At 42.6% G+C, this 144,179-nt stretch overlaps 3 protein-coding genes and 1 pseudogene across 3 annotated transcripts; 3 read left to right on the top strand and 1 right to left on the bottom strand.

Annotated features, from left to right (window-relative positions):
• Positions 1-1,768: 1,768 nt before the first annotated feature.
• RPS14 (ribosomal protein S14) lies at positions 1,769-5,995 on the top strand. Its single transcript, XM_043984194.1, has 5 exons — positions 1,769-1,882; positions 3,861-4,011; positions 4,121-4,282; positions 5,346-5,422; positions 5,879-5,995. Exons 2-5 carry the CDS (start codon positions 3,863-3,865, stop codon positions 5,944-5,946), a joined length of 456 nt encoding a protein of 151 aa, XP_043840129.1. The 5' UTR covers positions 1,769-1,882; positions 3,861-3,862; the 3' UTR covers positions 5,947-5,995.
• Positions 5,996-18,249: 12,254 nt separating this feature from the next.
• Positions 18,250-30,889, top strand: CD74 (CD74 molecule). Its single transcript, XM_043987936.1, has 9 exons — positions 18,250-18,538; positions 25,212-25,384; positions 25,589-25,671; positions 26,011-26,064; positions 27,107-27,202; positions 27,514-27,610; positions 29,497-29,688; positions 30,020-30,072; positions 30,266-30,889. The coding sequence occupies exons 1-9, from the start codon at positions 18,465-18,467 to the stop codon at positions 30,269-30,271; spliced, it is 828 nt and encodes a 275-aa protein (XP_043843871.1). The 5' UTR covers positions 18,250-18,464; the 3' UTR covers positions 30,272-30,889.
• Positions 30,890-34,836: 3,947 nt separating this feature from the next.
• TCOF1 (treacle ribosome biogenesis factor 1) lies at positions 34,837-131,668 on the bottom strand. Its single transcript, XM_043987778.1, has 30 exons — positions 131,446-131,668; positions 123,505-123,560; positions 113,766-113,908; positions 112,917-113,005; positions 110,005-110,239; positions 108,819-108,889; positions 107,413-107,634; positions 106,512-106,721; positions 103,053-103,241; positions 102,633-102,848; positions 102,210-102,440; positions 101,779-102,009; positions 97,355-97,615; positions 96,587-96,814; positions 95,198-95,428; positions 82,089-82,337; positions 81,805-81,981; positions 79,938-80,078; positions 70,956-71,117; positions 70,642-70,851; positions 67,232-67,378; positions 57,620-57,800; positions 56,999-57,114; positions 49,125-49,293; positions 48,765-48,850; positions 44,115-44,325; positions 40,992-41,585; positions 40,158-40,246; positions 36,640-36,683; positions 34,837-34,881 (listed from the first exon to the last, which is right to left on the bottom strand). The coding sequence occupies exons 1-29, from the start codon at positions 131,551-131,553 to the stop codon at positions 36,657-36,659; spliced, it is 5,280 nt and encodes a 1,759-aa protein (XP_043843713.1). The 5' UTR covers positions 131,554-131,668; the 3' UTR covers positions 34,837-34,881; positions 36,640-36,656.
• Positions 131,669-133,262: 1,594 nt separating this feature from the next.
• LOC122742770 lies at positions 133,263-134,668 on the top strand (annotated as a pseudogene).
• Positions 134,669-144,179: the final 9,511 nt, after the last annotated feature.

The following is a 144,179-nucleotide window of genomic DNA, read 5'->3' as shown; positions in this document are numbered from 1 at the left end:
TAAAGGCCTGGTGATACCAGCAGTCAGATGGAAATATGGGATTGGAGTTTGGGGGAAAGGTTGTAGCTAGAGATATAGAATTGCAAGTCTTAGACAAAGAAGTGATAGTTGAAACCACAGGAGAAGAGAGGAGGGAGTAGAGAGAAAAGAGGGCAGAGGACAGAGCCTTAGGGAACGTCTGAATATAAGGGTGGGAAAATGACAAAGAGACAACAAAAGCTCCTCATTGTGCAGTAGGAGAGCCAAGAGCGGCTGCAGGAACCCAGTTTCTTATCCTGGTCAATCACACTGACGGACTCTGGGATCACAGGGCCCCACAGCCATTACATCCAGTGGCCCTTTCTCAGAGATTAATGAGGCTGAAGACTAAAGGACAAAGGTGCCATAGAAATGGTTAATAAAGCCAGGGGCCACTGAAAGTCTAAAAAAAGAAGGAAGGAGGGGTTTCAGCTAATGGGGAAGGAGGTAAAGGAAAAGGGCCTGGGACAGAGCAGAGATGAAGAAAGGGTTTGGGAGACTAGAATTGACATTGGTTGGGGAAGGGGGGGGGAGGGGGAAGGATTAAAAAGAGAGAGAAAGATAAAACTCCTTTCTTGGAATTCCATGATTCTGGACATGGGACCAAGGGCCTTCTGGTTAGACAATCCTGGGCCAGAAAGGAAACATACTTTTCAAATATGGCCCTAGAATGTGAGTTCCCAGTCTCCTTCATCATCTTGAGTACAAGACACTGAAAAGTCCCTTGGGAAACAGGATGTCAGAGACTGGAAGCACCTAAGAGATCATCCAGGATGCCCCACTTAGTTTAGAACTGAGGCCAAAAGAGGATCAAAAAAGAAAGTTAATGGCAGAGTAAGAACTACAATTTAGGTCTTCTCACCTGCTGCCCCCTTCCTGTCCCCCAGGCTATATGTATTCCTAGTTCTGGTGCTCAGTAAATATTCACTGATTAAGATAATATGTGTAAGGTACATTCTAGCACAGTGCCTGCCACATAGTAGGTGCTTAATAAATGCATATTGATTGATTACCGATTGGTTACTCCCTCTAACCCCTCCCCCCCCAACTTTGCACCCAGACCTTCACCCCAGCAACCTAGGCCCTACCCTCCTCACCAGTTGCTAATTAGAAATATCCTCCTTAATCCCTTTTTTGCCTGACCTATGATTTCGTTGGTACGTGTAAGGCTTGGTTAGGAAACTCCTCTACCAATGCAGATAGATAGCTGCTCTCAAACGTGTAGTTGTTCCATTCTTGACTCTCACTCTTATTAGCTGTGTGACCTTGGGAAACTAATTTCTCTACTCTAGACCTCAAGTGACCTGCTCTACAAAAGGGGTATAATTAAAAAAAGATACATTTACTTACTTCAGAGGTTTGCTGTGAAGAAATTGTTTTATAGACATTAAGCCACTATACAAAAGAGTTATTTTTGTTAGATATAATAATCACCATTCTTTTTCCTATTACTTTAGGTTTCAAAGAAGCTATTTCGATTCTGCTGCGGGGGGGGGGGGGGGGGGAAGGGAGGAAATGTACGGAGGAACTAGTTTAGGCATGGAAGCGGCCATCTTGGAAAAGGGTCCTGATGTCGTCTCTTGGACGCCGCCATTTTGAGACACGCCTCTTCCTTTTCCCCTATGACGTTATAAAACAATACTTCCAAATTATTTAAATTTCACCTTTTCCCGACGTCAAGAAAATGATTCGTGTCCCTTTAAGATATAAGCTTTACTTTTCTCTTCAGAAAACTCTAAGAATTCAACCCTTCCATTTACTTCCTGCTCTCTGACGTACAACTTCCGGGTAATCGCAGGTGACCCAAGACCCCGTGACCCTCCCCTTTCCCTTTCCGGTGTTGGCGGCCCAAGTGAAGGAGCAGGTAAGGAGCTGCGGCCTTCGGACCATCGGTCCCCATCCTTATATTGGGAACGTTGGGCAGGCCCGGGAGCCTCTCAGGAGACAAGCTGGTGCTGTGCCCTCCCATCGCTGCCGCTTTCTCTCGGGAAGGAGTGTGATGGCTCCGGGGACGGGCGGAGAAGGGGGGCGTTTAGGGCCCGGGAAGGAGCGCGGCGGGGGACGGGGGGAGGAGGTACGGGTGTGGGGCTTGGGGCCCGGGGCCCGGAGTGAAGGAGAGGTCTCAGGCACTGGGGTCGGGGGACGTGGGACCCTGGCTCAGGGAGACCTTCAAGGCCATTGGACTGTGGGCCCCGGGGAGGGGAGTCGGCGCGGCTTAGTTCTCTGGAGTAACACGTGGAAAAGAGGATTATTGGACCCAAAACGTCAGTGCTGGAAGAAGTCTCAGGCATTGGGGTCCCCCTTTTTATGTTTGTGTGTGCGTTACATTACCTAACACTTTTTAGCCCCACTCATGACTGCAAGTAGTTTGGGTTTCAGAGAACTCTTCATATCTTTAAGCCACTTATCAACTGAGAAATGGCTTATACGTTATAAGCAGTTCTTTCCAACTTGTTTTTAAATAGACTGAGGACTGAGCCTCCGAGCCCTACTTATTGTTAGTTCCTATATTTTAAATACTCATACATCTGTACTACCTACCTCGGGAGGACGTCATGAGGAAAGCACTTTTTAAACCTGGCGGTGCTGGCTAATGGCAGCTGCTGTGTTTTCCCTGGGAGTTCAGATATCAGCCATCATTCTGTGTGGTTTATCGTTGAATTTTGTTGTGGACCAGCTAGAGCTTTAATACTTAAGTTTGAAGTGCAGAACAAGTCAGACTTGGAGTGCACTATCCCTTCTTAGATTAGCTGCTCTGCCAATGAAACTATTTGGAGTTGGTAGGTGCTAGGGGAAATGATTCCTTCCACTCCTGTGAAAGGAAGAAAGTTAAGTGAGGTGGGGAAAACAGTGGATTTGGATCGAGAGGACTGAAACTGCAGGCCTGTCACTACCTGTGCATATTTGGCAACTAAATCAATTAATTTGTGTAGGTGGGTAGGTTAGATGATCCCTTTAGGTTCTTTCCAATTCTTAAGTCAATGAATCTGTGTGCAAAGGACTTTGCTATGGCATATGAGGAAGATGAATTAGACAGTTTCTGCCTTGCAGCGCTTCCAATCTAGCAGATAATACTGGTTCACCCTTATGTAACACTTTATTTACATCAACTCCATTTGAGGGAGGCAGGTTCAGAAATGGGACTGCCTTTAATATTCTTTCTACTTACTACACACCATTTTTTGGAATTAAGCACTTACAGCAACCAAAAGCATTTATTTAATCATGAGCTCTTATGCTGTGCTTGTTTCCTGACCCAATGCTGCAAATTGTTGTAGTCTGTGATAATTACCTAAACATTCCGTGAAAGAATATAAGCTTATTGAGGGTAGGGACTCATTTGTACCCCTTGTGCCTCTACATCTTACTAATATTTAATAATAGTTCACAATTATATCGTATTTAACATCTCTTTCCTTATAACATGGTAGATAGTGGACACTGAAAATCAGAGGTGAAGTGACTACGGTCCTGTGACTAGTGACAGTCAAGACTCAAACTCAGATCTTCTGCTTACCAGTGTAGGGATCTTTTTGTTGTTCCACATTGCCTGACCCAGGAGTCATTCACTTACTATATGAAAGAGCTGGTGTGTGTAGCCACTTTAAAACATTTGGTTTTTTGACCTGTTAGCTCATGTGTGATGGATAAGTCATGACCTGATTTTTCTTTTAACATGTATTTTAAATGTGCATTGCCTCCATGTGGCATGTTTTTTAAATAAGTGAAAATGTTGAATGGTGATTAGTCCTAGAGGAAGAAATACTGTAGTCTATGAAACTACACGGATAAAAAAGACCTGTGTTTTCCGTTTTTGAAAATGTGTTTTCTCTTTTGTCCAGAAATGGCACCTCGCAAGGGGAAGGAAAAGAAGGAAGAGCAGGTCATCAGCCTTGGACCTCAGGTTGCAGAGGGAGAGAATGTGTTTGGTGTCTGTCACATTTTTGCTTCCTTCAATGACACCTTTGTCCATGTGACTGATCTGTCTGGCAAGTGAGTATCTGGATAAAGGTTCCAGTAAAAATCTTGGCTATTTGACTCCCACCTTACATGAAACTGAGTTTCCATTTTGATTAATGATTGACGGTGTTTTTGTCTACAGAGAAACCATCTGCCGAGTGACTGGTGGGATGAAGGTCAAGGCTGACAGAGATGAATCTTCTCCCTATGCTGCTATGTTGGCTGCTCAGGACGTTGCCCAGAGATGTAAAGAACTAGGCATCACTGCCCTTCACATCAAACTTCGGGCCACAGGGGGAAATAGGTATGTATTCTCTGGTATCTTCAGTGAGATGTGGTATGGTCTTATGGAAAGAGTGCCATCTTGGAAGTCAGAAAACTATAACCCAGTTATTGTCTAATCTTACCCACTGATTATTACTTGCTGGTGACATAAGGTTCTGAAGCAAAACAAAAGGAGCAGGAGCTGTGTACATGGAAGAGAAAAGCTTAGGCAATGTCTTCATTCATTCAAATGTTGAACCTTCTTGTTTACCACTATTCTAATGGAAAACTATGTACAAAGTCTGGCCAGAGAGAAAGCACTGTGCCAATGACACAGATTCCCTGCTAAGTGGGTCCAGCACACCTGCCTGAGAGGCTCTTTTCCCACAGGCCTCCAAGGGCAGTGCTAGATCAACTCTTCCAAGCTGACCTAGATGGTAACACAAACCAAAAGCCTAAACACCCCCCCCCCCCCATCCATTGTTTGTTTCACCATCCCCAGGCTACTGTCCTATCCTAATATACATTTTTTTTTTTAGTGAGGCAATTGGGGTTAAGTGACTTGCCCAGGGTCACACCTAATATACATTTTAAAAGACCCTAGCCTCATGCTTCCTTAGTAGTAACCACTTCCACCATGCCACCATAAGACATCAGGAAAGCTGGTAGATCAGTCATCTTGTGAGGTTGTATAGGGGCTTGGATTTGTGGGTCACTTTTACAGCATCTCAGTGGATCCTTATAACAACCGTATGAGTGAGGGAAGCTCAAGGGTAGGCTTTGTGGTTTCCATTTTGCAGGTGAAGAGAAAGCAAGGAGCAGGTGATCAAAGATAGGCCTAAGATCATGTAGCTTATTAGTGTAAAGCCCTATGCACTTCACCTTCTCATCCATAAAATAGGATTCATACTTCCCCATACTACTTTAAAAGGTTGTGAGGATCAAATGAAGCAATGTAGGTAAAGTCCCTTGTAACCATGAAATGCTCTGTAATATTGTATACATGATTGGAGCCCATGGTGATAAATAGGTGTTTAGTTTTTTAATTTTTTAAGCTCAGAGACAGGTTGTGGATCTTTTTCTGATTTGATTACTTTTCTCAGGACTAAGACACCTGGTCCTGGTGCACAGTCAGCCCTGAGAGCCCTGGCACGTTCTGGAATGAAGATCGGGCGGATTGGTGAGTTCCTTTCTTGTCCCTTACACATCATAATTGCAGAGAGAACCTTGATTTGAGGTTGCCTCTAGTTCTTTTCAAAGATAGATGAATGAGGAGCAGCTAGGTGGTGTGGTGTGGATAAATCACCTGCCCTCTGGATTCAGGAGGATCAGTTCAAATCCAGCATCAGACACTTAACACTTATTAGCTGTGTGACCCTTAGGCCAGTCACTTAATCCTCATTGCACCAGGCAGGGAAAGATAGATTAGTGTTGAAGGTACTGGTTTCTGATCAGTCCCTACCAGAAAGGAGTGTCAGGTGACAGGCTTCTGTTTGTCTTTTGCCTGGCTGCAGTAGAACCCATTTTAGAGGGTTTTGGGGTCTCTTACAGCTCTAATATTCTATGATTATATATTTGAAAACTTCCTAGTAATATTTTAAGGTCCCAAAAATGTTTTCTCTCTTCCTTTCCACAGAGGATGTTACTCCAATCCCCTCTGACAGCACTCGCAGAAAGGGTGGTCGCCGTGGTCGCCGTCTGTGAATATTGTTTGTTGGATTATTTTTGTCAATAAAAGTGTCATGATGATCTATTTGCCTCTGGTATTCTCAAATGGTATACTCTTCCCTCATGCTGACTGCTTTGATATGTGTACCCTTTTTTTGTCTCACAAAGATTGTGGTTTAGGACCCATGTCCAGTGCATATTTTAGGGAAAGAGGCTTGACTGGCATATCACTAATATAAGATCAAAAAAAGAAGTGACCAGTCAGGATTGCTTGACTGAAATCAGTGCTTTTGTACTACTTTCTATCTGTTGGATTGTTAATTCCTAAATTATAGTCTACCTTGCTGACTATTGTAATCTGAAAGTTGATCTTAACATTACCCAATGTTTTTATGGTTTTTTATATTAGGCTGTGAGTATTTTATACCTCAACAAACCAGAATGGAATCCTATAAAAATTTATTGTGACCGTGGTAACTTGTTTGCTCTTGGCCCCATCTTTAAATGAGTGTTGGATTAAATGATCTGTAAGGTCTCAAACTATATTAAGATTCCTTTTTTTAAAAAGGATAAAGTGGGAATCTAGTCTCATGTTTCTTTGGGTTTTAAAATACAAAACTTGGGCAGCTAGGTGGCACAGTGGATAAAGTACTGGCCCTGGATTCAGGAAGACCTGAGTTTAAATCCGGCTTCAGACACTTGGCACTTAGTAGCTGTGTGACCCTGGACAAGTCACTTAACCCCAATTGCCTCACCAAAAAACAAACAAATAAAATGCAAAACTCAATGTAGCTTATTAGTCCTTTTATTGTTTTGGAAACCAATGTCCAGAGAAGAACCATAAGTAAACCTTATTCTTCCAGCATTCCTATAGTCCCGTTTTACCTTTGAACCTTAACCCTAAATGTAGAGGTAGAGCTCAAGGGGTGTTAGAGATTAAGGAGCCAGGGTTTGCTTTTGCTTTGCCCAATTACAGGGAGGAAGGCCAGTTTCATCCAGCAGTCACAGCTGCTCATAGTAGCACAGGAATGGGCTTTGTACTACTGATGTTCAAGAACTCGGGCAATAAAAATTGGTATTTATATACTATTAGTAAGGGTTGTCAAAATGGAGTGGACTCAGGTCATGCTTTCAGGGAATTGCAGTCCAGTTTTAGAAGGGAGCTCAGTCTGAGGTGGGACACAGGAAAATCAAGGCACTGTTCAAGAGATCATTTGGAGGGAGAGGTGGACCAACAAAAAGGATTATAATGTCTTAAGAAATACGATCCACATTAAAATTTAGACTTGTAAGCTCCATAAAATCAAGACTGTCTTTTACCTTAGTGTTCCCAATTCATTGAATATAGTAGGCACTTAATTAATGCTTATTGACTTTAAAAATCAAATGGTTAGAGAACAAGGCTCATGGTGGTCTAGTCCTCATTTGGGCCGATTAGTTTTGTTTTTTTCCGATGGAGGGAAACAAATCTAAGCATGTCAAAAGATCAAGTGATTAACAGGGAACTTCAAATGAGCAGGTAATTCCTGAGAATCAGCTTGACATTTTAAAGTAAGGTATGTTTGATCTCATAGCTATCACTGAAATTTGGTTTCATCCGAGACCAGTCCTTGGAATATGGATCTAGAAATATATTCTTAGGGGTCAAAATAGATAACAATAGCTGGCATTTATGTAGGACTTGGAAGGTTTGCAAAACACATTTTCTCATTTGATGCAAGAACCCAATGAAGTTGGCAATTCCGTTTTACATATGGGAAAATGAAGCTGTTTTTTCCTAATGGTCACATATCTAGTGTCAAGGACAATTTGGATCCAGGTCTCTCCTGACACCAATTCCAGTATTCTTGCCACTATAATTTGCTGTCTCTTTAAAGGTGATGAGAAAATCTGGGAACAACATGATGGGGTAACATTTGGCTAAAGACCAAGAGATACAGAAATGATTGTGGAAGCAGAAAAGTAACTAGATTTTGAACTTATTGTATTCCCTATTAGTAAACATTAGTTCAGTGTGCAAGCCCCTATTCAGTTGTATATTTATAAGCCATATGTATGTACTATATCAATAGAAACAAAATAAGAAAGTTAAATGAAGGGATGGGGATTAAAGTTTTATAAACCACAAAAAATTTAAAAATGTTTTCAGAGCCATGTAAATATGCTTCATTTTAACACCTCCACAGTGATTCTTAAAGCTCTGGTTCTGAATTTAAATCAGTACTTTTTTTTTTCAGTTTCATCATTTGACTAGATTAAGAATGTAAAGTACTTTGTAAACCTTCAAGCCCTATCTCTGATAGCTATTAGGAGCAAGATTAAATTTCCATCCTTCCTGATGTTAATTTTTAGGAATTAATTGAAATAATAGTATTTCTATAACTTTAAGGTTTTCATATGTACATATGTGTATGTATTAGTCCTCACAACCCTGCAGAGTTGGTACTATCCCTTTTTACAGATGGGGCCCAGAGAGGTTAAGGGACTTGCCGTGGATCTGAGACAAGGTTTGAATTCAGAACTTCCTGACTCGCACCATCTGCTGTAACCAAGCTGCTTTTTTTCCCTTCATTTTTTAAGATTGTTTCAAAAACCCACTAAAATTGGAAGATTTTTAAACAAGTTAGAAAATTGTTTCCAAATTTAAGTGTGCAGATACCAAAGCAGGTAATATTTATTAAGCACTTAGCACAAAGTGGGCGCTTAATAAATGTTTCTTCCCTTCCTCTTTTCCCAGAAAGGAGTTTTTATAGGTAACACACATCTTTGGTAACAAAAGCATAGTTTTTAAAGTGTCTTGCTAATGGCTTCATACTATCATTAGCTAATATCTCAAAGTACAATATACTCTTAGTGTGCAGTATTTGTTGTTAAATGCATGAAATCTGTAAAGTGTTTTTCAGATCATTTTGAGGGGGCGGTTTTGGCCTACTTGTTAGATCTTTTCATTAATTTTACTTTGTCATTTGGCTGACAGCTTATACTTGGAATAAAATGTCAGCTCTGCCATTTTCTGGTTTGTGCTTGAATTAGTCTTTTCAATCTATGATTTCTTTGCAGGACTCTAAGCCACTTTTGTAAGACTCCTTAAAACCAGGTAATAAAATCCGAACATCCACATAATCAGGCACATTTAAACTGCAGTACTTTGTAATATACTGAAAAGAAATGAATAAGTGAAAGCACAACTGTCAACCCCTCTGTTGTGCAATTCACCCTCTTCTCTCAGACATGGGGACTAAGCGAGGGCTCCAGGAATGTGAGCCAAATGAATGTTCCCATGTCAATCCACATATTAAATATTGTGCATTTAACAAATGAGTTTGGGAACTCACACCTGGTATGGACAAATGACAGTAGTGATAGGGGTGGGGAGGATGAAAACTCTGCAAAAGCAATGCAAAGGAATTTTTTATGATTTTAATGATTGTTTCATTTTTCTAAAAGGTGAGAGGATCTGTGCCTGATTCAATTAAATTCAATCCAAATATTTCTCTTTTTTTTTGGTGAGACAGTTGGGGTTAAGTGACTTGCCCAGGGTCACACAGCTAGTAAGTGTTAAGTGTCTGAGGTCAGATTTAAGTGTCTCAGGTCCTCCTGAATCCAGGGCGGTGTTCTATCCGCTGCGCCACCTAAGTGTCCCAATCCAAATATTTCTTAAGCCAACCAAGTGCAAGGCTTTGTGACAGGCACTGGGAAAGCATGATTGAATTACAAAGTACTTTCTGAGTTTACTAGGTGTTAGCACTGTGCTAAGTGGGGAGGTTACAAATACAAAAGTTGAAACAGTTCTTAACCCTAAGGAGTTTGCATTATAATGGAGAAACTGCTTATACTGAAGCTTGGGAGCCAGGGAGCAATCATTTAGTTTGGAAAATAAGTGGGATGGTGAATGGAGCCTTAGATTGATTTTATTAAGATTCCAGAAATGGAAAGGGGAGAGGTGGGTGGGGCTGCACTGGCAGCTGGTTTAAATTTAAAAAAAAAAAGGATAACTAAGGCAACCACCAATCATCACAGTAACTGCCTCTGGGTGGGTGGGAGGTCCAGGCTTCAAAGGGTTAAGTACTGCCTTGCTTGCTTTCTGGATTAGGTGGCCTGGCATCCGTGAGGAAATGCAAGCACAATGAATTAGATGATAGTCTGAGCCTTGATAGAGTGGGTGATTAAGGCAATTTACCCATCGTTGCTGACCCATCCCAAAGCAAGAGTTCTGGCATGAACTGGGGATACAGAGAAGCCCAGTTTCTACTGGAGGGATAAAAAATCTATACAAATTTAAATTCAGTTGCTCAGCCCCAAACTATGAGGAAGAAGATAGTGTTAAAGAATGGAGGACCTTGGGCAGCTAGGTGGTGCAGTGGATAGAGCACCAGCCCTGGATTCAGGAGGACCTGAGTTCAAATCTTACCTCAGACGCTTGACATTTACTAGCTGTGTGACCCTGGGCAAGTCACTTAACCCCAATTGTCTCACAAAAAAAACCAACAATGGAGGACCTTGAGAAAAAAGAATCTTCCCATTTGAGAATTTGTGATAAAGAGGAAAGTTGGATATAGTCTGACATGAAACCTAAATTTTTGGAGAGTGGATTTTAAAAGGATAGAGAAGATCCAGGGAGCTAAAATTCTGCAGGGGAAGTCAGCCCAAGAGGGATTGGAAGTTTTCAGGAAAGAAATTCTAAAGATACAAATTATTCCCATGAGGTAGAAAAGGGGGGCTATCCAAAAAGACCGGCTGCAAAGAAAACTCATTAACACAAATGTAGGTGATGGAAGCAAGGGTAGGTAATAGAGAATAGATGCAATAGAAACTAGGTGGTACAGTGGATAGCACCCTGGACCTGGAGTTAAGAAGTTCAAATCTGGTCTCAGACACTAGCTGTATGACTGTGGGCATGTCACCTCAGTTTCTTCATCTGTAAAATGGAAGTAACAATAGTACCAATTTCCAGTGTTAGGAAGATGAAATCTATAATGTGCTCTGCAAACCTTAAGAAAAGTTATTGTTCTTGAGTCGTTTCATTCATGTCTGACTCTTCATGACCCCATTTGGGGGTTTCTTGGCAAAGATACTGGAGTAGTTTGCCCTTTCCTTCTCTAGCTCATTTTACAGAAAAGGAAACTGAGGCAACCAGGGTTAAGTGACTTGCCTAGGGTCACACAGCTACTAAGTATCTGAGGTCATATTTGAACTGAAGAAGATGTTTTCCTGACTCCAAGCCCAGCACACTATCCACTGCATCACCTAAATAATTGATGCTAAATAGGCTAGCATTTATATATAGCTAGCATTTTTAAGGGGGGCAGCTACATGGCACAGTAGATAAAGTGTCAAGCCTGAAGTCAGGAAGACATCTTCCTCGATTCAAATCTGACCTTAGAAACTTACTAGCCGTGTGACCCTGGGCAAGTTGCTTAACCCTGGTTGCCTCAGTTTCCTCATCTGTAAAATGAGCTGAGAAGGAAATAAATGGCAAACCACTTCAGTATCTGTTATGGGTCTGGGGTACCTCAGAAGTTTTCTGGGGCAAGTCAAGGAACCTTTTCTTTGAGAAACTAAACCAAAGGACAGACACACCTAAAGAGATAAGTGGCACCAGATCTGGACTGTCAGCTCCAGGACCACCACCCTTCATTCCAGTCTCCCCCATCCCTTGGGGAGATAAGATTAGGTGTGGCTGCTGCCTTTGTGGCATGAAGGGGACAGAGATGGCTTGAGAGATCTGGAGTCGCACCTCACCCAACTTCCCCCAGCCACCACCAGTGGGGATTGGTCCTCCCCCAATAAGGGAACTTTCCACAGTCAGATGATTACTGCATTGGACCACTATCAGTCCTCTATAAAAGTATCTGCCTATCTACTGATCAAGGAGATAGGTATCTTAGAGCCACGCCTCTGTGCCATGCCTTCTCCCCATGAGAAGTCCAAGGACTTCTCTCTTGGTTTCCTTTCCCTAGCACCTAAATAAAATATTATTTTATTCTAATTGGATTTGTGTGCAAGAGGGTGTAATTCTTTAAAGTGGAATTCCTAATAAACCTGAGTTCAATTGGATTTGTATGCAAGAGGGTGTAATTTTTGTGTGTGTGTGTGTGAGGCAATTGGGGTTAAGTGACTTGCCCAGGGTCACACAGCTAGTAAGTGTTATGTGTCTGAGGTCGGATTTGAACTCAGGTCCTCCTGAATCCAAGGCCTGCGCTCTATCCACTGCGCAACCTAGCTGCTCAAGGGTGTAATTCTTTTTTTTTGGGGGGGGGGGAGGCAATTGGGGTTAAGTGACTTGCCCAGGGTCACACAGCTAGTGTTAAGTGTCTGAGGCCGGATTTGAACTCAGGTACTCCTGACTCCAGGGCCAGTGCTCTATCCACTGTGTCACCTAGCTGCCCCCTCAAGGGTGTAATTCTTTAAAGAAGAATTCCTAAGAACCCCTATCCCAAACCCCCATCAATTTCCCCCATTACAGTATCTATAAAAAAAAACAAACACCCAACCCAAATGGGGTCACAAAGAGTCTGACACAATTGACAAAACGACTCAATAACAACAGTTATAAGGTCCTCTAGTGGTGTTAAAGGTAAGACTAAGCTGAAGTTGGAGATGAAAGTTAAGGATGATAAAGGTTGGGGTTTTTTTTTGTTGTTGGGTTTTTTTTGGTTTTGTTGATTTTAGTGGCAAGAAGAAAACCAGAGAAAGAATGTGGCTCCTGCTTGGCAGGGCTAGGACTGAGCATAATAAATGACAACGAAAAGCAGGAACTAAGTTAATTTTGCTTTGGTTTTCCAAAGAAAATGTTCTCTAAACTGAGAGGGATAGAATAAAAATGGTAGCCAGGAACTGAAAAAATGCAAAGGACAAACACATAAGTGCCCTTCATTAAGTTCAGGAACGTCCAGATGAATCACATCTGGAATATCTGGTAGATGTAACTGATGGCTGCTGATGGTGAGAGGCGCTGTAGGACTTGGGAAAGCAAACACTGACTGTTCTTCAAAACAGGGAAGTAGGAAATCTTCAGACGCTATACTAGTGAGCTTGATTTCGGTTCCTTGCAAAATCTTAGAATATATTGAAGGGAAGGTTTCTGATCATTCAAAAAAGGAAGTGGCATTCACTATGTCAAAGTGATTCATGGATCTTTTATGTCACATCTTTTTGGTTTTTTTGGACAGGGTAACTAAACTGGTAGATCAATGGTACCCTATAAACATAGTCAATTAGATTTCAGTAACACATTTTATAAAGTTTCCAGTAGGGAGTTCAGAACTTGTTGAAAGACTAAGTCCAGAAAGAAGTCAATAAGGTGACACTGACTTGGAGGGGAGGTCTCCAGTGAAATAAATGTTCTGCCCTTGGCCCTGTTCCATTCGACATTTTATTAGTAGGGACAGTTAGATGGCATAGTGGATAAAGCACTGGCCCTGAATTCAGGAGGACCTGAGTTCAAATCCAGCCTCAGACACTTGCCACTTACTAGTGGTATGGCCCTGGCTGGACAAGTCACTTAACCCTCATTGCCCTACAAAAACAAAACAAAACAAGACATTTTATTAGTGACTTGGATGAAGGCATAGGTCACATGCTTGCCAAATTTGTAGATAATAAGTTATCATTTCTATAGCACTTACTATGTGCCAAGTTCTTTACAAATATTATTTTATTGGATCTTCACAACAACCTTAGGAGGAAGGTGCTATTGTTATTCCCACTTTACAAATGAGAAAACTGAGGCAGAAAATAAGTGATTTGCTCAGGGTTACATAGTGTCTGAGACTAGATTTGAATTCAGGTTGTTCTGACTCCAGGCTCAGGGCTCTCTCCACTATATACCACCTAGCTAAATTATACAAAGCTAGCAGGAATAACTAATGTACCAGATGACAGAGACCAAAGGGGCTGGGATAGGCTATAAGGGAAGACAATATAACAAAATGAAAACAATTAAACATAAATGTAAAATTCTCTACCTGGGTTTAGATATCCAACTTCACAAGTGGAAAATAAGGGAGACCTGGCTGGACAAGAGTTCCTAGCAAAGACATCTCAGGGTTTTTCGTGGGCTGCAAGGTCAAAAGGGAGGGAGGGAAGGAGGGAGAGAGAGAGAGTCAAACCCAAGTCTTTCCACTTTAACAGACTGATGGATGACCACACAGCAACCATTATTTGGACTAGATGGACTCTGAGATTCTGTGCCAACTCTGAGAAAACTATGCATTTTATTATTTTTGGGTGGGGTGGGGCAATGAGGGTTAAATGACTTGCCCAGGGTCATACACACAGTAAGTGTCAAGTGTCTGAGGCTGGATTTGAACTCAGGTTCTCCTGAATCCAGGGCCAGTGCTTTATCCACTGTGCCACCTAGCTGCCCCCTATGCATTCTATTCTATCCTCAAACCCTCCAGATGTGGTCTGATCAGCTTATTATTAGCATAGGGAATTATTATTATTATCTTAAGGGAAGCTGGGAGGGCTGTTCTTTCATTCCATCCCCAGCCCACGTTTGGCAGGAAAAATGGCAACATTCCAACAATCCAAAGATTGATTACTGGCATTCTGGGGCAAGAATAGACTGGTTTGAGGAAGGAAGAAGAAAAAACTTTGGGAAAAGGGATATGAAGGAAAAAATTATAGCTGTTCTGAATAGATAAAAACTGGAATTCAGAGGGTTTGGGAACAGGGAGTGTGACCACAGAAGAATTATTTGCTCCTTGTAGGAGTTCTGTGGCCCCGTAAAGGTTTGAAGGGCAGAGGAATGTTACAGGAAGTAAATGCATAGTATAATACCTGAATGCATCATGGGGGAGGAAGGGTTAGAAAGGAATTTATAAAGTTTGTCTTTCATTGTGCTTGTGTGTCTGTTTCCACCTGGGCTCATGGATGTGACCTGTGTGGAAGTGATAACATGAACACACACATACACACACACACACACACACACACACACACACACACACATACTCGATCTATAACAGCAGGCCTCAGACTAATACCTTATAATCTAAAGATGATGAGGGACTTCAGAGATCATTTCATCTGCCATTCTACCCAATGCAGGAATTCCTGACTCTGCTCTTGCTTGAATATTCCTAGTGACAAGGGCCTCATTACTTTGGTTTATATACAGTTTAGTATCTGAGGCTGGATTTGAACTCAGGTCCTCTTGAATCCAGGGCTGGTGCTCTATCCACTGCACCATCTAGCTGCCCCTGTATTAGTCTCTTAAGTCTTTTCTTCTCTTAAGTCTTTTTCTCTTCTCTGAACACTCTAGCCTGGAGATGAGAACAGCTCCTTCAGGAAGAAGAAGAAAGAAAAAAAACAAAAAACAAAAAACCCCAGCTTTATAAAAATAGCCATAGCAGCTTTTTTTTTTCATAAGAGCAAAAAACTGAAAAGAATCCATATGGCTAACAATCGGAGAAGAGCTGAACATGCTGTCCTATCCAAATGCTATGAAATATTATTTCACCATAAGAAATGGTGAATACAAAGGATGCAGAGAAATTAGGGAAGTCGTATAGAAAGGAATAGAGTGCAATAAACAGAATCAGAATCATCTACATATGAAGAGGATTACTTGACAATAAAAATGGTAACGGTAGCACAATCCAAAAACAGGAAGAAAGATTAGAAGGGGAGCCAGAAGCAAATAGAATTGGGGTTTTTTATTTATTTTTTATAAAGCTAATATATACATTAAAAAAAAAGAGCCATATGGGGGGAAATGGCACGTTTAATCATTTCTCATTGGACTCCAGTTTTTCTAGCCATCCTACTCTGAAGAGATTCCAGTTTGTCGATGTTTCTCCTAAAATGTGGCACTCAGGAAGAAAATGCTCCACACGGACTGTCTAACCTCCAGATCGATTCCTTAACCTTGGCTACTGACTCCTAAATGCCTGCCATTAGTTACAAGGGGAGTGGAAGGAGTGTGAGTGGTTCAGGAAATCCCATCTCCATTACTATAAACACAAGTCAAGTCCATGGTCCAGATGGCAGTTTGTTACTTAACTATGAACCACTTCCCCTCCCCCCAACCAAATGCAAAAAATCCTTGAGGACCGTCTAGTTTTGGAAAGTGGTCAAAGAGACTTCGCTTTCCCAGCCTGGCTTCCTCGTCTATAAAATGGAGGCTGTGGTTTCTTCATGAAACTGTTGAGATGGCGGACTGAATTCGGCTCCATCCCAGGATTTGGGGAGTTGGAGGAATAGGATTAGAGAAAGATCCTCCCCATATGAATAGTAACGTTTAAGGCTCTGAAGTTTTACGGTTGATGGAACCAACCAGGACATGGAACGTGAGCCGCACTTTGGGGTTTGGGGCTGTATGCAGGCAGTACCAGCCTTCCACAGAGCGGCCAAGCAGAGTTCCTTCGTTCAATTGCATAAACGTAAAGCCCTGGGGCCCCAAAGACAAAAATGGAAGAATTTTTATCCTTAAGGAGACCACATCGTGGAAACACAGGAAGCTGGAGGGAAATGAGGGGCCAGTTTTTGCTCCTTGTCGGCGACCTGTCCAGTTAGAAGTTACCTATAAACTAATTTAGACTCCTAGTGCTCGGAGATCTTCCAGAATTGAAGGAATAGGAAGAATTTAAATTAATTACTTAAAACCAGCAGAAGGATGTTGGAGAGGTGGAAGGCACTCACTCCTCTCAGGAGCTCCTGATGACCTAGTGCTTGTGCACAACCTGGATCTAGCCAGCTCGGAGTAACTGAGGGCTTGGCAGTACCCTAGACCCCCTGAACTTTCCTGTTCTTTCTGTTTACCTCTCTCCACTTCCCTCACTGTCTCCAGTGCCTTGTAAAGAGCCTCTTCCAATACACCAAAAGGCTTCTCCTATTGGGAGGAAGGGGAAGTAGGGGTCCCAGTCACTAAAAACTAAATGGAGTACTCTGGCATCCTGGCTATTTTATGACCCTTTTGTGTAGAATGATCCCACCCAGTTTATATCCCCGAGTGATCCTAAAACTTGAATACCCAAGGACCAGATACATTTCAGTGGCCTTGGGTTTCTATGTCAGTGTATCTCTCCTTCCCAGAGGAGTTTTTAGAATGGGGCGAGTTAATAAGGCATAGTAGTAAGAAGAGCAGATTTCCAGTTACAGAATCTTGATCCAAATCCCAGCTGTGCTATTTACTATCAGGGAGACCCTGAGAGGTCCAGTCATTTGAATTCTTTAGACGTTAATTTCCTCATCTGTTGTTAGAGGCTAGATTACCTCTAAGATCCCTTTCAGTTTTTGGAGTCCTAATCCTATCTGCATGAACACAGTCAATTCCTTTCCCCTCTCTAGGCCTGTTTCTTCCTTTGTAAAATGGGTGTGTGGGGAGCTTGTATTATCTGCAAGCTTAATCCATCTCTAAATCCTATGAATTTTTAGAAGGGACCATGTAACATTGACTGCCAAAGCTTAAAGTGTCCATGTAACATAGAATGACAGAGATGGAAAGGACCTTAGAGGACAGAGTATCAGAACCTGAAAGAACCTTAGAACAAAACGTCACAACTGCAAGAAACTATACAGCAAAATGTCAGTCAGTAAACATTTATTAAGCACACTACTATGTTCAAAATGTCAGAGATCTCATCATTGCTCTGATTTTTTCTCTTATAACATGACTAATGCAGAAATAGGATTAATGTTATTATGTGTGTGTATATATATATATAAAACCTATATCAGATTACCTGCTGTCTAGGGGAGCGGGGAGGGAGGGGAGGGAGGGGAGGGAGGGAGAAAAATCTGAAATTGTAAAGCTTGTATAAATAAAAGTTGAGAACTATCTTTACATGTAACGGGAAAAAAAAAAAAAGTCAGAGATCGGGGCAGCTAGGTGGTACAGTGGATAGAGCACCAACCCCAGAGTCAGGAGTACCTGAGTTCAAATCCAGCCTCAGACACTTAACACTTACTAGCTGTGTGACCCTGGGCAAGTCACTTAACCCCAATTGTCTCACTAAAATAATAATAATAATAACAAGATGTCAGAGATGGAAGGAACTTTAGAGATGCTTGGGACCAAATCCTTCCTTTTATAAAGGAGGAAACAGGTATGGAGACAAGGGATTCATGGTCACATTAGCCTCTTTCTGTATCTACCAGTCTCAGAGTAGGGAGAACCAAAGACAATCCCTCTCCCTGAGTTAGAGCTATCTCTGGAAGGAGGAATAGTTTTAGTATTTTCTTATCTCTATTTTTTTCTAATGGTCCAAAGAGCTCTCTCTTCGTGAAGGTCTGCCTAGAAGCAAGTGATGCTGCCTGCTCAGCCAATGGGATGACAGGATTTCCCACCTGAACCAAGAACTCCCTTTCTTCCTTGTCCACTGAAGTGGGAGAGGGGTGGCAAGAGCTGAGTTGGGTATTTCCAACTTGGGCTTTCACTTCTACTAAGTGGGTGGGTTGGCCTTCCCCCTCAACGAATCAAATTTCTCTTCAGCATCAATTTGAAGGGCTGGTCTGGGTGTATCAGGGTCAGAGAACCCAGGACAGTGGAGGAAGTCAGACTGGCAGCAGCTGAAGACTCTCTGAGGTCCAAATCACCTGCACACACCATGGATGACCAGCGAGATCTCATCTCCAACCATGAGCAGCAGCCCATGCTGGGAGGAAGCGCAGGACAACAACGGTACAGAAATTTTAAAAAGAAAAAATATTTTTCTATAGAGTCTCAGAGTAGGAAGGGATCTAGCAATTCTAGTCCAACATAAAATGTCTCTATATTTGTATAGCTAGCTACAAAGGCAGAGACAGACAGACAGACAAGATGGATAGAATTTTCTCCTATCAATGGGAGTTCAAGGGAACCAGAGCCAGCTAAAAGGATGTGAGGTGCTCTCAGTAGGGACTCAAAAAAAGATGATTTTTTTAAAAGGCCTTCTCCCTTTCCTCTTTCCAGAGTCTTCTATTCCCTTATTTCAGAAGCAGTTTGGCTGGGTGGGCCATAAAGACCATAGGTTTAGAGGTGGAAAGGGTCCAGGCACTTGGCTAGTTCCATCCCTTCACTCTACAGGTGAAGTAGTTAGCTCAGCTCATGGCCTCCTTTGTTAGTAGTGCATTGTCTGCGTGTAAAGCCCATCATGCCCATTTCTAATAGCAGTTTAAGGTATATAGAGTGCTTTCTTCACAACCATTCCAGGAGTCAGGAAATAGAAGTATTATTCTGACTTTATTCTAGAAGGGAAAGCTGTGTCTCTTCTCTTTATTCATCACTGCTTCCATCTTGTGTCTAACTTCATTCTGAATCTCAGGGGAGCCCCACCTCCTACCCCCTCCCCTCACTCCCACAGAGCTTTCTTGGCCCAAACCCTGGGGACCTGGTATTTATCTGGGGACTTTCTCCTCGGTTGTTTCTTCATAGTTCCTTATCGTGGCTGCCCAAAGAGAGAATGAGCTTCTATTCCAAAACTCCATCTCTAATAGAAGCCCAGCCAGCATCTTCCTCTTTTCCTTCTCCCCTGCCTTCTGTTGCTTTGATATCCTCAAACCAACCTCTCCCATGGGACATCCCCTTCTCAATTATGACTATAATCCTCACTCATGTCGATGTATCTGGCTTCTTTCATCCTTCCAACCCCACAAAAGTGTTGCTGCTCTCGTTTCTTTTCAGAAATTAGACAAAGGGGACAGAACCCCCACCCTCACCCCCGCCTGCAAAATAGCGTTTTTAGATTGCGAACCCCAAATAATCTGCGGCTAGTCAATCAGAGAGTCAGCTAGGTATGACGTCAGCGGTAGCCAGGCAGATGGGGGTTTTGAGGACGCCAAAGGGTGGGTGCGTTTGGAAGCTCAGAAGGATGAGTTATACATGAAGTAACTAGATAGGTCGTTGAAATCACGATCTGTGGAAGTCCCCCATGATTCTGAGCCTGGATACAGAGAGGAAGATTGCTAGAATACCACGATTACCGGGGTGCCTCCCCAAGTCCATTCCAGGCTCAGTATGTGGCCGGCTTCCCTCGTGTGTCCAGCCTCAAACCACTTCACCTAGCTTTAATTTATTTATTGCTGAAGCCTTAAAAAAACAAACAACTCCCCCCAAACCAACAAGATAAGAGATAAATAAATAATACATTTTTATGTCCTATGAACGAGAAAATTGGACAAACAGATTTTTAGAGGAGGTTTTTTGTTTGTTTTTGTTTTGTTTTTTTACCATATAAATGTTTGCCTAAAGAAGGGAATAAGTTACATAAAATTTAGAAAAAAGCCCACCCGCATCTTACTATAGAAAAAAAAAAAGATGAAACGAGAGCTATGAGGGTCCTTGGACATCATCATTTCATTTTTCAGAAGGGAAACTGAGACCCAGAGAAGGGAAAGGGCTGCTAACTCCCTAGCCTGGCCTCAGAACTCAGGTTCATAAGACCTCACTGAATTTATATCACCTATATATGAATTATAACATGATCTGTCAGTGTTGTAAATTAACGTCCAGAGAGGATGTTGCACATTATTTTAGGAAAAAAAAATTAAACTTAAAACGCAGGTTTGCTCTGTGAAATCGTCTGTGAAATCGGGAGCCTTTCAGAAATGGTTCTACCTAGCAATTTATGACGTCATGAACCAAACTAATTCTTACTGGTTGTTGGGTTCCATAGCCTTGGTTTCCTTTTTTTTGGGGGGGGGGGGTGAGCATGGGGGTGGGGTGTGGGGGTGGTGGTAGAAAAAGGAAGGAAGCTGGCTTGAAGTCAAGCTATAAAAATCTTCCCTGCCTCCCCAGAGATTATGTTCAGAACCTAAGCCGGTAGGGGGGCAGCTGGGTGGTGCAGTGGATAATGTACTGGCCCTGGATTCAGGAGGACCTGAGTTCAAATGTGACCTCAAACACTTGACACTTACTAGCTGTGTGACCCTGGGCAAGTCACTTAACCCTCATTGCCCTGAAAAAAAACAAAAACAAACAAAAAAACCCCAACCAAAGAAAACAAAACAAAACAAAAAAGAACCTAAGCAGGTAGATGGAAGGTCAAGGGAGATAAATAGGTCTCATTGTGCACCCTTACCAACACATACTTTACAAAAAAAATGAAATTTAAAAAACACTTTACTAGGCTATAGGTCTTGGTGAGGAAATTAGCCTGAATTAGAAGAAGCATGTAAAAGATTTGGGGGAGATACAAGTAGATGCCAGAATTTAGGGACCTTGTATGATAGGACAGTGTTTAGCTTTGGATCACAAGACCTGAACTTTAGAGCTGGGAGATAACGTATAGGTCATCTATAACATCCTCATTTTACAGATAAGGAAACTGAGGCCCAGAGACATTAAGTGATTTAGCCAGAGTCCCATAGGGAAAATAAGTGGTCAAACCAGGATTCAAATCCAGGCTGACCAGTGTCAAATTGTATGTTTCCCACCACCAAACCACATCGCCTCATCTAGTTTGAAATAAACTAATTGGTAATTCAATTAGGATTGGGGGAGAGAGGGAGAAGGGTGATAATCTTGTTCATGGAATTTACCTAGGCAAAGAAATAAGGCACTTTTCCCCAATTTAAAGGTACTCATGGGAGACTATTCTCTCAGCCTCACCCAAATTCATTGAATTGGAGTGATTGTTTTTTCTCTAGTTTGGTTCCTTCCTTTCCCCCATTACGAGGTTTGTTTCTCTCCTTTCAGATCCCCTTTCTAAATGAACACTTGGAGGCCCTCCAACTTCCCTTGGTCTGGATAAGTGCCCAGAAATTAGTCAGGTAGACAAATCAGAACAAGATTTGTCTCATGATGTCATGGATTACTAGGTAAAAAGGTTTTCTGAGAAGTTCCCAACCAGAGATACTGTCAGAATAAACTTTGTACTGTGTCCTACAGGGGGAGACTTGGAGTTTGATAATGTTGGAACTCTACCTAGCCAAGCACCCAGGATGGGGCTGGTCTAGTAGGAAGCCCAAAGCATAATCTCTATATTCCGATGTTTATATTGAGGTGGCAAAGGTTCATATGATTTTGAGTTGGGACCGGAGAGATCATAGGTCATAAATTTAGAAACAGAAGGGGCCTCAAAGGCCACCCAGTCCAACCTCATTTTGCTGATGGGGAAACTGAAGCCCAGGGTGAAGTTAAGTGACTATGGTCACACAGGGATTGCGTAGCAGAGTAAGGATTTGAACCCATCTTCCGATTTGAAATCTTGTGCTATACCAAGGCATACCACATATTCTTTTATTACTAGCAAAAACGGGGGGCAGGGTGAGGATATATTTGCAAGGAGAAAGAAATCATTCACATCAACTTCCTAGGGATTGGTGGAGTGGTGGTAAAGACACTATACCCATCTAAAATGATCCCCCAGGGGCAGCTAGGTGGCACAGTGGATAGAGCACCAGCCCTGGAGTCAGGAGGACCTGAGTTCAAATCCGGCCTCAGACACTTAACATTTACTAGCTGTGTGACCCTGGGCAAGTCACTTAATCCCAATTGCCTCACCAAAAAAACAAACAAACAAAAAAGTTAACTGTAAAATGATCCCCCAAAACACTTTTGGAGTAGATCGCCTGGGTAGCAAGGTTGGTGTAATTCTTATTCCTGAAAACACAGAAGAGTTAGAGGAGGGTGGGTCATACATTTATGCATACACACAAACATATATTCACATATACTTGTATCCATGTGCAGTCCTAGGTCCCTCTGCATTAGTTCTAGTTCAAGTGAGGCACTTGCTGGCCAGCCAAAAATTGGCCTTTACAAATAGGCTTGGCTAACCGGGTAAAGGAGATTCTGCATCTCTGCCTCCTTTCTTTTTTCAACCCCTGAGAAGTTTTTCCCTTTTTTCCTCCAGAAGGTGGACAAAGGGGCCAATATCCTGTACTCCTAATCTAGATAGTGACCCCCAAATAATCTGAGCATTTTTGCAGCTAGTCAATCAGAGAGTCAGATAGCTATGACATCACTGTAACCAGGCAGATGGAGGTTTTGAAGAAGCCAAAAGGATTGGTGTGCTTGGGAAGCTCAGAGAGTTAAAGCAGAAGTAACCAGATAGGTTTCTAAAGTCACGATTTGTGGAAGTGATGATTTTGGCTTTATACATGACAACATGATTAATAATAATAATTGATAAGACCTCATAATTTTGAGCCACCTCTAAAATAAAAAATCTCCACAATACACCCCAAAGAGGTCACCTAGCTTTTGTCTAAAGACCTTTAATAAGGGAAAATATCCCCAGAGTAGTTGGACTAAATGACCTGGGAGGCCCTTATGAGCAAGGACTAGTTTTTGCCTTTCTTTCATATCTTCTTTTTTTTTTTTTTTTGCAGGGCAATGAGGGTTAAGTGATTTGCCCAGGGTCACACAGCTAGTAAGTGTCAAGTGTCTGAGGTCAAATTTGAACTCAGGTCCTCCTCAATCCAGGGCTGGTGCTTTATTCACTGTGCCACCTAGCTGCCACCTCATTATCTTCTATACTTTTTGAGTAGTAAACATTAAATGAACTTTTGTTGACTCTGAAATCCCTCCTAATTCTAAGGTTTTAGAATTCTGTGCTGCTGACAGAAGAAGGTCGTCTATTTCTGTTCCCATCACTTACCAAGCCTTTGCTACAACGCTTAGATTCCCTGCGGAATTTGCTACAGTGTAGTTTGCTTTGTTTTATATCTGAGGTGATTCGGACTCCTTGGTGGACCTAGCTTCTTGTCTCTCCAGGGAGGGGTGGGCTGTGTGTGTGGAGCACAGTTGGCACAGCTCACCGTTTCGGTCTTTATGCCCAGCCTTAGGTTGTCTGTGATTCCTCCCGTGGGGAATAAAGAAAACATCTGAGCTGGGGCTTCTCCTCCTGCTTATGTCCAAGCCTGCCCTCGAAACCTAGCCACCAAATGTCAGAGCTGCAAGGGATCTTTACAGGACATCAGGCTTCTTAATCTGGGTCTGCAAATTAGTTTTTTGTTTTTGTTTTTTTCCAGCAACAAACATTTATTTTATTTTCCATTTACATGTAAGGGTAGTTCTCAACATTCATTTTCATAAGATTTAAGAGTTCCAAATTTTTCTCCCTCCCCCCTCCACAAGATCACAACCAGGTTATATATGTACAATCCACAAGTGTTCTTTTTATCAGTTCTTTCTATAGGGGTGCATAGTAAGCTTCCTCATTAGTTCCTTGGGATTGTCTTGGATCATTGCACTGCTGAGAGTAGTTAAGTCATTCACAATTGCTCATTGAATAATACTGCTGTCACTACGCACAATGTCCCCAGCTGCAAATTTGTTTTTAAAAACAGAGATAAAAGACAGAGAGAGACAGAGACAGAGACAGAGAAACTTTCAATATAATTGGTAATCTGTAATCCCAGATAGTTGTATTTTATGAATTTAAAAATATTGTGAGAAGGTGTTAAGTAGACTGACAAAGGGGTCCGTGACAAGAGAAAGGTTAGGGACCTACATCTACAGGAAGCCTCCTCTAACCCTTCTTAATTCCAGTGCCTTCCCTCTGTTAATTATTTTCTAATTATCCTGTAGATACTTGTTTGCTTTTATCTCCTTCATTAGATTATAAACTCCTCGAGGGCAGGAACTATCTTTTACCTCTTTTTGTATCCCTAGGACTTAACACCGTGCCTAGCACATAGTAGATGATTAATAAATGTTTATTGATTGATTGCTAGAGCATTTCCCCTGGATTCTATAGTTATGACAAGCTTCTCCTCTTCTCCCCTCCCCTGTGAGGATTTCAGTTCCTCACAGAGCTGCCTCCCCCTCCCCAGACTTCTTCTTTTCAAGTAGCACAGGCTCTTCGCCAGCCGTCCCTTCTCTATTTCCGCTTTCATTTCTGTATCCCTCCTTGCCCCCTCCCCTCTTCACACCATGCTGTACAGGATTTGTCCTTTCTTAACCTGGCCGTGGGACTGAAAAGAGAATGGTCCAGAGAGGGAAGAGAGCCCCATCCGTATTCCAGGATCCCTGGACCTTAAGATCAGGGAATCACATGTCCGGATGAGAAGGGACCTTTGAGGGGCAGCTAGGTGGCGCAGTGGATAGAGCACTGGCCCTGGATTCAGGAGGACCTGAGTTCAAATGAGACCTCAGACACTTGACACTTACTAGCTGTGTGACCCTGGGCAAGTCACTTAACCCCAATTGCCCCGAAAAAAAAAAAGAAAGAAAAAAAGAGAAAGTAAACAATGAGAAGGGACCTTTGAGGTCACCGTTGTCACACTGCAGAGGATGAAACTGAAGCCTGGAGGTGAAGGGTTTTGCACCCAGGTCTATGGACTCCCAAATTCAGGGCTCCATTCTTGTGTACGACGTCTTCCCCGACCCCCTTCCACCACCTCGCTGAGCATCCTCTCTGTCCTAGCAGGTCCTGTAACCAGGGAGCCTTTTACACTGGCTTCTCTGTGCTGATGGCCTTGCTCATCGCTGGCCAAGCTGCTACCGTCTACTTTGTGTACCAGCAGCAGGGGAGGTTGGACAAGCTTACGGTCACTTCCCAGAATTTGCAGCTCGAGTCTCTGAAGATGAAGCTTCCCAAACGTGAGTCTGCTTTTCCTCCTCCCTCCCCTGTATCCCTAGAGTTAAACAGCTTAGGGAAATGAGCGCAGAGTCAGGGACAGGGAAGAACGCCTTCATATGGTGTTGGGGCCTGAGTGTTTTCTGGGGCTGCCAAACTCAATCTCTCTTGGCCTTACCCAGGACTTGGAGCCCCTTTCTAGGACTCAAGTCTCTCTTCTCTTGCAGCTGCCTCCCTTCCAGTGAACAAACTTCGAATGGCTACACCCCTGCTTATGAGGGAATTGGAGCCCGAGAGCCTCCCGTCTGTGGTAAGGGCCCCATATTGCTCCCACTCTCTCCCACCCCCACCAACTGCCCTTTGAGGAAAGATTTCATCAGATGAATCGATGGTAAAGAGGCTAGGTCAATGAGAATTTGGGGACTGGCATGGGGGAAAGGTTATCATGGAGATTCCTGAGAGGAGGGGAGGAGAGGACCATCCCAAAGGACACTTAACAGGCTCCATTGTCTACAGTGGTGAGGAGGGGGAGGTTACTATTTCTCCTTCCAACTTCTGGCGCCCTCCCCCCAGGAATCAGAGTAGTCTTCAGACAGTTTCTTAGTTTCTCCTTATTCCTAGACTCATTACTTTCCCTTTTTTATTACAGGACTTGACCAAGATTGGAAATAGTACCAAGGACCAAGTGAAGTACTTATTGCTGGTAGGAAATCCCATTATCAGCTCCAGTCTTTTACCTATAAAGGCACAGCACCCCTACTGGGGGCCTAGTTCCATTCCTTCCTCTAAGGACTGACCTGCTCATCCCAAAGTGTCATCAGTCACTCCTTTTTTGTGGATCGCTTGGTAGAAGCACAGTATCAGGGGTTTATACTTTACCCACAGTGTGGATCAGGTCTTCTTAAACTGGAGGAGAGAAGTGAACAGGAATTTATTAAGTGCCTCCTATATGCCAGACACTGGGCAAAGTGCTAGGGAAGCAAAGAAAGGCAAAAACTGTTCCTGTCCTTAGAAAGTTCAGTCTAATGGGGAGTATGACAGGAAGGCGTTAGCATTAAGGGGGACTCTGAAAGGCTTCTTGTAGGTGGGATTTTAGCCGAGTTGTGGAGGAGGCTGGGGAAGTCAGGAGGTGAAAGTGTGGAGGGAGAGAGTTCCAAGCATGGGGGGACAGACAGCTAATGAAAATTCATGGAATCAGATGAGAGTATCAAGCTTAAGGAATAGAAGTCCAGGGGCAGCTAGGTGGTACAGTAGATAAAACACCAGCCCTGGATTCAGGAGGACCTGAGTTCAAAGCCAGCGTCAGACACTTGACACTTACTAGCTGTGTGACCCTGGGCAAGTCACTTAACCCTCATTGCCCTGCAAAAAAACCCCCAAAACAAAACAAAAAAGGAAAAGAAGGCCAAAGTACATGGGGGAGAGTAAAGTCTGAGAAGACTGGAGAGGTTGGAAGGGGTCAGGTTGTAAAGGGCTTTAAAAGGTACAGGATTTTGTATTTGATCCTCGAGGTAATAGGGAGCCATAGAAATTTGAATAGGGGAGTGACAAGGTCAGATCTTCACTTTTGGAAGATCACTTTGGTCATTGTGTGGAAGATGGCCTGGAGTGGGTAAGGACTTTAGGCAGGTAGACTAATCAGAAGGCTATTTCAATAGTCTTGGTATGAGGTGATGAAAAGAGGAGGGACACTGTTCCCTCTGGCCTTTGATTAACCTTCCCTCTGATTTCTTGGCTTCTTGTAGCAGTCTGACCCCAGAAGGTCTTTCCCTGAGCTGAGCAAGAGCTTTCAGGAGAACATGAAGAAACTCAAGAACAGCATGGAAAGCAAACACTGGAAGGTCAGGGACCCCTTCACCTGCCACTGCAGGGCTACAGCTAGGGAGTGGGGGTGGGAGAGGCACCAGGGAAGAAATTCGGCTTCAGATGGGGCTAAGCCAGACCATGGAGTATTCCTTTTAAACTCTCAGAAGGAAATGAGATCCCTGTTTTCTGATCAAGTCCCTGCCCCACCTCCCACCTCCAATTCCAGCCAGCACCTTTGCCACCTTCCCCCTCTCTGTCCCCTTGGGATAGGATTACGTGCTATAAGGGGTTTGGGAATCCCTGAGTGGAACTGAAAGGCACCTCTATCTCCCTCTCCATATCCCAGGATTTTGAGAACTGGCTGCACCAGTGGCTTCTGTTTGAGATGAGCAAGAAGCCCAAGGAAGAGAAGACTGAAGGGAAGACTGAACCTCCTCAGAAAGGTATTAAAGGAAGGAGGTTGAGGGTAGAAGCTAAAGGGAATAATAGGAAGAAACCTTTGAGAGCTTCTCCTGCTCTCAGGTAGAACTGCACATACAACATCCCATTCCCCCACCCCCACCCCACACACATATTGAACAAGTGAATTCTTCCCAGCTCGGGTATTAAGACAGTGGGAGGACTCAGAGGTAAAGGGGTTTCCCCTACAGTACAGTAGGGGAACGGTAGGGAGGCATTCCAGACATTTCCACAAACCTGTTAATTGTTTGACTGACTGAGCTTTTCCCATGATTCCATGCATCCTCTTGGAGGTACCAAAGTTCTTCACAACTCTAACATTCTTCACTCCTCCTAGCCTGTGTGGCTAGGATGCTTGGCAATTTATAGACCACTTTGCTCGCCATTTCACAAGGTAGTAGGGGTAGAAGCATCACAGTCTATCAAATTCAGGCCATAGAATTTGGGGGTTGGAAGGAGTCTCAGGAGTCCGACCCATGTCTGAAGAGGAATTTCTGTTACAACATCCTTGACAAATAGTCACCCAGTCTTCTCTTAAAAGATCTGCAGTGAAGAGCAGCTCACTACCTTTAGTCCTAGAGTAATTGTCCGCCCCTTCCACACTCAAAAAGAAAATAGACCTTCTGATTCCAAGTCTTACATGGCTGGTGTTGGGTCTGTCTAACTGAACTCAATCTTTATTAAATGCTTACTGTATGCAAGGTCCTATGCTGTGATCTGGGCAGATAAAGAAAAGCAAGGCAATCTACTGGCAGGCCTGTTCTTCCATGGCCTTTTTCCTTTCTGGGTCTCAGGTTCTGTTCTGTAAAACAGAACTCATTCACCATCATGACATGGGCAAGTAAGAGGTCTATAAAATGAAGAAATTGGGCCATCACAGGAATTGGAGAGTTGGAGGGGACTGTGAAAGCCCTGAACAGTATACAAAGCCCTTCTACAAATTCTCCCCCAAATGGTCATCCATTCTTTCCTTGGAGATCTCTAGTAAGGGGCAACTCACTGTCACCAGACAGTCCATTCCACTTTTGGAAAGATAATCGTCAGTTTTTCCAACACTTGCTTCCTAGAAACTTCCATCTTTACTCTTCAGTTCTTTGTAGCAAAGCAGAAAGCGTCTAATTCTTCTTTCATATCACAACTCTCCATCAAGGGTATCACTGATATGGACATAGATGAGTCTCAGGATATTAGAGGAGAGAGCGGGCACATGGATCCTTAGTCACTTGAGTATGTGTCTCCCTGTTTTATGCCTCACTTGGTATTTATAGTCACCAAATGATCTTTTTTTTAAAAAAAACTATTATTATTATTTTAACAAAATGATCTTAAAACAAAGGCACCTCTGTTGGAGATAAGCCTTTCAGGAAGACTTTTGCTCTAGTGAGTAGAGTAGCATAGAACATGATGGCCGAGTCTCTGCACAGCTCAGTTGCTTGTAGAGCTGAAGATGTATGTAGTCGGCTCTGGACAATCCCATGAATTTTCTCTATTCAAATTTTCATCAAGTATACTCTAGATCTGTGTATGGACCATTTTGTAAAGATGATCAGACTGGGTGTTACTCTTGGGGTCCTTTCAGGTCTACAATACTATGATTTTCAGAAGAGTTGGGTTCAAAATTCTCCTACTCAGCCTACTCTTTCTGTAGTCACTGGGCAGTTCTCAGCCTACTTCCTCATCCATGCAATAGATGCCAATTAGATCCTAGTATGGAAGGTTCTGGGTCAGTTATAATCTGGGCTGTGCTTAGGGCATGGGTCACCTGGCCCTAATGAGAAACTGAATCTCCAGGCTGTAGAACCTGAGGCCAGGGGCCCTGTGTGGGTACTTTAGCCAGCTCACCATGTGTCTCCCAAACCTATTGCTTCAGTTCTGACCAAGTGCCAGCTTGAGGCGAGCCGTGTTCCTCCCGTCCACCCGGGCATGTTCTGCCCCAAGTGCGACGAGAATGGCAACTATGAGCCTCTTCAGTGCCATGGCAGCACTGGCTTTTGCTGGTGTGTCTACCCCAATGGTACCGAGGTGCCCCAGACCAAGAGCCGTGATCGCCATGACTGCAGTGGTAAGCATATAGTGTGCGGGTAGAAGGTCCCCTTAAAATAGAACACCATTGCATGATTCATCTAGGGCAATATCGGTCCATCTTGTCTTTCCAGGAACCCTGCTGCATGGTAGTCTTTTAATTCACACACGCACACACTTATTCTTTTGTTCACCTGTCCATCTACCCAGCACTCATTGCTGTGCCCAGTCCTGATGGACTCAGGCATGGAGTCATCACAAGTTTAACGATCTTTTTTATCCCCTGGGCTCCCTTGACCTACTTTAGGGTAGGGTGAAGGTCTAGTCCTATGCTGGGTCAGTAGGGAACAAGTCGCTTGCTCTACTTTCAGGTCCCTTGGATGCTGAGGAGCTGATTTCTTCTGGACTGGGTCTTCCTAAGCTGGTAAGTTAGGGGACCGAGGCTGGTGTCCTCAGACTCCTGCAAAGCTGTTCCTAGCCCCAACCAACCAAACTGAACAGGAGGGGGAGAAAGTGAAGGGTACTTGATAAAGGTGGGGGTGCTCTCCTGGATAGGGTGGATGCTAGGCTCCTGAGTTGTGAGGCCTTAACCTTTCACCTCTCTTTCTCTCCCTCAGCAATGATCTAAGAAAAACAAGAACAGCAAATAGTTCCAGACTTGCAAACTGCATGGCAGCGCTTGAATGCTCTGATTTGTTTACCCAACCCCAGGAGCCATCCATCTGTCCCTTCCTTGTCTTCTTCCCCTTCCCCTCTCAGTCAGAAACCCGAAATCCCACTTTCTCTGGGGCCCAGGTTAGACTCCCAACTTGATACTCAAGATTGAACCGGCTGTCTGTGAACAAGGGGCAGGGTTGGGACAACCAACGTGCTCCCGAGACCCAATGATGGGGAAGTGAATCCCACTCCCTTCCCTAGGAGGTACCAAATAATCTATACCTTGTGCTTCGGGGGAGAATAAAGGCAAACCCAGCAACTTCCCTTCCCCAACCCGAGACCCTTCATTCCACAACCTACTCCTGCTCCTCTGTAGCAGTGCGCGGCCGCAACAAGCTTCTTAATCACATTAACCAGGGAAAGGTTGGGGGAGGGGCGGTGAGATGTGCAAGCAGTTTTTTTTTCCTTTTCTTGAGTATTACTGTCTAGCTTATGCCTCTCCTTCACCCCAGCATCCTCCAAGAGAACTTCATTTGCTTGTAAGAAATGGAATTTTCCCATTAAAATAAAGTAGGAAAACAGAATGGTGTCATGCATGTTTCTCTTAAATTCACGCTAAAACACAAGAGCTGGAAGAAATCTTAGAAATTGTCTAGTCCAGGGACTCTTAACCTGGGGGGAGGGGGTCAATGAACTTGCTTTCTTAAATATTTTGGGGCAGCTAGGTGGCGCAGTGGATAGAGCACCAGCCCTGGAGTCAGGAGTACCTGGGTTCGGATCCGGCCTCAGACACTTAACACTTACTAGCTGTGTGACCCTGGGCAAGTCACTTAACCCCAATTGCCTCACTAAAAAAAAAAAAAAAAAAACCTTAAATATATTTATATTTATTTCAATATAATTGGTTCCCTTTGAAACCTTATGCATTTTATTTTATAAATTAAAAAAAAAATTCTGAAAGGGTATCCCTAAGTCTTCACAACACTGGCAAAGGGATCCGTGACACAGAAAAGCTAGGTGGCACAAGTAGATAGAGTGCTGAATCAGAAGTCTGGCAGACCTGAGTTCACATCTGAGCTCAAACAATTATTAAGTACCTACTGTGCAACTGGGAACCATGCTGAGAACTAAGGATACAAAAAGAGGCAGAAGGGGGCAGCTAGGTGGTGAAGTGGATAAAGCACCGGCCCTGGATTCAGGAGGACCTGAGTTCAAATCCGACCCCAGAAACTTGACACTTACTAGCTGTGTGACCCTGGGCAAGTCACTTAACCCCCATTGCCCCACAAGACAAAACAAAAAAACAAAACAAAAAAAGAGGCAGAAGACAAAACCTGCCCTCAAGGAGTTCCTAATCCAACTGAGGAGACAACATGCAAGTAAACAAACCTATACAAACAAGCTATATGCAGGATAAATAGGAAAGAATGAACTGAGGGTAGAGCAGCTAAGTGGTGCAGTGGATAAAACAATGGCTCTGGATTCAGGAGGACCTGAGTTAAAATACAGCCTCAGACACTTGACACTTACTAGCTGTGTGACCCTGGGCAAGGCACAACTAAAAAAGAAAAAATGAACTGAGGGGAAGCTCCTCTTAAGAGGGGCTGGGGAAGGCTTCCAGTAGGAGGTGGGATTTTCGTTGGGATTTAAAGGAAGCAGGAGAAGTGAACAGTCAGAAAAGAGAAGAGAGCACTCCAGGCATGGGGGACAGTCAGAGAAAATGCTCAGTCAGGAGATGGAGTATCTCGTTTGAGGAACAGCAAAGAGGCCAGGGTCACTGGATGGAAAAGCAGAGCTAGGAAATAAGGAAAGATGGCCTGGAAAAGTAGGAGGGGGGCTTAGTTATGAAGCACTTTGAATGTCAGACATCCTGGAGGCCATAGGGAGCCACTGGAGTTTACTGAGTAGGGTGGTGACAGGATAGGATCTGCACTTTAGCAAAATCACTTCAGTGGCTGAATGAAGGATGGGCTGGAGGGAGGAGAGATCTGAGGCAGGCAGACCCACAAGCAGGCTATTGCAATAGTCCAGACATGAGATAAGGACTTGCATGAGAGTGGTGGCAGTGTCAGGGGACAGAAGGGAGTGCATCTGAGAGATGCTGCAAATGTGAAATAACACACTCTTATTAGCTGAGTGACCCTGGCTGAGTCACTTCACTTCTGCCTGCCTCAGTTTCCTTATCTGCAAAAAGGGGATAATAATAGCATCCACCTCTCAGGCTTGTTGTGAGGATAAAATAAAATATTTGTAAAGCACTTAGCTAACTTTAAAGTAATATATAAATGCTAGTTGTTATTGTTATTACTAAGAACCCCTGGCTCTGTTCTAACCCGTATTTTACAGATGGGGATTGAGATTCAGAGAGAGGAGGTGACCTACGGAGTTCATGGCCATACAGGTAATTAGGGAAGTGGTAGAGAAGAAATTGGAATCTGGGCCTCTGGGTTCCTACTTCTGGTTCCTTTTTCTATTATGGAAGGAAATATGCTTAACAACAAGGTTGGTTTGATTTTTTTTTGTTTGTTTTAGCACTTTAAACTTTGCTATGTAATTTACATATATTACTTAATTTGTGCTTCACGACAATTTTGGTCAAGTTTTATTATGAGTATTATCCCTTTCTTCCAGATGAGGAAACTGAGGTTCAGAAGTTAAGTATCTTGCCCAAGGTCAGACAGATAGTGTCAGAGTGGGGATTATTTTTCCTGCTAATTCAGTTTTATTTTCAGGTCCACATTATTTTCCTCCTCCCTTCTGTTATCTCCTCCTTCCACACCCCCGCAGAGAAAGGAAGTAAAAAACAAAGCTGGGGCAGCTAGGTGGCGCAGTGGATAGAGCACCGGCCCTGGAGTCAGGAGTACCTGAGTTCAAATCCAGCTTCAGATATTTAACACGTACTAGCTGTGTGACCCTGGGCAAGTCACTTAACCCCAATTGCCTCACTAAAAAAAAGAAAAAAAAAAGAGAGAGAGCATGGAGCCCAATGAGTCCCTCAACAGGAATCTCCTTTGTAACATCTCCCTCAAATGGACAAACAGCGATGAGGAGTTCCCTTTCTCTCAAGGCAGCTCAAGGAGCTTTCAAAGAACTTCAAGTATACACTAACTTTTCCTCCTAAAGTAACAAACTTGCACCACTAGAATGTTTTCCCACTGGTCCCCAGTCTCCCTTCAAGGACCAAACAAAACAAGTCTGGCGCCTCTGGAAGATGAAAGGCCATCCGATCCTCTACAGGCAGCTGTGATGTTTTGCCTTAAGTCTTCACTCCCATGTTTCTTTAATTTTCATTACACGGGTTCTGATCCCCCCTTCCCCTGTCTTTGTCCTTCTTCAAAAGGGGTCCCCAGCACCGGACAGGATCCATTCAATGAGGTCTGCCCAGGGCAGTGCTGTGGAAGTGGGTGGGAAGACTATCACCTCTTCTGCTCTGGGATTTTTCATGTTGACTTTGCAGCCACAGGCAGAATCAATTGTTTCTTATGTGAACTGCCAAAAGGCAACATAGCACGGTGGGCCTGGAGTCAGGAAGACCCGGGTTCTAATTCAGTGGCTACAGGCAAATCACTGGACTTCCCAGAGACTCTGTTTCCTTACAGTAAATAGAGACAATAAGCTCTGCAGTACCTGCTTCAAGGGGATATGAAACTCGGATGAGATACATTTATGTAAAGTGCTTTGAAGACATTAAAGATCTATGTAGGGGGCAGCTAGGTGGCGCAGTGGATAGAGCACCGGCCCTGGATTCAGGAGTACCTGAGTTCAAATCCGGCCTCAGACACTTGACACTTGCTAGCTGTGTGACCCTGGGCAAGTCACTTAACCCCCATTGCCCTCCCCCCCCCAAAAGGATCTATGTAAATATTGGCCACGGTCATCATTTTGGGCCAAAAAAAAAAAAAAAGATGGTGTCACCTCAAATGCAAGTAGGCCTTTCTTCTGGCTGGAGACGTGTGTTTTTGTCCACTAACTTAAGGCATTTAATAGGACCTTCCCACCAATTACAACAACCAGTCTGCCCCCCCCCCCCCCACACAGAGTAGTCAGGGACTCTTCCACACCAATCTTTTATTTGCAGAGTTCCTTATAAACAATTTATGTAAAAAGATAACAAGGATAGAAAAGCCACTCGAGTGCAGCCACTTGCTTGAGACCAAGACTCTATCAGAACAAGTTCCGTCTATTCCTGGTGGTGGCGGCAGCACCAGGGCCAGGGGCACTCCCCAGGTTTTCTAAGCAAAATGGGGAAGAAAAGGTTCTGAAGCCAATAGTATCAAAGGCCTTTAGAAACCAGAGTGTCAGTGGGAGAAGGGGAGATTCTCTTTTTTAAAAAAATACTGTACATATATTTATATATATATATATAGATAGATAGATAGATAGATAGAAATATTAGGTATAATCTCTATGGAGATCACTCAATTCATTAGGGACACTTCAAGAGCAGCATGCTCTCTCTCGTTACCCTAGTGTGCTCCTGCTGGATCCACTGGCTCATAGGTCACGCTGGGATTTAATTTTTTTTTTTTCCGGGTGGGAGGTTGGCATAGACATTCAAAACTTGGCTAGAGAAATCCTAGAGGAAAGAAAACACATAAGATTTTCTATCTTTTGTATTCTTAAAAACAAGACAAAACAAAACAAAACAAAACAAGAGGAAGAGACTGAGTTTATCCCATTATGGCTATAAAAATTAGGGGGGGAGGGGTGTGTTTGGCAGCTTAGCTTGGCTAATTTTCTGTTTTTATTCCTTATCCTTAAATGCATATCCACAAACTCTGACCTGCACTTTTCCCTCTTGCCTTTCCCAACCCTCATCTATAAGGTGGTCCTTGTCACAGGGAAAAACAACCCATTGGAAAGAGCAAGAACCCAAATGACTAAAAAGATGATACTAGCTGCAAAGGAAAATGACACTATCTGGTGTATTGGAAATCAGAGCAACAGCCAAGAATGGTCTAAGCTCTTCTCGATTATCAGTATTTAGTCTATATTTGTTTTTGCAGGGCAATGAGGGTTAAGTGACTTGCCTAGGGTCACACAGCTAGTAAGTGTCAAGTGTCTGAGGCCAGATTTGAACTCGAGTCCTCATGAATTCAAGGCCAGTGCTTTATCCATTGCACTGCCTAGCTGCCCTCCATATTTTTTTTAAAGAGAGGAAAGTGAACATTTCCAACGATAGTACAGAGATCAGGAATTCAAAAATAATAAAAATACATTGCTAGTGGACAAATGGCCAAAAGATTATGGAAATTCACAAAAGAGGAAATACAAATGGTAAATAAGCATTTGGAGACTATACCAAAAAAAAAAAATCAAAGAAATGTGAATTAAAATAACTTTGAAATGCTAGGCAGCACCTATGTAACACTACTTGGCACAATTAATTAAAAAAATTTGAAAGTTGGCACGGCCATGGGGAAACAGCTTACAGTCACATTTTCTGGTAAACGGTAAATTACCAAAACCTTTCTGGAAAGGGCTTTGGCAACAAACTATAAAGCTTATAAAAATGACCATACCCTTTGAGCCAATATTCTCACTACTAGCACCATATCCTGAGTGATCAATTAAAAAATAAAAAGAGAGATCAAAGACATATATGGCACAGGGGGCAACTAGGTGGTGCAGTGGATAAAGCACTGGCCCTGGATTCAGGAGGACCTGAGTTCCAATCTGACCTCAGACACTTACTAATTGTGTGACCCTGGGTAAGTCACTTAATCCTCATTGCCCCACAAAAATAAATTAAAAAAAAAAAAGATATATGCGGCATCAACTTATAACCGAAAAAAAGGAAACTACTTGAATGCTCAACAATTGAGCAAGAACTAAGCAAATCATGTGGTAAGTTAATATAATGGAATGACAATATGCTTAGATTCACAAAGAAATCAGGGAAGACCTTTATGATGATACAAAGCAAGAAGGCATAGGAGAAGTCACACTAACTACAAATACATCCCAGGTGATAAATGGAAAAAAAGGTTAAGGAGACCCCAGAGGAAGCGAGTCACAAGTTGTTCCTTACACGTGATATGTCAAAATGTACTGATTCGGGATAAATAGTAGGTTTAATGTTTAAACACACAAGAAGACAGAGTAAACTTTTAGGTCTACTCTGCTGCTGGCCAGAGCTTGGGACCTCTGCTGGGCCTCTTTCTAGGACACTTCAAAGGCTTAAGGGGTTGTGGATCTGGATCATAATACCTGGACTAGGAAGTAGGGAGAGAGGCCCAGTAGCTGAGGAGAAGCATTTTTTGAGGAGGGGCAGAGTGTGTACACCTAGGGTTATCCCACTCAGAGTACAAAGGAAAGGAAAACTATTCATTACCTGCTGATTAATGCCCCTCAGTTTACTTGTTTAACTTTCTTTTGCTGCAGAGGAAAAAAGAGAGAGAAATGTGTAAAAGTCATAAAGGCCGAGGGGCTAGTTTTCGATCAAATCTAGGTGACGATGACAATGCTGTCTAATGTGGATGAGTCCCGGAGAGAGAATCTAGATCCAAGAGGCCAAGGCAGGCAGGCAGGCATACCAGCCATCCCTTGGGCCTTCTTGAAGAAGTGCTTGCTTTTGGAGGGCGTGGCGGTACCCTTGTTTTTCTCTGTCCTGCGTCTTCAGTCTTTCTTGGCTGCTGCCAGCTAGGACCTGCCCCCTGCCAGTACAAATCCAGGACCCTCAGAAAAGGATCAGGAGCAGAGAGGGAACAAATGAGGGTGAAGTTCACACAAGAAAAATTTACTAAGCACCTCCTATGTAGAAGGTGCTGTGCTAGGTGCTGGGGTGGGGACCAGACCAGCAGTTTTCATGGATACTCCCAGATGAGAAAACACCCACTGCCAATTTAGGTTGGCGCCTTCTCTAAATACTTACCTAGAGCAATGTTATCAAACTCCAATAGAAGGATCCCTGATGGTCATATAATGATTGAGAAAACCAACTATTAATATCATCTATGTTCTTTAATGCAGAAATAGGATTAATGTTATTATGTGTATATATATGTGTGTATATAGATATATGTATATGTATATGTATATAGATATATAGATATATAGATATAACCTATATCAGATTGCCTGCTGTCTAGGGGAGGGGGGAGGGAGGGAGAAAAATCTGAAATTGTAAAGCTTGTATAAACGAAAGTTGAGAACTATCTTTACATGTAACGGAAAAATAAAATACCTTATATGAAAAAAAAAATATCATCTATGTTCTACTGTACTTTTGTTGATTTTGTTAACTATTTCCCAAGTACATTTTAATACAGCTCTACCATAATATGGCATTGAGGTGGTACAGTGGATAGAGTGCTGGGCCTGGAGTCAGGAAGACTCCTCTTCCTGAGTTCAAATCTGGCCTCAGACACTTAGTAGCTATGTGACCCTGGGCAAGTCACTTAACCCCATTTGCCTCAGTTTCCTCATCTGTAAAATAAGATGAAGAAGGAAGTGGTAAATCACTCTAGTATTTTTGCCAAGAAAACCCCAAATGGAGTCACAAAGAGTCAGACACAGCTGAAACAACTGAACAACAACAGTAACAATAGCTCTACTACCCTTGGGAGTACTGAGGGTCACACAAGCAGTAAGTATGAGAGAAGAGATGTGAACCTAATTTTCTTGGCTTTAACAAAAGTTAAAATGAGACAGTCCCTGCTCTCAAATAGCTTATACCCTACTTACTGCCTCCTGATACTTGCAGTGGCAGCAAATACATGATAATCTTTAGCAACTGGCTAAAATGATTCATATCCCCCCCCCCCTTTTTTATTTTATTTTTTCCAATTACATGCAAAGATAGCTTTCAACATTGTGGTTGTTTTTTTTTTTTGGTGAGGCAATTAGGGTTAAGTGACTTGCCCAGGGTCACACAGCTAGTGCCAAGGGTCTGAGGTCGGATTTGAACTCAGGTCCTCCTGAATCCAAGGCCGGTACTCTATCCACTGCGCCACCTAGCTGCCCCAACATTGTTTTTTAAATAAGATTTCGAGTTCCAAATTTTCCTCCCATCCTCCTTCACCAGACAGCAAGCAATCTGATATAGGTTATACAAAACATGATTTATGGACTCATCAACCCAGGCCTCATGACTGTGAAAGAGTCCCTGAATTTGGATTCAAGTATTTGTGTCATCCCTTACCAGGTATGAGTTAAGGTTTGAGGCCTTGAAAAAATTACTTGATCTCACTGAATCACAACTTTCTTATCTATAAAATGGGGAGGGGGTCTTAAGCCTGAATTCAGCCTATGAACTTATTTAATATTTTAAAAACTATTCAATATAATTGATTTTCTTTGTAGTCCTCTATTTTGTACATTTAAAAACATTATTGGGAGAAGCTTCGATAGCTGTCATCAAATTGCCAAAGGGGTTTAGGAAAAAAAATAAAGTTGGTTCAGAAGCCTTGGTATAGTGGAAGGTATACTGGAAGCTGGAGCCAGGAGACCTAGATGTGAGCCCTGACTCTAACAGAGACAAGTCATTTCCCCTCTTGCTGGGCTTGTTTCCTAATCTGTGAAATGGGGACATTATGGCTAGTACTATTTACATCTCATAGGACTATTTAAAATTTTTTTTTTTAGTGAGGCAATTGGGGTTAAGTGATTTGCCCAGGGTCACACAGCTAGTAAGTATTTTAAGTGTTTGAGGCTGGATTTGAACTCAGGTACTCCTGACTCCAGGGCCGGTGCTCTATCCACTGCGCCACCTAACTGCCCCACATAGGATTATTTTAAAGAAAGGCTATGTTAGGGAGCAGCTAGGTGGTGCAGTGGATAAAGCACAAGCCTTGGATTCAGGAGGACCTGAGTTCAAATTCGGCCTCAGAAACTTGACACTTACTAGCTATGTGACCCTGGGCAAGTCATTTAACCCTCACTGTCCTCCAAAACAAAACAAAAACAAAAGCATAAAAAAAAAAAAAAGGCTATGTTAGGGGTCAGCTAGATGGTGCAGTGGTTGAAGCGCTGGCCCTGGATTCAGGAGTACCTGAGTTCAAATCCGGCCTCAGACACTTGAAACTTACTAGCTGTGTGACCCTGGGCAAGTCACTTAACTCCCATTGCCCCGCCAAAACAAAACAAAATAAAAAGCAAAACCAAACAAACAAGGGGCAGCTAGGTGGCGCAGTAGATAGAGCACCAGCCCTGGAGTCAGGAGTACCTGAGTTCAAATCCGGCCTCAGACACTTAACACACACTTACTAGCTGTGTGACCCAGGGCAAGTCACTTAACCCCAACTGCCTCACTAAAAAAAAAAAAAAAAAGAAAGAAAGAAAGGCTATGTTAAACCTCACTATGTTTGTGTGAACTATTATTATTAAAATAATAGTAGCACTGGAAGAAGGAGTTTTCTCCCTGGGAATTCCCTAAGCCAATGAAATCACGTGCCTAGTCCAAAAAATATATATTAAAATAGGGATAATGATACCTGTACCAAGGATGTCATAAGGGTATTGTCAGAGCTCATTGAGATAATAGGTATAAAGAAATGCCACCTATAATTACCAGCAGAGTAGAGTCAAATATCACACCTGTATTTTCCCACTAACAGAGCTAAAAAATGAAAGGGGAGTGTTAATGGAGTGTGGTGAGGACAGTATGGGGTAGTGTGAATAGAACTGGAGTCTGGGGACCCTGGTTCACATCCTAATCTAGTATTTGCTATCTGTGTGATGACCTCGGTTCAAACCATTCCATCTAAATTACCTCAATTTTCCTTTCTGTAAATTAACAAAGGTAAGTCTTGGGGGTGAGTTTCATGGCTTCTATGACAGAATTCCAACAACAACAAAAAAAAGGATGTTATGTACTTATGCATCCCCCTAATGCTCAATACCAGAGCTTACCCTTTTCTTCTCTTTCTTGAGGGATGCTGAGGCAGGGTCAGCATCTTTGGATATGGACTTCTTTTTTTTCTTCTTCTTATCCTTTTTCTCTAGAAGTGGGAGAAGAGGAATGACTCCTATGAAGAATGGATATTATAACTGTCCCTCTTCTCTTACTTACAAGGTTGGGTTGGGTTGTGAAAAGGTAAGAAAGAACCTGGGATGCCAGAGGTTTCAAGAACAAGGTAAAAATATGAACCAGAAGGGAAAGGTGGCTTTGGGATTCAATCCAACTCCACATATAACTTTCCATATTCTGGGGCTACTCGGACGCCTACAAGACCAGAGCTGAGAGCAGGGGAACACTTCCAGCACTGTCTAGTAGAAAAAGACACCCAACCAAGATGTAACTTTGGGCAAGTCACACCCCCTCTAGGTCAGATAATGAGGCTGGACTACATGGCAAACCTGTACAGGTGAAGATCTGACCAAGAGCCTCCCCCACCCCTTCCCCCAAATCATTGAAGCTCAAATATCTCTGTGGATCATCTGGATATTTGTGGAGTATTTTTAAAAGAGTTGGCATGGAATGAAGGGACTCAACCTTGGACATGCTCTACTATAAGAAATGGAAAAGGGCAACGTGGCAGCAAGGACACAAGCTCTGTCACTTCTGCCAGTCCTTGGGCATAGCCACCATTTGGACTCCATCTTTTTGCTACTGAAAGAATAGCATTAGTGGTTTCCCCCTGAGAAGTCCGGGGACTTCTCTGACTCATCACAGGGAACACCAAGCCCTATCTTTCCATATGGACCTGGAAGATATACTTCGGATGCTGAATATCAGGTACTTACTCTTGTCAGATTTCTTTTTTTGCTTCTTCTCTTTTTTGGTCTTGGTTCCTAGTGTTTCTCCACTTTCTCCAACTGTGATCGTACTGTTTTCTTCAAGCTTGTCTTTGTTCTTCTTGGAGCTAAGAACCTCCTTTAGCTTCTTTTCTTTAGCATCACCACTTGCTTTCTCTTTTTTGCCCACCTTGGGAGGGCAAGCCTCCCCTTCCTTAGGGACTTCACTCATCAGCTTCTTCTTCTTGCTCTTGGGGGCTTTAGGGCCCTCCTCTGTCAGTTTTCGTTTTGATTTTGACTTCTTGCTTCCCTTGCCTGACTTTGGGGATTCACCTTTTCTTTTCTTCTCTAGCTGAGGCAGGTCACTGAGAATTTTCATTCCAGAGGCTTTAGAATTGAAAGATGCATTGTTAAGCTCTGAGTTCTCATTAGCACTTAAGATCTGGAGCTGAATTAGAGGGAGGTTAGAAGGAGCCATAGTCTTTATGGGACTCAGACAGGTGATCCCTTGTTTGGGTGAGGTAGGTTTACAATTGACTGCGCCTGGCTTGAACCCCTTTCTAATTGTCTGACGCCTGGAGACTGGGGTCTTCAATTCTTTCCCTGGAGATCAGGGGAAAAAAAAGGTGTCATAAACTCTGGAATAAGCTAGTTTATGTTTGGCTTTTTTTTTTTTTTTTTTTGTGAGGCAACTGGGGTTAAGTGACTTGCCTGGAGTCACACAGCTAGTAAGTGTCAAGTGTCTGAGGTCAGATTTGAACTCAGGATCTCCTGAATTCAGGGCCGATGTGCTATCCACTGTGCCACCTAGCTGCCCCTATGTTTGGCTTTTGATTTGACTGGCTCTGCAAGTCAAAAGTCACACATTATACCCAATCACGCCTCAGGAAGTTCACCATTATTATTTAATATTGTCTCAGAAATGGCAGCCACAATAATAGGACAAGAAAAAAGAAACAAAAATTGGCAATGAGGAAACAAAACCATCACTCTTTGCAGATGATAAGATGGTATACTTAGAGAAGCCAAGAGAATGAACTAAAAAAGTAGATGAAACAATGAACAATTTTAACAAAGTAGCAGGATTTAGAATAACTCACATAGATCACAGTAGATCTGTATCCCAAAGAGCTCAAAGAAAAAGGAAAAGGATCTCTATGTACAAAAATATTTATAGCAATCCTTTTTATGGTGGCAAAGAATTGGAAATTCAGGGGGTGCCCAGCAACTGGGGAACGGCTGAACAAATGGTAGTATATGATTGTGACGGGATACTATTGTGCTATAAGAAATGATGGGTAGGTTGGTTTCAGAAAAGACCTGGAAAGATTTATATGAACTGATGCAAAGTGAAGTGAGCAGAACCAGATCACTGTAAACAATGAAAGCAATATTGTAAGGATAACTGATCAATTGTGAAAGACTTAGGACTGATCAATACAAATGATCTAAGAAAATTCTAAAGGATCCTTCCAGAGAAGGAATTGATGAACTCTTGAATGCAGATTGAAGCATGCCTTTTTCACTGTCTACATTTTTTGATTTTTGGCAGCATGGCTAATATGGAAATATATTTTGCATGACTTCACATGTATAATTGATACCATATTGCTTGAGTTCTCAATGGGTAGGAGGGGAGCGTGAGAGAAGGAGAAAATTTGGAACTCGAATTTTTTTTTAATGTCAAAAATAATTAGATAGATTGATGATAAAAAATTCTAATAGAGATAAAGACTGGACTGGTAATTTCATGGGTATGGATCTATAAAATTTTGTAGGAAACTCTCAGATGAGGTAGCTCCTTCTGTCATTTTAAGTTAGTAACTTTTTGGCAATTTATAATCTTAAAGAGTTGTTTAACAAAACTATGAGGTTAAATATCTTGCCCAAAGTCACAGAGTTAATAACATGTGTTAGACCCGAGGCTGGAACCCAGATTTTCCTAGCTTCAAGGCCAGCTCCCTATCCACTATGCCATGCTGTCCTTTTAAAAATTCTAACATAGGGGCAGCTAGGTGGCACAGTGGATAGAGCACTGGCCCTGGAATCAGGAGGACCTGAGTTCAAATCCGGCCTCAGACACTTAACACTTACTAGCTGTGTGACCTTGGGCAAGTCACTTAACCCCAATTGCCTCACTAAAAAAAATAAAAAAAAAATAAAATTCTAACATAAAGGAAACACACAGACCTTTGGAGGTATCTACAAGCTCAATATAACTTTGGAGGTACCTAAGTGATATACAAGAATGTGTATCTAAAGCAAGTGTCTTCCTTCTAAGATTTTATTTCAGGAGACTGCTGGTGTAAGTAAAAGGACAAGGTGACCACAATTTTCCCACTTCGCCCTCCCTAGCCAAAGAGTGTCTATCCCATATGGAGCTAGCACTGTCTCCTGTAGCTGAGACTTAAGAGTGAGTTCTGGGAATCTCACTATTGTCTTGTGCTTACACTATGGAAACTAAAGACACCTGGGATGGTTGATTTTTCACCAGTAGTTTTATGAAGGACTGTAACCACTTCAGCTCTCTTACATGGTCTATTCTCCACAAATAGACAAGACTAGCAGAGCCTTTCCAGAGACAGTTACTCTTCCTGGGACTAAGAAGAAAAAGAAAAGACAGGATTCATCTCTTACATGGACTAAACATGAAAGAGATGGGACCGATTATGGCCTGCCATGTGAATCTGAGATACAACTCCAAGTTAACTCTCATACACAGCCCAGGGATGATATGCACACAAATTCTGCCTAAGCAGAACAACAGAGACCAGACTTACAATCACCAGTAATGGGAGACTCTAAACCCTGCAAGTATGTGTGCTTCTATACAAGTGTATGCATATACATGCACACCTTACAACTGTTTCCAGTAGGTGCAATTCCTGCCAGCTGATCTTAGGATGGTAGTATGCCTTTCCCATGCCTGCTCGAGTATTTCTGAGTTATCTCTGAGGAAAATGTAACAAAATCCCCTACACTAATATGGGAACATAATTGCCCCATATTCAATACTGACAACATTAAGCCCCTAGCTATAGTTGCCAGGAATTCCAGGAACAAGGGTTCAAGCTAATGGGTTTGGTTAATCCCCCAAAGTCTTCTCTCCTCCAGCACAGACCCCATACTTACCAGTTTTGAGAGGCTGCTCTACTGATTCTGTCTTGCACTCTGCCTCAGAATCACTGCTGTCCCCCTGAGGATTTTCTTTGAAAGACGCTGGCAGAGCTGAGCCTGCAGAGGCAATTGCTGCAAGTCTTTGCTTGGGAGATGCCTTCTGTAGCTGAGGGTTGATGGATATAGGGAGAGATGAACTGGGAAATGCATAGGCTGAAAGGATAGACTGACAGGGTACATCACGTTACACAAGAGATCAGAGTACAGTCAAGGTTGTTATCAGAATTGACAGTGCTGGTGTTCTGCCCTAGTGCCAGCGTCACAGGAACACAGGTTTACAGCACATAGAGCTGGACTTCAGAGATGGTATGGATCCACTCCTTCATAGCCAAGATTAGGAAACTATATCTCAGAGAAGGGCAGTGGCTTTGCCCAAGTTCACACAGGTAGAGAGTGGCAAAGCCAGGAACTGAACCCGTGTTCTGATTCCAAATCCATTATATGAAGTGTCTGAGGCCAGATTTGAAGATGAGTTTTCTTGATTTCAGGCCTGGCACTCTATCCATTGTGCCACCTAGCTGCCCTGTGATCTCTTTTGCCTAATCAACCATCAGCTTATATTAACACACCTCAGGAGCAAAGCTTGATAACTAAAAAGCAAGTTCTTCCTCTTAAAAGTGTAGTGTGGTCAAGAAAGCCTTTTTGTACTGCAGTTTACATAAACATCAATTAATAATAATATAATATAATAATGCTAACACTCTAAGCTTTTTTTTTAAATGGTGTGGACACTACCTCCTTGATTTTTGACTATATGCCTCTAGTGCTTTTGTACACCATCTCTCTGCCAAGAAAACCCCAAATGGGGCCACAAAGTGTTGGATATTGTTGTAATGACTCAACAAAAACATATGGGTTTTAGTTTACAGAATATTTTGCTTACAACTGCCCTGTGGAGTAGAAAAGCAATTCTAACTAGACCTATTTTACAGATGAGAACATTGAATCTCACAGAAATAAAGTGAGGTCTTGCCCAAAGTCACTAGTTAGTAAGAACCTGGACTTGAAAATAAGTCCCATGGTTTCCCCCACCCCAGTCTTTTTTGTTTTTTAAACACATCTTGATTTCTTGAAATAATTCTCAATTACATGTAAAAAAAAATTCTTTTAACATTCAGTTTTTAAATTTTTGGGTTCTAGGTTCTCTCCCTCCTACCACTTCCCCCTCGCTGAAAAGGTGAGCAATTTGATATTGATATTGATTTTACATGTCAAGTCATGTAAAACCATTCTTGCCCACACCTAGAAGGCTCCAACTATTATTTGGTAAATATATACTTGCCAAAATCTAAACATCTACCTATAATTCTCATGGTCTCCATGGAGAGAAGATCTAAGCAGAAGGGGCTCTTTCTGTTCTCATTCCTGTTAATGATGGGATGGGAGAGGGAGGTGTTGTGGGAAAAGTATTTCATAAGCCTTTAAAATCATCAGTCATTATTACTGGAGGTATGTGTAGGGAGAGGGAGCTGATAAATGTCCACAGGACTGTTCCATAACCACTATAAAATCTAGTATTTTACTATTAGATGCTGAAGGCACTGGCCAGACCCCAAGCTCCATGCTTCAGTTTTAGCTACTCAAAATAACTACTGGGTTGAATAAATCGTGCAGAGGACACAACCACCGCTCAAGCTTAAAGGGCCTTAGGCGTGGTGGTACATGCCTGTAATCTCTGCTGAGAGGCTGAGGCTGGTAGATTGATTGAACTCAGAGGTCCTGAGCTGTGGTAGAGCTAAAGCCAAACTAGGCTCTGCACCCAGTCTACTAGCACCAATTTGGTAAGCTCCTGAGGGCAGAGGGGCTACCAGCCCGCTCACAGAGGAGAGAACTGGCTAAGGTCAGAAACAGAGCTTGTCAAAGCTTCTGGGCTGATCGGCGGTGGGATCAAGTGGGATCAGGCACTTTGTCCTAGATAATAAGATGAGGAGGCCCAGTATCAAACAAATAAATAAATAAAACCAACAAAAACTCTAAAAAGTATAAGAACAGTTTTTTTTTTTAAAGTGAGGCAATGGGGGTTAAGTGACTTGCCCAGGGACACACAGCTAGTAAGTGTTAAGTGCCTGAGGTCAGATTTGGACTCAGGTCCTCCTGAATCCAGGGCTGGTGCTCTATCCACTGTGCCACCTAGCTGCCCCAGTAGCAGCACTTTTTGCAAAAAGCAAAAAACTGGAAACAAATGTGACCACTAAATGGGGGATGACTGAACAGACTGAAATATTAACAAAGTAAACAGAAGTGTACTGCTAGAATGAATAGTAATAATCAACAGAAATAATAAATGTATTAGATGAATATGAAGAATTCAGAGAAACTCTGGAAAGCCAAAGAGATCTTTTGAAAATATGCAGAGCTAATGAAGCAGAACCAAAGAGCAATATACTCAATGGTCATCATGGTGTCAATGAAGACAACAATAAAATACAAATGGATTTAGGTGGAACACAATGGTCAATGTTGGCCCGAGATACATAACTGACAGCATACTTCCTTCCTGTTAAGAAATGGTAATGTATAAGAATGAAAATTTACAGGTCTTATTGGTCATAATCACTATGAACAGCTAACTTTGACATTTTTTTTTCTTAAAGGGGGAAAATTATTGGAGGTAGGAGATTATTGGGAAGTGAAATGTCAAACAAAATCTATCAATTAAAAAAGGAACTTAAAAAAAAAAGCCATTCTTAGGGCAGCTAGGTGGTGCAGTAGATAGAACACTGGCCCTGGAGTCAGGAGGACCTGAATTCAAATCCAGCCTCCTACACTTGACACCTACTAGCTGTGTGACCCTGGGCAAGTCACTTAACCCCCACTGCCCTGCCAAAAAAAAAAAGAAGGCATGAGTCTGAGGTCAGAGACTCATCTGATCTTAAGCAAGTCATTTAACTCCCTCAGCCTCATCTTTAAAATGCGGCTAATAATAAAACCTGCTTCTTAAATTTGTTCTTAGGGATGAAATGAGATAAGAGATGTAAAAGTGTTTTGCAAATGGCAATGCTATAAAAAGTTATGAAATCCTATCTGAGAATGGCATTCTCTGCTTCTAACTCTCTCAGTATGGAATATTGTTTTCTTATTTATTGAAGCCTCTTTTTTTTTTTTTTTGGTGAGGCAATTGGGGCTAAGAAGTATCAAGTGTCTGAGTCCAGATTTGAACTCAGGTCCTCCTGACTCCAGGGCTAGTGCTCTATCCACTGTGCCACCTAGCTGCCCTGTTTTCTTCTTATTTAGCAAGAGCATGTAGTTCAGCCTAAGTGTGCATGAATGCACACACACAGACACACACGAAATTGCTTGTAATCAGAAAGCCTTACTTTCTTCACAGGAGAAACTGAGTTAATAGTTCTTTCTGCAATTGCTTGTAACAACAAAAATAAATAAATTATAGTCTTAATTAGTTCACTTATCTGAGCCTCAGCTTCCTCAATGGTAAAATGGGACAAGTCTGCTTTGTAGGATTGTTGACAACCAAAGTCCGTTATAAACCCTGGTTTCTTGGAGAGCAGCCTGCACCTGTGCTTTCATTAGTAGAGGAACTCCTAAAGGGCAGCTAGGGGGCACAGTGGATAAAGCACCAGCCCTGGATTCAGAAGAACCTGACTTCAAATCTGGCCTCAGACCCTTGACACTTACTAGCTGTGTGACCCTGGGCAAGTTACTTAACCCTCATTGCCCCACCAAAAAAAAAAGAAAAAAAGAATGTTATCAATACAGATGACAACCACAGATCTAGGACTGGAAGGGACCTCTCAGAGGCTATTTGGTCCAAACCCCTCATTTTACAAATAAGGAAACTGAGGCCCAAGGAAGCAAAGCCAATTGCCCAAGGTCATATAGGTAGTAAGCATCAGAGGTAGGATTTGAACTCAGGTTCTCCACCTCTTTTCATTTTACCACTCTGCTTCAGCACCTTCTGTGTACTTTATAATCCTAGAGAGTCATCGGGGACAATGAGAGGTTAATTGCCTTGTCCAGGGTTACACAGCCACTGTGAATCAGAGGTACACTGGACCTGAAGACTTGCTGGCTCTAAGGCTAGATTTCTGTACATTTTACGTGTCGTATCTTTTTTTTTTTTTTTGGCAGGGCAATGGGGTTAAGTGACTTGCCCAGGGTCACACAACCAGTAAGTGTCTGAGGCCGGATTTGAACTCAGATCCTTTTGAATCCAGGGCCAGTGCTTTATCTACTGTACCACCTAGTTGCCCCCTTCTTCTTCCTTTTTTTTTTTTTTAAGTGAGGCAATTGGGGTTAAGTGACTTGCCCAGGGTCACACAGCTAGTAAGTGTTAAGTGTCTGAGGCCGGATTTGAACTCAGGTACTCCTGATTCCAGGGCCGGTGCTCTATCCACTGTGCCACCTAGCTGTCCCCCTTTAAAAAAAAAAAAGAATTCTAATGTCTTTTTTTTTTGGAGGGGCAATGATGGTTAAGTGACTTGCTGAGGGTCATACAGCTAGTAAGTATCAAGTGTCTGAGGCTGGATTTGAACTCAGGTACACCTGAATCCAGGGCCAGTGCTCTATTCACTGCACCATCTAGCTGCCTCAATATCATTATTTGGAGGCACAGAATAACTTCCCTCTTGGCCCCCCCAAATCTACCTGGGAAGGTTCTATCATTTCCTCTTCACTAGAATCCTCTGGGCTCTCTGTCTTCACAGCAACTTTGCCCTTGGCAGGGGAAAGACCTGTGGGAGAAGCAAACAAGTCTATGAAACCTGTGGGTCCTGTGAGATTTGGTGCTGAAGAAGCCTGCCAGTAGCTTGCAGGACATAGCCCTTCACATGGCCCACAGAAGGTCCTACTCCTTCCTCTGTATCACAGTTCTTCTCATCTTAGAACAGCCAACCTCCTTCCAGATATTTTCACAGTTGACTGTCACAGCGTGCAGGAGGCTGCTTTTCCCATGTTATCAAGCCTTAGTGGATTGGGTACAGGGTCTTTTTTTTTAGGTGTCCTTACCTAGATTTTGTGTCTGATTTACTCTGACTGCAACTGGGTCTTCTTTCTCATTCCTTGTACCATTGCTAGTGCTCACAGAAAAGCTGTCCTGGGCAGCTGTGGCTTCAGTCCCCCCAGAAAGCTTAGATTTCTTGTCCTGCTTAGCTGTTTTGCTCTTGACACAAGTGGTCTGTGGAATCAACATGGAATGTCTTTTAGAGACAATGGCATCCCAACAAGAGAAAAGGGAAAAGGAATAGTGAAGGGAGAGGAAGGAAGAAGGAGGAAATAGTCATTTCATGCCCTGCCTCCTTATAGAAACTCAGTACCTGTCCAAATTCATCATTCAAAACTCCAGTCTAGTGTAGACTCTGTTCATGCATCTAGGCCTTAGTTCAAGTAGTTTTTTTTTTTTTTTTTGGTGAGGCAATTGGGGTTAAGTGACTTGCCCAGGGTCACACAGCTAGTAAGTGTTAAGTGTCTGAGGTCGGATTTGAACTCAGGTCCTCCTGACTCCAGGGCTGGTGCTCTATCCACTGCACCACCTAGCTGCTCCTAGTTCAAGTAGTCTTAACCTCCCACATCCTTTTTTCCAGTCAATGTCTACTATTCTTTTTGAGATATGGCTTAAATCAACTCTGTTAGAACCAAAATATGTGCCCAGTGACTGAGGAATTGCCAAACAAACTGTGGCATATTAATGGAACAGAATATTCGTATAGCATAAGGAATAAAGAACATGATAAATTCAGAAAGCCATGTAATCAATTGCATCAAATTGAAAAGCTTCTGTATGCACAAAATTAAGGCAGCTAGATTTAGAAAAGAAGCAATTAAATGAGGAACAGATTATATCTTTGATAAAGTGGATATCTAAGATATGTTGGGAATTCATACAAATGTCTAAAAATAAAAGCCATCCCCTGACAGAGAACTGGTCAAAGGATATGGATAGGAAGTTATCAAAAGAAGAAATGCAAAAGATCAACACCCTAATGAAAGAATGCTCAAATCACAAATAATAAAAGAAATGCAAATGAAAAAACTCAGGTTTCTCCTCAGTAATTATACTGATGGAGAAAAAAGGAGAAATGGTGACCTATGATTAAAACTGGTATAACACTCTGTTGGTGAAACTGGGAATTGATTCAGCAGTTCTAGAAAATGAGTTAAGAAAATACATATTTCTTGTGAACCAGTGATATCACTACTAGGTTTATATTCCAAGGAAGTCAAAGATCCTGTATGTCAATCTTCTTTTCCTTTTTTGTTTTGTTTTGGGTTTTTTTTTTTGCAGGGCAATGAGGGCTAAGTGACTCACCCAGGGTCACACAGCTAGTAAGTGTCAAGTGTCTGAGATCGAATTTGAACTCAGGTCCTCCTAAATCCAGGACCAGTGCTTTATCCACTGTACCACTTAGCTGCTCCTTTCATTGTCATTTTAAGAAACTGCCACACCCTCCCCAGCCTTCAGCAACCACTACCCTGATCAGTCAGTAGCCAGCAACATCAAGGAAAGACCCTTCACCAGAAAAGAGTCTGGTTTGCTGAAGGTTCAGGTGATGGTTAGCATACTTTAGCAAAATTTTAAAATTAACGTATGTAAATTGTTTTTTTTTTATACACGATACTATTGCACCCTTAATAGACAACAGTATAGTGTAAACATAACTTTTTATATGCACCAGAAAACAAAAAAATTTGTGCAATATTTGCTTTATTGTGGTGGTCTAGAACTGAACTTGCAATATCTCTGAGACCTCCCTGTATCAGGCTATATAGGGTCTTTGACCTCCTCAGGGTATATGCCTAGTAGTGATACACACACACACACACACACGCATGCACACACAGAGATATTTATAGTAGCATTTTTTGTCATAGCAAAGAACAAGGAAAAAGTAAATAGTTGTTGATTGGGGAATGGTAGAATGAACTGTGGTGGTATATGAATGAAATATTATAAGAAATGACAAATATAATTCCAAGGACTTGGGAATACTTGTATGATCTGGCCCTGAGTCCTGGAAAGAAAGCAGAACAAGGAGGCCAGTATGCACAGTGACCAAGAGAGGAGAAAACTGTACTGACTGTGAGCATGATGCTGACCAATGGTGATCTCAGAGCTAGCTCTGAGAGGGAAGTAGGCCTTCCTGCTTCTTGGCTGAGAGGGGGCAGAGAAGCTATTTTCAGCTGCAGCCACTGTGTTGATTTGTTCTACTTGACTGTGCTTTCTGTACTTACTTGTAATAAGAAAGGATCTGGGGTGGGGGTGCAGGGAGCCATTGGGAAGTAACAGATGTTCATTCTATTGAATTTCGAGATATGATAAAAGCTCTGTGCTCTGCCACCTGAAGGCTTTGTGTTCTCTAAGTTTATATTCTGGATCTTGTTTCATTTATTCCCAAATAAAATGATGTTGTGGAAATAACTAAGCTTTGAATTGGTTGAACCAAGATTCACAGGACTTAGAGCTGAGAGGGGTAGGGAGGAGGCACTGATAAGGATGTATCAAGCAGCCATAGAGAAGTAGTGAAAGAGTGTGCTTCTCCAGCAGCTTTGTGGGGGGTTGACTAATAAAGGAAGAGTACAGAAAAGGAAGAAAATCCCAGACAGCAACAGCAGCCAGCTGTGTGTGTGTGTGTGTGTGTGTGTGTGTGTGTGAGAGAGAGAGAGAGAGAGAGAGAGAGAGAGAGAGCGAGCGCCACTCAGAGAGGGCTCTATGAAGGATCAAATGCGATAATGAAAGGAAAAACCCTTTGAAAAGAATAGGGGAAAACCCTTTTGGAAAGTTCTATATCAAGGTAAGGGATGTTTATTAACAAAAGCCAATAAAATAAACACAAGGAACACTGTGAGTGCCCTCCCTGGGTGGTAAGTGCTACTGCAGCAGGTTTTTGGAAAGGACCCAGGAGGGTGAATGGCAAGAAACTTTAGGGGTGGATAAGAAAGACTAACATTGCTGGAGTGAGGTCAGGACAGGGAGCCTGCTCTGTTCAGAACAGTGAGAGACATGCCAAGGGTTGACAACATCAGCAGGAAGGGTTTACTCATCCTGTGAAGCACAAGGGGATGGATGGCTAGGAAAGGGGTGGGCCTAGAGAGGAGTGCACAATGATACAGAGTAGAACCAGGCCCGGGGTTTGGAGTGCTGTCGTGGGCTGCAAACTCAATATAAATCAATGCCAGTCAAAAAAGCCAAGACAATTTTAGACCTCGTTAAGAAAAATGAGAAGCTTCTTCCAGAAAGAGAAAGCGATAGTCCTGCTGTTCTCTGCCCTAGTCAGATCACTGAAAATATCATGTTCACACCTGCATTTTAGGAAGGAAAATATAGTGGAGTGGTTCTTCTTATTCATTTTAATAATCAATAATGTTGGGGCAGCTAGGTGGCACGGTGGATACAGAACTGGCCCTGGAATCAAGAGGACCCGAGTTCAAATCCGGCCTCAGACACTTGACACTTACTAGCTGTGTGACCCCGAGCAAGTCATTTAACCCTCATTGCCCCACCAATAAATAAATAAATAAATAAACAAACAAACAAATAATAATCAATGTTACTAGAGCAGGGGAAATGGTGGTAAGAAATGCCATATAATAATAATAATAGCTAGAATTTATATAGCACTTTAAAGTTTGAAAAGTGCTTTATAATATTATTTCCTTTTACCCCCACACCCTGGGAAGTAGTGCCATCATTATCCCCATTTGTCAGAATAGTAAACCGAGAAAAACAGAGGTTAAGTGACTGGCCCAGGGCCACACAGCTAGAGGAAGTGTCTGAGGCCAAATCTGAACTCAGGTCTTCCTGACTCCAGGCCCAGAGCTTTTTTTGCTCGGCCACCTTGCTGAAGATGGCTGAAAGAACTAGGGCAATCAATGAGTATTGGAAGGGACCTCAAAGGCCACAGAGTGCAATCTATAATCTTCTACAACATCCTCGGTTTAACCTGCAAGACCTCCAGTAAAGGGGGAGTCCATAGCTTTCCAAAGAAGTCCTATCCATTGTTGAAAGCCTGCTTCCAAAATATAATTGATGGGTTGTTTTTAGAAAGAAAGACTTGGGGCAGCTAGATGGCACAGTGGATAGAGCACCAGCCCTGGAGTCAGGAGTACCTGAGTTCAAATCCGGCCTCAGACACTTAACACTTACTAGCTGTGTGACCCTGGGCAAGTCACATAACCCCAATTGCCTCACTAAAAAAAAAAAAAAAGAAAGAAAGAAAGACTTGTCCAGGTTGGCCATGGTAAATAAAACCAAAAGATAAAAGAAGTTGCTATAGAAGTAAATTTAGCATCAATTAAAGGAAACGCATCTAAACAAATGAGCAGTGTCCAAAAATGGACTGAGATGTTCTTGGAGCTTTTGGATTACCCTTCAGTGGAAGTCCTACAGTAGAGGCTGGATTCCTTGTCAGGGATGTTGATTGTACAAAGGAATCTTGTTCAAGTACATGTTGGACCAGATCAAAGGTGTCAAACTCACTGTCTGCAAGTCTCAAGTGTAGCAAAATGAAACTGGGTAATGTCTTAACAAAATAAAGAAAATATGATACAACACAGATAATGGTTAATTGGTAGTTTTCTGAAGTCACTATGCAGCCCTTAGGGATCTGTTTCTACTTGAGTTTGACACTTCTGGACTAGAGGACCTCTGAAGTGCCTTCCCCCTTTGAGATTTTGTGTCACTCACTCTCTGCAAAGTGAGGCAGCATGGAGGATGTCATTAGAAACCCTGGGGGACTCTGGGTTTGTCATGTGGGAAGCATGAGAGATGCCTTATGGGAGGTCTATGGGGTCTGCTGAGGGTCCACGAGATGGCAGGAGAGCATAGGCACTACATATTGGGTCCAGTCCATGTGGGAAGGCAATGGGAGATAATGGCAAGGATCCCCCAAGGCTGAAATCTATCCATGGAGGAAGTTGCCTACAGCAATGATTCACTGCAGTAAATGATACAGAGTAAAAACAGCAGAATCGGGGGCAGCTAGGTGGCGCAGTGGATAAAGCATGGGCCCTGGATTCAGGAGTACCTGAGTTCAAATCTGGCCTCAGACACTTGACACTAGCTGTGTGACTCTTAACCCCCTTTGCCCCACAAAAAAAAAAACAACCAAAAACCAAAAAACCAAAAAACCAAAACCAAACCAAAAAACCCCAGCAGAATCAGATATGTTCATGGACCAGTTAATACAATAAATAATGATGGAATGTTTAAAATGTACATAAGAAAAGATCACAAAAAGGAATACAAACTCTCAAGTAATATGAAGAACAGTGATAGTCTAGAGAAGAAATAATGAGACATGGCTTCCTTCTAATGAGAGAAAAGCTGGTACAAGGAGGGTTGAGTGCTGTATATACTATCAGTTACTAGTAATCATTGGATTGGAGGGTTTTATTTAACTGCATTTCTTAGTTACAAGGGAGAATTCAATGGGGAGTGTGGCAGAGAATGTTTTTCCTCACAGAGATGACAAGAGGCACCAGTAAGACATTTTTATTTAAATGAAGAGGAGGAAAAACAAGCAGTAAATTGTTATTACTTTGTTTAAAAGATACTGAGGAATAAATTTTAAGTAAAATTCAGACTTCAGTGTCTATGTACTATCATCTACAAATTTTGGTTTATTTGAGTATTTGTTTTTGATGTTTACTAAGAAGAATAAAAGCCACGTGTGTGTGTGTGTGTGTGTGTGTGTGTGTATTTGTGGGACAATGAGGGTTAAGTAACTTGCCCAGGGTCACATAGCTAGTGTCAAGTGTCTGAGGTTGGATATGAACTCAGGTCCTCCTGAATCCAGGGCCGGTGCTTTATCCACTGCACCACCTAGCTGCCCCCAAAACATTTCTTAAATAGAAAAGTGGCCCTGACTGCTAGCTGGTGACAAGTTCTGAAGACACTTGACATGTCGACTGCAAAAGCTTTGGTGTCAGAAGACCTGGGTTTGAAATCTCATTCCACCAACGTGGAGCTTATGTGGTCCCATGCAATTAATTGTTCTGCTTTCTAGGGGTCCTTTTTCTCATCTCTATAAAATGGGGATAACGCCATCCTGCCTATTCTGTAGCACAGCTGTAACAAACTCAAACAGAAAAGGTGACCACAAAGCCGTCCATAAGGATCCCTCTAGGCCACATACTGACTTAGAAAACCACATATTTATGTTTTATTGAGTTGTTAAATTTATTTTTTAATATTTCCTAATGACAATCTAACCTAGTTCAGGCTGGGAGTGTTGTGGGACATATGTCTGTCACCTCTGCTCTAGGGCACTGTGGTGATTTGAAAACTACGAAGTGCTAAGCAGATGGAAGAAACTATTTTTTCATGAGCAGTTTCCCTGTCTTAATGAGGGGGTTGCATGACATTATATCTCTAAGGTCCCTTCCAACTCTTAAATCCTATGAACTATGCTAGCTAAGCAAAAAAAGCAAAAAAACAAACAAACAAACAAAAACCACCCCCAAAAACTAAAAAAAGAATTCCCTCCCCGTCTTGGTATTTCAAGATACATAGTGGGGAAAATACAGCTACATTTTGGGGACATTTATTATACCAAAGGGGAAGAAGAAAGGAAAAACTCTATTCTTGTCCATGTCCTTAAGGGTACATTAGGTGGACAAGCCCCATCTTATACCTCCCTCTGAAAAGAACCCTGGATTTAGGAATCACAAAGCAGCCATGGGGTCAGGAGAACTTCACTGAGGAGAACCCAAGAATTGAAAAGGGCCTCAGAAATCAGCTAGTGAAACCCATACCCGACTAGGAATTCTTTCCACAACAGTGGTCCTTAAGCTGGGGTCCATGAAATTGTTTTTTTTTTTTTTTTTTTTAGCGAGGCAATTGGGGTTAAGTGACTTGCCCAGGGTCACACAGCTAGTGTTAAGTGTCTGAGGCCAGATTTGAACTCAGGTACTCCTGACTCCAGGGCCGGTGCTCTATCCACTGCGCCACCTAGCTGCCCCGAAATTATTTTGAAAAAGTACTGTGACAACTATATTTCAACATCATTGGTCTCCTTTGTAAGTCATGGATCTAAAAATCTCAGGGATCCACAGGTGTCACCGGACCACTAAAAGGCACCATGACATACAAAAAGGGTTAAGAAGCCCTGCTCTATAACAACTCTGGGGACCTCACCAAGGCCCCTTGGCAGCCCAAGATGCTTCTGGACGGCTTCCTTGACTGGCCTGCATTTCTTTAGCTACAAACAATTAAGATATTGTTTATATTCCCTACTGTTCTCCTAGGTACAGGGCACAAACAACCCTCTGAAAACTGCACAGGACTGGAGAAATGGTCTGAAACACATAGGATGGAGTGCAGGCATGGAAGCTGAAAAATCTTGTATTTGCAGTTTGGATTCCAGCCTGAACTACATGTAGTTATGGTAGCAGCAGCAGCAACAATAATGACTCTATTTATATAACATTTTATAAAAATGCTAGAGGACTATCTTATTTGTGCTCTCCAGAAACCCTGAGAGGTACCACAGTTATCCTCAATTTACAGATAAGGGAGCCGAGACCCCAAGAAAGCCAGTCCATTGTCTTGCCCGTGATCAGACAGCTGGTAAAGGACAGGGCTGTTTTTTTTTTTTTTTGGTGAGGCAATTGGGGTTAAGTGACTTGCCCAGGGTCACACAGCTAGTAAGTGATAAGTGTCTGAGGCTGGATTTGAACTCAGGTCCTCCTGACTCCAGGGCTGGTGCTCTATCCACTGCACCACCTAGCTGCCCCAGGGCTGTTATTTGAACCCAGGTGTCCTGACTCTAAGGCTAGATGTCACTCCAGGGACAGGTTATATGAAAGGCAGGTAGACTTGAACCTAGGTAAGGGCATGAAACCTTGTTTTTAAGTTTCCTCCCCCGGGGTCATGCTCCAGGTACCTGGGAGGTTCCTGTTCCCTGATCCTCGGAGGCAGACTCACTAGTGGACTCTTCCATACTATCTTCAGGATGGCTGGTGCTGGGTGGACAGTTTGCCTTTTGGCAGATGGGGGCTGCTGGAACAGGTAAGAGTGAGGGAGATCAGGTTAAGTGTGAGAGAGAACGGGCCAAGTCTAGCTGTATTCCACATCTACTCTGCAAGGAGGACAAAGTGAAGAGCCCTCACTTATTGCATTCTGGTTCCTACCAGCGGTCCTCTTCACCATGCATTTCCATGCATAAGAACGTAAGTAGGGGATCCTTGCAAACATGTCAAAAGTATCCTTGTTTCAAAAATGCCTCTTTCCCTTGCATTTACCCAAAGATAATCAAATGGTATTTTGGTAACTTTCCCCAATAGCAGGTCTCTTCATGTCCTTCCAATGTCATGCTAGCTAATGTCCCTTCTAGACGGTGGGAGTAAACCGAGGTCAAGGGTAGGAGGAAATTCCCCCCCTCTTCCCCCCCCAAGTAGTTATGTTGGACCCTACAACAGCCACCTACCTATAGCCAGGCCCCTAATGTTTGGCCTCAGTAGTCCTTGAGATATATAGGAGACTGGGGTGAGGGCAAGGGTCTTACTGGGAAGAGTTGGGTGCTGGGTGTCAGGGATCACATCATTGTCCTCACTCTCAGATGAGCTTTGCTCCCTGCTCTCTGATACTTGTCTCTTCCTTGAGGCTGTCCTGGCTTTCATGGGGACGACAGCCTTGCCAGCTGGACTACGACTGGGGTCGACAAAAATCAGAGGGGTTTTAATCACCTTTAAAAACAAAAACAAAACACAGCCCCCACCCCAAGGGTTAAAGGTTTTTGATGGTGAGTGGATTCAGTGGCTAAAGAATACAGGATGAGAGGTATGGCTAGACTAGTTTGTGACAGATTCTAGTGACTGCAAACTCATTAGGGGTCACTTGGCAGTCAACCCCCTGTCCATATTCTATCTTGGGCTACATTAGGAGAGACCTGTTGTCTAGAACGAGTGAACAAATAGTCCTCCAGTTCTACTGTGCCCTGCCCTCATCAGACCTCACACAGAATTCATTCTTATTTTCATTTATTTATTTACTTATTTTTCCTGTGGAATTTCTGTCTCATTCTCAGCACCATATTTTAGAAGGACTTTGACTAGCTGAATTGTGCCCTGAAGAGGGTCACCAGGAGAGTGAGGGGGACTGGAAATGATCATAAGGTTCTGGGAAAGTCATTTTGGGGAAACACAGGAGGGTCATGACCATAATTTTCAAATATCTGAAGGGCTATCTAGTGGGAGAAGGATTAGGCTTGATCTTCTTGGCATCGGAATACCAAACGCAGAAGAGTGGATACAAACTGCAGAGAGATAGATTTTGGGTTTATTTGAGTAAGGAAAAGCTTCCTAAGTCAACAAACATTTACTGAGGGCCTATTCTGTGCCAAATGCTGTAGATTTTAAAAAAAGAAAAAAGAAAAACCAGTCTACATTCCAACAACAGAACTGTCTAGAAGAACTGTGGAAGGTGAGGTAATAAGCTATTCCTGAGTGCAAATTTTTGAGACAGAATGAATGACTATTAGGGGTGTGACATAGAGGGGGCTTCCTATTTATGTATGACTTCTGAGGTCCCTTCTGGCATTCTGTATAGGACAAGGATAACTCTAATGTAAGCTCATTGATTTGGGAGCTCCTGCCAGATGCTGATGGCAGCCCACTCATGCTGTTGACTCCTGTCTGTGTTCTCTCAAAAGCTGTCTCATGGGGCAGTTATATTACCAAAAAAAAAAAAAAAGCTGGGGGACCATGGACAAGTCATTCACCCCTCCTGAGCTTCAGTTTCCTTCTCTGTAAAATGGGAAAACACCAGCATTAACCCAGCAGGACGGCTGTGAGAATTAACGGAGGTAACCTAAGTTAAGACCTTTGTTCACAAGGACCCTATTCGAGAACAACAGGGGAGCTGGCCACGCTGTCCTGCAGAGGCTGGCTGGCCCTAATCCAGTTAAGTGCAAAGCCAGGTATTCCCCCAACCAAGCTTTCCATCCCCACCCACCCTAATCTCCTCAAAGGGCTGTTCCCGGCCAAGCCAAGACAGTTCTAGATCCAGCACAGGAAATTCCAGAGTCCCCCCCCCCCCCCCAGTTTAGTTACAAAACCAAGCCACAAAGCTTGAGCCAGAGATAAGTGGAGAAAGAAATCTGAGCCTGGGCTGGGGGGTGGGGTGGGGAAATACCTCACTTTTGTAGCTCTCTAGCACCACCTTGTGGCCACAGGCTCTAAGGACAGGGAGCATCCAGCAGCCCCACCCTCCTGGAGCATTGTTTATGCAACCAAGCTGAAAAAGTCCAAGGGGCAGTGCATGGATATCTAGACCCATGAATCAGCGTTCTTTTAGGCCTTTAGCGCCGAGGAAGGAGAGAGATTTAAGGGACTGGAGAGCTGGGGGTTTGGGGGGAGTGGGAGGGGACGGGTGGTCTGGGCCATGGGCGATGCTAACAGATGGAGAGAGGGATGAGATACTAAGGCCCCTGCTCAGAAAGCATCTTCCTGGCAAGTGGGCTACGGGACATGTTGGGGTGGGGGGAGGAGAGGTTGGTTCTTCTTGGAAGTCCAAACTCCTTAGCCTTGGGCATGAGAATGAAATGGAGGGAAAGCCTAACCAAGGCCTTCAAGAGGATGGATGTCTATCCCAAGCCAGAAGGTTAAGTGGATTCACGCAGAAACTAGAAGCGTATTGCTCTGAGACATGGTTACTGCTTTGCTTCGGCTCAGTCTCTCAGTGGAAAAGGGGCTGGTACCTCTTCCATCTGGCTTTACTGACCCTGTGCTGCTGTTCTCTAAGGCCCCAAGGGCCACGGTGCTGCTCCTGGGCAGACAAGCAATTAACAAAACCCTCCTGGCAACTTTGGGAAGGGGAATTACGGAATATAAGAGCTGGGTAAGTATAATTATTAACTTAATACAAAGAGGAAAGGCCGAGGTCAGGTGAGAGCAAAGCACAAAATCACAACACATTACTACTTGATAGGATACCGTCAAGTTCCAGCCCCTTATTTACAGTTAATAATAACAGCTAATATTGACGAGGCACATGTAAAATTTTTTAAGCATTTTACATATACTAGGTTGTTTGATCGCTTACAGATGAGGAAAAAAAGCACAAAGAGCTGAAAATCCTGGTTCAGGGTCATAGACCTAATTAGCAGGAGAATGAGGACCAAGACCCCAAGTCTCCTGCCTCTCAGTCCACCAATCTGTCCATTGTGCCATGCTGCTATCAAGCAATCCAATTCGGCGATGAGAAAGAAAAGCAGCTCTTGAGAAGACCATGCTAGCATTCTACATAGCCAGGGTGGGTTAGCTTCCCTAGGACTGTTGAATTAATTACAAAAAATGCAAAGAATCACGCCACTCTAAAGCAATGTAAATATGTGACAATGACAATAATAAAAATAAAAAAGTGGCAGTTTTCCTGAGGCCACTGTCCAACTCTAATTCAGTACTTTAAAGGGAATGTTTAGATGTCAAAGATTTTTTAAAAATGTCAAATTCTAGAATCATCAAATATAATAAAGAAGAGCCACCATTTACACAATACTTTAAGATTTGCAAATGCCTTACAAACATTATCTCATTTGATCTTTACAACAACCTTAGGAGGTAAATGCTATTGTTTTTTTTTTTGTTGTTTTTTTTTTTTTAGCGAGGCAATTGGGGTTAAGTGACTTGCCCAGGGTCACACAGCTAGTAAGTGTTAAGTGTCTGAGGCCGGATTTGAACTCAGGTACTCCTGACTCCAGGGCTGGTACTCTATCCACTACGCCACCTAGCTGCCCCGGTAAATGCTATTGCTATTCCCATTTTATGAATGAGGAAACTGAGGCAGAGTGGCTTAGTGACTTGCCTAGGATCACATACAACTAGTAAATGTCTGAGGTCACATTTGAACTCAGGTCTTCCTGACTCCAGACTCAGTGCTCTATCCACAGTGCCTCAATTTATAGAATGCTCTAAGATACACCCCTCATTTCATTTGATCCCATAGATATGTTATCTCATCTGATCTAAATGTCAATTCACAGAATGAAAGCTTTAAACTTGAAAGGGGCCTTTAAAGGTCATCAAGTCCCCATTTTACAGATGAGGAAACTGAGTCTTCAAGTGGTAGCAATACCTGCAAAAGGTGATACAGGTGGGAGTCTGGCCTGGAAGCCAGGTAACTGGGCTCCAGATCCAGGCTGTTTTCCAGTGCACCAGGCAGTTCTAATTTAAACCAGGTGCTCTTTTGAATCATCCAGTTCCCACAATGAGACTAAGTTCCCATTTTATTATCTGTGTAGATGTTGTTCTAAAACTTATTCAGCTAAATAGCTTAAATTCAAAAGAAGGCAGTTGGTGCAATGGAAAGGCCTTATGGAAACAGGAGATTGAGTTTCTACCCTCAGCTCTGGCACCACCCACCTATGTGGCTTTAGGGGAGTCATTTCTTTTTTGGGGGCCTCTATTTCTGCCTCTATATAAAGTGAACCAGATTAGTATTTTCCAGTTCAAACTGGACTGCAGATGAGTAAAATGGCTAAGTTCATGAGAAGTACTTTGCCTCTCTCTAGCTCAGTGGCTCTTGGATAACTCTTGGTACATGAGCTGGGGGAAAGGAAGAGGAGTCAAATTTTTTTTTTTTTTAGTTTAAGGAATAATTAAGGAGTAAACAATTTAAGGAGTCATTAAATATTTTTTTAAAGGAATAAAGACCTTTGTTGATGAAGGTTTTGCAAAAGAGTAATAATTTGTTTTTGACCAGATTGGAAAAACAGGACTAAATGTTCTTGGGAATTAACCACCAGACCTGCTTCCAGCCCAGCCTCCTTAGTGATCAGTGAGAGAAGAAATCATGGAGAAGGAGCCCTACAAACACAAGAGCCCTGAGAGAGGAGCAGCCCTCATAGATCCTGCTTTCAGTTCATGGAGAAGAGACCAGCCATCCCCACCAAGTGCCAACCAATCTAGCTGAAGAGCAAGCAGGGCCCCTGGAAGAGAGAAGCAGCATGTGTCAGGCAGGTCAAACCCTCACTACCTCGACCACCATCTCCCCTCAGACCTTCATGGAGACAGTCCTGGACCCTGAACCCACTGCTGTTCTTTGGAATAGGTGCTTCCAGTCCAGTTCCCTCAGACGTCATCCTGGGATGTAGCCCCTGTGGGGATACAGCCTGGACACTGATCTTGAAGAACCAGAAAAGAAAGTTCTTGCCACCCACGTCCTTGGCATTTGTCAGATGGTTCAACAGCAGAAACTGACATGATGTTATCAGCGGAAGAGGCAATGACATCTGCTTTGCTGCTGCACCCTCAGGACCGTAAGACTTTTCCATCTGACTTGAGGCAGAAACCTTCCCTGTCGATGTCTCCCCCAATAGAGTGTGAGCTCCCCCAAAGTAGAGGCTGTCTTTCTTTTCCATTTGCATCCCCAGCATTCAGCACAGAGGAAGCACTTAGGTGCTTTTGAAAATTCATTCACTCGGGGCAGCTAGGTGGTGCAGTGGATAAAGCACCGGCCTTGGATTCAGGAAGACCTGAGTTCAAATCTGGCCTCAAACACTTGACACTTACTAGCTGTGTGACCCTGGGCAAGTCACTTAACCCCAACTGCCTCACAAAAAAAAAAAAATTCATTCACTCACTCACTTGTTCATTCTAAGGTTCCTTCCACCTCCAATCCACTATGATTCTATCTGCCTCAGCCTCTTGACTTACTCAAATCACTAAGTAAAACATCATTAGCAGAGATCTTTGGAGGAAAAGATCAAGGGCCGGGAAGCAGACACTGTCCAATCAAGTGCTCTGGCTAAGAGCAAAAGGGGGAGAAAGGAGCCCTAGAGAGTAAAAAAGGAGGCCCCATCCCAGCCTCATTCTTTTCTCCCCATTGGCAGGCATGCTCGGATGGATTTTCCAAGGAAGGAAGTTGCAAGCTAGTAATTTGTGAGAAAATACTAAATGCTGTACTTCTTCAGCTCCTGGATATTAAGATCCCAGTGAAAACAGCGCAAAGATCCTACCAGCCTAACGCCCATTCATAGAGACAATGCTGGGGGAAGACAGGCTCTGTTATTAGGATGGAAAAGACTTGTAAGAGGGATCAGTGAATGCCAGGTCACACAGAACCCTGTTGGAGATAGGGCCACAGCCCATGTCTCAGTGGCAAGTATCCTTAGCCTCAGAATGTAGAATTGTGGCCTCAAGCCACATGGTTGCATTACCTGCTAAATTCAATTACTGCAGTCAAAGTTTCACTGAAGAAGATAACCAAGAGTATAAAAACAGATGACTTCTAGATAACCAACATAGCCATAAACATTTCCTTCTACATAGAAAGCCTTTCCTGATTCCCTTAATTGCTAGTGTCCTCCCTTCTCAAATGACCACATACAGATACTTTGTATTTACTCTGGATTTCTTATATACATGTACACACACTCCTCTCCCTTGTTGTCTCTTCTCTTCTAATGCAAGCTTTTTGCAAGTAGGGATTGTTTCTTTTGCTGTATTTCTATCCCTTTAGCAGAGCCCTTGACAAAAACAGGCGTATAATAAATACTTCTGAATGGCTTGAGTCAGCACAGGGATTGAGAAAACAAATCTATCCACATGCAGGCTTGGTACAGTCATGTACACTAACAGCCTAGCTGCCAGAGCCCTCCAGGAAGCAAACATGGATATTAAATAGAAGGCAGTGTTGAAAGTCCACCGGTATGGGTGACTGACACTGACCCCTGTAGTTCTGATGTACCACAGAAGCATCAATCAATGACATACATTTGTGGTAACTCAAGATTCAGTCTGGGGCTCAGATCTGTGATGATGAAGCTTTTGGGTGAGCTTGGGCCACAGTCAAAAGGGGTGAAGTCCTATTTGTTTTTCTTGATAAAGGGAAGGGAGGGAAGTGTGGAAATTTGTTTTGATTTGGGGACCCTATCTTTAGGCTGAGATTGGAAAGCCTTAGGCCCTCAGGGTCTCTCCCCCTCCTCCTCAGCTTCAGCTGAGGAGAAAAAGCCACGTGGGCTATACAAGACGCCAGGTCAGACAGCTGGGGGGGGGGGGGGAAAAAGCCCCCAGCTCCCTCCGACCTGAGCAGAGCTATCTGAAGGATGGCCTGTGCTGAGGCATGAGGCTCGAGAGCACACCCCCCCCCCCAGCTGCAGCTCTGGCTGGTGGATTAGCTTGGTCTGTGGGGGCGAAGGAAGCCCCGAGATTTGAGTGGAGAGAAGAAAAGGTATATATAGACCAGGGGAGACGGCCTACATAAAGGAGGCTGACTAGAGGACAGACTACAAAGACTAGAGGGGAGCGCGGACAAGGACGGAGCAGAGTTCGGTTTGGAAAAGGAGAGACTGGGCTGACAAGGTTACAGGCCTTAATACAAACCAGGGAAAGTGTAACTTGCCCTGAGGTCGGAGGCGGCTAAGGCCCTTATTGTAATCAAGAAGTTCAAAGCACAGCAGGTGGGAGCAGTGGAAAGCAGTCAGGTTGTACATTTTATTTTCCTGTATTCTTAATTTGAAATAGTATCTCATAAATAAACTCTGCTTTGATTATTTGGTTAAGAGGCTTCTTAATCTTTAGTTTATCAGTTTGGGAGCAGTGTGGTGGAACTTTATCAACGGCCCACATTAAATTAACGAAGTCAGCCAAATAATCAAAAGTCCCCAGTTTAGTCCTCCAGGCAGATTAGCCTCCCAAATTAGGCTAGTCAATTCAAAAATATTCTAACAATTGAATGGCGACCACGAAGGGACTTTTATGGCCCAATTATAATTTTTCTAAATTTATCATTTTTCATATAATCATAATTTTCATAAGTCCAATTATATTAATTTTCCCAGGTTAGTTATAGTTATGAATAATAATTTTTTTTTACAGAAGACTGTCTCTGGGAAGTCTCCATTAATCTTATCTCATGGACAGAGGGAAGTGACTGGGTGATGAACCTTGCCCAGGTGCCAGGGCTGAGAGAATTGTTTATGGTGCCAGAACGAGGCTGGGCTAAGTAACAACATATCCTTCACTGGTCCCTACTAAGGTGCTTCCCTCATGTTTAGGGTACAAAAATGTTGAAGAATGAGAAGCTTACAGAACTGAATTCCATTTCTTCCATGAAAGTGGGATGGAATAGAAAAGTCTAGAAAACACTTGGTTCTCCTTAGAACAGGGGTTCTTAATCTGGGAGTCTATGGACCCTCGAGATTTACAGGTACATTTCAAGGAGTCTGTGAACTTGGATGGATAAAAAAGTACATCTTTTTTTTCATTAACCTCTTGCTGAAATTTAGCACTTCCTTCAATTATTTAAAAATCTGAGACAGGCCTAATTTCTGCCATACTATCTTCCAGTTTTCCCAGCAGTTTTTGTCAAATACTGCTGGGAAAACTGGAAGATAGTATGGCAGAAATTAGGCATAGACCAACATCTTACACCTTATACTAAAATAAGGTCAAAATGGATACATGATTTAGACATAAGAGGTGATACCATAGGTAAATTAGGAGAGAAAGGAATAGTGTACCTATCAGATCTTTGGAAAGGAGAACAGTTTTTGACCAAACAAGAGACAGAGTATATTATAAAATGCAAAATGGATGATTTTGATTATATTAAATTAAAAAATTTTTGTACAAACAGAAGCAATGCATCCAAAATTGGAAGGGAGGCAGAAAACTGGGAAACAATTTTTGAGGCCAGTGCTTCTGATAAAGGCCTCCTCTCTAAAATATATAGGGAATTAAATCAAATTTATAAGAATCCAAGTCATTCCCCAATTGAGAAATGGTCAAAGGATATGAACAGGCAGTTTTCTGATGAAGAAACCAAAGCTATCTATTCCCATATGAAAAAATGCTCTAAATCTCTAATGATTAGAGAGATGCAAATTAAAACAACTGAGGTACCACCTGACACCTATCAGATTGGCTAAAATGACAAAAAAGGAAGATAATAAATGTTGGAGAGGCTGTGGGAAAATTGGAACACTAATGCATTGTTGGTGGAGCTGTGAGCTGATCCAACCATTCTGGAGAGCAATTTGGAATTATGCCCAAAGGGCGATAAAGCTGTGCATACCCTTTGACCCAGCAATTCCACTTTTAGGTCTTTTGCCCAAAGAAATCATGGAAGGGGGAAAGGGACCCACATGTACAAAAATATTTATAGCTGCTCTTTACGTGGTAGCAAGGAATTGGAAGTTGAGGGGGTGCCCATCAATTGGGGAATGGCTGGACAAGTTGTGGTATATGAATACAATGGAATACTATTGTGCTGTAAGAAATGATGAGCAGGAAGAGTTCAGAGAAACCTGGAGGGTCTTGCGTGGGCTGATGATGAGTGAGATGAGCAGAACCAGAAGAACATTTTACACAGTATCATCAACATTGAGTGTTGACCTACTGTGATGGACTATATTCTTCTCACCAATGCAATGGTACAGAAGAGTTCCAGGGAACTCATGATAGAAGAGGATCTCCAAATCCAAGAAAAAAAAAAAGAAAGAAAGAACTGTGGAGTATAGATGCTGATTGAACCATATTATTTCTTTTGTTTTGGGTGCAGTTTTTTTTTTCTATTTTGAGGTTTTGCATCACTGCTCTGATTTTTTTCTCTTGTAACAGGATTAATGCAGAAATAGGATTAATGTTATGTGTATATATGTGTGTGTATATATCTATATCTATATGTATAGAGATATATAGACATAACCTATATCAGATTACCTGCTGTCTAGGGGAGGGGGGAGGGAGGGAGAAAAATCTGAAATTGTAAAGCTTGTATAAACAAAAGTTGAGAACTATCTATACATGTAACGGAAAAAATAAAATACCTTATACATTAAAAAAAAAAATCTGAGACAGGGCCCATGACACACAAAAGGTTAAGAACCCTTGCCTTAAGAGGGTCTTTCCCAAGGGGCAGCTAGGTGGCACAGTGGATAAAGCACTGGCCATGGATTCAGGAGGACCTGAGTTCAAATCTAGCCTCAGACACTTGACACTTACTAGCTGTGTGACTCTGGGCAAGTCACTTAATCCTCATTGTTCCGCAAAACAAAAAAACCCAAAAAACTCCACCAAAAAAAGAGGGTCTTTCCCTTTGAACCCTCCCCTTTAACCTGTCCCATGCTGCTTTGGACAGAGGGAAAGAGGAAGACCTTGGAGCACCAGGGCCTTACCTGGGCAGTTGGTGGCTCTCCATTACTCCTCTCAGATTTCTGGCTAATTTCAGGTAATCCCACCTGCTTGTCTGGAGATGACCTAGACATTTTCCCCATGTTGTTCTTGGCAGTTCCAGCTTTGTCATCCTTCGTCCCTGAGGAAACCTGGGATGAGCATAAGCAAGGAAAGAGAGAGAGAGAGTTACTTCCAGGCAAAGTGATGATGCATCTGCCCAGAGATCTAGTGCTTTTTCAAAAGACTTTTATATATACAATCTCATCTGAGATTGACTGAGCTTGTTTCTTTTTATTTAATTTATCTTGCAATTGGGGTTAAGTGACTTGCCCAGGGTCACACAGCTAGTAAGTGTTAAGTGTCTGTGGCTGGATTTGAACTCGGGTACTCCTGAGTCCAGGGCCGGTGCTCTATCCACTACGCCACCTAGCTGCTCCATGACCGAGCTTGTTTTATTGTTCAAAGTTAGAAAACTCTGAGTCTGTGATTCTCAACACAACCATATTTCGGCTAAGCAAGATGCCAAGAAGGTAACTATCAGTATTCGTAGAGAAATTTCCCAGGGTGTAAGAATGAAATTACAGACACAGTCTCTATCCCTCTTTAGAATAAGGCCCAGGAAAATTAAGGCTGTTGGCCAAGACTTCATACCCAGGATAGTGGCAGGGAGTGGACTGGAATCTCAAGCCTTTTCTGACCCCCAGGGCAGTGCTCTTTTCCTATTTCTATGATGACATTCATCAAAGAACACAAAGGGGGAAGGAGGTTCCATTCTCCCAGTAGGGAGAAATCACACATTAGTTCTTCCACTGTAACTCTGACCCTGTGAAGATGGGAGCAACTGACTCTCCCACCTGCTCTATTCAACATTCTGGCATTGGCATAATTTGCATCCCTGTAACTGATCACAGCATATCCAGGACTTATGTAGGCTAATTCTTGCACATGTGGTTCCAAAAATAGAGACATTTCCTTTGCTTTGCTCAGTATCTTGCAAGTAGTACCCCATGCTGTTCAGTTTAGTGATGCAGTGGACAAAGCACTAGATCTAGAGTTGGGGAGACCTGAGTTCAAACCTGGCCATACTTCCTAGTTGTGTGACCCTGAGCAAGTCACTTAACTTCTGTTTACCTAGTTTCCTCAATTGTAAAATGGAAATAACAGCCCCTACCTCCCAGGACTGCTGGGAGGACCAAACATGATAATATTTGTAAAGTGCTTAGCCCAATTCCAGGCATACACTAGGTGCTTAAGAAATGCTTGTTCCCTTCCCCCTAACCATCATTCTTTCTTTTTTTGGCAAGACAATTGGGGTTAAGTGACTTGTCCAGGGTCACACAGCTAGTGAGTGCCAAGTGTCAGAGGCCGGATTTGAACTCAGGTCCTCCTGAATCCAGGGCTGGTGCTTTATCCACTTCACCACCTAGCTTCCCCGCCTCTAACTGTCATTCTTAGAACATAGTGGACCCAAATCCCTTTGTGGTTTTCTATTTCCTGAATGGTGGCTCTGATGCCATTTACTAGATATAAGTTATCCTTGCAAATGGGTTCTAGTCTGCTAGATCATTAAAAAAATCTGATTATTCTGCTATTATAACATTCCAATCACATAGCACCAGGAAAACACAAGTGTTAATGAGATGGATTTCTGCAGCAATTAGGTAATGTAGGCTCATAGATTTAGAACTGAAAGGGACTTCAGAGGCTAATGAGTCTAGCTCTCTCATTATACAGATGAGTAAACTGAGGCCTAGGGAGTTTAAATCATTTGCCCAAGGTCACACAGGCAAGAATAGAAGACAGAGTTGGGACAAGAACCTAAAACCCTCCAATTCAAATCCAAACCCTCCAATTTGGAAAAAAACCCAAAACCCAAAACCAAACTGCCCATATGCAAAGACTTTCCAGGCTGCTCAGCCCTTCTAGAGTGAGAGTCGGCTTGCTGGCACGGATTTCAATGACAGAGAGTTACCTTGTCAGTGAACCATCAGGGGAGGACACTAGTGGAAGCTCTTCCCCAGCTGGGGATTAAGCAGATGTCCATGCTTCCTGGAGATGCGGCTTAAAACCACAAAGAGACATCGATGTCTCAGGTATGGCTCAAAACCTGCTTGATTACAGGGGAGAGGAGGGATGCAGAAAAGATGATGGGGTCAGAAGAGAAAAACCCCGAGTGTGCTTGGGTGAAAGCTGTAGAGCTGGCTATGTTTGTCAGGTGAAGCCAAGGCTCGCCACACCCAGTCCAGAAGGAAGCTGTGGCAGCGTGTTTAGTCCTGCCTTGGTCTAACAGGCAAATACATGGTTCAGAAAAGTTTTTGGAGTTAAGCAAATAAAACTAAGTGGAGAGAGAGGTTAACTAAAACCATATAGTTAAAGATTAGAATGACAAGAAATGCATGTGACTTACACAGGGAGAGTCAAGAGATGAGAAAACAAAAAGGAGGACATTAAAGTCTTTCTTTTGGAGTGTGTGGGGGGTAATGGTCAATAAGGAAGCTACAGGTGTGTGTGTGTGTGTGTGTGTGTGTGTGTGTGTGTGTGTGTGTGTGTGTGTGAGAGATCCTATACAATTGGAAATCCAAAAAAAAAAAATTATAAAAAACACATCTAGAAATTTAAACTGCATATGTGTGTAAACTATTTTTACACTATTTTTTTTGCATGACAATGAGGGTTAAGTGACTTGCACAGGGTCATACAGCTAGTAAGTGTCAAGTATCTGAGACCGAATTTGAACTCAGGTCCTCCTGAATCCAGGGTCGGTGCTTTATCCACTATGGTACCTGGCTGTCCCTTTTTCCACTATTTAAAAAATTATCTGTTTAAGTAGTAACAAATCCTCTTTCCTTTTCTCCCTCAACTAACTCAAACTTTGAGATTCACATGTCCAGTTCTGGAGTGAAAGAACAGCTCATTTTATGGATGCATAGAGAAAGGCAGGACTAGTAGCAATGAGAACAGTATCCTAAGGATCAGGAGAAATGGGTTCAAAGTCCCGGTCCTGAGACTAACAATGCTACTGACCAGCTGTAGAACCTTGGCCAAATCCCTTCCTTCTTTCCAGGCCTCAATTTCTTTACAGAAGGCAAACTGGAATGAAAACATGCTCTGGGATTAGAGGCCTTGGGTTGAAATCGAGCCTCTGACACTAGCTGTGTGACTGAGGGAATGTTATTTAAGGTCTAGGGCTCAAATGAGACACTGTGTAAACCACCTTGCACATTTTAGTGTGGTGTAAACATGAGTTCCTATCATTACAACTATTATCTGTAAAAAGAGGGGTTCTAGCTTGGCTCTCAGGTCCTTGTGAGCTTTAGAAGTCTAGGATTCTGGAGAACAGTAGAGCACTATGGTTTTAGAACCTCCATCTGGACACAGGAAATGCTATGGCCAGCCCTCACCTAAGCCTTACCTGCTTCTGGGGCACAGAGATCACCACTTCACTCTCAGACTCATCACTGCTGTCAGAACTCTCCTCTGATGCTGCAGTCCCAGTGACCTTGGTCTGAGGTCTCACCTGGGTTTGGGGGGATGGAGTCTCAGACTTTCTAGAGGCTGGTGTGGGCTCTTGCTTGCTTGATGAGGCTGCAGTGACTTCAGGAGTTTTCACTGTAGGTTTTATCTGAAACCATGAGGTAATATTTTTTAAGGGAAAGGCATGTAATACGAGCAGCCTCCTATGAACTGGACCATCTGCTGGGAAAATGACAAAGACAGATAACACACCTGCCCCGGAAACACTAGGACCACCTCATCTTCACTTTTGGATTCTTCGCTGCTATCAGAATTTTTTTCTGGCCTTACAGGCCCTGTTATTGTGGTCTGGGATGAAGACAGACATTTTCCTGAGGCTGTATTGACTCGTGTACTTTTCACTGTAGTTTTTACCTAAAACCACAAAGAAACATTTAAGTTTAAAAAAAAATAAAGAGGGAGAAAAGGACTCTTTGGAGTAGGTGATCCCTATGAGGTCAACAAACTACAGTGGCTCCCTATTATCTCTAGAATCAGATGCCAAAGTCCTCTGTTTGGCACTTCAAGCCCTTTGCAAGCTGGCTCCCACTCACTTTCTTAGTCTTATTACACAGTACCCCCCTTCATGAGCTCTAGGGCCCAGCCAAATTGGCCTCTTGCTGCTCCCTGTGCCCAAAGCTCTGTCTCCACATCCTGGACAGCCTCTCTCCATGCCTGAAATGCATTCCCTTATCACTTCTGCCTCTAAGCCTGCCTAGTCTCCTCCAAAACTCTGCTCAAGCATCACTTTTTTTTTAAACATGAATTTATTATTTATCCTTAACATTCTTTTTTCTTTTTTGGTGGGGCAATGAGGGTTAAGTGACTTGCCCAGGGTCACACAGCTAGTAAGTGTCAAGTGTCTGAGGCAGGATTTGAACTCGGGTCCTCCTGAATCCAGGGCCGGTGCTTTATCTACTGTGCCATCTAGCTGCCCCATCCTTAACATTATTTAAAAAATTTTTTTTGAGTTCTGAATTCTCTCCCTTCTTCCCCTCCCTCATCCACTGAGAAGGCAAGCAATGTATCAATTAACGCATGTGAAACCATACAAATGTTTCCCTATAAGCTGTGTTGTCCCAAAAAAGAAGAAAAACAAAGTGAAAAAATGATCACACTTTCTGTGTGATACAGTTTAGGATCCTGTTGGTGCTTTTTTTTTTTATATTACCTGATACTTCTTTTGAATATATTGAATATATGTGCATGTTTCTCCCTCTTTGGAATGTAAATACCTCAAGGGCAGGGGAGGTTTTATTTTTGTTTTTGTACTCACAGCCTGGCCTATGGTAGATATACTTCTATATTTCCTAATCTGCTTCCTTGTGAGCTCCAAGTGCCCAAGATGGTGGAGTAAGGAAGGAACCCTCTGAAACCCTCTCAAATTCCCCTCTCTCCACCCCAAACAACTAGAAAACTGCCTCTGAATGAATCTAGGAACAGGGAAGCAGCTTATCAGCCTAGCAGGAAAGGTCTGTCTTACTAGGTTGGGAGGGAAGTGAGGTCTGAGAGGAGCAGCAGCAGCAGTAGCCAGCCAGTCCTCACATTAGGGGGCCTGCAGCAAGGCTCTAAGCCTGGGCCAATCCACCAGCAAGGCCCTGCCCTCCTATAAACCAGCAGTCCTCTGGGCAAGTGAGTGGTCAGAGCAGTACAGCAAGGCCCCACTCTAGAGACCCCCCCAGCACAAGCCACGGGGAAGCTCTTGACTCTATTGCTGACCATTAGTGAGGCCCCACTTCGAATTAGGCCAAATATGAGATCCTGCCCCAGGCCTACCAGCAGAGAGAGAGACAGGGAGAGACTTTTTCTATAGCAACTCAGCAACAGGGCTCCACCCCTGGAGCAGGCCTGCAGCTAAACCCCACACCCAGGGGAGGCCAACAGGGAGGATGCACCCCCTCCCCGCCCCCCAGCACAAGTAGGAAGGGAAGACCTTGTGAGAAAATAATGGGGTTCCCCCACTCGAGGGAGCCTTGCCTGACCTCTTTTAAGACCAGCCCAGAATCAGCAGAATTGCAAAGGAAATGTAGATTGACCTTCCTGACTACCTAAAGGAAGTTAACTCACCTAGGTGACCACCCTCAAGTCATGCCAATCAATGGACTAGAATGTTATTGGCCAATTAGCTTGGATCAATGTGCAGTGACCCACCTCTACCAGAGAGAGGATAAAAACCCTTTGGGCAAGGAGGGGCTGCTCTCTTCTCTCCCCTGCTCTTCAATCTGTGCCTCTCCCCATTCTGGGATTTTATGCTGGGCCTGGGATGCTGGAGGAGGCAGCCACGCAGCCCCCACTCTCTCTTTTCTATCTAGGTATGTAGGGCTTCTGAACTCTAATTCTGAACAATGTGCTCTCTCTCTTTACTAACATTTAATATGCTTTAATAAATGCTTAATGCCAAAGACTGGTACTATAAACTCTAATTTATTTGTTTTGTTTTTGTTTTTTAGTGAGGCAATTGGGGGTTAAGTGACTTGCCCAGGGTCACACAGCTAGTAAGTGTCAAGTGTCTGAGGTCGGATTTGAACTCAGGTCCTCCTGACTCCAGGGCTGGTGCTCTATCCACTGCACTACCTAGCTGCCCCTAGACTCTAATTTATAAGTAGCAATATATTAGAAACCCCAGCTAAATTCCCTAAAACCTAGAACAGAGACAGGCACCCCCATATATATATATATATATATATATATATATTTTTTTTTTAACTGTGTTTTTATTTTATTTTTTTGGTGAGGCAATTGGGATTAAGTGACTTGCCCAGGGTCACACAGCTAGTAAGTGTTAAGTGTCTGAGGCCAGATTTGAACTCGGGTCCTCCTGACTCCAGGGCCAGTGCTCTATCTACTGCGCCACCTAACTGCCCCACCCCCATATATTTTTAAACGACATTCCCTGAAGCCCAATGAAAACTAGCAGTAAGCCCTAGAACCCCAGTACAAAAATTTGGGATGGTGCACGACTACAGCCCAACTCTCATTAAAAAAAAAAAAGGCAGAAAAATTAACGAAAAACAAACAAAAAGCTTGACTATAGAAAGTTATGGTGAAAGGGAGGATCAAGGCATAAATTTAGAAGAGGACAATAGTGCCAAAATGGCTACATGTGAAGCCACAAAGAAAAAAATGTAGCTTAGTCTCAGACCCAAAGAGAATTCCTGGAAGAGCTTAAAAAGGATTTTTAAAAGCAAATTAGAGAAGTAGAAGAAAGACTGGGAAAAGAAATGAGTAATGCAAGAAAATCATGAAAAAAGAGTCAATAGCATGGGAAATGATATACAAAAACTTACCAAGGAAAATAACTCCCTAAAAACCAGAAGTAGCCAAATGGAAAACAAAGTACAAAAGGTCACTGAAGAAAATAATTCCTTAAAAATTAGAATAGAAAAAGTAGAAATTAATGACTCCATGAGACATCAAGATACAATAAAACAAAATAAAAAAAAGTTTAATAAATTAGAAGAAAATGTGAAATTTCTCACTAGAAAACAACTGATCTAGAAAATAGATCCGGGAGACATTATATAAGAATGACTAGACTATTTGCAAGCCATGACTAAAAAAAAAAAGGAAAAAAAAAAGACAGGATGACTTTCAAGAAATTATCAAAGAAGACTGCCCTGATATATTAGAAGCAGAGGGCAAAATAGAAATTGAAAGAATCCACTGATCACTGTCTGAAAGAGATCCTGAAATGAAAATTCTCAGGAACATCATAGCCAAATTCCAGAGCTCACAGATCAAGGAGAAAATATTGCAAGTAGGCAAAGAGAAACAATTCAAATATCATGGAGCTACAGTCAGGATTACCTAGGATCTGGCAACTTCCACATTAAAGTAGGGCTTCTGGGGGCGGCTAGGTGGCGCAGTGGATAAAGCACCGGCCCCAGATTCAGGAGTACCCGAGTTCAAATCCGGCCTCAGACACTTGACACTTAACTAGCTGTGTGACCCTGGGCAAGTCACTTAACCCCCATTGCCCTGCAAAAAAACCCCCAAAACAAAACAAAAAACAAAACAAAAAACCCCCCCAAAATAAAGTAGGGCTTCTTCAATATTTTCCACTCACAACCCCTTTTCACCCGAGAAATTTTTACATGACTCCAGGTATATGGATATATAAAATAGGTATACATAACCTTTTACTGCTGCCAAATTTTTCACAACCCCCACATTCGGTTATGTGACCCCATATGGAGTTGCAACCCACAGTTTAAGAAGCTTTGCATTAAAGAACCAGAGGGCTTGGAATACAATATACCAGAAAGTAAAGGAGTTAGTTTTACAACTAAGAGTCACTTAGCCAGCAAAACTAAATATAATCTTTCAGGGGAAAAAAAAATGGACATCTAACAAAATAGAAGACTTTTAAGAATTTCTAATTAAAAGACCGGAGCTGAATAAAACATTTAACCTCCAAAAACAAGACTCAAAGGAAGCATAAAAAAGTAAAACAAAGAAACAAGAGAAACCATACTGTATGTTGTTTTTAAGAAACAGATTTGAAGCAGAGACAGATGCAGAGTGAAGGTAAGGGGCTGGAGCAGAATCGATTATGCTTCAGCTAAAGGAAAGAAAGTAGGAGTAGCAATCGTGGTTTCAGACAAAATAGAAGATCTAATTAAAATTTAAATCTAATTAAAAGAAATAAAGAAAGAAACTATATTTTGCTGAAGAGAACCATAGAAAATGAAATCATATCAATACTTAACATATATGTACCAAATGGTATAGTACCTACATTTTTGAAGGAGAAGTTGAGTTACAGGAGGAAATAGATAATAAAACTATACCAGTGGGGGACATTAACTTTTCCCACTCAGAAATGGATAAATCTAACAAAAAAAATTAACAAGAAGTTAAGGAGGTGAATAAAATTCTGCAAAAGTTAGGTATGATGGATCTCTGGAGAAAAGTGAATGGGAGTAGAAGGAAAGATACCTTTTTCTCAGCAGTACATGGTACTTACACAAAAATTGACTGTATTAGGACATAAAAACCTTACAACCAAATGCAGAAAAGCAGAAATAGTAAACACATCCTTTTCAGATCATAAGGCAATAAAATTACACTCAATAATGGACAATGGAAAAAGAGATGAAAAATTCATTGGAAATTGAAAACTATAATTCCAAAAAACAAGTGGGTCAAAGAATAAGAAATCATAGAAACAATCAATAATTTCATTAAAGAAAATGACAACAATGAGACAACATATCAAAATTTATGGGATGCAGGGGCAGCTAGATGGTGCAGTGGTTAAAGTGCTGGCCCTGAATTCAGGAGTACCTGAGTTCAAATCTGGCCTCAGACACTTGACACTTACTAGCTGTGTGATCCTGGGCAAGTCACTTAAGCCCCATTGCCCCGCAAAAAAAAAAAAAAAAATTATGGGATGCAGCCAAAGCAGTACTTAGGGGAAAATTTATTTATCTAATTATTAATATCAATAAAATCGAGAAAAAGTAGATCAATGAATTGGACACAACTTTAAAAACTAGAAAATGAACAAATTAAATCCCCAATTAAAAACCAAATTGGAAATCCTGCAAATCAAAGGAGAGATTAATAAAATTGAAAGTAAGAAAACCATTGAACTAATAAATAAAACTAGAAGCTGGTTTTAGGGGGGAAAACCCCCCATAAAAAATAAACCATTGCTAAATTTGATTAAAAACAGTAAGGAAGAAAATCAAATTACTAATATCAAAAATGAAAGGGGCAGCTAGGTGGCGCAGTGGATAGAGCACCAGCTCTGGAGTTAGGAGGACCTGAGTTCAAATCCAGCCTCAGACACTTAACAATTACTAGCTGTGTGACCCTGAGCAAGTCACTTAACCCCAACTGCCTCACCAAAAACAAACAAATAAATAAATAAATACAATGAAAGGGGGCAGCTAGGCGGCACAGTGGATAAAGCACTGGCCCTGGATTCAGGAAGACCTGAGTTCAAATCTGGCCTCAGACACTTGACACTTACTAGCTGTGTGACCCTGGGCAAGTCACTTAACCCTCATGGCCCCTGCAAAAAAAAAAAAAAAAAAAGAGAGAGAGAGAAAAAATGAAAGGGGTGAAACTTACCACCAACGAAGAGGAAATTAAGACAATTGTTAGCTATTTTGCCCAATTATATGCCAACAAATTAGACACTACAAATGAAATGAACATCTACAAAATAGAAATTATCCCAGATGAAAAGAAGAAATAAAATACTTAAATAACCCAATCTTAGAAAGAGAAATTGAACAAGCCATCAATGAACTTCCTGAGAAAAAATTGCCAGGATTCACAAACAAATTCTACTGAACATTTAAAGAACAATTAATCCTAATGCTATATGAATTATTTGAGAAAATAGGTGGAGTTCTATCATATTCGTTTTACAACACAAATATAGTGCTGATACCCAAAGAGGGAAGAGCTAAAACAGAGAAAGAAAATTGTAGACCAATTTTCCTAATGAATACTGATGCAAAATTTTTAAACAAAATACTAGCAAAGAGATTACAGCAATATATCACAAGGATCATACATTAGGTGGGATGTATATGAGGAATCCAAGGCTAGTTCAATATTAAGAACACTATCAGCATAATTGACCATATCTATAACAAAAACCAACAAAAGTCACATGATTATCTCAGTAGATGCAGAAAAAGCCTTTGACAAAATGTATCATCCATTCCTCTTAAAAACACTAGAGAGTACAGGAATAAGTGAAGCTTACCTTAAAATAATAAGTACTATTTATCTAAAACCATCAGCAAGCATTATCTGTAATAGGAATAAGCTAGCAGCCTTCCCAGTACAATCAGGGGTGAGGCAAGGATGTCCATTATCACCTCTATTATTTAATATTGTACTAGAAATGCTAGATACAGCAATAAAAGAAGAAAAAAAATTTAAGGATTTAGAACAGGCAACAAGGAAACAAAACTATCACTCTTGGCAGATGATATGATGTTATACTTAGAAAATTCTAGAGAATCATCTAAAACACTACTTGAAATTATTAACAACTTTAGCAAAGTTGCAAGATACAAAACGCATCCACAAAAATCATCAGTATTTCCATATATTACCAATGAGGTCCAGTAGCAAAAGACAGAAAGAGAAATTCCATTTAAAATAACTGTAAACAATATAAAATACTTGGGAGTGTACCTGCTGAGACAAACCCAGGAACTATAAGAACAGAACTATAAAACATACAAATAAAGTCAGATCTAAACAACTGGAAAAATATTAATTGCTCATGGGTAGGCTGAGCCAATATAATAAAAATGATAACCCTAACTAAATCAATTTATTTGGTGTCATACCAATCAAAGTATCAAAAATTATTTTATAGACTTAGAAAAAATAATAACAAAATTCATCTGGAAGAACAAAAGCTCAAGGATACAAAGGAAATCAATGAAAAAAATATTCAAAAGAAGGTGGTCTAGTTGTACCAGATCTCAAACTGTATTATAAAGTGGTAATTATCAAAACAACCTGGTACTGGTTAAGAAATAGAGTGGTGGATCAATGAAATAAAACAGGTATGACTTACACTACAGTAAATGACCATAGTAATCTAGTGTACAATAAGCCCAAAGATCCAAGCTTTTGGAACAAAAACTCATCATTGGACAGAAACTGCAGGGAAAAAAGGAAAACAGTATGGCAGAAACTAGATATGGACCAACATCTCCCACTACATACCAAAATAAGGTCAGAATGGGTACATTAAACATAAAGGGTGATAGCATAAGCATAATTAAGAGAGCATGGAATAGTTTATCTGGCGGATTTATGGACAGGGGAAGAATTTAGAACAAAGATTCAGAGAACATTACAAAATGTAAAACAGATAATTTTGCTTATATGAAATGAAAAAAAGTTTTTGCACAAACAAAACCAATGCAACCAAAATTATAAGTAAAAAACTGGGAAATAATTTTTGTAACAAGTATCTGAAATCAAAGCTATGTATAGTCATATAAAAAATGCTCTAGATCAATACTGATCAGAGAAATGCAAATTAAAAAAACTCTGAGGTACCTTCTTCACACTTATCAGAATAGCTAATGTGACAAAAAAGGAAGATGTTGAAGGGGTTATGGGAAAACTGGAACACTAATCAACTGTTAGTAGAGTTTTGAATGAATCCAACCATTTTGGAGAGCAACTTGGAACTATGTCCAAAGAGCTACAAAACTGTGCACATCCTTTGATCCAGCAATACCACTGTTAGGTTTAAGACATCCAAAGGAAGAGAAAAGGATTTATTTGTTTGTTTTTTTGCAGGGCAATGAGGGTTAAGTGACTTGCCTAGGGTCACACAGCTAGTAAGTGTCAAGTGCCTGAGGTAGGATTTGGACTCAGGTCCTCCTGAATCCAGGGCTGGTGCTTTATTCACTGCACCACCTAGCTGCCCTCTGAAAAGAATTTATTTGTACAAAAATATTTACAGGAGCTCTATTTGTAGTGGCTAAAAATTGGAAATCAAAAGGATTCCCATCAATTGGGGAATGGCTAAACATGCTGTGGTATATTATTGTAATGGAATATTATTGTGCTATAAGCAATGAGCAGGATGACTTCAGAAAAACTTGGAAAGACTTATATGAACTGATGTATAGTGAAGTGAATAGAACCAGAAGAATGTTGTACACAGTAACAGCAATATTGTTTGATGAAGAACTATGAATGGCTTAGTTGTTCTCAGCAAAACAATAATCCAAGACAATTCCAAAGGACTAATGAAGCATACTATCCATCTCCAGAGAAAGAACTGATATTGACTGAATACAGACTGAAGCATGATATTTTTCACTTTCATTTTTTTCTTTTGAGTCATCATATAAAAAATGAGTAATATGGAAATGATTTACATGACTGTACACGTAAAACCTATATCTGATTGTTTACTGCCTCAGGGACATGGGAGGGGAGAATAGAATTTGGAACTTAAAACTTTAAACAAAAATGTTTTTAAAAAAAATCTGGAGGAGCTAGGTAGCACAATGGCTAAAGCACTGGCCCTGGATTCAGGAAGACCTGAGTTCAAATCCGGCCTCAGACACTTGACACTTACTAGCTGTGTGACCCTGGGCAAGTCACTTAACCCTTGTTAAGCGCGCCCACACACACACACACACACACACACACACACACACACACACACACACACACACACACATATCCCTCTACCTGCCCCTGAGGAGCTGGGACTTCCTCTTCTTCACTCTCTGTGCCCTCGCTGCTGTCTGATGATGTCTCCTCTACTGTGGTGAGGAGGGCCACTGGCTTCTCAGCAGCTTTGCCCAGTGGGGTTTGGACAGATGGTTTCACCTGGAGTTAAAAAAAAAAAAGACTAAGGAGTTGTGGCAAAATCTATTTACCTTGTTTGGGCATATAAAGCTATCAAATAAGATAGCTTTAAAATGTTTAGAAAATTTAACAGTCTAGTCCTTTCAAGAAGTCAGATGTTAAATAAAAAGATCTTTCAATCAGTCAGGATACTTAGGACCAAATAGTAATCATCTATCAGAACTTTATGCATCAGAACCACTAAGGTTTCTTTCAGATATACAGGAATCATCATCATCATCATCATCAATCATCACCACCACAACAACAATAATGGGGGCAGCTAGGTGGCGCAGTGGATAGAGCACCAGCCCTGGAGTCAGGAGGACCTGAGTTCAAATCCTGCCTCAGACACTTAACACTTACTAGCTGTGTGACCCTGGGCAAGTCACTTAACCCCAATTGCCTCACTAAAAACCAAAAACCAAAAAACCCCAACAATAACATGTGATGTAAGAAATGACCAGCAGGCAGATTTCAGAAAAACCTGGAAAGGCTTCAGTGGACTGATGCCAAGTGAAGTGAGCAGAACCAGGAGAACACTGTACACAGTAACAGTAACATTGTGTGATGATCAACTGGGATAGACTTGGCTCTTCTCAGCAGTGCAATGACCCAAGACAATTCCAAAGAACTCATGATGGAAAATGTTCTCCACATCCAGATAAAAGAACTGTGGATTCTGAATGCAGATTGAACCATACTGTTTCTACGTTTTTGTTTTTGTTTTTCAAGGTTTTCCCCTTTTGTTCTGGCATCCATACATACACACTTTTACTTTTTGATAGGTTAATTTTTAATTAAAACATTTTTTTTTTTTAGTGAGGCAATTGGGGTTAAGTGACTTGCCCAGGGTCACACAGCTAGTAAGAATCTGAGGCTGGATTTGAACTCAGGTACTCCTGACTCCAGGGCCGGTGCTCTATCCACTGCACCACTTAGCTGCCCTGATAGGTTAATTTTTAATTACCCTAATTACGAGGCTAATCTTTAGTGAATAATATTTATATTTTTTACTCCTGAATAGTTTAATCACTTCTTTAAGACTGTTTACTCATCTGTAAAGTGAGAATAATAAGATCTATACTTCCTACCTCCTAAAACTGTGGTGAGAATTACTATTTTGTGATCCCTGGAGAACTCCAGAATTTTTTTATATCATTATCATTATCTACCTCACTTGTTGTAAGACCAAACCTCCAATGAATTAAACCCAAGCTGGGAAATGGGATTCTGGAGTGCATGGGGACATATTCTTTTTTTTTTAAATCTAATTTAAAAATTTTAAATTCTTTTTGTGGGAACTACAAGGTGGGACCACAGAGTCAGAGTGGAAGAGACCTGAAAAGGTCAAAGGTATAACCCCCTCATTTCACAAATGAGGAGACTGAGGCCCTCTCTGTCATGTGACTGGCCCAATGTCACCCCAGTAGCATAGCAGAGATTGGAATCCAGGTTCACTACCCTCCAAATCAGTGTTTTTTCCAGTGCACCAAGTGATGTATTCTGAAGATTTAAGAACCAAGCCTTATTGAAAATGGATACATGGTGTGACAAAGTTGGGGAGAATGGAGAGTCGGCATCATACTAACTGCCACACGGATGTTCTGCCTGAAGAATGAAGCCGGGAGGAGGCCCATCGGACATACCCTTAGCAGCCAGAAATGAGCTGGAGCACGAAGGCCGCTGCCCCTCCCTCTGACCTCACCTGTTTTGGGGATGCAGGGATCACCACGTCATCACTGCTGCTGGAGCTCTCTTCTGAGCTGCTGGAATCAACCACCTTCGTGGTCTGAAGGGAAGCAACTGCTGACTTCTTGGGAGATGATGTGGTGGTCCCTTTCTCTCCCTCCAAACCTGGAGATATTTTGACTGCAGGTTTTACCTACAACCAAGAGGAAGCATTTTAAGAGGAGGAAGAGAAGAAAGAGGTAATGGTCCACTGTAGATTAAAGAGAATGGATGAGGACAAGTACACGTAAAGTGACACACCTGGCCCTGAGAGACTGGGATGCTACCTTCCCACTCGGGATCCTCACTGCTCTTTGAAGTCTCTTCTGGTCTCCCAAGCCAGGCTGTCTTGACTTGGACCTCTCCTTTGGCCTGGAGAGGTACAGTCCCTGATTTCAAGGGAGATGGAGCTGATGCTTTCCCCTGGGAGCCCTTGGTGGAGACTGGGGAGATGGAGGTCCCTTTCCCTGAGGGGGTGTCGGCTTGGGGAGTTTGCTTGGCTGGCTTTCCCTAAGACCAGAGAGAAGAAAGGAATCAAGGACTGTGATCGAAGAATGAAGGCTTCTCTTACTCCCATGTTGATCAAAAATCAAACTGATGAGAAGCTATCAAGGCCAACAGAAGTTGGACCAAATGCAAAGGGAAACATGACAAGACCCAACCCTGAAGTCAGAAAGCTTCTGCTCTTACACTATTGTTTCATTCCCCTAAATGCCTCAGATTTCAAAGATCCAGAATCTACCTGGACTTGGGTTTGGAGAATAACCAATTTCTATTTTGTCATTTGGAAAATGAGGGAGCTTCACTGGATCACTTCCACAAGCTCTTCTTGATCTAAACATGATCCAATGATCCTGTCCAGGCCTCACCTGTCCTTGGGATGCTGGGCTCTCCTCCTCACTCTCTGACTCCTCACTGCTTTCAGAAGTGTCCTTGGGCTGCCCAGGTCCTGCTGCTTTGGCCTGGAGGGCCACAATCCCTGCCTTCCAGGGAGCTGGAGTGGACACTCTCCCTTGAGTGCCCTTAGAGAACACAGGAGTGACAGGGGCCCCTTTCCCTGGAGGGGTATCAACTTGGGGAGCTTTCACTGTGGCCTTTGCCTAAGATTGCACAAAGAAAATAACATAAATGAAGAGTGGGTATTATAGAACACTCTGATCCAGGAATCAAAGCTGCCCAGGTTATTGGAAAGCAAAGTGATGAGAACATATCAGGAACCACTGATGCTGAGATAAAGTGGGAAGGAAGCAGCAGCCTAGGACTTCTCCTCAAATCTAACCAGTCAGGGGCAGCTAGGTGGCACAGTGGATAGAGTACCGGCCTTGGATTCAGGAGGACCTGAGTTCAAATCTCACTTCAGACACTTGACACTTACTAGCTGTGTGACCCTGGGCAAGTCACTTAACCCTCAATGCCCTCAAAAAACCAAAAAAACCCCCAAAAAAACCCCCAAAACAAAACCAAATCTAACCAGTCTGGTTTTCCAACCGCATCATTTAATGAAACCAGTAACTCATGATCTCTCAAGTGTCTGATTGCATACTTTTGCCTCAGTCTTCATCCTTCTTCTTCTGTTTTTTTAGTGAGGCAATTGGGGTTAAGTGACTTGCCCAGGGTCACACAGCTAGTAAGTGTTAAGTGTCTGAGGCCGGATTTGAACTCAGGTACTCCTGACTCCAGGGCTGGTGCTCTATCCACTGTGCCACCTAGCTGTCCCAATCTCCATCCTTCTTGACCTCCTGGTAGCATTTGACACTGTCTCCTTTGGGTGTTCAGGTGACATTATTCTCTCTTGCTTTTCCACCTACCTGTCAGATCACTCCTTCACCATCTCCTCTCCTGGGTTCTCCTTCATGTCTCACCCCCTAACTAGGGCTGTACCACAAGACTGATCTTGGTCCTCTTCTCTCTCTCAGTGACCTCATCTGCAACTGTGGCTTTAACTGGGATCTCAATGCAGACTGTCACAGCTCAATATGCAGCCTGGAATTTCTCTCCTGACCTCCAGGCTGAGTACTGCATCACCAGCTGCCTACTGGACATTTCCAAGGGTATGTCCCATAGGCATTCCAAACTCAACATGTCTATAACTGAACTCATTATCTGTCCCCCCAGGTTTCAGAGGTCCACTTAGAAGCCAGAAGGTGACAGAGAAAAGTAATCTTTGTTTCCTTATCTGTAAAAGGAAGGAGTTGCAAAGGATCAACTCCCTTCCAGTTCTAAACATGATCCAATGATCATGTCCAGGCCTCACCTGTCCTTGGGATGCTGGGCTCTCCTCCTCACTCTCTGACTCCTCACTGCTTTCAGAAGTGTCCTTGGGCTTCCCAGGTCTTGCTGCTTTGGCCTGGAGAGCCACAGTCCCTGCCTTCCAGGGAGCTGGAGTAGACACTCTCCCTTGGGTGCCCTTAGAGGACATAGGAGTAACAGGGGCCCCTTTCCCTGGAGGGGTATCAACATGGGGAGCTTTCGCTGGGGCCTTTGCCTAAGATTGCACAAAGAAAATAACATAAATGAAGACTGGGTATTATAGAACACTGATCCAAGAATCAAAGCTGCCCAGGTTATTGGAAAGCAAAGTGGTGAGAACATATCAGGAACCACTGATGCGGAGCTAAAGTGGGAAGGAAGCAGCAACCTAGGACCTCTCCTCAAATCTAACCAGTCAGGGGCAGCTAGGTGGCACAGTGGATAGAGCACTGGCCTTGGATTCAGGAGGACCTGAGTTCAAATCCGGCCTCAGCCACTTGACACTTACTAGCTGTATGACCCATGGCAAGTCACTTAACCCTCAATGCCCTGAAAAAACCAAAAAAACCAAAAAAAAACCACCCAAAAACAAGAACAAATCTAACCAGTCTGGTTTTCCAACCTCATCATTTAATGAAACCAGTAACTCATGATCTCTCAAGTGTCAGATTGGATACTTTTGCCTCAGTCTTCATCCTTCTTCTTCTGTTTTTTTAGTGAGGCAATTGGGGTTAAGTGACTTGCCCAGGGTCACACAGCTACTGTTAAGTGTCTGAGGCCGGATTTGAACTCAGGTACTCCTGACTCCAGGGCTGGTGCTCTATCCACTGTGCCACCTAGCTGTCCCAACCTTCATCCTTCTTGACCTCCTGGTGGCATCTGACACTGGCTCCTTTGGGTGTTCAGGTGACACTGTTCTCTCTGGCTTCTCCACCCACCTGTCAGATGAGTCCTTCACCATCTCCTCCCCTGGGTTCTCCTTCATGTCTCACCCCCTAACTAGGGCTGTACCACAAGACTGATCTTGGTCCTCTTCTCTCTCTCAGTGACTTCATCTGCAACTGTGGCTTTAACTGGGATCTCAATGCAGACTGTCATATCTCAATATGCAGCCTGGAATTTCTCTCCTAAGCTCTAGGCTGAGTATTGCATCACCAACTGCCTACTGGAGATTTCCAAGGGTATGTCCCATAAACATTTCAAACTCAACATGTCTATAACTGAATTCATTATCTGTCCCCCCAGGTTTCAGAGGTCCACTTAGAAGCCAGAAGGTGACCAATACAGGCCAGAAGGTAGTACACCTGAACAGAGAAAAGTAACCTTTGTTTTCTTATCTGTAAAATAAAGGAGTTGCAAAGGATCAACTCCCTTCCAGTTCTAAACTATCTCTTTTTTTTTGGTAGGGGAGGCAATAGGGGTTAAGTGACTTGCCCAGGGTCACACAGCTAGTAAGTGTCAAGTGTCTGAAGTCAGGTTTGAACTCAGGTCCTCCTGACTCCAGGGCCAGTAGTCTATCCACTGCGCCACCTAGCGGCCCCATTTAAAAATTTCCTAACAATTTTTTTTTCTTCTCTTTCTTTCTTTCTTTTTTTTTTTGGGTGGGGCAATGAGGGTTAAGTGACTTGTCCAGGGTCACACAGCTAGTAAGTGTCAAGCGTCTGAGGCCGGATTTGAACTCAGGTACTCCTGAATCCAGGGCCGGTGCTTTATCCATTGTGCCACCTAGCTGCCCTTCCCTTCCAGTTCTAAACATGATCCAATGATCATGTCCAGGCCTCACCTGTCCTTGGGATGCTGGGCTCTCCTCCTCACTCTCTGACTCCTCACTGCTTTCAGAAGTGTCCTTGGGCTGCCCAGGTCCTGCTGCTTTGGCCTGGAGAGCCACAGTCCCTGCCTTCCAGGGAGCTGGAGTGGACACTCTCCCTTGAGTGCCCTTAGTGGAGGACATAGGAGTGACAGGGGCCCCTTTCCCTGGAGGGGTATCAACTTGGGGAGCTTTCACTGTGGCCTTTGCCTAAGATTGCACAAAGAAAATAACATAAATGAAGAGTGGGTATTATAGAACACTCTGATCCAGGAATCAAAGCTGCCCAGGTTATTGGAAAGCAAAGTGGTGAGAACATATCAGGAACCACTGATGCTGAGCTAAAGTGGGAAGGAAGCAGCAACCAAGGACCTCTCCTCAAATCTAACCAGTCAGGGGCAGCTAGGTGGCACAGTGGATAGAGTACCGGCCTTGGATTCAGGAGGACCTGAGTTCAAATCTCACTTCAGACACTTGACACTTACTAGCTGTGTGACCCTGGGCAAGTCACTTAACCCTCAATGCCCTCAAAAAACCAAAAAACCCCCCAAAAAAACCCCAAACAAAAACAAATCTAACCAGTCTGGTTTTCCAACCGCATCATTTAATGAAACCAGTAACTCATGATCTCTCAAGTGTCTGATTGCATACTTTTGCCTCAGTCTTCATCCTTCTTCTTCTGTTTTTTTAGTGAGGCAATTGGGGTTAAGTGACTTGTCCAGGGTCACACAGCTAGTAAGTGTTAAGTGTCTGAGGCCGGATTTAAACTCAGGTACTCCTGACTCCAGGGCTGGTGCTCTATCCACTGTGCCACCTAGCTGTCCCAATCTCCATCCTTCTTGACCTCCTGGTAGCATTTGACACTGTCTCCTTTGGGTGTTCAGGTGACATTATTCTCTCTTGCTTTTCCACCTACCTGTCAGATCACTCCTTCACCATCTCCTCTCCTGGGTTCTCCTTCATGTCTCACCCCCTAACTAGGGCTGTACCACAAGACTGATCTTGGTCCTCTTCTCTCTCTCAGTGACCTCATCTGCAACTGTGGCTTTAACTGGGATCTCAATGCAGACTGTCACAGCTCAATATGCAGCCTGGAATTTCTCTCCTGAGCTCCAGGCTGAGTACTGCATCACCAGCTGCCTACTGGACATTTCCAAGGGTATGTCCCATAGGCATTCCAAACTCAACATGTCTATAACTGAACTCATTATCTGTCCCCCCAGGTTTCAGAGGTCCACTTAGAAGCCAGAAGGTGACAGAGAAAAGTAACCTTTGTTTCCTTATCTGTAAAAGGAAGGAGTTGCAAAGGATCAACTCCCTTCCAGTTCTAAACATGATCCAATGATCATGTCCAGGCCTCACCTGTCCTTGGGATGCTGGGCTCTCCTCCTCACTCTCTGACTCCTCACTGCTTTCAGAAGTGTCCTTGGGCTTCCCAGGTCCTGCTGCTTTGGCCTGGAGAGCCACAGTCCCTGCCTTCCAGGGAGCTGGAGTGGACACTCTCCCTTGAGTGCCCTTGGTGGACATAGGAGTGACAGGGGCCCCTTTCCCTGGAGGGGTATCAACTTGGGGAGCTTTCACTGTGGCCTCTGCCTAAGATTGCACAAAGAAAATATCATAAATGAAGACTGGGAATAGAACACTCTGATCCAGGAATCAAAGCTGCCCAGGTTATTGGAAAGCAAAGTGATGAGAACATATCAGGAACCACTGATGCTGAGCCAAAGTGGGAAGGAAGCAGCAGCCTAGGACCTCCCCTCAAACCTCACCAGTCTGGTTTCCCAACCTCATCATTCAGTGAAACCAGTTACTCAAGCTCTCTCAACTGTCAGATTGGATGCTTTTGCCTGTCTTCATCCTTCTTGACTTCCTGGTAGCATCTGACACTGGCTCCTTTGGGTGTTCAGGTGACACTGTTCTCTCTGGCTTCTCTACCCACCTGTCAGATCACTCCTTCACCATCTCCTCTCCTGGGTTCTCCTTCATGTCTCACCCCCTAACTAGGGCTGTACCATAAGACTGATCTTGGTCCTCTTCTCTCTCTTGGTGACCTCATCTGTAACTGTGGATCTCAACACAGACTGTCACAGCTCAATATGCAGCCTGGAATTTCTCTCCTGAGCTCCAGGCTGAGTACTGCATCACCAGCTGCCTACTGGACATTTCCAAGGGTATGTCCCATAGGCATTTCAAACTCAACATGTCTATAACTGAACTCATTATCTGTCCCCCAAAGCCTCATCCCTCTTCCAAACTTCCCCATTACTATCAAGGGTACCACTATCCTTCCAGTTACTCAGGTTCAGCGGCTCAGAGTCATCCTTGACCCATCGCTCTCTCTCACCAAACAGACACAATCAGTTTCCAAGTCCTAATGATTGCACCTAAATATCATCTCTTCCATCTACTCACTTCTTTTTTTTTTTTTTTTTAGTGAGGCAATTGGGGTTAAGTGACTTGCTCAGGGTCACACAGCTAGTAAGTGTTAAGTGTCTGAGGCCAGATTTGAACTCATGTACTCCTGACTCCAGGGCTGGTGCTCTATCCACTGCACCACCTAGCTGCCCCCCATCTACTCACTTCTAACCCAAAGGGTTATCACTTTGGCTCAGGTCATCACCTCTTTCCTTGACTACACAATAGCTTCCTAATTAGTCCCTCTTCCTCAAGTCTCTTCAAATAGCTGCCAGAGTGATTTTTCCTTCTTTTGTATGCTGGGTTTTCCTATTTTACCCAGGCTGGAAGTGTGGCAGCCACTCTTGGGTCTTGTGATGTCCATGGAAGGTTTGACTTGCTTCTACCTCCAGAGAGGCACTGATGGATTCTGAGTGCAGATTGAAGTGTTATTTTTTTTCTTGCTTTTTTTAGGGAGGGGGGCACAGGGAGAAGGGGCATGCAACACGGCTAATGTAGAAATGTTTTGCATAAATTCATATGTATACAACATGTATCATATTTCTTGCTTTCTCAATGGGTGGGAGAAGGGAGAGAATTTGGGCATGAACATTTAAATTAAAAAAATAATGATGGAATTACAAAAGGTGAAAAAAAAGGAACTGGGTCTGTTAGCCAGCCTTCTTTGGGCAGCCTGGTTTCCTCCCTTGAACCCTTCCCCTACTCCAGGATCTTTCCATATTGGTGAGCCACCTCAGTGCATACATGACTGTCTTTTGTACTATGGGGTTCAGAATTCTCAAGCATAAATGATCCACTGGCCTCAGCCTCCCAGTAGCATGGACTGTAAGAGTGTCATCTGTTACCAGTGAGATCAAAAACAAACTCCTCTTTATGCCCTGGTTCTAACGGACCTTTTACACTTTCTTATTCCCTTTCCCTGTTAGTCTATGGTCTGGCCAAACCGGCCTTCTTAGTCTGCCTCACACATGCTCCTTCCTCTTCTACCTCCATGTTCTTTACAAGGCACCTCTTGGGATCTCTTGAGTCATTCCAAACTTAGCTCAAGCATCATCTCCTACAGGAAGCCTTTTTGAATCCCTGCTCCAGCTATGAGTGTCTTCACCCCTAAGTACCCCTTTTTTAACTCTGCATGGATGTATACGGTGGATAGAGTATAAGCTCCCTGAGGGCAGGGACTATATAATTTTCGTCTTGCTTGGCACAGAGGAATTATCCCAACCCTGCAGGAAGAAAGCTGTACCCCAAGTCAGCTTTCTGGTTCCTCTCTGTGCCTCAGGCTTCAGAGGTCCCCTTCCAAGCCAGAAGGTGATGAGGACAGGTCAGATGGTACCTTAGCAGAGACAGGCTTGGAGGATAAACTAACTTCTGTTCCCCAGGTGTAAAATAAAGGAGTTGCAAAGGATCAACTCCCTTCCAGTTCTAAACATGATCCAATGATCATGTCCAGGCCTCACCTGTCCTTGGGATGCTGGGCTCTCCTCCTCACTCTCTGACTCCTCACTGCTTTCAGAAGTGTCCTTGGGCTGCCCAGGTCCTGCTGCTTTGGCCTGGAGAGCCACAGTCCCTGCCTTCCAGGGAGCTGGAGTGGACACTCTCCCTTGAGTGCCCTTAGTGGACATAGGAGTGACAGGGGCCCCTTTCCCTGGAGGGGTATCAACTTGGGGAGCTTTCACTGTGGCCTTTGCCTAAGATTGCACAAAGAAAATAACATAAATGAAGAGTGGGTATTATAGAACACTCTGATCCAGGAATCAAAGCTGCCCAGGTTATTGGAAAGCAAAGTGATGAGAACATATCAGGAACCACTGATGCTGAGCTAAAGTGGGAAGGAAGCAGCAACCAAGGACCTCTCCTCAAATCTAACCAGTCAGGGGCAGCTAGGTGGCACAGTGGATAGAGTACCGGCCTTGGATTCAGGAGGACCTGAGTTCAAATCTCACTTCAGACACTTGACACTTACTAGCTGTGTGACCCTGGGCAAGTCACTTAACCCTCAATGCCCTCAAAAAACCAAAAAAAACCCAAAAAACCCCCCAAAACAAAACCAAATCTAACCAGTCTGGTTTTCCAACCGCATCATTTAATGAAACCAGTAACTCATGATCTCTCAAGTGTCTGATTGCATACTTTTGCCTCAGTCTTCATCCTTCTTCTTCTGTTTTTTTAGTGAGGCAATTGGGGTTAAGTGACTTGCCCAGGGTCACACAGCTAGTAAGTGTTAAGTGTCTGAGGCCGGATTTGAACTCAGGTACTCCTGACTCCAGGGCTGGTGCTCTATCCACTGTGCCACCTAGCTGTCCCAATCTCCATCCTTCTTGACCTCCTGGTAGCATTTGACACTGTCTCCTTTGGGTGTTCAGGTGACATTATTCTCTCTTGCTTTTCCACCTACCTGTCAGATCACTCCTTCACCATCTCCTCTCCTGGGTTCTCCTTCATGTCTCACCCCCTAACTAGGGCTGTACCACAAGACTGATCTTGGTCCTCTTCTCTCTCTCAGTGACCTCATCTGCAACTGTGGCTTTAACTGGGATCTCAATGCAGACTGTCACAGCTCAATATGCAGCCTGGAATTTCTCTCCTGAGCTCCAGGCTGAGTACTGCATCACCAGCTGCCAACTGGACATTTCCAAGGGTATGTCCCATAGGCATTCCAAACTCAACATGTCTATAACTGAACTCATTATCTGTCCCCCCAGGTTTCAGAGGTCCACTTAGAAGCCAGAAGGTGACAGAGAAAAGTAATCTTTGTTTCCTTATCTGTAAAAGGAAGGAGTTGCAAAGGATCAACTCCCTTCCAGTTCTAAACATGATCCAATGATCATGTCCAGGCCTCACCTGTCCTTGGGATGCTGGGCTCTCCTCCTCACTCTCTGACTCCTCACTGCTTTCAGAAGTGTCCTTGGGCTTCCCAGGTCTTGCTGCTTTGGCCTGGAGAGCCACAGTCCCTGCCTTCCAGGGAGCTGGAGTAGACACTCTCCCTTGGGTGCCCTTAGAGGACATAGGAGTAACAGGGGCCCCTTTCCCTGGAGGGGTATCAACATGGGGAGCTTTCGCTGGGGCCTTTGCCTAAGATTGCACAAAGAAAATAACATAAATGAAGACTGGGTATTATAGAACACTGATCCAAGAATCAAAGCTGCCCAGGTTATTGGAAAGCAAAGTGATGAGAACATATCAGGAACCACTGATGCTGAGCTAAAGTGGGAAGGAAGCAGCAACCAAGGACCTCTCCTCAAATCTAACCAGTCAGGGGCAGCTAGGTGGCACAGTGGATAGAGTACCAGCCTTGGATTCAGGAGGACCTGAGTTAAGTAACCCTCAATCCCCTCAAAAAACCAAAAAACCCAAAAAAAACCCCCCAAACAAAAACAAATCTAACCAGTCTGGTTTTCCAACCGCATCATTTAATGAAACCAGTAACTCATGATCTCTCAAGTGTCGGATTGCATACTTTTGCCTCAGTCTTCATCCTTCTTCTTCTGTTTTTTTAGTGAGGCAATTGGGGTTAAGTGACTTGCCCAGGGTCACACAGCTAGTAAGTGTTAAGTGTCTCAGGAGGCCGGATTTGAACTCAGGTACTCCTGACTCCAGGGCTGGTGCTCTATCCACTGTGCCCCCTAGCTGTCCCAATCTCCATCCTTCTTGACCTCCTGGTAGCATTTGACACTGTCTCCTTTGGGTGTTCAGGTGACATTATTCTCTCTTGCTTTTCCACCCACCTGTCAGATCACTTCTTCACCATCTCCTCTCCTGGGTTCTCCTTCATGTCTCACCCCCTAACTAGGGCTGTACCACAAGACTGATCTTGGTCCTCTTCTCTCTCTCAGTGACCTCATCTGCAACTGTGGCTTTAACTGGGATCTCAATGCAGACTGTCACAGCTCAATATGCAGCCTGGAATTTCTTTCCTGAGCTCCAGGCTGAGTACTGCATCACCAGCTGCCTACTGGACATTTCCAAGGGTATGTCCCATAGGCATTCCAAACTCAACATGTCTATAACTGAACTCATTATCTGTCCCCCCAGGTTTCAGAGGTCCACTTAGAAGCCAGAAGGTGACAGAGAAAAGTAATCTTTGTTTCCTTATCTGTAAAAGGAAGGAGTTGCAAAGGATCAACTCCCTTCCAGTTCTAAACATGATCCAATGATCATGTCCAGGCCTCACCTGTCCTTGGGATGCTGGGCTCTCCTCCTCACTCTCTGACTCCTCACTGCTTTCAGAAGTGTCCTTGGGCTTCCCAGGTCTTGCTGCTTTGGCCTGGAGAGCCACAGTCCCTGCCTTCCAGGGAGCTGGAGTAGACACTCTCCCTTGGGTGCCCTTAGAGGACATAGGAGTAACAGGGGCCCCTTTCCCTGGAGGGGTATCAACATGGGGAGCTTTCGCTGGGGCCTTTGCCTAAGATTGCACAAAGAAAATAACATAAATGAAGACTGGGTATTATAGAACACTGATCCAAGAATCAAAGCTGCCCAGGTTATTGGAAAGCAAAGTGATGAGAACATATCAGGAACCACTGATGCTGAGCTAAAGTGGGAAGGAAGCAGCAACCAAGGACCTCTCCTCAAATCTAACCAGTCAGGGGCAGCTAGGTGGCACAGTGGATAGAGTACCAGCCTTGGATTCAGGAGGACCTGAGTTAAGTAACCCTCAATCCCCTCAAAAAACCAAAAAACCCAAAAAAACCCCCCAAACAAAAACAAATCTAACCAGTCTGGTTTTCCAACCGCATCATTTAATGAAACCAGTAACTCATGATCTCTCAAGTGTCTGATTGCATACTTTTGCCTCAGTCTTCATCCTTCTTCTTCTGTTTTTTTAGTGAGGCAATTGGGGTTAAGTGACTTGCCCAGGGTCACACAGCTAGTAAGTGTTAAGTGTCTCAGGAGGCCGGATTTGAACTCAGGTACTCCTGACTCCAGGGCTGGTGCTCTATCCACTGTGCCCCCTAGCTGTCCCAATCTCCATCCTTCTTGACCTCCTGGTAGCATTTGACACTGTCTCCTTTGGGTGTTCAGGTGACATTATTCTCTCTTGCTTTTCCACCCACCTGTCAGATCACTTCTTCACCATCTCCTCTCCTGGGTTCTCCTTCATGTCTCACCCCCTAACTAGGGCTGTACCACAAGACTGATCTTGGTCCTCTTCTCTCTCTCAGTGACCTCATCTGCAACTGTGGCTTTAACTGGGATCTCAATGCAGACTGTCACAGCTCAATATGCAGCCTGGAATTTCTTTCCTGAGCTCCAGGCTGAGTACTGCATCACCAGCTGCCTACTGGACATTTCCAAGGGTATGTCCCATAGGCATTCCAAACTCAACATGTCTATAACTGAACTCATTATCTGTCCCCCCAGGTTTCAGAGGTCCACTTAGAAGCCAGAAGGTGACAGAGAAAAGTAATCTTTGTTTCCTTATCTGTAAAAGGAAGGAGTTGCAAAGGATCAACTCCCTTCCAGTTCTAAACATGATCCAATGATCATGTCCAGGCCTCACCTGTCCTTGGGATGCTGGGCTCTCCTCCTCACTCTCTGACTCCTCACTGCTTTCAGAAGTGTCCTTGGGCTTCCCAGGTCTTGCTGCTTTGGCCTGGAGAGCCACAGTTCCTGCCTTCCAGGGAGCTGGAGTAGACACTCTCCCTTGGGTGCCCTTAGAGGACAGAGGAGTGACAGGGGCCCCTTTCCCTGGAGGGGTATCAACATGGGGAGCTTTCGCTGGGGCCTTTGCCTAAGATTGCACAAAGAAAATAACATAAATGAAGACTGGGTATTATAGAACACTCTGATCCAAGAATCAAAGCTGCCCAGGTTATTGGAAAGCAAAGTGATAAGAACATATCAGGAACCACTGATGCTGAGCTAAAGTGGGAAGGAAGCAGCAACCTAGGACCTCTCCTCAAATCTAACCAGTCAGGGTAAGCCCGGTGGCACAGTGGATAGAGCACTGGCCTTGGATTCAGGAGGAGCTGAGTTCAAATCCGGCCTCAGACACTTGACACTTACTAGCTGTGTGACCCTGGGCAAGTCACTTAACCCTCAATGCCCTGAAAAAACCAAAAAACCAAAAAAAACCCCAAAACAAGAATAAATCTAACCAGTCTGGTTTTCCAACCTCATCATTCAATGAAACCAGTAACTCATGATCTCTCAAGTGTCAGATTGGATACTTTTGCCTCAGTCTTCATCCTTCTTCTTCTGTTTTTTTAGTGAGGCAATTGGGGTTAAGTGACTTGCCCAGGGTCACACAGCTACTGTTAAGTGTCTGAGGCCGGATTTGAACTCAGGTACTCCTGACTCCAGGGCTGGTGCTCTATCCACTGTGCCGCCTAGCTGTCACAATCTTCATCCTTCTTGATCTCCTGGTAGCATTTGACACTGTCTCCTTTGGGTGTTCGGGTGACACTATTCTCTCTTGCTTTTCCACCCACCTGTCAGATGACTCCTTCACCATCTCTTCCCCGGGTTCTCCTTCATGTCTCACCCCCTAACTATGGCTGTACCACAAGACTGATCTTGGTCCTCTTCTCCCTCTTGGTGACCTCATCTGCAACTGTGGATCTCAATGCAGACTGTCTGTCACAGCTCAATATGCAGCCTGGAATTTCTCTCCTGAGCTCTAGGCTGAGTATTGCATCACCAACTGCCTACTGGACATTTCCAAGGGTATGTCCCATAAACATTTCAAACTCAACATGTCTATAACTGAATTCATTATCTGTCCCCCCAGGTTTCAGAGGTCCACTTAGAAGCAAGAAGGTGACCAATACAGGCCAGAAGGTAGTACCTGAACAGAGAAAAGTAACCTTTGTTTCCTTATCTGAAAAATAAAGGAGTTGCAAAGGATCAACTCCCTTCCAGTTCTAACCACGAACCAATGATCATGTCCAGGCCTCACCTGTCTTTGGGATGCTGGGCTCTCCTCCTCACTCTCTGACTCCTCACTGCTTTCAGAAGTGTCCTTGGGCTTCCCATGTCTTGCTGCTTTGGCCTGTAGGGCCACGGTCCCTGCCTTCCAGGGAGCTGGAGTAGACACTCTTCCTTGGGTGCCCTTAGAGGACACAGGAGTGACAGGGGCTGATTTTTGTTGGGAAGTATTGACTTGGGAAGCTTTCCCCACTGGCTTTGTCTGAGGTCATAGAGAGAAAATGGAATGGGCAGAAATGTTAGGAGAATTCCTTGCCAGGGATGAAACCATCTCACTTTCCCCCTCAATATCAATGTCTTTATTGATTTATTGTATTTTCTGAGAGGAGGAAGAAAAAAACGGGGACCACTCTCATGTTAGAAAAGAAGGTGGGGGTGGAGAGAAGGGAAAGAGGGAAAGGGGTAATTATTATGTGTTACAAAACAGGGGATGGGGCAGGGTGTGATGGGGCGATTGAAAATCATCAATGCCCAGGCCAATTGGACTGAGTTTCCAGAAGCTCAGAAATGTGAGAAAAAACACAAAGTGGTACAGTTACACTTTCCCCCTCCCTGTCATGTTTTTTTTTTTGGTTTGTTTTTTTAGCGAGGCAATTGGGGTTAAGTGACTTGGCCAGGGTCACACAGCTAGTAAGTGTTAAGTGTCTCAGGAGGCCGGATTTGAACTCAGGTACTCCTGACTTCAGGGCCAGTGCTTTATCCACTGTGCCACCTAGCTGCCCCCCCCCCCTGTCATGTTAATAGTTCATGAACTTAACAAAAAAGCTTTGATCTTGAGAAGTAAACATGAAGGTGCGCATGTCTGTCTCCTGAAGGATAATTTTGTGGTCACTGACCACAAGACCGTGAAGGCTGTTTCTCGTCCTAGTGGAGAAGTGATCCTTGTCTGAGGGTCTCTTATACTACCCCGATCAGAAGAGATCAGGATCTGTGCAGACATTCACCTCATCGCTCCCAGGCTAGCTGGCCTGGGACCCCCAAATCTGTCACTACCTAATGAAATGGGCTACAGGTTACCCAACTTTTTCTGAGACCGCGGTCTGGAACACAAGAAGCCAAGCATGAGATGGCTTTGAAGAACGTTCACCCCCCAGACACTGCTGTCTCCTGGTTCTCTTCCTGCCTGTCTGGCTGCCTATTCCGTTTCCTTTACAGAATCTTCATCCATGTCACACCTGCTAATTTTAGGTGTCCCCCAAGGCTTTTAACTTTCTCTGTATCCCCAGGGCTTAGCACAGTGTTTGACACAAAGTAGGTGCTTAATAAATGCTATTTGACTGGCTGACTTTAGAGATCAGTATTCCAGCCAGAAACAGCTCCTATTCTACATGGGCAAAGCCAGCCCCATATGACGACTCACCTGTCCTTGGGTCACAGGTACCTCATCCTCACTGTCTGTTTCCTCAGAGCTCTCAGAACTTTCCTCTGGCTTCCTAGGTCCCACTGCCTTGGTCACCGACGTCCCCTTGGCAGTGGAAGCTGTAGTCACTAACTTCCCTGAAGTGGGAAGAGCTCCCTTCCCCAAGGGCCTCTTGGCAGTAGTGGATGGGGAGGTTTTGACCTGAGGAGTTTTTACTGATGATACTGCCTGGTGGAAAGAAAACAGAGCCAGAAAAGAAATTAGGGGCCAAATGAGAAGATCATGTAGCCCATTTGGGGCTGGTTTTGATGCCAATAAAGGCAAAACCATCCTCTTTATCTCCAATCCAAGAAATATCTAGTTAGAGTTACACACACACACACACACACACACACACACACACACACACGCGCGCGCGCGATGGAACTCAAGGTGTGATAATAAAAAAGGCATCATTTCATTATTGGGAAAGTCTAATGGCTAGTTACAACAAAAACTTAAACCACTTTCCAAGAGACCATGTACTATGGCTGCAGGCTGTGACCTTGGGGAGAGATGTAGGGTGTGTCTGTATTTGAGTATCTCATAGCTCATGTATATATCACACTTAGGAGCCTTAAAACTACTCCTGTCTGTTAGGTAGCACAAGGATCTATTATCCCCATGTGACAGATGAGGAAGTCGAGGTTCAGGCAGGATCACAGCATTTGGAGCTGGAAGGGATGTTAGTTAAAGAGCATCTACTCCAGCCCATGTTCTTTCACCTACCTCCAACTCGGCTGTTTCCTTCCCTTTCAGACTTCTCACCTGCCCCTGGGATGGAGGCGTTTCCACTTCACTTTCAGACTCCTCACTGCTTTCAGAGCTCTCCTCTGACCCCCCAGGCCTGACTCCTTTGGCTGGAGATGTCACCTTAGCACTGGGAGCTGAAGTCACTGTTTTCCCAGGAGTGTGAAGAGCCCCCTTCTCTAGAGGGCTCTTGGGGGGTGGGGCAGGGGTGGCTTTGACAATTTTCCCTGGAGGCTTCACCTAGAGGAGAGAATTAAGTTCAGAGAAGGAATTAGGAGTCAAAGAAGGATCAAAATAGTCCAATTAGGAGGGGTTTTTTTTCACTTTCTTTCATTTTTTTCTTTTATTCAAGTTTTCTTACACAAAGTGACAAATATGGTCATGTTTTACATAATCATACATGTATAACATCTCTGATTGCTTACTGTCTTAGGGAGGGGGGAGGGAAGGAAGTCGGGAAAAGGGATAAAAATTGGAACCCCAAACTACAAAATAAAAAATATTTATTACCTTAATAAAAAAAAGTCAACTATTATACTTACAAAAAGACTATCTTTTACACTTTTTCCAATTTAATGTTTCTGAATGTTGTAACTGGACAAGGCTATTACTGGATCCCCATTGTAGAGAGAGAGAAGGAAAATGACATGTTCCATCTGCCCAGTGAGATAGAACACTCCCCATAATATCTGGGGGTCTTGCCACTTTGGCTGTAGCTCATACAAAATAATTGTTATCATGAACTACTTTGAGTTGTTGGTTTATCTGGATGATCTTATTTTAACTGGAGACCATGCAGTAAGCCCATAGATATCAGGCTAGTTGAAAGATTGGTCTACAGGTGTCAGCTGACAAGTATTTGTTGTGCAGAGTCTCCATTAAGTGCATGAGTCCCATCTCAGCAGGGAATGACTACTAAAGCTGACAAGCCAGACCCACTCAATTAGGAGGGTTTTAAAAATAATTATAATAATATCTAGAATTTATAGTACTCTAATATTTGTGGTCTGCTGCTTTTTCTGTCTGCTCATCTTGGCCACCTATTTCTTGGCTTTTAAGTCCTTCTTAAAGTGTAGTGCTGCTTCTCAGGACACACTGTTCTGAGTTACAGTGTGGCCCAGGGGGTGATAGGGCTTCTTCTCAGCCTTCCTAGCCTGTGAGTATGCACTCTAAGATTTGTAAAGTCCTTTACTTATACTATCTCAGCAATCCTGAAAGGTAGATACTATTATTATCCTCATTTTACAGAAGAGGAAACTGAGGCACAGAGAGGTTAATTAACTTGCCCAGCCAGAGTTACACAGCTAGTAGTTGTTTGAGGTAGGATTTGAACTCAGGTCCTTGTGACTCCAGACTCAGCATTTTATGCACAATGCCACCACCTACCTAGTAATACTGGGGAGAGTTGATGAAGGTTTGACCTAGGATAACAGCCAAAAGGGTGAAAAAAAGGGGAAGGATGAGGGAGGTATGAAGGGACAAGACTTGGGGATTAACTGGATATTGAATGATAGGGAGAGAGAAGAGTAAGGGATGACTACAAGGGTACAAGCCCGAGTGACTTGGAATATAGCAGCATGCTCAACAGAAATAGATGAGTTCTTGAAAGGGGAGGTTTGAGCAAGAGGAAGGGAGCTTGACAAGAATTGCTTTAGACATGTTGAGTTTGAGATGATAAAGGAGCATTCAAGTAATATCTGGAAGGCAGTTAGATTGAAGTGGGGAGAAGAGTTCAGAGAACCATTAATGATGGATAGTTATTAGGGCAGCTAGGTGGTGCAGTGGATAGAGCACCAGCCCTGGAGTTAGGAGGACCTGAGTTCAAATCCATCCTCAGACACTTAACACTGTGACCCTGGGCAAATCACTTAACCCCAGTCACCTCACCAAAAAAAAAAAAAAAAAAGATGGATAGTTATCTATCCATTTCTCTGTCTAGCTATCTATATCTTTCTATGTTTATATAGCTATACATCAATCTTTCTATACCTATATCTAATTGTCTCTATCTATATGTAAATCTATCTCTATAGCTATCTATATATATATTTGTCTTGTCTGTCTGTCTATTTATCTGTCTATTTGAGAGCCATAATAGAGCCTAGAACAGAGTCCTTTGGGGAGGTGGGGTGGATAGGACAATGATGATCCAGAAAATAAGGAAGATGAGGAATAGGCATACAGGTAGGCAAGAAACATGTCATGGAAACCAAGGGAAGAGAATATGGTGGGGGTAACAGAACAATATAAAAAGCTTCAGAGAAGCCAACATGGATAAGAACTGAGAAAAAGCCATTCATTTAAGCGACCCCTGAGAATCCTGAACTGTGCTATTTTAACAAGACAGCAGAGACACAAAAAGCTAAGACACTGTGCATCTCTTTAGACCCTGCTGCACCATTACTATACAAGACAAAAGACAAGGAAGAAGACTCATGTGTACAAAAAAATTTATAGCAGATCTTTTTGTGATGGCAAATAACTGTGAACTAAGGGAGTGACCATCACTTGAGGAACAGCTGAATAAACTGGTGACATGGGAATGCAGTGGAGTGTTATTTCTTTCTTTCTTTTTTTTGGTGAGGCAATTGGGGTTAAGTGACTTGCCCAGGGTCACACAGCTAGTAAGTGTCAAGGGTCTGAGGCTGGATTTGAACTCAGGTCCTCCTGAATCCAGGGCCGGTGCTCTATCCACTGTGCCACCTAGCTGCCCGGGAGTGTTATTTCTTACATGAAATGAGGAAGGGGACAGTTTCAGAGGAACCTAGGAAGACAGGTTTAACTGAAACAGAGTGAAATGAGCAGAACCAGAATACAATACAAAGACTATAAAGACAACAACTCTGAAAGCCTTAAGACTTCTGATCAACCACAATTCCAGAGGACTCATGAAACATACTACCCACCTCCTCCCACAGAGAGGTTGGATTCACACTGAAGATTGAGATGTATACATACCTTTTGGACATGGTGAATTTTTGCTTGACTATACCTATTTGTTAAAAGAATTCTCTCCCTCTCCTTCACTCCTGGGGGTGTTATTTTTATTCATTTAAAAAAAATTAAGTGTACAAGGCAAAATGGTAGGATCAGAAACCAGATAGTACAGAATGGAGCAGGGAAAAAATAAAGGCAGCAAGAACAGAAAATTCTTTTAGGAGTTTGGCAGGGAAAGGGAAAAATAAAACAATTGCTTGAGGGGATAGCAGGAACAGGTACAGGTGTTTTTTCAGGTTGAGGGAGACCTGGACACATGTGTAGGTAAGAAGGAAAGAGATAGCTGATAGGGTGGGACTAAAGATGAGAGAATGATTGATGAAGAGGCTCCTTGGGAAAATGGGAAGCCATGAAGGGGCCAGAGGTAAAGCAGGAGAGATGGGTGAAGATGTAGAGTGGTTTTGAGTTGTGGAGTAGGGGAAATGAAGGACGGTCTCAACTTCCTCAGTTACACAGAAGGAAAGGACAGCTGTAAAAAGAAAGGGGGCGGGGCAGCTAGGTGGCACAGTGGATAGAGTACTGGCCCTGGAGTCAGGAGGACCTGAGTTCAAATCCGGTCTCAGACACTTAACACTTACTAGCTGTGTGACCCTGGGCAAGTCACTTAACCCCAATTGCCTCACAAAACAAACAAACAAAAAAAGGGGGGGGGGCGTCTTGGGGCTTAAGGAGAGAAGCAGATGGAACAATCACAGAAGGGAATGGGAAAGATTGTCAAAGAAGAACAAGGGTGCTTCTATGCATTTGTGAGGGTGTGGTTAAGAATGGAGAACAGGAATTTGTGTTGGCCCCAGTCTGCCCAATGGTGTGACTTCCTCCACAATGCGGGAAAGGTAGATGGTAGAGGTGATCCATGGATGGGGACTAGCAGAGTAGGTATGGCAATAAGTCAAGGAGATAAGGTAGTCAAAGGTATAGGACAATGCATAATTGAATCGGCTACGCAGAAGGTCAGAGCTGTTAGGGCCATTTTAGTGCTTCTATCCTAAAAGAGCATGGCATTTATAGCTGGAAGGGATTTTTTTGTTGTTGTTGAGTCATGTCTGACTCTTCATGACCCTTGTTTGGGACTTTCTTGGCAAAGATACTAAAGTGGTTCACCATTTCCTTCTCCAGCTAATTTTACAGATGAGGAAATTGAGGCAAACAGGGCTGAGTGACTTGCCCAGGGTCCTGCAGTTAACTAAGTGAAGCTGGATTTAAATTCATAAAGCTAAGTCTTCCTGATTCCTAGCCCAGTGCTCTAAACTAGCTGCCCAAAGGGGATCTTAGAGATCCTATATTCCAATCCTCCCAATTTGCTGATGCACAACTGAGACTCAGAAAAGGGAAGGCAAAGCTGGTATTCAAACCAATGTTTACTGACCTCTACTTCCATAGTCATTTCCTCCTCTTTCAAGACTCACCTGAGTCTGGAGTATGGGGGGGGTTTCCTCTTCACTATCTGACTCTTCGCTGCTCTCAGAGTTGTCTGACCCAGAGGCCTCAGCAGTTGATGGTGCCTTGACCCCAGAAGCCAGAGTCCCTGATTTCACAGGGGCAGAAAGGGCTTCTTTCCTCAGGGGCCCTTGGGTGGGTGCAGGAGCAACTTTTTTTGTAATGGCATTAACCTGGGGAGCTTTCATTAGTGATTTTTCCTAAGATGATGAGGAAAGAGAAAAAAGGGAAAAAAACCCTGAGTTTCTGAGCCACAGCTCCCTCAAACACAAGGGACTTGCATACACAGTAAATAAGACCCAACTCAAATCCCAATTTCACTGTGAGGGTTCCCAGCCTGAAGTGTTTGCTAGGCAGCGGCAGCTTGGACCCCTCAACTAGGGTACTGGTCTGTCATCACCTTTTCCTGAGGTGCTTTTATCTCCTCTTCACTCTCTGACTCCTCACTGCTCTCAGAGCTACTCTCTGAACTTCCAGGTTCTGATGTCATGGTTGGAAGCCCTGTCCTAGCCTGGGGGGCTAAAGGCCTTGTCCTGGCCTGGGGGGCTGAAGTCACTGCTTTTCCAGGAGCAAGAATGGTCCCTTTTACTGGAGTAGCATTGGCTTGGGGAGCCTTTCCTGATGAGTTTTCCTAAGATCACAAGGAAAAAGAATAAAAGGGGAAAAAAATGAGATTCAGAATGATTCCTTTGCAAGGTCCCATAGTCCTCCTTGACCAGCAAATAAGTCCCAGATGAGACATAAATTGCTTGTCAGAGTTATACAACCCCAGAATTGCACAGGCCATTGCATCAAAGGGTCTAGTGGAAATAAGATGTATCACCTGTCTCTGAGGCTCTACAATATCGTCTTTGCTTTCTGAATCCTCACTGCTATCAGAACTGGTCTCCAGAAAACTGGATTCAGATGACTTGGCTGAGGGTCCCTTCTGGGCCTGGAGGGTCCCTTTTCCCAGGGGCACCTTAGTGAGGCTTGAATGGGCAGGGCTTCTATTTGCTGCTATGGCGCTAGCCGGAGGAGTCTTCAGTGATGATTTTTCCTAAGATCGTGAGGAAAGAAGACAAAAGCGGAAGAAATCTGAGATTCACAGCGAGTACTCCTTTGAAATCTACAGCCTTCCCTGAGCAGCAAACAACTAGCCCCAGCTGACATGCAAATGTTACTAGAGAGCTGCACACCTGCAGGGCTGACTAGTCAGTGGCAGCTTAGACCCCAGTACTGGGGGATTGGAGCGAGGCATCACCTGTCCCTGTGACACTGAAGCTTCTTCATCACTCTCTGACTCCTCGCTGCTCTCAGAACTAGTCTCCGGACTTCCAGGTTTTGCCGCCTTGGTCTGAAGGTTTGAAGTCACTGAATTACCAGGAACAGGAAGGGCCCCTTTCCCTTTCCCTGGGGATACTTTGGTACCAGAGGCTGGGGCAGTTTTAACCTGAAGAAAACAAACACTGGTTAATTAGCTACTATGTGGGGGCAGCTAGGTGGCACAGAGGATAAAGCACTGACCCTGGATTCAGGAGGACCTGAGTTCAAATCTGGCCTCAGACACTTGACACTTACTAGTTGTGTGACCCTGGGCAAGTCACTTAACCCTCATTGTCTCCCCCCCCTCCAAAAGAACAGATAGCACTTCAACTTTTAGGAACAGGAGGTAAGATTAAAGAATGAATAAAAGAAACAAAGTTAATATTCATGAAAGTGTAAGTAGTGCACTTTGGCCTAAAATATGTGAGAGGGAGAAGTGTGAAAAGATTGTCCCAATTTTCATGCATTCAAATTACCACAAAATTAAAATGTCCAAGTGTTATATGTGAGATTGTCTTATGTGCCTTATGGCTTACAGGTGTACAGCATCTCATGGTTACAAAACCCTATGCATAGGGAAGTTTCATTTGGATATCGTCACCTAGGGAGAACCAGTCTTTCAAAACACCTCCTCTGATGGATAAACTAAGATGGATAAACCAAGGCTAGGGCAGGTTATGTGCCTCATCCAAAGTCACAAAGGAGAACTGCGAATGCAAATGAAGGTGTGAGGATTTCAGGCTCTCTATACCACCAGACAGAGAAGGAAAGGATGATGTAATGGATAGAGGGCTGCACTTCTAGAGTGAGTAAGAGCTGAGTTTAAATTCTACCTCTGACATTTACTAGCTATGTGACAACAGGCAGATGACTTAACCTTTCTTTCTTTCTTTTTTTTTAAAAGTGAGGCAATTGGGGTTAAGTGACTTGCCCAGAGTCACACAGCCAGTAAGTGTTAAGTGTCTGAGGCCAGATTTGAACTCAGGTCGTCCTGACTCCAGGGCCAGTGCTCTATCCACTGCACCCCCTAGCTGTCCCTGGGTGATATTTCTAAGACAGAACAAGGCCAATGACATGGGGTTATCTCTACTAAGTGGGTGGGGACTGAAAGAAGACGCAGTGAGGTAAACAGAGAGTATATGAAGGCAGTAATATCATGAGAGTTCTGGTTCAGGAAAGTCAAAGGAGATAGTATTAGGAAAGATGATGCAGACGTGGCAGTCCCTCCCTGTAAACTCTGATACCAAGGATGCTGAGACTTAGATCTCAAGCTGGAGAGTTCTGAGCCACAGAGGGCTAAACCAACTGGGTGTCAGCACTGAATTTAGCATTAATTTGGTGGGGCCTGGGATCACTGGGCCACTAGGCTGCCTAAAGAGGGGGTGAATGGAGGTCAAAGTTTCCCTGCCAATCAGTAATGGGATTGGCCATCTGAGTAGGCCCCGTACTTACAACATAATAGGGAGACCCGCATTTTTTAAAAAGTGTCAGAAAGATCGAGGAGGACAAAGATTGAGAAAAGGAGTCAGGAACTGACGATTAGGAAGCTAACAGTGGATTTGGAGAGAATAATTTTAGTTGAGCGAACAAGTTCTTTCAGGTATTGGTTGGATCAGAGGTCTATAACAACTTTCAAACTCTGTGATTCCATAATTCTGAGTAGTGGGAGAATATAAAAGGCAGAATCCAGGAATAAGTGGAAGAGTAAAGAATTAGGAGCTGCTAAAGGACTATTTTCTGAAGAAGTTTAGGAGGGAACACAAGTCCTCTGCTCTTTCCATTACACCAAACTGATTTAGCCACATTAATATAACTGTCAGACAATTCCAAAGGACTCAGGAAGAAAAATGCTATTCACATCTAGAGAAAGAACAAAGCATACAATTTTCACTTCATTTTTTTCATGGTTTTATTCTTTTGGTTTGTTTCTTCTTTCATAACATGACTAATATGGAAATGTTTTATGTGATTGCACATATATAACCTGCATCAAATTACTTAACATCTTAGGGAGGGAGAAAATTTTTAAAAAATGAATATTAAAAATTTGTCTTTACAGTAATTGGAAAAAAATACTATTAAAAAATATAACTGGGGGAAAGCTAGGTGGCGCAGTGGATAAAGCACCGGCCCTGGATTCAGGAAGACCTGAGTTCAAATCTAGCCTCAGACACTTGACACTTATTAGCTGTGTGACCCTGGGCAAGTCACTTAACCCCCATAGCCCCGCCTCCCCCAAATATATATATAAAACTATCAGAAACTACATGGTGTAGTAGTAGAGGGCTAGCTTCAAAACTAAGAAGACCTGAGTTCAACTTCATAGTTGCCCTCTGGTTGTGTGACCTTGGGCAAGTCACCTGATTTCTCAGTGCTCTGGGAACCTCACTAAGACTACAAATTGCAGAGTAGGGGTTGACCTGAAGTTGGAAGAAGGCGTTTCCTTACCTGGGAGTTCCCTATACAATAGAAATGGAACTCTAAGTCCAGTCCCTATGTCTATGCTTGGAAGTGAAAGGTAAAGATGGTTAGGAAGTTAGAGAGGAGAATTTGGGGAATATTCCTAAAGGGCTGGGAGAGAGATAAACATGTTTCTTAGTAGGGGAAGAAACCAGCAGAGAGGATCCAAGCTGCAGGAGAAAGAAGGGATGATCGCTGGGTCCAAGTCCCAGGAGATGAGAGAGGGGAAGGAATCAAAGACAGAGAGGGAGGACTGGCTCCTCTAAAGAGGAGAACTTCATCTAATGCAGTAGGAAAAGAGAAGGCAGGTGAAGACAGCAGGAGGTTTGAACTGGGGAGAAAGGGAGCTTCAGGAGCTCACATATGATTTCAATCTTCTAAATAAAGAAAGGAGCACAGTGGGAAATGTGACACTGGGGCCTGAGAAGAGAGTATGAGAAACACACAAGAGAGGTCACAAGTACTTAAAGGATGGAATTATTCACCCTCCGCCCTCTGGCTTCCCGGGGCTCGCTGCCTTGCCTCATAGCTGCTGTCATTCATTTCTAGAGAGCAGGAGTTAGCCAGTCACTTTCTCTGTGGATGGGTCTTGATGGAACTTGGGGTGACAAGGGCCTCCTCCCTTCAAGGGAAGTTAACTTAGGGAGCTATCATTGTCAGCTTTTTCCAAAGATCAGTGACTAGGAGAAGAGAGGTCAGGAATCTAAGAGAACTTTAACAGGGGGCTAAGGTTGTCCTTTCTGTTGGAAAACAAATTTCTAGATGGACACCAGGACCAGCAAGATGAGAAGCGAGTCGAATTCCACCCCCACTCCCCAGTCAAGCAGCTCTGTTGGAGTACAGGACTGATTGATTTCCAAGCCATGCAGACCTGGAATAGGCCAGACTACCTGGGGATTGGTAAGATTGATACCTAAAGCCCTCCCCCAGGCCTCACTTGTTGTCTCTGAAGTGTTGCAGCCTCCTCTTCACTTTCTGACTCGTCACTGCTCTCTGAACTCTCCTCTGGCTTCCGGGTCTCAGCTGCCTTAGAGGGAAGCCCCAAATTCAGCTTGGAGGATGGAGTGATGGTTTTCTCTGTGGTTGGAGTGGTTTTGCCTACCCTCCCTGGTACTTTACCGAGAGAAGGCATTTTCACTTCTTGTGTCTAGAACCATAAAGAGGAAATCATAGCTTCTAGAGCCAGAAAGGACATTCCTGACCATCTAATCCAACTCATTAATTTTTACTGATGAGGAAAGTTAAGTGACCTACTCAAGCTCACAGAGCTAATCAGTGGCACTTTTGGGATATGAACCTGGATCCTTGGATTGCAATTCTATTGTCCTTTCCTCTACGTCATGATGAAACACAAAAATCAATGTAATGGGAGTTAATAGACCCATCACCCTCTTTGGTCACACAAAAAATTTCCACATTAGCCATGTTGTGAAAGAAAACAGACAGGGGCAGCTAGGTGGCGCAGTGGATGGAGCGCCAGCCCTGGATTCAGGAGGACCTGAGTTTGGGTCTGGCCTCAGACACTTAACACTTACTGGCTGTGTGACCCTGGGCGAGTCACTTGACCCCAATTGCCTCACATTTAAAAAAAAAAAAAGAAAAGAAAGAAAACAGACAAAAACAAAACTTCAGATAAAGGAACTAACAAAAAAATTATGCTTCAATCTAAATTCAGATGCCATCAGTTCTCTCTCTGTAGACCTTCACCCTCTTTGGAATGAACTCAGCCTTTATCAATTTGGAAGTGTATTCTCCTTGAGTTTACTCAATTATCTAATAATTAACACACACACACACACACACACACACACACTCCACCCCTCCCCCCAAAGCCTTACCTGTTGCTGGGGCCATGGGGCATCCTCATCACTCTCAGACTCGTCACTGCTCTCAGAAGTCTCTTCTGGATTCTTCTCCTTGGCTGTCAGAGGCTTTGTCACTAATCTCCCAGAAGATGGGGTGACCACTTTCACCTGGGACCCCTTGGTGGGAACCAAGGCAGCAGAATTACCTCTCACGGAGGCAGAGCTGCCCTGGGGTGTTCCCATTGCTTTCTCCATCTGATCAAAGGAGGAGACATAAAAAGAAAGAACATGTTACTAGCCCGACGTAATGACCAAATTGGGGCAGTGAAAATATGCAAAGGTGGTGGAGGTCAGACAAGTATGCTGCTGCATCAAAACACATTCTCGGGGGCAGCTAGGTGGTGCAGTGGATAAAGCACTGGCCCTGGATTCAGGAGGACCTGAGTTCAAATCCAGACACTACTTGACACTTAATAGCTGTGTGACTCGGGCAAGTCACCTAACCCTCACTGCCCTGCAAAAACAAAACAAAACAAAACAAAAAACCAAACCAAAACAAAAAAACCCCACATTCTCCCACTCTGTTGTACTTGTCTACACTGAGCTCACTGAAATTCCATGAGAACCATTCAGGGTCCAGTAATAGAGCTCTACATGCTACAGTGTGTAGCATGCCTAGGAGACTAGTGCATTTAAGAAAAAATCATTACAAACATTCTCTCTCTGATGATCTAATACATAATAACCCCATTAATTTAAAATGCAAAGGACTGGAAGAAAGCAGACTTAGAATTAAATAGATTTAGAGGATTCAGTATTTTTATTAAAAACCAAAAGACCATTTAGTCAGCCAGGGAATAACAACTGCTTTGAGTTATTTGCCATTTTGAAGACTATCTAAACTGGCTTATGGTTTTACTATAGTTTGACACCAGCAACAAATTCAACACACTTGTTAGCGTCTTATGTGGAATGTCATCCTAGATACTGAGGAAGGGCAATATAAAGACAAATAAGATAGGGTCCCTGCGGTTGTCTAGGAGTTTATAAGGGTTGAGGGTGATGAGATGTACTCCAACAGTCAATAGTCAAACAAAATGAATGCTTCATCTTATATGTCTGGATATTCTCCCTCCCCTGCAAATAAAACAAACCGTAAAGGTCAGACTTTGGCTTTAAAGTTTCCAAGGGTGCCTCATGTGATCTCACCAGAGATCAAAGGAAGACACCAGACCTGTGTCCTACTTGTCTTACCCACCCTACTAAACTGTAAGCCCCATGAGGACAAGTGACCATGCATATCCCAGAAGGCCTAGCACAGAATGGGTACTTACAATTTTTCTGAATGAAAATAGAAAACACTGATTCCACAGGCCATTGGGAGGCCTGGTTACTATCAACACCAGGTGCTAGGAGGGGAAGACAAATGTGGAAGTTACCTCAATATCTGTCTCGTCACTTGAGGAGTCCTCACTGCTGCTCTTTGTCTTCTTGTCTGGAGGCATCGGGGCTGGGACGTGAGGAAGATATGAGATAGATGCTCATCCTTACTCTCTCATCAGAGCAGACCCGGTTTCCCTCACCACAAACCCTACCACAGAAGCCGTGGAAAGGTTGGGAGGCTAAATATTAACCAAGAGCGATGATCCCCAAACCCCATGACTAGCTATTCTTTAAGTATTTTCCCATAGCTGTTTCCATATATGCATATGAATGAACTAAGGCTTAATTCCATGAACATGGTAGACACCGTGCCTTATTCTAGCAGGCAGTAAGTGGTGCCAGGGATGGAATCATGAAGATCTGAGCTCAAATCCAGCCTCAGACATGTCCGCTGTGAGACCCTGGGCAAGTCACTTCACCTTTATTTGCCTCAGTTTCCTCAACTGTAAAATGGGGATAATAAATAGCACCACCTCCCAGGGTAGTTGTGAGGATCGAATGAGATCATATTTGTAAAGTGGTTGGCACAGTGCCTGGCACACAGTAGGTGCTATAGAAAGACTTATCCCTCTTCTTCATTTCTCTATCTCTATTTCCCTTACAAGGCCTTGTACACAAGAAGTGTCTAATAATGACTGAAGGGACCTTGGACAATATCACTAGCCAGTGGTATCCCTACTTCCTCAGGGGCTGTCATGGTGTTTAGGCAGTACTAGCCTATTCAACAGAAAGGTAGACTGAAGCAAATAGGGAGAACAGGAAGGAGCAGGATTCTAACCTCAGAGCTGCCCTTTAACCTCTGAGGTCCAACCTTGAACCCCATGCAGGATTCCTTCTTCAGGATCTCTGACAGGCATCACAAGGCATCACCTCTTCCCTTACCCTCCTCATCCCCTTATGGTTAAGGTAGCCCACTATGGCTATAAGTACATTAAAAACCCAAAGGAAGGAGTAAGATGCTTGTGGAAAGTATAAGGGGGGGCGGGGGGGGGGGGGGGCGGAACAGGACAACTCTTCCTACTTAGCCAAAAAAAGGATCCAGTGGACACAGAAAAGATGACTCCTGGTCCCTTGACTTCAGGGATGAGGTCTCTGCTTTGAGCACAAGGGAACAAACTAGCCTTGCCCTGAACCCAGGAATGTCTCAACAATTCAAGAGGTGACAGGGGAAAATCCTCTTACCAGGTTTGGGAACCGGCTTAACAACAGGGGAAGCGACCTTTTCCTCACTGTGTGCAGTCAAGCTATTGCTCGGAGGCTGTGCTGCCTGTTTTCTGAGGGCTGCTGGGGATTTTTTGGAATGGGATTTCACTGACACAGTTGGGCCTGGCTTTCCAAAGGTGGTCTGTGCTTCAAGGGGGTCAGGGTGGGATGCAGAGGTCACCACAGTCTTACTGGTTCCTTTCTTATTCTTTGTCTACATAAGAAAGAGAAACAACCATAATAGCAAATAATACACAGGAAACAAAGAAACCTAGAAAGGGTCTTGGGCCTTTCCACAACATTCACATTGATGAATAGGATGAAGGAATGCTTGGCCTGGAGAAGCAGAGTCTTGGGGACACTGAGGAATGGGAGAAGGGAGGAAGAAAATAACAGGATAGTATCGCTTACTATTTGAACTCAGTGATATCATGGGAAGAATGCTAAACTTGGGAATCAGGGGACCACCTACAGCAGACTTCGTCCTAAGTAAAGTCTTTTTTAAAAGGTTCTTGTCTGACTTTCATTCTTCCTAATCTATAAAATGGGGGTGGTTAGTGATATTTGCACCACCTCTCTCACAGGGTTGTTGTAAAGGAGTTATAGACTTTTCTACTTGGTCCCAGAGGTCAGAACAACAGGATCAGTGTTAGAGCTAGGAGGTACCTCAGGTCAACTGGTCTGACTCCTTCCAGTTTGCAGATGAGGAAAAAGGCAGAAAGAGGCCAAGTGACTTGCCCACAGTCACACAGCAAGTATCTCGTCTCCCTCCCAAGATCTGTCTGTGATCCAGCAGCCAGAAACATGCCAACCCCTGCCATCTTAGGGGGATACAACTTTTCAGTCTTCTCCCAGGCACAGAGCAAGGGCACCGTGACCTGGTGTGGTAGAAAAAGTTCAGACTAGAGCTCATCTCGTGCTGGATGAGAGTCCCCTTCTCATCTGAAATTGCCAGCCAGTTCTTCAAGAGGGCATTTTCCTTCCTCTCCCATGTAGGTCATCCAATTGTCCTTCCTCACAGGTCTGTCCCACTCCTGTTATGAACTACTTTGGTGACACTGGGAAAGTCACTTAAAACTCTTTTAGCCTCGGTTTCCTTATCTGTAAAATGAAGGGAGTTGGGCAAGTTGACCTCTAAGGTTGACTCTAAACCTCTGATCCTATGAGTTTTAAGTCATCCGATGGGATTTGTGGAGGATGAATGATGGCTGCAGTGTGAGTGTCTGAAAGGTCCAAGGGAAACTCTGGTTTAAATTCCTCTCTCCACAGGCTATGACTGGGCCAAATGATATAACTTCCTAATTAGTCACTCAGTCTCTATAGCCAAGACTTGCCACATGACTGCCACATGTCTTCCTTAGCCATAGATAGGGACAGGATGGTACAGCAGACAGAGCACTAGATTTGGCATTAGAGAGCATGGGTTTGAATCCATCTTTCATATATATATATATCTCACCTTTTCTGGCCTCTAGTCAAACTGTTCCATGTAGCTAGGATATCCTCCCCCACAATCTCTGTGTGCTAAAATGCTACCTGTTCCTTCCAATCCCTCCCTAAAACCTACTCTGGTACTCCCAGGAGGAAACATCCTTTCCTTTTGTTAGGCCTCAGTGCACTTGTACATCTCTTACAGTACCGTGCTGCATCAGTCATTGTCCATTATGTAGTACTGAATATCTGAGCATGGGGCATCTCCATGGCCATACTGTTAGCACCCTAGAGTAAGGATTCGGTCTTAGCGATCTACCTCTGACAGTGCATGGCAGGACTTTGCATACTGCAGGCACTTAATGATTATGAGAGAGTGGGTTTTGACAATGGAAGGTGTAAAAGTTTCTGGAAGGCCTGTAGTCAAATCTCTTCCCTTCCCCATGGTGACATTTTATAAGGGAATTGATCTCTTCTTCCCTGATAAGAAAATTTAGGAGGCTAGATAGCTAGGGGGAAGTAAGACATAGAGGAAAGAACACTTACCTTAGGATCTGGAGATCTGGGTTCTAATGGTTGTACCATTAAATAGGTGTGTGGGACCCCTGTGGGGAGCAGGGGATCTGCAAAATAAGGTACCCCTTGGGGGTCCCTGATACATTTCAGGGGATCTTTGAAGTCAAAACTATTTTCAAAATCGTACTGAGATACTTCTAATGTCTAATTGAGTAAATATTGATAAATAGAAATAAATAGAAGCTCTTTGGATGGTCATCAATAATTTAAAAGAGTTTAAAGGAGTCCTGGGACTGATGTGGAAAATCACACTTAGCCTCTGACCTCGTCTGTCTCAAACAGACCCTGGCCTTGCTGTGTTCCAGCTACAGCTGCAGGCCTATAATCTCTGCCTTCCAACCTTGTCTGTCTCAGACAGGCTTTGGCCTTGTGGTACCCCAGCTGCAACGACAGACCCCCCCCCCTTAACTATTGACCTCATTCTTATGTATTCCTGTAATGATGACTAAACCACTAGGCGCCATTATGCATCCTTTCTTCAGTGAATAACTGACCTCATCTTCGTTTGATAAACTTGCCGCTATACCAATGCCTACTCTTTTTGTATATAACCAGGTGGGCTACAAGACTTGGGGGACCATTGTTGGAGGCTTGAAACCCCCCTTTGGGCCACATGTAATAAACTCTCTCTCCACCTTGAGTACCTTCTTTACAGCTTTAAGATTTTGTGATTTCTAAGTGTACATAGTAGAAAAAATGAAGTGGTAGCTTCGATGAAGCAACTGAAAAAGACCACCTGGGAAGTGATACTTCCCTGCACTCCTTCTCCAGACCTAGTCATCTACACCTAATTCCAGGCTTTTACGAGACTGTGAAGGACGTTGGTTTGCCAGGATCTTAGCACCCAAACACAGCAATTCATGAGAAGCAGTCTTCTTGCTTACCTTGACATTTTCCTTAGGTGCAGACAATGAATTCTTGCATTGGGTGTCCTTTACCACAGATACAGAGTTGGAGTATAGCACTTTGGTGGCTGAAACATGGGGAAGGGGGCCAGAGTCAACTGTAGCTTGATTAAGTAAGAACCCACCCCCTCTCCAGCCGCGGTAGGCATGCAAGGATAAAAATGGATATTTATTATCTGGGGAACAGTCTAGACATAGGGCTCAAGGGACAAGAGAAATGCTGTCCAGACTCCAGCTTACTGTGGTTAATCAAGACTCAGGATGTTTTTCCACTAATAATAATAAACTCTGTACTAGGGCAAGTTTTATCTTTAACTCCAAGAAAACCCAAACTAGGCTCCAGATGGATTTTCCCCAGGCTTTCAGAAAGATGCCCTCATGGGGGGGGGGGGGGGCGGGGCGCACAGAAAGCTTGCTAGTTTTCTTAGGCAATGCAGCTCTCCTACAGACTAGACCCCTGCTAACACCTCCTCTGCCCTCTCTCCCAGATTCTTTTCTGGCTGGAAACTCCTAATGCCAACCTGCTTGAGGTGGCCAAAACGCACTGAAGTACTGTCAGAGCTCAATTAAAAAGAGAGGTTGTGAAGAGAGACAATCCCAAGAGGCTCAGTCTTCTTGGCACAGGTTTTATGTCAAAGGTACAATTTCCACTTGCTTACATTTGATGAACAAGATCCACCCAACACCACTGGGAAAGGGAGCAGCCTGTCAGGGTGCTGGGATGGGCAAAGGGGAGAGGGAAAACACGTCAGCAAATTAAAAGCCTGGGGTGCTAGAGACCTCATGTGGTTCCTGATTTTCTTTCTCAGGCCTACAAATCAGACTTACTTTTCATTGTTTTCTCCACTCTCTCTTGTTCCGTCTCCTCCTCTGAGCTCTCAGAGCTGCTTGTAGGATCAGACACTCTGACCTTATAGGGAAACTCTCCATCTGCTTCTTCTGCCTTGCGTTTCTTAGCAACTCCTGAAGTTCTGCAGGAAAGATTTTGCAAGGGAAGAGAGAGATGGTACAGCAAGCACAATTAACAAATGATGGGATGCAACATGCTGCTCAACATCCCATTCTCCAAGATCAATAAAAATGCTTTGCACCACATTCTGAAGAATTGACCATTTGTTTAAAATTTTTTTTCAGAAATGCCTCCATCCACTGAAGGCAGAAGAGAACAAACAGTACCGAGAGAGAGACCTAGGTTAGGCCTCCTGGTCTTTAGCACTGTCTCAAAGACTTCTAAATTCTGGTGTCCCCTCCTTCCTTCTCTCCTTCTATGATATCACCTCACACTCACACCTCTGAGACGTTAGCTGGCACAAGATGGCACATTATTTCCATTTTACAAAGAAAAATAAGGCTGAATGTTCAGTCACACAGTTTACAGCAGTGTCAGGTCTTTCTGATTTTAGTGTTTTCTTTTTTTTTTCGTTATACCACAAGCTGTCTCCATGGTTTCTCTCTATATTTAGGCCCTTCCTTCCTACCTTGCTCACTGACCTTTCTCTTACCCATGTCTCGGACTAGAACCTATGCTGTTGATTCTTACAGTTAATAATTCAACTCAACAAGTATTTATCAGGGGGGCAATTAGGTGGTGCAGTGAATAAAGCACCAGTCCTGGATTCAGGAGGACCTGAGTTCAAATCTGGCCTCAGACACTTGACACTTACTAGCTGTGTGACCCTGGGCAAGTCACTTAACCCTCATTGCCCTGCAAAAAAAAAATAAATAAATAAACAAGTATTTATCGGGTACTTACTATGCACAAAGCACTATGCTAGGGGCTTTCAAACACAAGTGAACACTTAATTAAAAAAATTTTTTTTCAAAGCATTTATTGTGTTTAGTGTTCAGATCAATAAACCACTAAGATTTTATTCATACCTACCATGTGCCAGACACTGTGGGAAATAGGGAACCATGGGAGCTTCTTGAGTAGGGGAATGACATGGTCAGATCTATACTTTAAAAATATTCTGACAACATGACATCCCTAACAACTCATAAAAGTATGGAATCATAGGGAAAGAGTGGGAGAGCACAGAATAGTGCAGGGAAATGAGCCCTGAACTAGTCAGATGAGGGATGGGATCTGATTCACAGCTCTGCTACTACACACCTGTGTGACCTGGAACAAGTCACTTCACCTCTCTCTCAGTCTCAGTTTCCTCATCTATAAAACGGAGTCCTTTCTAGCTCTAAATCTAGAATTCCTTGACTAATTGGGAACTAAGAAATCTAAGGAAACATGTTCCTTTATGATCCTTCAGTTTTTTGATTCCCAGAACAGGCAAGATCTTGCCAATTAGAGCCAAAAAAAATCAACAGCCTCAAAATCTCTTTATCACCTCAGATTGGGACTTAGACTAATTTTTCCTTTAAACATAAAATTTTTTTGCCTTCCATTTACAAATACAGGCATTCAAATACATGAACAAGTACAAAAGAATTTTTAAAAAAAGCACATGAGCTCAAACCAAAAGTTTGTAAATGACCATATCAGTAACTTCTATTACTTAACTACTCTTAACATCATCTCCCAATGATTAATATATTAACAACTACATCACTGTTTTTCCTGATCTCTTTGGACATTCTTTGTGTATACATAATGTGAATTTGGCCCTCTTATTGTTTTTAGTAGATAACATATATTTTGGGTTCTATGTTTTCCTATCAGATTTATTTTATTTTTATATGTATATCCTTTTTTTTAAATTTTTGTTTTTGTTTTTTTTAGTGAGGCAATTGGGGTTAAGTGACTTGCCCAGGGTCACACAGCTAGTAAGTGTTAAGTGTCTGAGGCTGTGTTTGAACTCAGGTACTCCTGACTCCAGGGCCAGTGCTCTATCTACTGCACCACCTAGCTGCCCCTGTATATCCTTTTTTCTAATCATTGCTTAATCACTAACAAACATTTAAATATTCGAAAGGAAAAAGAGCTGTTTCTGAAATTATGAACATCTTGTCTCTTCTGTAATTTGTTTTTTTAAAAGTATATTAAGGGGGGCAGGTAGGTGGCGCAGTGGATAGACCACCGGCCCTGGAGTCAGGAGTACCTGAGTTCAAATCCGGCCTCAGACACTTCACACTTACCGGCTGTGTGACCCTGGGCAAGTCACTTAACCCCCATTGGCCCTCGGAAAAAAAAAAGTTAAAAAAAAAAAGAAAACATACACAAACATAAATTTAAAAAAAGAATGAGGTGAAAAATGAACTCTACAGTATTTTATAATACTTTCATTTCATCAAAGTACAAAGTCACCTTTCATGAAAATATTAATGTTCTATTATGTTAATAATAATATTGTAGTGAGAGAGCAATGTAGATAAAACATTTATTAAGCAACTACTATATGACTGAATATGCTCCATTATTTTTTAAAATCTTGGTTTAGCACATTTTGATATAGCAATTCAAAGGTTTGGTTCTATTCTATTTATTTCAATACCTGGCTTTAATGAGTGTCATAACTAAAAAGAGATTCCTCAGTGGATAGAGCACTGGCCCTGGATTCAGGAGGACCTGAGTTCAAATCCAGCCTCAGACATTTGAAATTTACTGGCTGTGTGACCCTGGGCAAGTCATTTAACCCTCACTGCCCGGCAAGCCCCCCCCCCAAACCAAAAACAAAAAAGAGATTCCTAACAAAGATTCGTGGATTTAAAACGAAGTACAGTTGGCTACAATTATTAAATCATGATACTCATTTTTCAATCTCATCTACCAATTATGCAAAAGTTTTTGCTAAAATCTGGCTTGTCAGTTTCCATCTTTCCTCATGTTAATCAGCTAGTCTTACAAACTCATTAAAAAGTATTACCTTTTTCTATTTTTAACAAATGGGTTTCAAAACCCAATAAAACTTATTGTTTAGAAGATTTTTAAAGAGGTTAGAAAATTGTTTCCATATTTTTAATGTATGCAGATCTGAGAATTTTTATATAGATGACATCATTTTTTTTCAACAAATGCTTAGTTTTATCTTGCTAATCATAATGGTTTTGATGGAGGAGGCAAAAAGGAGGTTAACAGACAAACCTAAGATATGAGCTCTAAGACCTGAGCTCTAAAAAAGGGGTTAACAGATAAACTGAGGCTTAAGTCCTTATCAATAGTCGCTAAAAGGGTTAAAAGAGAAACTAAGGTTTGTGTTCTTACAGTAACCAAGGTTTGTCTCTTCCAATCAATGCTATGAATAGAAGCTTAGAAGGTAACTAGGGACCATTAACCATTAATAGCCATTAACATTCCTAGATGACAGGACACCTAGAAACCAGATCTTAAGTAAAGAGACATCATAAACACAGAGACCCTCTGGGTTTGACAAGTTTAGTTTAAGCATGTCTTTAGGAACATGAGCAGAAAGGAACAAATGTGTCCTTAGGTTCAATTTATGACGTGCAAACCCCCAAAACACACCTCCAAGGAAAAAGGTACCTGCCTCAGGGGATGTCTTAGGACCCCAGGAAGTCCAAATTAGGACCCATGAACCTCCCATAAGGAGGAGATTAAGATAATGAGGAGATAACCTACTTTTCCTCACTATAAATATAACCATTTTCCTCTCCCTATTCAAGACACCTCCCTGGTGTTCTCCCTGTGGTCATCACAGTATTTCAATAAAACTTGGGAAACTGAGACGAGTCTTGTAATTCCTTGGGATGCCTCACAATCAATTAAATCCACACCCCCCCATCAGTTTCACACTATTCTTTAATATCTCAAGACACAACGTACACTTAGACACTGTTTAAGATAGTGGATCCAAATTCATATTTCAAATAATCTTGATATTTTCAAAATATTTTGACCAACTTATGTCAAATCTGATTAACTCACTATGGTGAGAGAAATGATGATTAATAACCAATATCTTAGGGAGATTCAGAGGCTCTCCCTTTTTTCTAAATTATTCATTTTTTTAAAAGTCCTTTTTTTCCTGGAGGACATTACTAAATGAGATTGCATTAACTCTCCTCCTTAGTCAGACCCCACCCAACCATTCAAGGAATTTACTCTAGGATGGGGAAGCTCATTGGAGACATTTCTTTTGTCTAGATAGCTAAAGGTTAGGGGTGGTCAGAGTAGAGTTAATCTCTCTGTCCAGGGATCTCTCAGCCCCAAAACTGAAATGAGTATAATTTTTTGAAATGATAGCCTAAAGCTATGGGTGGTCTGGTATAGCCCTTCATTTTAATATAGCCCACCTCCAATTACATTAACCAATTAGATTTGATTGCTGTTTGATGAACCACCTACTGTTCTGAAGGGTGTATGACCTGTGAGTCCACCAACATGATAGTCTTTGGTTTGAGGGAGACGGCCAAATGACCATTCTTTTATTAATAACTTGATGGCCTTATTAATAAAATGATTAAATTACCCAGAAACTACGTCTCTCTAATTTTTAATCATCACGATGGTTTTTTACCTTGTAATGTGGCTGATGGAAGAACATTTTACTAGGGGTAGAAGTGAAAGTTCTGCTATTTTTTAGTTTTCCCCTTGTACTCATGATTATTAGTATTATCTTCACTCAGTTTCTTTGCAGGAATCTTTTAAAGCTATTTGTCCATTTTATGAAGATTCATTTAGCTAAAAGTCATAATCTGTAAACCCCCTCAATCTGTTCCACATAAATTACAATAGGCTTTGACCTGATGAAAGCAAAGGAAGAATGAGGATGACTGGATCATTGTTTCTGAATTGTAAAACTCACTCTTTCCTCAGGATACCTTGTGATACATGGGAATAATGAATCAGGGCAATCTATTAGTAAACATCCATTAGTAAAACTTAATTTCCTTCTCATAAGATTAAAAAATACAAATAAAAGTTGTAACATTTTTTGCAGGACCCCAGTGGATGATATTCCATAGCCTGGAGCCCACTGGTCCAAATCACACAATTTAAGCACCGGATGATAAGGATTTTATATACTTTGGTTTCCTGTGTTTTGGTCTTTCCAGCGGAGTCAGGCTTTAGTTAGAGCCATGTCTTAATCTCTGCTTTACCCCTTACACTACCCAGCCCCATTCAAAGTGGACAGTAAGCATTCATTAAAGGCCATCCCAGCCCTTCTTCTCAATGACTATGTGGCCAAAAAATCCCACCATTGCACCTTCTTGGTCTTTTTAACCCGATCTGTGATTTCATCAGTGTAGGAAACTTCCAGTGTGAAAACTCCCTCAACAGATGTGGCAACTGGTATAGAGTTTTAGAAGAGCTGCCAGAGGTGCAGAGAGGTCTGGTGACTAACTTGTGTGGTTACACACTTAGTATCTGTCTCAGATAAGATTCAAACTCAGTTTCCTGACTCCAAGGCTACCCCTCTATCCACTACATCACTCTTCCTCTCACTGACAGCAAAAAAAAGTGTTACCTGGAATGGAGTCGGTTGCCGAGATGGAAGAGAGAATTTTAATGCCGGAATCCTGTGTTTATATGGCACCTTCTTCTGAGGGGCCTTAGAGACCAACTAATCCTCACTCTAGCACAACTTTTCAAGTAGGGCAAAGGAAAGGTCATCCAGTGAAGTGCCAACTGTCCTCTCTAAGACAGAGGAAAGAAGAAAAAACAAGTTTCCTGACTCCTTTAGTACCTCCTCATCCTAATAGGACCAGTTGGGGCAGACAAGGTATGATTTGGAAAAGCATAAATTGGCCCAAACTTCAGTGTCGTGTTCCCAGGGGGTGGGAGGAGGAGCTTAGCATGGCTACATTTCCCTCTCCTCCTACCTCGCTCCCAGGACTGAGGGCTCATGGTGGTGCATAGAGATACAACTGAAAGACAACTATGGGAACTTTGTCATAGTTCGTTCTGTACCAATACATAGAAAGGGGAGTCTGGATCCTCTCCTTTAAAAAAAAAGTATATAACACCATGTTTGATTCAGCAGGCATTTATTAAGCACCTACTAAATGCCAAAGGCCAGGAACTATGCGAGTCACTGAGACAACAATGGAAAAAACAGTCCTTGCTTTCAGGGAGCTTGTGTTCAACTGGGGAAAACAATGTGCACACACATAAAAAGAAAACACAACGTATATACAAAGAAATATAAAATTGTTTTGGGAAGAAGGAATCAGGAAAGGTCTCTTTTAGGAAGTAGCATTTCAGGTGGGTCTTAAAGAAAGCTAATGAATGAATGAACTTGGAGGGGTGAAGAATTCTCCACTCTGGCAGAAACACTTAAGAGAGGGAACTAAGAAGTGCAGATCAACACCTGCTTTAGCATCTTCTATCCCTCTTCCCCCCTGCTGCCTGGCAAATTAGAACACTGGACTACATGGCCTCAAAGGTCCCTTCAGCTCTAAATCTATGATCCTATTAAAGACCTGAATTCTAGTCCTGGTTCTTTTATATATTAGTAGTGTGATTTGGGGGCAAGGGAGTTCACCTCTAAACCAGTTTCCTCATTAATAAATTAGGGATAATAATATCAGTCTGAGCTATTCCACAGGCTGTTGTGCAGATCAAAGGAAATAATATGAATGGGAAGCAGTTTGAAATTCATAAAATAAAAAACCAAAGGGAAGTACAATTAGCTCCCTTGAAGTAGAGGCTACACAGCATGGGTGAACACATTGCTAATCCTGTAATAAAATACACCCAATTAATGGCATCTAATCCCATCCCACAAATTTGACTAAATTACCTCATAGCCCCAGGTCATTCTCTCTTCTCTTTCAGAGTTCAGAATTTAGTCCCAGGTTTTTTCCCTACCTGAACTCCTGCCCTTATATTAAAGGACTTCAATATACATGTTATACCTGTTGATGATCACTCAAATACATTGACCTCCCAGTTCATCAACCTCCTCAATTCCCATGACCCTCACCTTCACTACAACTCTGCCACACAAAGGGATAGTCGGTCATCAAACATTTATTAAAGGCTTACTACTACCTGCCAGACATTGTGTTAAGGAATGGGGATACAGGGGGCAGCTAGGTGGCGCAGTGGATAGAGCACCGGCCCTGAAGTCAGGAGTACCTGAGTTCCAATCTGACCTCAGACACTTAACACTTACTAGCTGTGTTACCCTGGGCAAGTCACTTAACCCCAGTTGCCTCACTAAAAAAAAAAAAAAAAAAAGAAAGAAAGAAAAACTAGGGTTAATATATGGAAGGTAACTCATAACTATTTCCATGATTAAGAGCTCCCACTCGGCAGTGTTTGTATAAAACTAAGTACCATATGCATGTTAGCTATAATAATTTATTTTTAGGTGTAATTTTTACATAGCCAATATATGTTTCTATAATTTAACTGATAATAATATAATTTATTATTTATCATCATCATTATTGTATTCAGCCTCACCATGAACTCCAGTCCCTCCATCTCTCAATGCTCTTTCTGGACCACCATTCTTGTTTTAACTTGTTCTCTCTTCCCAATTTTGATTATAGTTAATTCAACTAGAGGATGCATCTTCTACCTACCCCTGGATCCCTTGTGTATTCTTGTCCTAATGGTGCTCATTCACACCTTCTCAACCTTGATCCTGGATCATATCCAAGCATCCACCTTCCTAGATGCTACTCAAATGCTAGTCAAATTCTCAAATTCCTAGTCAAATCCTGGAGGAAGTCATATAAACACGTCACTATAAGTTTCTATTATGTAATCTCAATTGAGCCCTTAGTGCCCCAAGGCAATCCTTTGCCCAGTCCCTAAATAATATTTCACATGGTGGTTGTTACAAAGATCTTCTCAAGGCTCCTGACCCAACCCCCTCAGTAAAGGACCGTATAACTCAATTTATACTATGAATACAATAATGTGAATGGAAAGGATAACAACAACAAATTGAAACTGAATGAAATCATAATGATAAAATGTGGCCCCAAAGAAGAGAGATAGGAAAACAACTCTCCACCTCCTTTGAAGGAGAGGTCCATAGCAGTGGACTGCCACTTAAAACATCAGTTATTGTTTTTTAATGTGCTGTCTAGTTTTGTGAGACTTTCCTTTTTCTTTATTCTTTTTATAGTCTTTATTATAAAGAATGGTTCTCTGGCCCGTGGGGGGTAAGGTTATCCTGGAAAATGTAAGTGATATTAAAAAACAACAACAACAACAACAAAAAATCACTAAATAAGTTTTTAAGCAAAGCAAAGCACTTACCATGAGCTCTTCCTCATCTCCTACTCTACATCTCAAAATTCCTTGACATTTATCCCTCCTCTCCCTCCATCCTATCCATTCTGGCTTCTACTAGAAGCTTGACCTCCAAATCTTTCTCTCTAACCTTCAATTTCTCCCTATCTACTGCCTCTTTTCCTGCTGCCTACAAACATAACTAGATCTCCACAAGCTATCCCTAAGGATAGCTTTGATTTGACTAATCAAATTCCTAGAAAAAGCCAACTACGCCCTCTGCCTCCACTGCTCCTCTTACTCCTTAACTGCTTACAAACTGGCTTTTGACCTTGTCAGTCAACTGAAATTACTCTCTCTAAAGTCATCTTTACTAACATGTTTTTTTTAAAAATCTTTTAAAAACCCATTATTATTGATCTTTTGTTTTTATACCCTCTGTTTAAAAATACTATGAAGCAGGAAAACAAAACATCTGAGGTTATTTATCTTAGCGTAAAGATTTTAAAAACAGCATATAGGGGTGGCTAGGTGGCGCAGTGGATAAAACACCGGCCCTGGATTCAGGAGTTCCTGAGTTCAAATCCGGCCTCAGACACTTGACACTTACTAGCTGTGTGACCTTGGGCAAGTCACTTAAGCCCCATTGCCCTGCAAAAAAAAACAAAAACAAAAAAACAAAAAAAAACCCAGCATATAAGCTCCTTGGGGGCAGCGACTATCTTTTGCCTCTTTTTTTATCCCCAGAACTTAGCCTGGCATATAGTAAGCATTTAATGTTTCTGGATTGACTGGTTGACTGATCATGTAATCTAGGGTCAATGGCTTCTTCCCATCATTCAAAGAGAATACAACCAAACCAATTTGGTTCTTCTTACCAGAGCCAAGGAGACCAGACAGGCAAAATTTCATATAGACAGTCCCTCTTTAATTTTTTTTTTTTTTAGTGAGGCAATTGGGGTTAAGTGACTTGCCCAGAGTCACACAGTTAGTAAGTGTTAAGTGTCTGAGGCCATATTTGAGCTCAGGTACTCCTGACTCCAGGGGCGGTACTCTATCCACTGCGCCACCTAGCTGCCCCAGTCCCTCTTTAATTTAAATGTGAAGTATTCTTTCCCCATTCTTAGTAGGTGAATTCTTTGCAACCTCTGTGAAGTCCAAGCTAAGTCAAGGCTGACTTAAAACCTCGTGATTTATATTCATTCTCCCGCCTGTCCCCAGAGTCCACACATCTACCCCCACCCTACCCCCTGCATCCCCATCCAACGGTTCCAATACGCATGAATATTTGCCCACTATTATTTTCCATGGGGGCGCCTACAACCCACCAAGCACTAATTCCAAGCTGTTCTGGTCAGGGGATTCATCCCAGGGTTTCCTGAGGGGGAACCCAGCATGTTCTAGACCTGATATCCTGCTATCTTCTCCTGAGCCCAAGCTGCGAGCCCCAGGATGCAGACTTACTGCTGCCAGTGGGTATAGATGTCCAGAAGGGTCACTGATTGTGCCGGGAAAGTTTTCTGTGGAAGAAGAGAAGAAAAAGGATTACTCTAATTGCATATCATAAGGGCACAACAGAACCAGGAAAAAAAAGGGAAGGGATGCTTCCTTGGATTCATTACTGCTTCAGCACCTGTAGAGGGGAAGGAGAAAAGCAACCAACCTTTTATATACTGAGAAATTAGAGCTAAAAAAAAGGGCTTTGTTTTTATTGAGGAAATGAAAGCAGAAAGGGTAAGATAACTTTAGGAAAAGCCAATCCACACCCTTACAACTAATGCATCAGGCAAGGGATAGGACCTGATGAACTCTACAATTCCCTCCAACTTGAGACTCTTCCAGCTTGAGGCTGCCCTGAAAAGCAGCTACAGAAAGGGACTAAGAATTGGACAAAATGGCTGGGATTGGATGGAATTTGGCCTTTAAAAATCTAAATGGGGCAGACAGCTTATGCTAGGAAGAGAACCTGCTGCATAACAGGTAAGCAGAAAGGGATATAAGGTCCATGGGCACTACCCATCACTTTCTTGAAACCAAAATAGGAAGAAAAGCCCAAGTGAAAATATTTTAAGACAACTCATGAGACAAATAAAAACAAAAGCTGACTTTGATATAGTGCTTTGAAATGATACATCTGATTTCATGAGTCTCACAGAAACTCTGAAATAAGTCATGGGATCATTGTATTGTTGTTCCCTTTTACAGATGAGAAAACTAAGGCACAGGGAAGGATTCATTCCTTGATCATAGTCACAAAAGCTAGCAAGTTTCAGAAGTGGAATTTGAACTCAAGGTATAACCACTATACCATTCTGCTTCTGACATGTCTGAGATAGAAGGTGTCCAACAGAATGTCTGGAAAACCCTTTCCTTCCTATCACCTCCTACCCTAAATGCTGAGGACAACACTTGGCATAAGGAAAGGGCTAGTGGAGAAGTGGAAGAGCCTGTAGATTTACAGCCAATTTCCATTCCATTCCTGACTTTTCATGAGACAGAACTCATTCTGGTTTCACTAGGTAAAGCAGAACTTAAGCATCTAGTGACTGAGCACCAATACCCCCCACCCTGCCTCCTGCAACTCCCCAATCCATCTCCCTACTGAGGAGAGACATGAGAGAAAATGTGTAATTGACTTAGCATGAGCTTCAGGAGAAAATGAAGGCATGATGATCTCCCTGGCTCCTAGTTCACAGGCCCCAACTCTCTCACCAAGCATCAGCAAGTACCAGACGTCAGACCCAGCACTTCAAATGCTTTTTGGCTTTGTTCCAAGAACATCCAAAGTAAACAGAAGCCCAAACACAAAGGTGAATCTTACAGTTCTCAGGACAGAAGCCAAATCAGGAATCCTGACTCTCTCCTTTACAGTGTGGTTTAGTGGAAAATACATAATAATTGGAATATCTGGTCAAGTCCTGAAGGCCTTTGTGAAACCCTAGTCAAGTCACTTAACTTCTCCATGTTTCGGATTCCTCATTTGTAAAGCAGAGACAGTATCCATAATACCTACATCTTAAGGTTGTTGTAAGGTTCAAAAAAGGAAAAATCTTAAAAGCAAACCTTAAACATTAATTATTCTTGCCCCACTTCCTTCATGTGTCCTTTGAATTCAGACTTTTGCCTAATACTCGTTCCTTATTTTAAAAATATTTGTTGTTCAGTCATTTCAGTCATGTTTGACTACGATCCCATTTGGGATTTTCTTGGCAAAAGATAATGGAGGGGCAGCTAGGTGGCATAGTGGATAGAGCACCGGCTCTGGAGTCAGGAGAACCTGAGTTCAAATCTGGCCTCAGACACTTAACACTTACTAGCTGTGTGACCCTGGGCAAGTCACTTAACCCCAATTGCTTCACCAAAAAAAAAAAAAGATAATGGAGAGGTTTGCCATTTCCTCCTCCAGCCTAAAAACATATATTAAGCACTAACTGTAAACATGGAAAACTTTACCAGGTACTAGGAAAGACAGAATATTTAGCTAAGAGAGCATAGGGCACTGGACTTGGAATCAGGAAGACCTGAGTACAAATCTCACCTTGGACACTTTCCAGCCATGTGATGCTGGACAAGTCACCATAGTTCACTGCTATAGCTCTCAAATATCAAATGTGGGGGTTGGACTCAGTGGAATCTAAGGTCCAAATCTATAACATTCTATAATTCCTTGTCCTGGAGGAGTGATCGAATGAGGGGCAACAACATATAATAACTGCACTCTCAGAAGTACAAATCAAAGTGAGATGTGAAATCCCAACAGTGTTATTACCAAATGTAGAATCAGGCAATGTGGGAATTCACAATTTGGAATTATGCAAGAAAAAGTTACTATATTATCCATTTGCTTTGACCCAAAGATTCCACTATAGGGGTTCAATGACAAAAAGAAAGGACTTACACAACAAAATAACTATTTTTTATGGTAGCAAAGAGCTAGGAACAAAGCATATGCCTATTAAATGGGGAATGGTTAAAAAGCTGTTAATATAAGAACATGCTGACAGCTCTGCAAGAAACAATGACTATGAGGAAAACAGAGAAGCAGGGAAAGAAGCACAAAGAGATACAAAATGAGGTAAGCAGAAGCAGGAAAACAATATATACAATAGCAATGAAAACAACAATGAAATCAAAAGTGAATGCTGTTTTATTATAGTGAGATTACAATAACCAAGTTTGGTCCCAACAAAGAGATATGAAAAGATGCCATTTCCCTTCCCCTAGGCAGAAGTGGGTGTGAGAGTGTGATATGGATGTGAAATACTGCATACAATAGCTGGCACACAGTAGGTGCTTAATAAATGTTGACTGCTTGCAAGTAGCCCAAAAAACAAAACAATGGAATTCAAATATTGTGGAGCCACAGTCCAGATCATACAAGATTTAGGAGCCTCCACCTTAAAGGAGCAGAGGGCTTAGGATATATTCCAGAAGGCAAAGGAGCTAGGATTACAACCAAGAATAATAACCTTTGAAGCAAAACTGAGTATAATTTTTTTTTTGGTGGGGCAATGAGGGTTAAGTGACTTGCCCAAGGTCATACAGCTAGTAAGTGTCAGGTGTCTGAGGATGGACTTGAACTCAGGTCCTCCTGAATTCAGGGCCAGTGCTTCATCCACTGAGCCACCTAGCTGCCCCTGAGTATAATTTTTAAAGAGAGAAAAAAAATGATATTTAATGAAATTGAGGACTTTCAAGCATTCCTGATGAAAAGACTGGAGTTGAATAGAAAATCTGGCATTCAAACATAAGATTCAAGAAAAGTAAAAAAAAGGTAAACATGAAAGAGTAATCATAAAGGATTCAATAAATTTAAACTGTTTACATTCCTATGTGGTAAGATGATACATGTAACTCCTAAAAACAATTATTTTTAGGGCAGTCAGAAGGAGTCTACATAGAGAGCATGGGTGTGAGTCATTAATGTTGGGATGATTTCGTAAAAAATGAAGGGGTAAGAAAGAGGGATGAACTGGGAGAAGGGAGAAGAATGGGGAAACTTCACATAAAGGAAGAGCTTTTCTAGTAGAGAGGAAAATAGGGTGTGTGGGTAGCAGGCAATGCTTAAACCTAACTCTTAACAGACTTGGTTCAAAGAGGGACCCATATACACACTCAGTTGGGTATAGAAATCTGTCTTATGCAATAGGGAAATAGGAGAGTAAGGGGTTAAGAGATATGGAGAGGTGGGGGATGATAAAAGGGAGGGCAGATTAAGGGAGGCAGTGTTCAGAAGGAAAACAAACTTTGGAGGATATACAGGATAAAAAGAAGAAAATAGGATGGAGGGAAATAGTAAACCTAACTGAATATGAATGAGAAGTTTGTTATTGTAGTTCAGTCATGTCCAACACTTGACCCTATTTGGGGTTTTCTTGGCAAAGATACCAGAGTGGTTTTCTATTTCCTTCTCCAGATCATTTTACAGACTAGGAAACTATGGCACACAAGGTAAAATGATTGGCTCAGGGTCACACAGTGTCTGAGTGTCTAAGTGTCTGAGGCCAGATCTGAACTCAGGAAGATGAGTCTTCCTGACTCTAGGCCTAGCACTCTATCTACTGCACCACCTCAAACAGAGGCAGATAGCAGAAAAGACTAGAACCCATAATCCAACAATATGTTGTTTATAAGAGACACACTTGAAACAGAAAGACACACAGAGTCAAAATAAAGGGCTGGAGTAGAATTTATTTTGCTTCAGCTGAAGTAAAAGGGGGAGCAATCATGATCTCAGACAAAGCAAAAGCAAAAATAGACCTAATTAGAAGATAATCAGGGAAACTACATTTTGCTAAAGACAATGAATATCAAATATTTTTACAACAAATTTCTCTGATAAAGGCCTCATTTCTCAAATATATAGGAAACTGAGTCAAATTTATAAAAACAAGAGTCATCACCCAATAGATAAATAGTCAAAGGATATGAACAGGCAGTTTTTGGAAAAAGAAATCAAACTATCTATAGTTATATGAAAAAAAAAGTCCCAAATCACTATTGATTAGAGAAATGCAAATAAAAACAATTGAGGTACTACCACACACTTATCATAAATGACAAATGGTGGAGGGGATGAGGGAAAATAGGTACAATAATAATCTATTGGTAGAGTTGTGAACTGATCCAATCATCCTGGAGAACAATTTGGAACTGTGCCCAAAAGGCTAAAAAACTGTACATACCCTTTGACCCAGCAAAACTATTACTAGGTCTGTATCCCAAAGAGCTCAAAAGAAAGGGGAAAGGACTTATATGTACACAAATATTTCTAGCAGCTCTTCTTGTGTTGGCAAAGAATTGGAAATTTAGGCAATGCTCATCAATTGAGAAATGGCTGAACAAGTTGTGGCATGTTTGTGATGGGATACTATTGTACTATAAGAAATGACATGGGGATGGTTTCAGAAAAACATGGGAAGACCTATATGAACTGATTCAAAATGAAGTGAGAAGAACCAGATCATTATGCACAGTAACAGCAATGTTGTAATGATGATCAACTTTGAAAGACTTCACTACTCTGATCAATAAAAGTTCCAAGACGATTCTAAAGGACTCATGATGAAAAAATGCTATCTACCTCCAGAGAGAGAGAACTAATGAACTCAAAGTGCAAAATGAGGTATAATTTCCTCACCTTTTTTTTTTTTGCAATATGGCTAATATTGAAATCTTTTGCATGATTTCACAATTATAACTGATATCATTTTGCTTGCATTCTAAGTAGGTGGGGAAGGGGTCAAAGGGATAGAGAATTTGGAACCTGAAATTTACAAAGAAAAGAATGTTACAAATAAATAACAATAACAGGGATAATTTAGTAAGTGTCTACCATGTACTAAGTGATGATGATAGGAAAAAAAGCAACAGTCCCATACACTCAGTGGGGGAGGGGAGGGCGGGCAGTGGATGCAAAAGGCAAACAACTATATACAAACAAGTTACATACAGGATAAATTGGAGACAATCCACTGGGGGAAAGTACTAACATTAAGGGGCATCTGGAAATGATTCTTGCAGGTGGGATTTTATCTGAGGTATGAAGTAATCCAGAAGTTATAGATCAAGAGGTAGAGTACTCCAGGCACAGGGGATAGCCAAGGAAAATGCAAATAATTGAGAGATGAAATATCTCATCTGAGGAGTGGGAAGGAGGCCTATGTCTCTGGGTTGCAGGGTATGGGGTACACAGTAATGTGTAAGAAGGTTGTAAAGGTCAGAGAAGGCCAAGTTGTGAAAGACTTCAAATAGCAGTAAGAGGATTTTATATTTGATCTTGGATACCAGGGAACCCCTGAAGTTTATCAAATGGGAGGGATGAAGAGTTCAAGATTACTTTATAGCTGAGTAAGAATTCAACAGTAAAGAGAAGAAAAAGAGGAGGGCTTAGGGTCTCTCAGGCCTAGAGAACAGTCAAACTGAACTTAAGTAAGCAACCTGGAGGAACTGGAGGTACAAAGACATTTTTAAAAAGGGGGGGAGGTATAGTTGTAAGCAAAGGCTCCTTTAATGGAAGCCTGAGCAGCAAGCACAATTCTTTCAATTATTCAGTAAAGATTTATTAGGCAATTATTACATACCAGTAATTTTCCCAGCCCCCCCCAGGATAAAAAAACAAAAGAAAGAAAGAAAGAAGGGGGGAGGGAGGAAGGAAGGAAGGGAGAAAGAAACCATTCCTGCCCTCAAGGAGTTTACTCTCTTGGTGGAAAACAATACAGTTAAGTAAACACAAAATAACTGGGGCAAGGAGGGAGGAGGGCCCCTAAAGAGATGGGCAGAGAGGGTAAGGAGTGGGGGGTGGCTAACTGGAAAGTTCTCCCCAAGGAATGAAATTCAGGATGTAGTCCAATAGTAATTAGGGTTGCTGAGAGCATGGAGTAGTAGGTAACATGATGGACATAAATAAGAGTCAGAAAGAACTGGGTACAGTCCTGTGTCGGACAGTTTGGAGAATCATAGGCAAGTCACAATTTCTATGAACATTGATGTCCCCATCTGTGAAATGGGACTAATACCTGTTAATAACTACCTCACAGGGTTGTTTCAAAGATCAAATAAAACAGTACATGTAAACTGCCTTGTGAAGAGGCCTGGGTTCTAGATCCACATATGATCTCTTTGAAGCTCAGTTTCCCCCCCTCTCTAGGATTAGCCTAGGAAGTCTCTAACAAAGTCCTTTCCGGCTAAGACATCCAGAAAGAATGATTCCACAGCCTTAGAAACCTGCTGAGGGAGAATGAGGAAGTACAAAGGAAACTGGGACTGACTAACTATGGGGGCTTCCAGTCTAAACTTTCCTTTTATGTATGAGACAGCCCAAGAAAGGAAGTCGCTCATACTTGTAAGCAATTTACCCCAGATCAGAAGTAAACCCCAGGACTCTATGGGATAAAACCCAAGACCACTGCCAATGCTCATTTTGGAAAGACTTTCACCAGAAAACATCCTCCTCTTGCCTTCAGAAATGGAAGGGAGTTCAGGGCACGATCTCTTTCTCATAGATTCTGATCTAGAAGGGCTCTTTGGAGGTCATCTATTCTAACCCCTTCCATTTTACAAGTGAGGAAACTGAGGTTCCAAAAAGTTAAGTCATTTACCTATAGTCATACAGTAAGTACGGAGCAGGGCTGAGATATGAACCCAGGTATTTCTGGCTCCCAGTTCGGGGCATTATTCACTTTGTCATGCCGCTTCTCAGTAGGTAAAGCTAGAAGGAGGCCCAAACTAGAGCCATCTCTCAGAGATCCTACTGAAGCAAGCCAGGGAGCCGAGGAGGAAAAGCCGGCGTTCTCAAGGTCTCCCTCCTAAGATCTGCTGGTGATCTAGCAGCACGTGTCAGCTCCAGGAAGCGTGGCCAACCCTCTCTGACATCTCTAGCGGATTCAAGCTTCCAGTCTTTCCCCAAGCACTTAAGGAGTGCGGACACCACTATCAGCTGCTGTAGGTAAAGGGTTCAGATTGGGGCTTATCCCACACACGTCGGGCAGGGTGCATGGACCAGCCAATCCTTCAAGAGTATTTTCCCCCTCCCTCCTCACCTAGGCTGTCCAACTGCCCCTCCCCACAGGCTATCCCTCTGCCATCTTCTGCTTAGCAAGTCATCCCCAGTCTGAAGACTTGACAGCAAGTATTTCTCCGAGGGCTGAGCAGGAGGTCGTGCAGGAGGAACCCAGCAAGGAGGATTTCAAGGCACAGGGGCGCATCCCGGTTCTGGGGGGTATCTGCTTGTGTAATGGGCAAACCCTGGGGACAGCGGGCGGGAAAGTGCTCTCGAGTGCAAGCTCCCACGTTTTCACAAGCCTCTCCTGGAAGCTCCATTGAGTACGGCAGGGGTCGGGGCTGGACGCGACGGGACTCTCCCTCCCTCCCTCCCTCCCTCCTTCCCTTCCCTTCTTCCCTCACCTGGCCGCTCTGCAGCTTCACCTCCCGGGCCGCCCTCACGTAGCCTGCCTGCACCAGATGATGGTGGATGAGCGGGAGCAGCTCCCTACGCTTTCGGGCTTCAGTCATGTCTCCGGACGCTGGACAGCAGCAGGGGCTGTAAGGGCCCGGACGCACGAGGACTCAAGGGTTGGCGCAGGCCGGCTCCAGCAGGCTCGCGCGCACAACTTTTCCTCCCAGTCTCCGCCCCTTATCCCTCACTCTACTACTTCCGATTTCCTGAGAGTCTTATCCCGGCCTCGGGCTGTGCTGGGAGATGTAGTTTTTCTAGAGTCCTCTGGGCTGCGGCTCAGAGCGCTCCATTGGGCAAGAGAGAAATGGGGGCGGTTCTCTATAGGCGCCAGGGACTGTTGCCTGCGGCCACTGTGTAGAACGTGAGACTTTTCCCGATAGCTTCTTGAGGGCAGAGACTACCTTTTGCTACTTTTTGTATTCCCATTGTTTAGCACAGTGACTGGCACTTAGAAGTCGCTTAATAAATGTTTATTGATTGATTGGCACTTACTAGGTGCTTAATAAATGGCTATTGATTGAAAATAAGCTGCTTTTTAGTGTTTGTTCACTCTTTTCTATCTGTGACAGTTTTGTTTGTTTCGGTCTAACTAGTTTGGTGGGAAGGGATTAGGCTACCAAGTAGAAGCTAAAGATTGTCTTTTTCCTTAAGAATAACCTGGGAACAGGTTTGCCTTGTGACCTATGCCAAAACAAGTGTTTATAGTGGGGGTGGGGGTGGGAATGGTGGATGATGGACTTAATTCTAGACTGATCTCTTCTTGGAGTCTGGAGGAGAGATTGCTAGGGCTTAGCAGCCTAAAATTTGTCTGTTCCAACCCAGCTCTCTACCTAAACATCCTGGTAATACAGACAGTTCCTCATTTGTCTTCACTGCAAAGGTAGATAATACCTCAAAGTATGTCTATTCATGCCACTAAGAGAAAAGACCCTATTTGGACTTCTCACAGCCCTAAAGACAGAGATTCAGTCTAGTTTCAAGCCCCACAACTTTGTTGCCCGAACTTCCCAGCAGGGTTCTCCGCCTCCCCCCACCCCTTCTGAGTCCTTCTGGATCTTTATAATTTTGTTACATGTGATCCAGATATGTGCTAGGCAGAGCTAACATGATTTCCTCCCTTGTATATTGTTATTAAGAGTTGTAGGGATAGGGCAGCTAGGTGGCGCAGTGGATAGAGCACCAGCCCTGGATTCAGGAGTACCTGAGTTCAAATCCGACCTCAGACACTTAACACTAGCTGTGTGACCCTGGGCAATTCACTTAACCCCAATTGCCTCACTAAAAAAAAAAAATTAAAAAAAAATAAACAAATGAATGACTGAATGAATAAATAAAAGACAATAAGGATTTCCATTTGAGAAGGGGGGAAATGGGCAGACCCCCTTTGGGCCTTATTTTCACTCACCCAGGAAACAAATGTTTTAACATGGAATGAGTTAGTGCTAACTCAACATAGGCATGAGAAAGAGCAAGTATTCTTAAACTTGCACCCTGAACTTTACAAAAAAATATTTTGATAACTAATTAAATATAATTTTTGTAAGCTTGCTTATTAAAGCTTAAAATTGCACTAAGTTCCCTGGAGAAGATAGGATTTTGGTTGGGACTTAAAGGAAGCCAGGGAAGTCAATAGGTGGAGTTGAGGAGGTAGAACTTTCTGGGGCTGGAGGACAGTCAAAGAAAGTGGCCAAAGCAGCCGTGCATTCCGGGTTCGTGTCTGCAGACCTCGGACTCAGCTTGGGAAAGCTGAAGAGTCTGAGCCACCATGTTCCTCTCATCGTCACTCCAGGTGGGGGTCGCTGGTCTCCTTGCCCACTGGGGGAGACAGATGAGATGCTTACACAAAACAGCTGTGCAAAATGGAGCTGGAGGAGCCTTATTTGTGCACAGAGATACTCCTGAAAATAACCCAGATACTCCATTTGATTTCACACCAGAAAACTACAAGAGGATAGAAACAATTGTAAAGAATTATCCAGAGGGACATAAAGCAGCAGCTGTCCTTCCAATACTGGACTTAGCCCAAAGGCAGAATGGATGGTTGCCCATCTCTGCCATGAACAAGGTTGCTGAAGTTTTACAAGTACCTCCAACGAGAGTATATGAAGTAGCAACTTTTTATATGATGTATAATCGAAAGCCAGTTGGAAAGTATCATATTGAAGTCTGCACCACTACACCTTGTATGCTTTGAGATTCTGACAGCATACTGTGAGATTTAAAATTGGATATAAGAGCATTAAACTCCCCTTTAGCCTTTCCCTTATATATCTCCCAGACCAGTAAGAGAAAGAAACCTCTGAGCTTTAATTAGAGATGGATTACTTAGCTTTTATTGTTTGGGAATTAATTAGCCAACAAACAGGTGATACTGATTAGGGAAATAGGAAAATAGAAATACAAATAAATAGTCTTAGATCTAAGCTGGTCTATATTCTTTTATAAAACTCACCGAATCCCAAAGCTACCTCTCAGGCTGAGAAACAGCGCCAAGCACGTGCTGCCACCGAGGACCAGGGCTGATCACCCAAACATGCCGTCAGATCTGAGCCAGCATGTGTGTGCCTAGAGCGAACGAAAGGCCTACATTCATCTATCTATTAAAGGGAGAGCGCATTTCTAGCTCCCTTTTCCACCAGAGTCCTCAGGAGAGGGAGCGAGACAGAGTGCCAGTCTCTTCCTTCCTCCTCCCACTAGCCAACGTCACTTCCTGACGCCAAAGAAAAGACTCCTGGTCTTGTCCTCAAAGACCTTCACTTCATGGGTGGAACTCTTCTACAGTAAGTCTCCAGCAGGTGGCATCATTCCAATCGTTACAATACTGGAGGCCATTCAGAAAAAACTAGGTATTAAGGTTGGAGAAACTACACCTGACAAGCTTTACACACTAATAGAAGTGGAATGTTTAGGTGCCTGTGTAGATGCACCTATGGTTCAAATAAATGATAATTACTATGAAGATTTGACACCTAAGGATATTGAAGAGATACTTCATGAGCTGAAAGCTGGAAATGTTCCAAAACCTGGACCAAGGAGTGGACATTTCTCTTGTGAGCCAGCTGGTGGTCTTACATCTTTGACTGAGCCACCCAAAGGACCTGGTTTTGGTGTACCATCAGGCCTCTAAGTTATTTGTATGCATTTGTTTTAAAACAAAAAAAACCTGTAAAAATATTTCTCAGTACATTTAAAATAAACTAAAACTAATCTCACCGGTAAAAAAAAAAAGTGGCCAAAGCAAAGAGATGGAATGTCTTTTGTAGGGCAGTCAGAGGCTACTATTGCTGGATCTAAAAGTACTATGTGTTGTGTCAGTGGGAAAAGACTGGAAAGGTAGGATTGGGTAGAGCTATGAAAGGCTTTGAATGCCAAGCAGAGCATTTTGTATTTGATCCTGGAAGCTGTTAGTGGGGCATTGGATTAAATATAAGTCCTCTGTTTGCATTTAAAACTCTTCATAACCTGTCTAATCTCCTTTGACTGTAGTCACCTGCACATGTTCTGTGCTCCAACCACACTGGACCATTGGCCATTTCTCACACACAGCTCTCTCCCATCTTCTTGCCTTTGCACTATTGTCCCCCAAGTCTAGAATGCTTCCCCTTCCCCTTCTCTTGGTTTCTTTGGCTTCTTTCAAGATTCAACTCAGATCTTACCTTCTCCAGGAGGCCTTTCCCACCTCATCATCTGCTACAGCTTTCCTCTCAAATTATATTCCACCTACTACTCTGTCTTATCTTTTATTTGCTTATTTATCTTTATGGGCAGCTAGGTGGCACAGGGAATGGAATGCTGGGCCTGGAGTCATGAGTTCAAATCTAGCCTCAGACACTCAGTAGCTATGTGATCCTGGGCAAGTCATTTTAACTCTGTTTGCCTCATTTCCTCATATGTAAAATGAACTGGAGGAGTTCTGGAGGTAGAGCCCAAGATGGTGGAGTGAAACCAGGAAGCTGCCTGAACTTTCCCAAATTTCCCTCAGAAACATCATTAAATTAAGTCTCTCAAGAGATTCTGGAACTGGAAAACCTGAAAACCTGTGAGAGAAGAACAATCCTCTTCTCAATAATTCTCAGGAACTCAGCAGCAATGTGATAAAGGCTCTTTTATTTCCTTCTCCTGAGAAGGAGGCATCCTAGTGTGCAAAGAAAGGAGTCTCGCAGGCCTCATTTTATACCCTAGTCCCTAACGCAAATGGATCCTCCCCTTTTTGATTACTCAAGGGTTACAATCTACGTGTAAAAACTAGCTAATCAGAATGCACCCCTCTTCCTTATATCAATATAACTCAGGAGTGGACCTTATTCTTCCTTATATGTACACAACTCCAGAGAGGACCTTATTGAGATCAGGGCTCCTTGAACCATGTGATTTTGTTAGCCAGAGGGGGAGGAGGGGATCTGAGACCTTTGTCCTACAAACAGGTCAGGAGGAGTATGATTGACTGTTATATCCTCATTGAGACGAGACAACTACCCATTTTCTCACAAAAAACAAAACCAAAAAAACCCCAGAGTGAAACAATCTTCCAACTTAAGATAACCTAGAAGATCTTCAGGAAAGGTCTGTTTCATCTGGGGAAAAGGGGAGCAAAACTCAGCGCAGAGGGTTTCTGGGTACGCCAAAAAAGGCTCTTAGAGCATAGATCAGCAGCTGAGGACTCACGGTCCTAGCACAGCAAGCCAGTGGCACAGAAGGCCAATTGTGAAGTCTCCAACCCCAGTGCAGAAGGCAATCTGCAAGCTGGGGTATCGGCTACTCAACAAGCCCAACTAAGCTGGACCATTCCAGTTCTGTGAGAAACCACAAACTGTTGACACCTCAGAGTAGAAAATTGGTGACTCTGCCCCCAACCCCCAGCAAAAGAAGCTCTGGATAGTGCATGCTATACCCCAGGAGCAGAACTCAACCTTAAAAGACACAAAAGAGGCTAAAATAAAAATAAAAATATTAATAAGAAACAAAAAAGAACCCTTACCATTGACAGTTACTATGGTGACAGGGAGGCTCAAAACATAAACTCAGAGGAGGAAAACAACGATAAAGTGCCTACATGTAGGAAGCCTTAAAGGGGAAGAAAACTTGGTCTTGAGATCAAAAAGCCCTCTAGAAAGAGCTCAAAAAGGATTTGAGAGGTAGAAGAAAAATTGGGAAAAGAAATGAGAGTTATGCAAGAAAAATAGCTTAAAAAAAGAAAACAATGCCTTAAAAAATACAATTGGGAAATTGGAAAAGGAGAATAATTCCCTAAGAATCAGAATTGAGCAGATAGAAGTTAATGACTCAATGAAACAACAGGAAGAAGTAAAACAGAATCAAAAGAATATAAAAGTAGATGAAAAGATCAAATACCTCTTCAGAAAAACAACAGACCTGGAAATAGATCCAAGAGAGATAATATAAGAATAATCAGACTACCTGAGCACCATGATCAAAAAAAAAGAACTTAGACAGCATATTTCAGGACAGTAATTAGAAGAACTGCCCATATATATATTTATTTATTTGTTTGTCTGTTTGTTTGTTTGTTTATTTATTTATTTTCGGGGCAATGAGGGTTAAGTGACTTGCCCAGGGTCACACAACTAGTAAGTGTTAAGTGTCTGAGGCCAGATTTGAATTTAGGTCCTCCTGAATCCAGGGCTGGTGCTCTATTCACTGCACTATTTAGCTGCCCCCCCACCAATGTTTTATAATCAGAGGAAAAATTAGTCATTGAAAGAATCCACTGATCACTTCCTGAAAGAGACCCCAAAAAGAAAATGCCAAGGAATATCATAGTTAAATTCCAGAACTAGAAAATACAGCAAGCAGCCAGAAAGAAATAATTTAAATATCAAGGAACAACAATAAGAATTACACAGGACCTGGCAGCTTCAACATTAAAGGATCAGAGGACTTGGAATATGATCTTCTGGAAGGCAAAGGAACTGGGATTACAACCAAGAATTTAATACCTGGCAAAATTAAGCACAATATTTCAGGGGAAAATATGGAGACTTTAGGGGGCAGCTAGGTGGTGCAGTCGATAAAGTGCTGGCCCTGGATTCAGAAGGACCTGAGTTCGAATCAGGCCTCAGACACTTGACACTTCCTAGCTGTGTGACCCTGGGCAAGTCACTTAACCCTCATTGCCCTGCAAAAAAAGAAAGAAAGAAAAATAAATAGGAGACTTTAAAACTTTCCTAATCAAAAGTCCAGAACTGAATAGAAAATTGAATCTACAAATACAAGACTTAAGAGACATATGAAAAGGTAAAAACGGCGGGGGGGGGGGGGGGACTATATTATTCAATAAGGTAAAAATGTTTGCATCCCTACATGGGAAGAAGATCCTTGTAACTCTTGAGAACTGTATCTTTATTAGGGCAGATAGGAGGAATACACACAGATAGAAGGTATGGGTATAAGTGGATTCTGATGTGATGATATTAAAAAAAAAAAAAACTTATGGGGAAACAAAAAGGATTATACCAGGAGAAGAGGAAAGGAAAGACAGAATGAGGTAAATCATATCAGGGTGAAGAGGCACAAAAGATCTATTACAATAGAGGGAGAGAAGGGAGGAGTGAGCATTGTTTTGACTTTACTCTCATCTGATTTGGCTCAAAGAGGGAATAACATACACACTTAATTGGGTATAGAATTCTATCTCACCCTATAGGGAGGTAAAAGGGGAAAGGAGAAAGGGGAAAGAAAAGGGTGGGGTGTTGCTAGAAGGGAGGGTAAAACTAGGAGGGGAAAGGGGAAATGACAAAAAGGAGGTGGGGTTGACAGAAGGAAGGGTAGACTGAAGTGGCCAGAAACAAAACACTACTGAGAAAGGATAGGGGAAAAGGAAAGAGAAAAATACAAACAAGGAAAAAAAAAGATGCAGAGAAATACAGTTAGTAATCATAACTGTAAATGTGAATGGGATTAACTCTCCTATAAAATGGAAGCAGATAGCAGAGTGGATTAAAAACCAGAATCCTACAATATGTTGTTTACAAGAAACACATTTGAAGCAAAGAGATAAACATAGAGTAAAGGTAAAAGGCTGGAGCAAAATATATTATGCTTCAGCTGAAGTAAAAAAAAAGCAGCAATCCTTATCTCAGACAAAGCAAAAGCAAAAATTGACCTAATTAAAAGAGACAAGGAAGGAAACTACATTTTGCTAAAAGGTACTGATGTAGGGATGGATTTAATTGATCATGAAATATCCCAAAGAATTATGACTCAGTGACTCAGTTTCCAGTTTTATTAAAAGACTGCATGGTTACAGGGAGAACACCAAAGGAGAAAGGTGTCTCTATTAGGGAGATGAAAATGGTTATATTTATAGTGAAAAATGTGAGTTATTTCCTTATTATCTAGTCTCCTCCTTGTGGGAGGTTCATATCCTATTTTGGAATTCTTGGGGTCCTAAGATGCCCCCCAAGGCAGGTACCTTTCTCACTAGGGGTCCTTTTTTGGGGTTTAAATGTCATAAGGTGAATCTAAGGACACTTTTGGTCCTTCTGTGCATGTTCATAAAACATTTTTAAACTTGGTAGACCCCAAGGGTCTCTCTGTTTAGGATATCTCTTTACTGTAAGATCTGGTTTCTAGGTACAGTTTATGTTTCCTGTCATCTAGGAATGCCAATTTAAACATTCCAGTTATTAATGGCTATTTAGGGTCTCTGGCTTCTGTTTCCTTAGGCTTCTGTCGATAGTGTTTGTTGATAAGGATTGTACTGTTGATAAGAACTCAAGTCTTAGTTTATTTGTTGACCCTTCTGGCCACCTTCATCAGTACCATGGACAATGAAGTAATATCAATACTAAACATGTATGCACCAAGTAGTACAGCATCCAAATTCTTAGAGAAGAAGTTAAGTGAATTATGGGAAGAAATAGCAAAACTATATTAGTGGGGGACCTCAACCTCCCTCTCTTAGAACTAGATAATTCTAACCAAAAAATTAATAAGAAAGAAGTTAAAGAGGTGAATAGAATTTTAGAAAAATTAAATATGATAGGGGCCGCTAGGTGGCACAATGGATAAAGCACTGGTCCTGGATTCAGGAGGACCTGAGTTAAAATCCAGCCTCAGGCACTTGACACTTACTAGCTTTGTGACCCTGGGCAAGTCACTTAACCCTCATTGCCCTGCACAAAATCAATCAATCAATCAATCAATATGATAGACTTCTGGAGAAATCTGAATGGGGATAGAAAAGAATATACCTTTTTCTTAGTGATACATGGTACATACACAAAAATTGACCATGTATTGGGGCATAAAAACCTCAAGTCAAATGCAGAAAGGCATAAAAAGTAAATGCATCCTTTTCAGATCATGACGCAATAAAAATTATGTGTAATAAAGGGCCATGGAAAGATAGACCAAAAAATTAATTGGAAACTAAATAATCTCATCCTAAAGAATGATTGGGTCAAACAACAAATCATAGAAACAATCAGTAATTTCATCCAAGAGAATGACAATAATGAGACAACATATCAAAACTTGTGGGTTGCAGCCACAGTAGTTCTTAGGGGAAACTTTATATCTCTAAACGCCTATATGTATAAAATAAAGAGGAGATCAATGAATTGGGCATGCAACTAAAAAAGCTAGAAAAAGAACAAATTAAAAATCCCCAATTAAATACCAAATTGGAAATTCTGAAAATTAAAGGAGAGAAAGTAAGAAAGTAAGAAAACTATAATTAATAAATAAAACTAAGAGCTGGTTCTATGAAAAAACCAATAAAATAGATAAACCTTTGGTTAATTTTATTTAAAAAAAAAGAAGAAAACCAAATTATCAGCATCAAAAATGAAAAGGATGAACTCACCACCAATGAAGAGGAAATTAAAGCAATGATTAGGAGCTATTTTGCCTAACTATATGCCAATAAACTTGACAATTTAAATGAAATGAATGAATATTTACAAAAATATAAATTGCCCAGATTAACAGAAGAAGAAATAAAATCCTTAGATAAGCCCATTTTAGAAAAAGAAATTGAATAAGCTATCAATGAACTCCCTAAGGAGCCAGATGGGTTTTTAAGTGAATTCTACCAAACATTTAAAGAACAATTAATTCCAATACTATATAAACTATTTGGGAAAATAGGTGAAGAAGGAATACTACCAAATTCCTTTTATGAGACAAATATGGTGCTGATATCTAAACTAGGAAGAAATAAAACAGAGAAAGAAAATTATAGAGCAATCACTCTAATGAATATTAATATAAAAATTCTAAATAGATTATTAGCAAAGAGATTGCAGCAATTTATCAACAGGATAATACACTGTGACCAGGTGGGATTTATAGCAGGAATGCAGGCCTGGTTCAAAATTAGGAAAACTATCAACATAATCGATCACATCAATTACAAAACTAACCAAAATCATATGATTATCTCAATAAATGCAGAGAAAGCTTTTGATGAAATACAGTACCCAGTCCTATTAAAAACATTAGAGAGGGGCAGCTAGGTGGCGCAGTGGATAGAGCACCAGCCCTGGAATCAGGAGTACCTGAGTTCAAATCTGGCCTCAGACACTTAACACTTACTAGCTGTGTGACCTTGGGCAAGTCACTTAACCCCAATTGCCTCACTAAAAAACCAAAAAACCAAAAACCAAAAAAACAGTAGGGCAGCTAGGTGGCGCAGTGTATAAAGCACTGTTCCTGGATTCAGGAAGACCTAAGTTCAAATCTGACCTCAGACACTTGAAACTTACTAGCTGTGTGACCCTGGGCAAGTTACTTAACCCTCATTGCCCTGCACACACAAAAAAACAAGCAAACAAACAAAACACACACACACACACAACACACACACAACATTAGAGAGCATAGGAATAAATGGAGCTTTCCTTAAGATGATAAACAATATCTATCTTAAATCAGCAGCCAGCATTATATGCAATGGGGATAAGTTAGAGGCATTCCCAGTAAGATCAGGGGTGAAATAAAGATGTCTATTATCACCACTATTATTCAATATTTTATTAGAAACATCAGCCTTAGCAATAAGAGAAGAAAAAGAAATTGAAGAAATTAGAATAGGCAAGGAAGAAACAAAACTATCACTCTTTGTAGATGATATGATGGTATACTTAGAGAATCCTAAAGAATCAACTAAAAAACTACTTAAAACAATGAACAACTTTAGCAAAGTTGTAGGATATAAACCCACGTAAATCATCAGCATTTCTATATATGACCAACAAAGTCCAGCAGCAAGAGATAGGAAGAGAAATTCCATTTTAAATAACTGTAGACAATATAAAATACTTGGGAGTCTACCTGTCAAGGCAAACCCAGAAACTATATGAACACAATTACAAAACACTTTTCACACAAATAAAATCAGATCTAAACAAATGGAAAAATATAAATTGCTCATGGGTAGGCCATGCTAATATAATAAAAATGACAATCCTATCCAAATTAATTTACTTATTCAGTGCCATACCAATCAAACTACCAAAAACATTATTTCATAGAGTTAGAAAAAACAATAACAAAATTAATCTGGAAGAACAAAAGGTTAAGAATATCAAGGGAATTAATGAATAAAATGCAAAGGAAGGTGGCCTAGGTATAAAACTATATTATAAAACAGCAATCATCAAAACTATTTGGTACTGGCTAAGAAATAGAGAGGAGGATCAATGGAATAGGTTAGGCACACAAAACACAGAAGTAAATGAATATAGCAATCTCTTGTTTGATAAACCCCAAAACTCTAGCCTCCAGGATAAGAACTCCCTATTTGACAAAAAACTGGTGGGAAAACTGGAAAACAGTATGGCAGAAACTAGGTACAGACCAACATTTTACACCATAAACCAAAGTAAAGTCAAAATGGATATAAGATCTAGACACAAGGGGTGATATGATAGGCAAATCGGAAAAGGAAGGAATAGTTTACTTGTCAGAACTGTGGGGAGAGGAAAAATTTATGACCAAAGATGAGATAGAGAATATTATGAAATGCAGAGTAGATAATTTTGACTACATTAAATTAAAAGGGTTTTGCACAAACAAAACCAATGCAAACAAGCTTAGAAGGAAAACAGAAAGCTGGGAAACAATTTTTACAGACAGTACTTCTGATAAAAACATCATATCTAAAATATATAGAGAACTGAATCAAATATACAAGAATACAAGTCATTGCCCAATTGATAAATAGTCAAAAGATATGAACAGGCAGTTTTCAGATGATGAAATCAAAGCTATCTGTCACCACATGAAAAAATGTTCTCAGTCACTACTGATTAGAGAAATTCAAATTAAAACTTCTGAAGTACCATCTCAGACCTATCTACTTGGCTAATATGACAAAAAAGGAAAATGATAAAATGTTGGAAAAGATGTGGGAAAATTGGAACACTAAAGCACTGTTGGTGGAACCGTGAAATGATCCAACCATTCTGGAGAGCAATTTGGAACCATGCCCAAAAGGCTTTAAAACTGTGTATACCCTTTGAGCCAGCAATACCACTGCTAGGTCTATATCTCAAAGAGATTTAAAAAAGGGGGGGGGAATTACCCACATGTACAAAAATATTCGTAGCTGCTCTTTTTGTGGTAGAAAAGAATTGGAAATTGAAGGGATGGCCATCAATTGCGGAATGGCTAAACAAGTTGTGGTATATGAATGTAATGAATACTACTGTGCTATAAGAAATGATTAGCAGATGGATTTCAGAAAAACCTAGAAAGACTTACATGAATTGATGCTGAGTGAAATGAGCAGAACCAAGAGAACATTGTACACAGTATCAACAACATTTTGTGATGATCAACTCTGATAGACTTAACTCTTATCAGCAATACAATGATCCAAGACAATGCCAAAAAACTTATGGTGGAAAATGTTCTCCACATTCAGAAAAATAACTATGGAGTCTGAATGTAGACTGAAACATACTATTTTCACTTTGTTGTTGCTTTTTTGTTCTTGTTCTTGTTTATTCTTTCTTTTGTTTTTTCCTTTTTGTTCTGATTAATGTGGAAATATGTTTAATGTGATAGTAATGTATAATCTATATCAAATTGCTTGTTGGAACTCAAAAAATATCTTTACATTGAGAAAAATTAAAAATAAAAAACTAAAAAAATGAACCAGAAAAGGAAATGGCAAAGCACTCTAGTATCTTTGCCAAGAAAACCCCAAATGGGGTCATGAAGAGTCAGACATCACTGAAATGACCCAACAACAAAAATACACCTTGCTTACTACCTTGGATGAGGAAATGTCAGATAGAGGTTAAGTGACTTGCCCAGGGTCAAGCAGGACTGAATGTCTGAGGCCAAATCTGAACTCAGATCTTGATTCTGGGTAGCTATTAGCTGTGATGCCTGAACTCTCCTCCTAGGCCTTGGTAACTCAGCTCCTCAGTCTGGTCAATTCAGTGTGATATGGAAAGAGCATTGTATGTGGAGTCAGAAGACCAAATGCTGATTCTTTTACATGAAACATATATGACTTTGGGCAAATCACTTCATTCTGTCTTCATTTGCAAAATGAAGGGGTTGGAATACGTGATCTCTTAAGATCCCTTCCAGCTCTTCTACTCCTCCTCCTCCTCCTCCTCCTCCTCCTCCTCCTCCTCCTCCTCCTCCTCCTCCTCCTCCTCCTCCTCCTCCTCCTCCTCCTCCTCCTCCTCCTCCCAGCACCACC

The sequence above is a fragment of the Dromiciops gliroides genome, chromosome 2 (assembly GCF_019393635.1).
Source record: "Dromiciops gliroides isolate mDroGli1 chromosome 2, mDroGli1.pri, whole genome shotgun sequence".
NCBI lineage: Eukaryota > Metazoa > Chordata > Mammalia > Microbiotheria > Microbiotheriidae > Dromiciops > Dromiciops gliroides.
The sequence above is the reverse complement of the archived record's forward strand: the minus strand, read 5'-3'. Positions and strand labels throughout refer to the sequence as shown.

Bases quoted from the DNA above. Each gene is read 5' to 3' on its own strand.
- CD74 (XM_043987936.1), top strand. From the start codon at position 18,465: ATGGATGACCAGCGAGATCTCATCTCCAACCATGAGCAGCAGCCCATG. The intron at 18,539-25,211 runs GTACAGAAATTT...CTGTCCTAGCAG, and splicing joins GGAAGCGCAGGACAACAACG to GTCCTGTAACCAGGGAGCCT. The intron at 26,065-27,106 runs GTAGGAAATCCC...GGCTTCTTGTAG, and splicing joins AAGTGAAGTACTTATTGCTG to CAGTCTGACCCCAGAAGGTC.
- RPS14 (XM_043984194.1), top strand. From the start codon at position 3,863: ATGGCACCTCGCAAGGGGAAGGAAAAGAAGGAAGAGCAGGTCATCAGC. The intron at 4,012-4,120 runs GTGAGTATCTGG...TTTTGTCTACAG, and splicing joins GTGACTGATCTGTCTGGCAA to AGAAACCATCTGCCGAGTGA. The intron at 5,423-5,878 runs GTGAGTTCCTTT...TCCTTTCCACAG, and splicing joins AATGAAGATCGGGCGGATTG to AGGATGTTACTCCAATCCCC.
- TCOF1 (XM_043987778.1), bottom strand. From the start codon at position 131,553: ATGACTGAAGCCCGAAAGCGTAGGGAGCTGCTCCCGCTCATCCACCAT. The intron at 96,815-97,354 runs GTAGGTGAAAGA...TCTTTCCACCAG, and splicing joins AGGAAACAGCCGAGTTGGAG to GCAGTATCATCAGTAAAAAC. The intron at 41,586-44,114 runs GTAAGTATGGGG...CCTGATCTCCAG, and splicing joins AGAGCAGCCTCTCAAAACTG to GGAAAGAATTGAAGACCCCA.